This window comes from Macaca nemestrina, chromosome 12, assembly GCF_043159975.1.
Source record: "Macaca nemestrina isolate mMacNem1 chromosome 12, mMacNem.hap1, whole genome shotgun sequence".
Taxonomy (NCBI): domain Eukaryota; kingdom Metazoa; phylum Chordata; class Mammalia; order Primates; family Cercopithecidae; genus Macaca; species Macaca nemestrina.
In genome coordinates this window covers 15843561-15953386 of record NC_092136.1, presented here as the reverse complement: position 1 = coordinate 15953386, position 109826 = coordinate 15843561, and the positions used below count along the sequence as shown (strand labels likewise).

At 49.3% G+C, this 109826-nt stretch overlaps 4 protein-coding genes and 1 pseudogene across 11 annotated transcripts; 1 reads left to right on the top strand and 4 right to left on the bottom strand.

The window, feature by feature from the left end:
• Positions 1-5690: 5690 nt before the first annotated feature.
• Positions 5691-38442, bottom strand: LOC105496061 (solute carrier family 43 member 1). 4 transcript variants are annotated; one of them, XM_071074580.1, is made up of 16 exons: positions 37358-38439; positions 36695-37144; positions 35873-36039; positions 21920-22097; positions 21756-21811; positions 21547-21623; positions 18542-18634; positions 16795-16928; positions 14089-14267; positions 12148-12294; positions 12020-12058; positions 11648-11786; positions 10082-10223; positions 9748-9821; positions 7914-8037; positions 5691-6412 (listed from the first exon to the last, which is right to left on the bottom strand). In XM_071074580.1, exons 2-16 carry the CDS (start codon positions 37045-37047, stop codon positions 6266-6268), a joined length of 2049 nt encoding a protein of 682 aa, XP_070930681.1. In that variant the 5' UTR covers positions 37048-37144; positions 37358-38439; the 3' UTR covers positions 5691-6265. The 4 variants fall into 4 exon arrangements, 3 of the variants coding, with proteins under 3 accessions (XP_070930681.1, XP_011764397.1, XP_070930682.1); XM_071074581.1 differs by lacking the exon at positions 5691-6412 and adding an exon at positions 8371-8430 and having other exon boundaries at positions 7910-8037; positions 37358-38441; XR_011610556.1 differs by lacking the exon at positions 5691-6412 and adding an exon at positions 8318-8430 and having other exon boundaries at positions 7952-8037; positions 37358-38442.
• An 11788-nt stretch (positions 38443-50230) lies between these two features.
• Positions 50231-52624, bottom strand: LOC105496062 (translocase of inner mitochondrial membrane 10). Of its 4 annotated transcripts, none has more exons than XM_071074585.1 (3): positions 52481-52624; positions 51872-51987; positions 50231-50671 (listed from the first exon to the last, which is right to left on the bottom strand). In XM_071074585.1, exons 2-3 carry the CDS (start codon positions 51940-51942, stop codon positions 50470-50472), a joined length of 273 nt encoding a protein of 90 aa, XP_070930686.1. In that variant the 5' UTR covers positions 51943-51987; positions 52481-52624; the 3' UTR covers positions 50231-50469. The 4 variants fall into 4 exon arrangements, with proteins under 4 accessions (XP_070930686.1, XP_011764400.1, XP_070930685.1 ...); XM_011766098.2 differs by having other exon boundaries at positions 52412-52620; XM_071074584.1 differs by lacking the exon at positions 52481-52624 and adding an exon at positions 52228-52359.
• A 4564-nt stretch (positions 52625-57188) lies between these two features.
• LOC105496065 (smoothelin like 1) lies at positions 57189-69984 on the top strand. The gene is made up of 8 exons (XM_011766100.2): positions 57189-57299; positions 62299-63041; positions 63289-63421; positions 63533-63584; positions 65544-65699; positions 65900-66014; positions 66168-66319; positions 69683-69984. Exons 2-8 carry the CDS (start codon positions 62301-62303, stop codon positions 69825-69827), a joined length of 1494 nt encoding a protein of 497 aa, XP_011764402.2. The 5' UTR covers positions 57189-57299; positions 62299-62300; the 3' UTR covers positions 69828-69984.
• Positions 69985-71334: 1350 nt separating this feature from the next.
• Positions 71335-88705, bottom strand: LOC105496063 (ubiquitin conjugating enzyme E2 L6). Of its 2 annotated transcripts, none has more exons than XM_071074582.1 (4): positions 88621-88705; positions 80404-80499; positions 74125-74311; positions 71335-72189 (listed from the first exon to the last, which is right to left on the bottom strand). In XM_071074582.1, exons 3-4 carry the CDS (start codon positions 74234-74236, stop codon positions 72038-72040), a joined length of 264 nt encoding a protein of 87 aa, XP_070930683.1. In that variant the 5' UTR covers positions 74237-74311; positions 80404-80499; positions 88621-88705; the 3' UTR covers positions 71335-72037. The 2 variants fall into 2 exon arrangements, with proteins under 2 accessions (XP_070930683.1, XP_011764401.1); XM_011766099.3 differs by lacking the exon at positions 88621-88705 and adding an exon at positions 88365-88512.
• Positions 88706-97178: 8473 nt separating this feature from the next.
• On the bottom strand, positions 97179-97928 carry LOC105496066 (small ribosomal subunit protein eS4, X isoform-like; annotated as a pseudogene).
• Positions 97929-109826: the final 11898 nt, after the last annotated feature.

Genomic DNA, 109826 nt, shown 5'->3' with positions numbered 1-109826 from the left:
CCAGGTCACAGAATTATCATTGTGAAATATTCATGGGCCTTCGGTCCAGATGCTATTTCAGAACAGTGAAAGCAGGAGGAGTGTGTGAGCATCAGGAAGAAGCCTGAAGCAAAGCCACTCTCCACCAACCCCCACCCCTCCCACCACCAGCCCAGACAGACCCACGGACGCCCATCACGTGCACACCCACACTTCTGAGCTCTCACACACACTCACACCCAGCAGAGCCATGTAGCACATGCAAGCACACCAACCACCCACGGCAGGTGCCCCCTAAATTCTGACATGCACACTGACATGCACACCCACTCAATCAGGACCCAGCACAGAGACCACCTCCAGTGATCTCACATGCACAGACCCCCAAGCTCTCCAAACAACCCAGATTTACCACCTTGACCCACACAGCCTGAAACAGGAGGAATGTTAAAGGCCATTCAGCCCAACCCCCACGAACGCTCTGATGGGGAAACTCTGATGGGGAAACTGAGGCCAGAGAAAGGAAGGGATTTGTCTGAGATTCCTCTATCCCCTGAAAAAAGCAAAATTCATTCACCTCCCACATTCTGTGAGTGTACCCCCATTCTGCATTTTCATCTGCCAGACACCCAGCCTAGTTGTAATTAACTCCTCCCTTTCTCTAATTTCCTGTATCTATTCAGTTACCCAGTCCCCCACCCAGCCCTAGTCTATTCCTTCCTTCCCATTCTCCCCACCACCTCCCTGCTCCAGCTACTCATTACCTCATGCCTGGAATATAAAAGAAAACTGCGATAACCTCCTCGCTGATTTCCTATATGGAATCTCTCCCTCCCTCCCACCCAGCCATACCATGGTGACCAGATTCATCTGATCAAAATTTGCATATGTTATGATGTCACTCAGGAGCCTATAATGGCTTCCTGATGCCTATAGGGTAAAGGTAAAACACCTTAGCAAAGCATCAAAGATCCTTCAGAGTCTGGTACCAACTGCTTTTCGAGCCTTTTCTCTCACAATCTCATCCCAAACCTTCACTCCAGCTAGAACGTTTACATCATACTGGCCACCAGTTATCATGTATCTGAAACCCACCAACCGACTTTGAGTGCCCCCTAAAATTTCTCAGTCTCCCCTGAAGTAGGAAACCTCTCCCCCATCCTCAGATCTCAGACTCTAGAGCCCTTTCCCAAGGCCAAGACTGCACCTCTCTGACCATATATGGGGGTTCTTCAAAGCAGCAGATAGAGGCTCGGGCTCTGGCTTCCTCCAAGCAGATGGCTGCCCCCGACTGGCCACCTGGGGAAGCACAGCCAGGCTTCAGTCGTCCAGAGCTGAGAATGAACATCTAACTGCCTGGGGAGAGGAATAGAAGGACACCAGATGATAAGGTTTATAAGCCCTTAAGCCTCTAAGGTTCTTACACCCAGAGTAGGGGGAGGGTTCTCAGCCCTGTTTTCCTAGCTGCACGCTCCCAACTTTCGATCCCTAATCCGAGAGGAACTCCCCTCCTATGAAATACAGACTTGGGAGTCTCAGGACACTGTGGAAGCGAAATTTCCCAACGGACTCTGCGAAGCCAGGAGGCCAGGGATAGTCCAGGTGGCAGGCCCAAGGTCCAGCTGGGGTCAGGTTTCTATATGAATTTTTAATGCTTCCAGACAGACCTGTCAAATGTTCTGAAACCTGAGCATCTCCTTTCATCTCTGTACATGATGCCCTTTTCCAACCCCATTGACCCTGCAGGAGGGCAGACCTGGGACAGATATTCAGCGGCCTCTGGAGAAACGGTTTGGGGACAGTAGAAGGGTGAATGACCTAGTTATGCTCCCACTAGTAAGCTGTGTGACCTTGGGCAAGTTACTTAACCTCTCTGAACATTAGAGTTTTGTGTTTTTTGTTTTGGTTTGGTTTTTTTGTTTGTTTTGTTTTATTTTGCTTTTGTAAGCTGGGGACAATAGTGCCAGCCTAAATCAATTTGTTGTGGGGACTCAGTGCACTAGCCCATGGCAAGGTGACCTACATGCTTGCTGTGATTATTCTCTTTCCTCAAGTTCTGCCTCCCTCTTCCGGCTTTTCTTCCAACCCCAAAGGTGTCTCTGGCTATTGCTTAGAAGACAGGAGCTTTGGTTGGTTCTTCCCTCTCCCTTCAGGCCCAAACTCCCCACCTCAAGATCCTTTAGCCTTTGTAGAAACTTCAGGTGAGGAGGTGGCAGGGAGATAAGAAAGTGAGCAAGGCTGGTGGAGTGAGAGAGGAGGATAGACGGCAAAGCCCTAGCAGAGGGGAGGGAAGTGGGCAGTGGAGAGAGGAAGGGAAGACCCTGCTCAGAGAGAGAAGAGCCAGGTGCAGACTCATTCCTTCATCTCTCCTTCCTTCCTTTTTTCCTTCCCTCCCTCCCTCCCTCCTTCCTTCCTTCCTTCCTTCCTTCCTTCCTTCCTTCCTTCCTTCCTTCCTTCCTTCCCTCTGTCTGTCCATCTTCTCCACACCTGGTACCATCACACAGAAGCAGAGAGGACTACACTTGGTGAAAGTTTCAATTCTCCTCTGTGGAGAGATGAGCACTGAGGAGGGCTGGGGGCTGTCGAAGGAGACTTGCCCAATCTTTCCAGCCCACCAATCGCTTGCCCAGTGTTTCTACAAAATAGGGGCCTTTTGCGTCTGATTTAAGTAGGAAGCTGATTCCTGAGCCCCTCGGATCTGCTGAATCAGATAGCTAACGGGGCCCTGGAATCTGCATTTTAGCAGGTGGAGGTGGGTTATGAAGCACTCCAAAGTTTGAGACAGGCCTCAAAGGTGGAGTGGTCCGTGAGGGGCAGACGAGAAAATGCAAACTGGGAAGGGGTCACACTTGGGGAAGGTTTCAGACAATCCTGAGTGGAAAGGGTGTTGCCAGGTGTGGGGAATAACAGATGGAGGAGGCAAAGTGAGTGGAGACCAAGCCAGACCGGGAAGGAGGGGGCCACAGCCAAGGTGAGACAGGTCAGCAGCCAGAAACCAAAGCAGACACTTGCAGGGTGCGCCCAGCCCTCTCTTTTTTTTTTTTTTTTTTTTTTTTTTTTGAGACGGAGTCTCGCTCTGCCGCCCAGGCTGGAGCGCAGTGGCCGGATCTCAGCTCACTGCAAGCTCCGCCTCCCGGGTTTACGCCATTCTCCTGCCTCAGCCTCCCGAGTAGCTGGGATTACAGGCGCCCGCCACCTCGCCCGGCTAGTTTTTTGTATTTTTTTAGTAGAGACGGGGTTTCACCGTGTCAGCCAGGATGGTCTCGATCTCCTGACCTCGTGATCCGCCCGTCTCGGCCTCCCAAAGTGCTGGGATTACAGGCTTGAGCCACCGCGCCCGGCCCCAGCCCTCTCTTAGTGGCGATCTGAGACCCAGGATGTGGAGACCCTGGAGAGCCCCCACCTTGTTTCTGGGGCGGGGGTCAGAGAGGAAGCCTCTCATCCCCAGGCACCAGCGGCCCTCCCCGGAGGCTCAACACGCAGATATCTGGATAGGCATCAATCACTCCCCTGCCAGATCCCACCAACGCTCCTCGAAGTCCGACCTTGTCCCTCCTTCTACCCCACATTCCCCAGTCCTAGCTCATCTGCATAAAGCTCCAATTAACACGTTTTTCCTTTGCTATTTGCGATCCCAGAACTCCATCCCCACCCCGAGCCCGTTTCCCGCCGCCCCCTCGCCCCTGGGAGGGCGGCCCCATTAACCCTCGCGACCCGGGCCGCTCCCCGCGGTCCTGACCCCACCACCCAGTCCTGCGGTGGGGGGTTGGGGGTGAGGGGCGCGCCCTGGAGCGGAGGATTGAGCGGCAGGGTCTGCCACAGGCCAGAGGCCAGGGCTCTCCGGGAAAAAGGCAGGCGCATATCCGCCCCCCTTTCTGGGAAAAGATGGGGAGGGGGGCTTCTCCTGGGAGACTCCGGGCATCGAAATTCCTCGTTCCCTATCCTCCGGCCCCCGCACCCCTCCTCCTCCCCGCCACGCACCCTCTCCCCTCCCCAGCCATCTGTTCCACTCCGCAGCGCCGCGACAAACACGGCTACAGCTCGCTTCCGCCCCTGCCCAGCCCCCTCCCCAAGCCCCGGGGAGTGGGGGAGTGAGCAGACGCCCTTCTCCTACGAGGCCGGAATTCCTGCCTCCATTCCCACCGGGGTCCGGCTGGCCAGCGGCAAGCGTCGAGACCCCCACCACCACCACCACCACCACCGTTGCGACGGTCGGTGAGGCTGCAGATAACGCTTGCAAGGATAGGGGTCGGGGAGGGTGTAGGGAGAGTTTAAAGGACCGGCAGAGCAAGCACCAGGTAGGGGCTCTGGAGCCCGAGACCCGGGAAGAGGCAGGGGTTTTCCCTCCTGGTTCGCCGCCCCCCCCGCACCCTCGTCGCCAGCCGCAGCCACGCAGCGCCGCCTGCTGGGCACACCAAGGACCTGGCGCGAACGTGGCGCTTCCCCCTTCTCCCTCCCCCGCCCGCTCCTGGCTCGCGCTCAGCCTCCCCAGACTATTGGCAAAGTGAGGATCCCAGACAGACAGTGCAGAGACCCCGGCAAGCCCACTGAAAGCCAGCCGAACCCGTTGGTGGGTGCTGTCCAATTCTGATTTTGTACTTTGCAAAAACAAAAAAAATCAGTGTTGGAAGTCGGGAGTCTGGGCTCAGAGCAGCAGGGATCTGCGATGTGACTTTGCCAAGTCTCCAGACCCCTGTGGACAGGTTTACCTATTTGAAAATAGGGGGGTCGGGCTCTCTTATTAACTTCTCAAGAGAAACAAAGATAAAGGGAGGGAAAATGACTGTATCTGGAATGCTGTCTTACAAAGTCAACCTTTGGAGGTGGGGGGATGGCCAAGGCCTCTGAGGTCACTCTTGGCCCCAGGAGCAGCTGAGAACTGGAAGCTTGGAACCTCCTTTCTGCAGAGCTGTCCTTTCCACAGACTGCCGAGGTTCCAAATTGAGCTCCACCACCTACCACTGTATGCCCTTGGGTGTGTGCCTTAAACTCTCTGGGCTTGTTTCCTAGAGCGACAAGAATGACACCACCAACCTCTTAGGCTATAGTTTGGATAAAATGAGATAGCTGTGTAGAACAGACAGACCCTAAACCAATGTTAGTTTTCCCTTCATTCGGGGACTTGCTCTAACCTCCAAGGCTTATGTCCCAGGTACACAAGCAGGTGCAGGGCTGGATAAATAAGGTTCGTCTTTCTGCAGTATCTCTTGTCCTCACTGATTGTGTCTTCTCTTGATGTAGATAATTTTAAAGCCTCACTTTATTTATTTACTTTAAAGCCTCACTTTAATGTTAAAGGTAAATGTAAATATAGTATAACAAGGAAGCTCAAGATTTGCATAAAGTTTTAAGATAAAATAGGAGACTCCAAAAAAGTTACTTTCGGTAGGCCCTAGGGATGCTATGGTGGGAAAGTTTGAGTCATACCTTAGCATTCTTTCTAAAGCATTCTGTCCTAATCCTCTGTATGGAGAAGAGCCAGCTTCCTGGATGTACCCCAATCCCGGGAAGTACGGGGCAGAATCTGGACTCCCTCCAAGCACTAAGGGCAGGGCATGGTTGGGAACAGGGAGGTGAGCCAGACAGCCAGAGGCAAACAGGCTGGCATGCCAAGTGTCCTACTTAATGCCCAGCTGAGCCTGGGTGAAGAAGGATGGGGGTGTGGGATGACACCCCCCACCCACCACCAAAGACAGGCGCACACCAGCCAGTCTCTCACTTCCCTTTTTATTTCCTCTAAGACTTGCAAGAAGCAGCACCAGAGAGGGAACCCGCCCTCCTGCCCCTGGAAGGGGCCGACCCCCAACCCCCAACCCAGGACACAGTCGGCACCTCAGGCCCCTTTCCTTCTGAAAGGAGGGCTGTGTCTCTCTCACATTCTCACACACACAGACACATGCACGTGTGCATACTCATGGCACATGGGACTTTAGGGATAGCCTGTTTGCCAATCCCCCCCAAGAGGCACCAGGAAGCAGACCCCTAGAAAGAGATAAGAGGCAGCTCCACATCCTGGTCTCCTCCAACCCAAGGAGGAAGAAGGCTCAACCCCTCTAGGACAGGGACTGTCTTCAATCAATGGAGCGTTGCTTTGGGGGACCTTTTTGCAGGGTTTTTTTTTTTTTTCCTTTTTGCAGTCTTTACAAAAATAGAACTTCTCTTGGTATTTATAAATCCACGGCCATGGCTCTATGTGCATGTTACAGGTAGAAAAGCCATATGAGGCACTCCTTTTGGTTGCTCAGGCCTTGATTGCCTGTCATGCAGGTCCCTTGGTCTCAGAAGTCTATGCAGTCACCTCAGAGCCACTAAGCACCTTCAGTGGGCCCATCCCATTGGCAGTGTACTCCTTCCGGAGCCGGGCACGGTAGTAGAAGAGGTAGGAAGGCAACAGGAATCCCAGGAGTGAGAATAACAGGAGGCCCAGATTCACCTTTAGGGCAAGGAGAGAGAAACAGAGTCAAGTAGGTACTCATCTGCCCTTAGCCTCCCACAGGGAGGAGAAGGTGGCCATTTTCTCCAGGTCCTGAGCCAGAATAAATACAGCTAGTACTTATGGTGTGTTGTCATTGTTCCACCAGTATCTCACTTAATGTTCAGCAGTTCTGCAAAGTGGCTGAGATGAGACCGCTCAGGCCTAACAAGTGGCAGGGCCTGGTGGGTGCCCACACCATATGGACCTCTCTGGGTAGGTATGAGGAAGGCACAGCACTGTAGGAGTCTGGGCTGGTCAGGCTGCTCCAGAAATGGGGCCTTGTGGGCTCACCACTCTGACCTTTGCAGATGTTAACCAATGGTATCCCATTCAGGGTGGCGAGAGGAGGGTCTCAGACACTGTTCAAGGAGCTGGGAGGTACAGCCTGGCAGACAGAAGGCTTGGAAGGCCCAGGACACACGGGCTCTGACTCGGTTCACATCCCACTCTGCATTACTCACTTTGTGACTTTGGGCAAATAATGGCAATGCTTACTGAGTGCCTCCTTCTCAGGGCTGTTGTGGCAAAGATGTAAGTTAAAAAAAAAAGTATGCATCATGCTTAGCACATAATGAGTGCTCGGTAAACAGAAGCGGTTATTTCATCACAATTCTTGTGGGAGGAGGGTTTATGTGTGGGTGGCCCCACAGGGCAGATGCAAGATCAGCATCAGGGAGGCAGATGAGTTCAATGTAAGGAAAAGACTTTCTGACAGCAGCAGGGCTGCCTCATGCTGGAGTGGGTGCCCTACCGCTGAGGGTCTCTAAGCTAAGAGAGAAGAATCTCCTTTCAGGGGTGCTGGAGACAGGATCCCACACTAGGTAGAACTGGACTGGACCAATGGTACCTGAACACAGACCCAAGAGTCAGGACTGGCCACTTCACAAAGTACCTGGAGTTTATTAAATACAGACTCCTAGGAGGCCAGGCACTGTGGCGTATGCCTGTAACCCCAGCACTCTGGGAGGCCAAGGTGAGATTATTTGAGGCCAGGAGTTTAAGACCAGCCTGGGTAACATGGCAAGACCCTGTTTATCTCTACACAATTTTTTAAAAAAAATTAGCCAGGTATGGTAGCCATCACCTGGGGTTCCAGCTACTCAGAAGGCTGAGGCTGGAGGATCGCTTTAGCCCAGGAGTCGGAGGCTGCAGTGAGCTGTGATTGTACCACTGCACTCCAGATGGGGCAACAGAGCGAGACACCATCTCTATAAAAAATAACAATAAATTAAAAACAAAAACAGACTCCTAGGGTCAGGCTGAGATATCCCGATTCAGGGGGCTGGGGAATTACACTCTGTGAGGGGTTCTAAAAGGCAGACAACTCGGGAACCTGCAGATTAAAGACCTCTGAGGTGCCTCTGGCTGAGATGAGTGAGGGATGGCACCACATACAAGGCCCTACCCCTGCCCCCAGGAGAGTGGCTCCTGCTCCCCCCATGCCAACCCTTGCTCTCACCCAGAAGGGCTCTCCTTTCAGGGGTCCCACCATCGCCATGAAAAGTGGCTGCTGAAGCAAGGCGAACACGGCACTGATGAGGGACTGCAGGCCTGTCAGCGTCCCAAAGTGGTTGGATGGGAACCTGTCCACGACATGGGGAGCATCAGGGGTGTGTGGCCCTCTCCAGCCCAGGCCGGCACCTCTCCTATCCCCTCCCCACCATGATCCCCGTTGGCCAGGCAGGGTGGTGCTTGAGCGTTCAAGCTCTTTGCATGGGCTCTTTGGTCCCCAGCCTTGAGGGTAAATGCTGCAACTTCGGGGCCACTGAGCTGGGTTCTGACACCTCCTGGATGTGTGGTATTAGCAAGCGGCTCAACTTTCCTGAGCCCCACTCCTCCACTAATAACAGGGATGGCACCGACCTCGCAGGACTGTCCACTGTATTCTGTCAACAAATGTTTAGCTGAGAACCTACTATGTGCCAGGCACTGTTCTAGGTGCTGGAGATATCGCGATCAAGCAAGCCAACAGATTCCTGCCGTCGAGGAGGTGGCATTCCCATGGAGCAGGTGGCAGTGAGACAATAAGCAAGAGAAATGCAGAGTGTTAGACAGTGACAAATGCTAAGGAGAAAAGTCGAGCAGAGAAGGGGGCAGTAGGGAGGTTTGCAGTTGTACATGGGACAGCCAAGGGAGGCCTCACTGAGAAGAGGACAGTCAGGGAAAGACCTGAAGGACGGAAGGTGAGACTGGGCACCTTGCAGATATCTGGAGAAGAATGTTCTAGAAACAGGGAGAAGTACATGCAACGATGCCAAGCAGAGAACACACTTGAGACTTCCGGAGCGCTAGGAAGCCACTGTGGCTGTGGCAGAGTGAGCAAGGGAGGAGGGGGAGCTAGAGAGGAGTGAAGTGCTGGGGCCAGAGCTTGCAGGGCTTTTTAGGCCATAGTAAAGCCTTTGGCCTTTACTCTGAGACAGATGAGATGGGAGGACACAGAGTGATGTGAAGAGACTTATGTCCTGACAGGTGACTGCAGCCCCAGTGTTAAAAATAGACTGAGGCGGGGGGGCCAGGGCAGATGTGGGAGACTAAAGGCTGCCACAATAATCCAGGCTAGAGATGTTGGTGGCTAGGACTGGAGAGGCAGCAGTGGAGGTGACAAGAGGGGTCAGATTTGGGGTGTGTGGGAGCTGCTGCTGGCTGCACCGAAGATGGAGTGAACGTGGAGGGTGGGGGAGCGAAGAATCAAGGAAACTCCAGGGTTCTGGCTTGAGCAGATGAAGGAAACAGAACTGCCCTCTGCTGAGACCTCTGCAGTGAGGCTGAACTCAGGGAGTGATGGTCCAGGATCCTGCCTACTGCCTACACCAACGGAGCACGTGATAATGGTTCTGATTTTGTCATCATTATTGTAATGTCCTGTTACTCCATCACATACACAGGGGAGAGGCCCTCAGCAGCCGGTAGGGGAAACCAGGAGAGACAGGCAAGTGGGGACTGTCCAACATGTCCCCAACATGAAGAGGAAAATTATAAGGCAAATGGCTGCCCTTAGGAAATTTCTTCAGGGTGGGCATGGAGGGGAGGCCACTCTGGGGGCCGTTTCAAACAGCAGACTTAGGACTAAAGTGTCATCAAGCCAGGTATTTCAGCTTCCTCTAAGGGAAGACTCCAACAGGGGGAGTCAATTACAGCGGGATAGGCTGCCTTTAAGGAAGTGAGCTCCCTGCCATCAGAGGGGCTCAGAGAGGGGCGCATTAGGGGATGCCTGGGGCCCTTCCAGCCCTGCCCTGGGGTACTCTGATCACAGTTGCAAAGCTCAGGAAGGCGTTTCAGCCGAACAGACTCACACTGCAGCATAGAGACTCCCACAGGCCGAGTGGAAGAAACCTCGAACAATGGTGTGCAGAACAAAGGTCACAAACTAAAGGCAAAAAGAGAGAGTGAAGAGGTTAGGAGAGTGTGTGGAGGCTGGAGGAAGGAGGGGTAGGGCGAAGAAGCCAACTGGGCCTCAATTCCTACCCCCTCGCCAACCCAATCTACTAGAAACACTTCCTGGAGAACCCGGAAAATAGATCCAGATCAGAAGACCAGAACTGCGCTTCCTGAAAAGCAGGTGCTGGGTGGACCATCCCTTTGGAGGAGCCTCGGGAGGCAGGGAGAGGGAAGGATGGAGGTGGGTACCTGGAGGTGTAAGTTGTTGATGAGGCAGGTGACGCCAAAACCCACAAGCAGCAGGTTGGTCAGGGTGAAGGCGTTGATGGCATTGGTGAGCTTTTGGATCTTGCAGTAGCGTGGTCTGATGGATTTGGTAGCAACCCCGTCCCTGAGGAGAACGGGAAGTCACTGGCTGCTGCCTCTACATTCCCAGGACTCCCTGGTTCTTGGCCTGGCCCCTCCCCCTTCAGATGTGCTTTCGATGTCAGGGAAGCAGAAAACATAGAAATTCATGTTTCTATGGGAAACCCATAGAAACCCATGTTCTCTAGCTCCATGTTTCTCAAAGTTTTGCTCCCCTACCCCATGACACAAGCATCAAAGCGGATGCTTTCTTCACATGCAGATTCACAGGCCTCATCTCAGCCCCCGGAATCTCAGCAGGGAGATCTGCAGATCTGCATTTGGACAAACACCCCCCACGAAGTGATTCTCATGCACACTTGAAGGTTTGAGAACCAAGGATGGGAAGGAAGGTGGAAAGTGGGAAGCTCTCGCACCATCTCTCATCGTCTGTCATCAGAAGTCCTCAAGAAGGTGTCCCTGCCCTGGACAAAAGCAGATGTCCTCCTGGGGACAGCAGCTTGGCCCGACTGTCCAGCGCTTCCTCTCGCTGGCACAAACAAGGGCTCTGAGGCCAGCCCAGGAGACAGGTCAGCAGGCTGGGGTGAGGGCAGGTGGTCCATGTGTCCTGGACAGAAGGACCCTACTAAAGGACCCTCGCCATGAGGAGCAGAGGGTAGAGGAGGAAGGCTCAGTGCCAGGGCCAGGCTCTGCTGGCAGGGAGGGAAGCCACTGGATTTCCTTCTCTCCCAGTCTCTTTCTCCCACCCTCTCAGGATAAACAGGGACTGTTTGGATGAACACAAAAAGAGCAAAAGCAGTCACAGAATCCGGGTTCAAGACTCCGTGGTGAACTCCAGCTACTCGGGAGGCTGAGGCAGGAGAATCGCTTGAACCTGGGAGGCAGAGGTTGCAGTGAGCTGAGATCCTGCCACTGCACTCCAGCCTGGGTGACAGAGCAAGACTCTGTCTCAAAAACAAAACAAAACCAAACCCTCAATGGTGGTCTCCAGCCAACAAGATGGCCCCCAAGGATCCTGCCTCCTGGTATCCCCTGTTTTGTGCGGTCTCCTTCCACAGTATATCAGGGTTACTCTGTGCCTATAATAGAATGTAACAGAATGTTACATTATGTAATGTTAATGTAATGACTTAAATGGGCAACCCTGTACCTCAGTTTCCTCATCCGCAAAATGGAGATATTAATGCACCTACCTCAGAGAGGTGTTGTAGGACTAAACAAGGCAAGGTGCCGAGCGGTGCACAGTCAGCACGCTGCATTAGCTATTCTTATTATTAAGCAAGCCAGGTCCCTTCCTAGCCTTAGTTTCTCATTTGTAAAATGGGGAGGTACCTCTGCTCTCTTAGGGTTCTTGGGAGAAAGAAATGAGCTGCTGGATGTAAACGTGCAGAGAAAATGAAGAGCGCTGCCTGACCACTTGCTGTCACCATCCCTGTACAGGCCGGTCACCTGGCATCTCCGAGGACAGTGCCCTGAGTTGGGGCGTCCACGCAGTCCTTAATCCGCCAATCCATGATGTAGCCAATGAGGGGGCAGGTGAGAAGGCACAACAGCTGCATGGCCCCGAAGATGTAGGAGTAGAACCCAACTGGGCAGGATGGGAAGGGCAGTGGGGTCAGAAACTGGCACTCAGTGGACACCACCACCCCTTCCGGCAGAGGCCAGAGAGCACCAAAATAGCCTTCCTCTGAACCCAGACTCTTACATCCCCCAAATGCCCAGGGTTACCTGGGTGGGCCCAGGCCTAGAGGAGTCCCGCCCCCTGAGAAGCGGGTTGCAGCAGGGTGGGCGTGGGCCAGGGCCCTGCTTTCATCGCCCTACCTGTCTCTGCCACCTTTTGTTGCTGCTGTTCATTCATCTCTGTGGATAGGGAAAGGTATGGTGAGGGGAGCTCAGCCAGGGTGACCCTCCTGTGCCCCCAACCCCCAGGGGCCTCAGCGGTGCCTCACCATGCTCCTGGCCTCCAGTCACAAGGTACTCTAGCATCTTGTTCATGGCAGCCATGTAGAAGATGATCCGCAGCTGGGTCATGCCCATGGTGAGGAGGCTCCACAGGAAAATGGGGGAGCAGAGGCTCTTGCGGAAGGGGACAGACCCTGGGGAGACAGCAGGGGGCGCCCCTGAGCCCCAGACCTTCCACTGCCCTCTGATTGTCCCAGCTCAAGCAGTTCTTGAGGGGAGTGACACTATGTGACTTTGGAGAGGGACTGGTTTCTTCAAAGACGGGAAAGTTCAGATTCACTTGCCTCCAGGCTCCTGCCCAGCTCAGAACATTTTTAGGTGCCTTCTGGATGTATGTCCTATGCTTTGTGTGGTAAAAATAACTCAGTTGAGCACCATGGCTCAGGCCTGTAATCCCAACACTTTGGGAGGCAGAGGTAGGAGGATCACCTAGCCCAGGAGTTCAAGACCAGCCTGGTGGTCAACATAGCGAGATCCTATCTCTAAAATTTAAAAAAAAAAAAAAGTATATATATAATTAGCCAGGCATGGTGGTGCACACCTGTATTCCCAGCTACTCAGGAGGCTGAGGCAGGAGGATCGCTTGAGCCCAGGAGGTCAAGGCTGCAGTGAGCTATGATTGTACCACTGCACTCCAGCCCAGGCAACAGCAAGACCCTGTCTATTTTTACAAAAAACAAAACTGGCAGGGCACGGTGGCTCACACCTGTAATCCCAAAACTTTGGGAGGCTGAGGTAGGAGGATCATGAGGTCAGGAGTTTGAGACCAGCCTGGCCAACATGGTAAAACCTCATCTCTACTAAAGATACAGAAATTAGCCAGGCGTGGTGGTGCACGCCTGTAGTCCCAGCTATTTGGGAGGCTGAGGCAGGAGAATTGCTTGAACCCAGGAGGTGGAAGTTGGAGTGAGCCAAGATTGTGTGCCTAGGCAACAGAGCGAGGCTTCATCTCAAAAAAAAAAAAACAAAACAGAAACAAAAAAAACTCTGAAGCACTCACTATGGGCTACATACTTGACATTTATTATCCCATTTAATCAATCTTACAACAACCCTGTCCTTATCACATTTTACTGATGAGGAAACTGCAGCTCAGGAAGTTAAATGACTTGCCCAAGCTCACAGGGCGGGAAGCAGCAGGTCAGCCTAACTCCAGCTCATGCCCTTAGCCATGCCGCCCTCTGAGAATCGGCTCTGGGGGTAACCACCGTCAAACTGCACACCGTTTTGCACTTTACAGAGAGCTTCCACATCCATGGTGTCATTCAGTCATCACAACTAACTTTACAGTTCGTAGGGTGCTTTTAGTGCTAGTTTAAGAGGTAAGGAAATCAAGAGCAAGGTTAAGTGATCTACCCAAGCCACATAGCCTATAACTGGAGAGCAGGACTCAAACCCCTCAACTGACTCCAAGGAACTCCTTCCACTTATGGAACTGGCAGTCCTGGGATCTTCATGTCCCTCCTGAGAAGCAGCCCAGGCAGGTTGCAGCTCCTCCTGTGACCAGCAGGGGGCAAAAGCCAGCCAGGTGTGGAGGACCCCTGCCAGGAGGCTTGTGGGCCTACCTGCACCTGATGCAATAAGCTCAGAGGTTGCAAGGGGCCCTGAGGAAACCAGCTACCCGACAGGCCCAGAGACCTTGTCCCTGACAGGCCCCAGAGACCAATCCCTCTTGTACTCCATGGGTACAAGGAGCTCCTCCCTCCCCCATCCCAGGAAACCAGCAGGGTAACCCTGCATCTGAACTGCCCAGAGTTAGTTGAGCTTTGATTTGCCCATCTGTAAATGGAGAGCACGCCCCACCTACATCATGGGATGTTGTAAGGACTGAAGAGGGGCGCGAATAAATACTCAAGCATGAGTGCTCCCTGAATATGAGGACCCACCGTCCCTGTTCCCCAAGGCCGGCACCTTGACCAGCCACTCACTCTCAGGAGGGTTTTCTGAGGTGCCTCGAACATCCTGGGGCGACATGAAGGCATCCGACCCGTCCTCCAGGCTGGGGGCCTTCTGGCTCAGCCTCTGGCCCACGGTGGTCACATGGGTGTAGAAGCGGTCGCCTGTCACCTTGTGGTCCAGGGCCAGCCCACTCAGCTTGATCTTCTTCCTGCAGGCAGTCAGGCCAGAGTGTAGGGAACCAGTCACACAGAGCCCACCTTCAACAGCCTAGTGCTCGGCCGCCGTCCCAGCGGTGTCCAGCACCCCTTTACCCGGCACTGACGTGCTTGCAAGCTCCCTAATGCAGAGCTCCTGGTTTGTTGCTCAGAGCTTGGCTCAGGGACCAGCTTAGCACAGATGCCAAGTAAATGAAGAGTGGATCAGCTGTTTTTCACTTGGGCTGTTCCTATGGCGGAGGCGGCATTAAGACCTCAGACTCCAGAGTCAGACAGCCTGTGTCCAACCTAAGATTCACCCTCCTTTGAATGGCATGACCTTTGGAAAGTCACTTTGTTCCCTGCACTTTCATTATTAATGGAGTTAATACCGAATCTACATCATACAGCTGTTTGAGGATGGGATAGGGGCTAAGTACAGTGCCTGGCATAACTGTCAGCTCTGTAATGTCACCTTATGCGCTTGGTGGGGAACATCACCTCTTGCCTCGGCTGCACTGATAGGGGGCTGGAAAAAGTTGGTGTTCAGGTGGCCCCACAAAAGGCAGAGTGCCGGCCGGGCGCGGTGGCTCAAGCCTGTAATCCCAGCACTTTGGGAGGCCGAGGCGGGCGGATCACAAGGTCAGGAGATCGAGACCACAGTGAAACCCCGTCTCTACTAAAAATACAAAAAATTAGCCGGGCGCAGTGGCGGGCGCCTGTAGTCCCAGCTACTCAGGAGGCTGAGGCAGGAGAATGGCGGGAACCCAGGAGGCGGAGCTTGCAGTGAGCCGAGATCGCGCCACTGCACTCCAGCCTGGGCAACAGCGTGAGACTCCGTCTCAAAAAAAAAAAAAAGGCAGAGTGCTAAAGGCCGGGCGCGGTGGCTCAAGCCTGTAATCCCAGCACTTTGGGAGGCCGAGACGGGCGGAACACGAGGTCGGGAGATCGAGACCATCCTGGCTAACACAGTGAAACCCCGTCTCTACTAAAAAATACAAAAAAATTAACCGGGCGAGGTGGCAGGCGCCTGTAGTCCCAGCTACTCGGGAGGCTGAGGCAGGAGAATGGCGTAAACCCGGGAGGCAGAGCTTGCAGTGAGCTGAGATCCGGCCACTGCACTCCAGCCTGGGCGACAGAGCGAGACTCCGTCTCAAAAAAAAAAAAAAAAAAAAAAAAAAAGGCAGAGTGCTGGATTCTTTTATGTCCCTCTTTTTGGAACCACATGGCATCAAGTGCTATTACTGAGGTACCTCCTACTCTGATCTCCAAACCCAGAAAGGATGAAAACAATATTTTGTCGTTACTTTTTTTTTTTTTTTTTTTGAGATGGAGGTTTTGCTCTTGTTGCCCACGCTGGAGTGCAATGGTGTGATCTCAGCTCACTGCAACCTCAGCCTCTAGGGTTCAAGCGATTCTCCTGCCTCAGCCTCCCGACTAGCTGGGATTACAGGCATGCACCACCACGCCCAGCTACTTTTGTATTTTTAGTAGAGGTGGTGTTTCTCCATGTTGGTCAGGCTGGTCTAGAACTTCCCACCTCAGGTGATCCGCCCTCCTTGGCCTCCCAAAGTGCTGGGATTACAGGCATCAGCCACTGCAACTGGCCCATTACTTTTAATGGCAAAAACCATAATTACTTTTGCACTCACATAAATAGTTACCATAGGCTGGGCATGGTGGCTCACACCTGTAATCCCAGCACTTTGGGAGGCCGAGCCAGGCAGATCACTTGAGGCCAGGAGTTCAAGACCAGCCTGGCCAACATGGTGAAACCCTGTCTCTACTAAAAAATACAAAAATTAGCCAGGTGTGGTGGCGCGTGCCTGTAATCCTAGCTATTCAGGAGGCTGAAGCAGGAGAATCACTTGAACTCAGGAGACAGAAGTTGCAGTTCACTGAGATCACACCACTGCACTCCAGCCTGGGTGACAGAGTGAGACTCTGTCAAATAAATAAATAAATAAATAAATAAATAAATAAATAAATAGTTACCATGTTTTGACCACCTGTTATGTACCAACTCTATCACTTAAAAACACCCATGGGAGGCTAGGCACAGTGGCTCACGCCTGTAATCTGGCACTTTGGGAGGCCAAGTGGGGAGGATCACTTAAGTCCAGGAGTTCAAAACCATCCTGGGTAACACAGTAAGCCCCGTCTCTACAAAAAATTACAAAACTAACTGGGCATGGTGGTATGTGCCTGTAACCCCAGCACCTCGGGAGGCAGAGGGAGAGGTTCGCTTGAGCCCAGCAGTTTGAGGCTGCAGTGAACCAGGACCAAGACACTGCCCTCCAGCCTGAGTGACAGAGCAAGACACTGCCTCTAAAAAGACAAACAAAAGCGACCTGTGGGTAGGTAGGAACAGGCTTACAGTACAGATGAGAAAGCAGAGCTTGGAGGGCTCAAGCGATTTGCCAAGCAGAGGTCCAAGCCGAGGTCTCTCTGAATCCGAAGTTAATTCCATCTATCATATCACCACACCCCTGACCACCCTCTCTGCCCCAGGGAGAGTCTCCGCCCACTCCAGCCACTCACGTGTAATTGACTTCCTCAGGGGCAGGAAAGGCTTCGATGGGCCAGTTGAGGGCGCAGTTCAGAAAGATAAGGCAGGCCAGGCCAGACCAGGTAAACATGATGACCACGAAGGCCACACCGGCATCGTAGATCAGCTGTGAGAGGAGGGGGCAGGCCCGTGGGGGAGACTGCCTGGCCCCAGACCCCACCAAGGTAGATCCCAGGCCTCAGAGGCCTTAAAGAAGGTCTCTTCTCCCCTTGTCCTTGTGCCCAATTTGCAGGTGAGGAAACCAAGACCAGAAGTTTAGAGTCAGACTCAGAAGACCCATCATTCCTCTTTCTTTTTCACTTGAGCTCCCCTAGAGAGCTATGAAGTAGTCTCCACAAAGCCTGAAGCTGCTGGCCACTGGCTCAAAATGTCTCTGAAATTTCCATTATCTTAAAAAGATACATACATTTTTGCCTATGACTCCACAAACATTCATGTTCATGTTCACACAAAAATGTCCACTTCATAGTATGTACAAAGGAAACTTAGAACTCTAGGTTTACCGGGCCTAACTGTGTTTATCGTGCCCCTTCCTGGCATGTTCCCCGGGGGAAAAGGCAAACCCAGACTGCTCATGCTCAGCCTTATCTCACCTTTCCCAGGTGCTCCCAGTGCAATCACTGGGGGTCGGGGAGAGGGAGGTGCAAGTGCTCCGCCTAAGGGCTCTCAACCCCAGGGCAGGTAAGTTCTCATTTGAATGAGATTCTGTGCAAATGCATCAGCCCCTCTTATGGAAGAAGCTGGTGCACAGAGAAGACCTTCTGTTTTCTCGTCCTCCCCATGCCATGTGAACAGGATGACTAATGTCTGCTCTCCCCTTAGGCTCCTGCTCAAACCTTTTTCTCTGCAGTCTTGGACCTTGGGGCTTCTTCCTCTCTAGGGGCAGGACAGAGCTTCAAAGGGCCACACACCCAAATGTGTGGAGGTAAGATCTGGCTCCTCAAACACTACTTCAGTTGAAAAGAAGGGAGAACTGCCCACCCTCCATGCCTGCCCACCAGAACAACTGATGGCCTCCCACCCATGCGCTCTCTCAAACTCCTTTGGAGACACTGAGCAGAAGTACCTTCTTTGGTACTCTTTGTAAAGTGCAAAATGGTATGCAGTTTGGTACTGCCCACAATGGAGGTTGAGGAGCATGGCATGGCTCAGTCAAAGGGTGCTTTAATATTTGACAGAGGAAATAGGGGCCCCCAGTTGCACTGAGCTAAAACTTTGGTCTCCTGGCTTCCAGGGACACCAGGTTGACCTGTCCAGGATCCAGCCTGGCATAAACTCACTTTGTGACCTTGGACCAAACCACCCAGCCTCTCTGGAAGGTGTGGAAAAATGTGGCCCCAAAGGCTGAATAAAGCCAGCGAGTCAGGGACCTTGAATGCGTGTGAAGGGGCTAGACTTGATTCTGTAGGTGAAGCTAAACCACTGAAGGTTTTTCCGCAGTGTGTGAGCCAGTTCCCCATCTGGGATCCTTCTGGAAGTCATGTGAGTGACAGATTACAGAGAAAAAGAATCAGAGGCAGGGAGACCAGCTGAGAAAGCTTGCCTTGGCCCAGGAGAGACGGGGAAGGCCTGCACTGGGATGATGACAGAGAAAGGAGAGCGCAGAAGTCAGACCCGTGGGTCAGCACTAGCTGCTGCTCACTCAGCCCCACCCAGTTCTTGTGTCAAGACAAAAAGAAAACCCAGGTGGCCTCACTGGCCCCCCAAGCAGCTCCATACCTTGATTCCTGGGAATGTGATGGCAGAAGAAGCATAAGAGCCAATCATGAGGGCCATTAACGTGGAGCGCAGGTTCCCAAACATGTTGGGCAACTGAGGGGGGAAAGCAGCACCCATTAGGTGGGGACACCCTGACCCTCGCCCAGCGTTCCCAGCCCTGCTCCATACAACAGCCCCGGGAGATGCAGCAGCAAAGCCCCAAGGCAAAACAAACAGAAAAATCAATGTGGGAAACTGTACTCTGCCCCCTGCCTACACACTCACAGTGCACTTTAGCTTCAAAAAGGCTCCCAGACACCCCTCAGAGAGACATTTTGTTAATTTTGTTTAATCCCAGATTTCCCAAGTTTGTTACGTAACACCTCTGAGCAACGCATGGAATAGGTGCTTAAGAAACACTGATCTGGGCTGGGCGCAGTGGCTCACGCGTGTAATCCCAGCACTTTGGGAAGCTGGCGGGAAGCCTGAGGTCAGGAGTTCAAGATCAGCCTGGACAACATGGTGAAACCTCATCTCTACCAAAAACACAAAAATTAGCTGGGCATGGTGGCAGGCACCTGTAATCCCAGCTACTCGGGAGGCTGAGGCAGGAGAATCGCTTGAACCTGGGAGGTGGAGGTTGCAGTGAGCTGAGATCACTCCACTGCCCTCTAGCCTGGGTGACACAGGGACACTATGTCCCCACCCACCAAAAAAAAGAAAAGAAAAGAAAGAAACAGTGATCTTATCCAACCCATTTTAGATGAGAAAATTGACACCCAGGGAGGAAAAGTGTACTCAAGTTCACAGAGCACATTAATGGCTTTCTCCCCATTGTTAGACTGTCCCAGCCCTAACCCAAGGCTGTGACCATGGCTGTGTCCCGGTAATAGGCGGTGCCTCTTAACCCTCTCGGTTGGCATCCCAGCCCAGTTTCTGCTTAATCAGGACAAATCACGTCCTGGGAGGTGAGGGTGGAAATAAGGGAGGGAATGGAGGCAGGGCAGACCAAGTCTCCAGAGGAGGTGGCTCTGACGCACAGCAGGGTCAGAACCCCCACCAGGAGAGAATTTAATTGATCATGTGTTCCGCTCACCTGCCTCAGCCAAGCCCTCAGGGCAGGGGAAGGCAAAGTCAGGATGCCCTTCGCACACACCCTCCTCTGGCCCCACCATCCTCCCCGAGTCACTAGATCCCACAGCTGAGAAGGACCTTAGGATTCGTACAAAGCCTAAACCCATTCCACAGGGGGGAAACTGAGACTCTGAAAGGAGGCCTCAATAGCTCTGGTAAAGAAGGCGTTTAGGCCGGGCGCAGGAGCTCACGTCTGTAATCCCAGCACTTTGGGAGGCCGAGGTAGGTGGATTGCCTGAGCTCAGGAGTTCGCAACCAGCCTGAGCAACACGGTGAAACCCCGTCTCTACTAAAATACAAAAAAATTAGCCAGGCGTGGCGGCGTACGCCTGTAGTCTCAGCTACTTGGGAGGCTGAGGCAGGAGAATTGCTTGAACCTGGGAGGCGGAGGTTGCAGTGAGCCGAGATCGCGCCACAGAACTCCAGCCTGGGCGACACAGCGAGAGTGCGTCTCAAAAAAAAAAAAAAAAAAAAAAAAAAGTGTTTAAACACAGACGATAACTAAATTCTCCTTCCCCCTCCTACCGAAGTGGCTGGCTCAGGAAAAACCTCTACCCACTCAGGCAGAGGTTTTCCTGCACCCTGCATCTGTGAGGCACCGCTGCCAAGGACGCCAGGGAAGGGTGCCAGGCCTGGAGAGGGCAGGGCCCTCTCTCCTCCAAGGGGCCACAAACGCTGTCTCCGCCCGGTACCGTGGGTAGAGCGAGGCCGGCCGGATAACCCCGGGCTGGCGGCCTTGCAGCGCGCGTGGCAACAGCAGCTGGGCCCGCAGGACGCAGCACCATACGTGCTGGTCCAAGTCTAGGCCAAGAGCAGCGGCCCAGGGGGCGGGGCCGGCTGGAGGGAGCGGGGAGTGGCCGAGGGGCGGCGCCGGCGCCGGACCCTGCCATTGGCTGGAGGTTACAGGAGGCGGGGATATAGCGGGAAGGAGCCGCTGGTCAAACCCCACCCGGCAGCCACGGAGGGTCTGAGGCCAAGCCCCGGAGAGAAGGGATTTAGGGCCCTGGGCCAAGTTGCACAGCAGGGAGAAGGGGCTGCGCTGAGGGGCGGGGAGAAAGGGATCCGCTTCCTTCCTTGAGAGTTGTGAAATGCTCCCGGTTGGAATTAAAGGCGGCTGCTGGGGCGAGGTGAAATTCAGCCAAAACCACCCAGTCAGGAAGCCCTTCTCAGAGAGAAACAGTCCGAGCCAGCCCGGCCAGGAACCTTCCCCTCCACCCTCCCGACACTCCTAAGCTTTTAACGCGTGTACACACTCACATAAATAAACACACTTAGAACAACACACATACACAACTCACCACATGTAATAAAAGGTCAAGCCACGTGCACGATGAAGTGTCGACAGTTTCATATGGTTCAACCTGGTACACTCACAAACACACCTACCAACTCATGGCTTTTACAGGGACAGGGTCACACACCCACTCTCCCACGGCATGGCAAGCATGCACACGCTGTCTCAAGCTGCTCCCTCCCCCTCACGATCATGTTACCCAGTTTTATTTTCTTCCCAGCACCTATGACTACTGACATAATTTATTAGTTTACTTGTTTATTCGGTTGTCTGTGCCCCTCACCCCCGAAAGGTAACCTCCAGCGGGGAGGATGACGTGGTCAGTCCTGACAGTGCTGTAATCCAGGACCTAGAACAGAGCTCCATAGACATTCATGGGCTCTGTACACACAAACACACACATTAACAGACAGCCTGACACACAGCCTCATCCACACACGCACAGCCTCACACCTGCTCTTTGCAGCCACCCTGCAGTTTCTCCACACATCCACTTGATCTAGTGATCTGCGTCCACAGGCCCCTCCCCCAGCCCACTCACTCTGCCCTCACCCCACTCGGGGGAATTCTGCGGCCAGGCCAGGCCTGTAACACTCACCGTGAGTGAAGTGAACGTTAGGCAGATGCCACCAAAGCCATTCAGGGACAGCGCCAGGAATATCAATGGAGACAGAACTGGAAAGGGGAAAGCGGCAGATGAGGGCATTTGGGGAGCTGTGGGAAGCCAAGGGCAGGAGCTGGGGTAAACATCCACCTTCATCCCACCCATTCTTTTCTTGTGGAGCCACAAGAGGACAGACAGCTCACCTTCCACGTCCCGGGAGGCCAGGGCCATGAGGGTGCAGGACGCAGCGAAGCAGGCACTGTGGAGACACAGGGAAGGGCAAGGGGTTGGCCTGTGAGCGCCTCCCCTCCCCTTCCCCTGCAGCATGGTCTCTGTCCTCCAGTTCCCCATAGCCCAGCCACCTCACCTGCCAACCAGCCGCACAGGTCGAGGGCCAAAGCGGTCCATGAGGATCCCCAATGGCAGGGTGGTGGCACTGAGCACAAAGGAACCGATGGTGAAGCCCAGGTTGAGCATCTCATCCTGCCGGTCACAGCCCGGCCACCTGCGCTGCTCATCCTGGGTGCTGTTGATGCTGTTCTCAGCTGAGGAGGGGAAAGGGAGGGCTCAGCACATGAAAACAGGAACAGCTGGGCACAGGAGACAGCAGCCTGCAGTCAGGGGACCTGCTTTCAAATCCCATGCCAGGTGCCTTTAGGGGTACCCTAGAGTCACATCTCCTCTGACGGGGCTGCTCTAGAAATGGCAGCAGTTAGTACCTGACCCTGCGAGAGTCTTGCACACACACGGCCTGAGGCTTCAACTAGCTCAAATGAAATACTGGACATAAGTATTTACCAAGTTGTAATATGCACTCAGTGTCCAAGCTTAGGGGGTTGTGGACCCCCAACAAGAAGTGCCCCCATATCTAGAGGCAAAGGCAAAGGCAGTGAGTGGTGCTCTAATGGCTATAACAAGAATTCATTAAAATGGCCAGGCGTGGTAGTGCATGCCTGTAATCCCCCCACTTTGGGAGGCTGAGACAGGCAGATCGCTTGAGCCTACAAGTTTGAGACCAGCCTGGGCAACACGGTAAAACCCCATCTCTAAATACAAAAAGATAAAAGACATTTAGAAAGAATTCACTAAAACTTAGAGGACGCTTTCCCGATAAATGATAGTCTGAAAAATAATTACTAACACTTACTGAGCACTTAACTGTGTTCCAGGCACTATTCTAAACATAACAGCCCCATGAGTCAGTTAATACAGTTATCCCATTCCCCAGGTGATAGCTGAGGTACAGAACGAGGACCAGTCACTGCCCTCCAGTCCCCTCTAAAAGTCCACCTGGAGGACTTGTCCTTAACGGTAAACCACCAACTCGGAGTTGTGACAAGTTAAGGAGAAAAGCTAGTGATAGGAGATAAAGGGTTGCTTCGCTTTACTCAGTGCTCAGTGAGTCATGAGGTGGCTGCCCCAGGCCTCCAATTTGTCACTTGGCAGCATTGCCAAGGGCAAACTCTGGGTACACCTGGGGCAGGCAGACAGACCAGGGTCTGAATTCCCACCACCAGCCTTACTAGCTGTGCCCCTTGACCAAGTAACTTCCTCCTTGTCTGTAAACTGGACCAAAGAATGCCTAACCCATGACCTGCTTAGGAGGATTCAACTGGAGACAGTAAACCAAGAGCTTTGCACAGTGCCTGGCCCAGAGAAAGTGCTCCTGAAGGATCTGACGAAGGGGTAGCTGACCCTCCTGGTGGGTCATGTGGTAAGCATGTACTCTAGGAGCTGGGCATCCACACTGCATGAGACAGGAAGTTCTCAGCTCTAGAATGACAGGTGCTGCTAAAAGAACAAACCAGGCCAGATGCAGCAGCTCACACCTGTAATCCCAGGACTTTGGGAGGCCAAGGTGGGTGCATCTCTTGAGCCCAGGAGTTCAAGACCAGCCTGAGCACCACTGGGAAACCTTGTCTTTACAAAACGTATTTTAAAAATTAGCCGAGCATGGTGATGCATGTCTGTAGTTCCAGCTACCCGGGAGGCTGAGGTGGGAGGACTGCTTGAGCCCGGGAGGTCAAGGCTGCAGTGAGCCGTGATCACACCATTGCACTCCAGCCTGGGTGACAGAGCAAGGCCCTGTCTCAAAAAAAAAAAAAAGAAAGAAAGAAAAAGAAAACAAACAAAAAAACCAACAAGGGGAAAAGGGGATGTGACAATGCCTGGATACGAGGGGGTGGTATAGAACATCTGCCCTCAGTGGTGAAAACAACCTGACTTTATGTATCCAAAGGGCGTGCAGGCGGCAGAAGAGTAAGGGTAAAGGGATCTGTGTGTTAACATAAGGAAGAACACAAAGGCCTGGCAGATCCTGAGTGCTGACCAACCAGGGAAGGAACCGTCCTGGGCAACAGAGAGTCTTCTTTAGTACCAGCTGCCAAGGAGGTGGGGAAAGTGCTCAGACACCTCCAGGAAGCACTTAGGGGGTTGGACCACACAGCCTTTGGGTATCAGGCTAGCCCTATAATTTAGTGATCTTTGTGATCACTGTTCATTTCTCTACAGGTGTTGTTTTTTTTTTTTTTTTTTGAGACAGGGTCTCACTCTGTCACCCAGACTGGAGTGCAATGGTACAATTACAGCTCATTGCGCCTTTGACTTCCAAGCTCACTGTAGCCTTGACCTCCCGAGCTCAAGTGATACCCCCACCTCAGCCTCCTGAGTAGGCATCTGGCTAGTTTTTGTATTTTTTCTAGAGACGGGGTTTCAACATGTTGCCCAGGCTGGTCTCGAACTCCTGGGCCCAAGTGATCTGCCTGCCTGGACCTCCCAAAGTGCTGGGATTAGAGACATGAGCAACTGTGCCCGGCCACTCTACAGGTTTATCTGCATTGGTTTATTCATTCTACACCCACTTACTAGATATTTACTATACACCAGCACTGTGTTGGGACAATGTGTAAAGCAAGAAGAAATGCAAAAATGATTTAGACCAGAAGCTGCACACCGGTGACAAGAAATGGCCCCCATTCATGTTTTGCTTGGTTGGCAATGTTGATCCATCCTTATAGTGTTGTAAATTATAATTGGGTGCCAGTTTAAATTCAGGAGTTATCACATAAAAATCCAGATTTTTGTCTTCTCTTTAAAAACTTAGAAGATCTGGGCATGACTGTAGCTGAGTGGAGGCCATCCTTTTTGCCAGGGCTTGCCTTCTCAAGGTCATACACGTCCTCACCTCTTTTAATTCCCATACATTTGCTATCCTACACCTGCCCTGCTTTACCCAATTATTAGCAAATGCCTGGCCCCAACTGGCATTTCCATTTGCAGTCCCTGAATTAGACACTGTTCCTGTTCCTAAGTGTTTGATAATCAAATGACAATTTCCCTCACAAACAATCCCACTAGCATGCAAATTAACACCTACTTCATGCTAGTATTTTCTATAGAGAATCCCATTTACACCTTGCAACAACCCTAAAAGGTGAGTACAATGGTCCCCATTTTATAAATGGTAAAAGATCCAAGATGCAAAGCAATTCAGTTACCCAGCTTTTAACAGGCAGGCTCAGATTCAAACTCAAGATAATCTCCAAAGTCAACAGTTTTCCACTGCACCAAAGGGCCTCTGTGTTACATGGGCCAGTTTGCTTAGTAAGTTTCTCAAGCACACGTCAGTGCCAGAAAGGACATGTGCTCTTCCACTAAAGGAGAATCCAGTCCCATGAACTGCTAATGACTTAGTGTCAATTCATACATCCATTCCTGTTTTATGGATCAGCCTTTTATGAGTTTCACCAATGAGTTCATTCATAAGGCTTGATCACTCTGAGCAGTTGGATAAAATCCAGATTCTGAACTAAGAGGGGAGCCAGCCCAAGATGCCAAGACCTCTTAGAGCTGTGTCCATGTTAATGACAACAGAAAAGGTCTTCGGCGGGGCCGGGCGCGGTGGCTCACGCCTGTAATCCCAGCACTTTGGGAGGCCGAGGCGGGCGGATCACAAGGTCAGGAGATCGAGACCATCCTGGCTAACACGGTGAAACCCCATCTCTACTAAAAAAATACAAAAAAAAAATTTGCTGGACGTGGCGGCGGGCGCCTGTAGTCCCAGCTACTCGGGAGGCTGAGGCAGGAGAATGGTGTGAACCCGGGAGGCGGAGCTCACAATGAGCTGAGATCACACCACTGCACTCCAGCCTGGGCGACAGAGTGAGACCTCCATCTCAAAAAAAAAAAAACAAAAGGTCTTTGGCATCAACCCCCCACCCCAACATTTACAGACAAATAAAGCAAAGCATAGGATGGGATTCGAAGCCAGGGAAAGCAGTGTTTCCTAATATGTGGTATGCATAGCATGTAGGCACTCAAGATGGGTTCAGGAAGTAACATGGAGCAGTTTTTAAGGTTTCATAGTTAATTGTTATTTGAATGTTTATTTAAAACATACATTGGCCAGGCGCAGTGGCTCACACCTGTAATCCCAGCACTTTGGGAAGCCAAGGCAGGTGGATCACTTGAGATCAGGAGTTCAAGACTCACCTGGCCAACATGGTGAAACCGTCTCTACTAAAAATATAAAAATTAGCTGGGTGTGATGGTGGGTGCTTGTAATCCCAGCTACTCCAGAGGCTGAGGCAGGAGAATCACTTGAACCTGGGAGGCAGAGGTTCCAGTGAGCTGAGATCACATCACTGCACTCCAGCCTGGGCTGCAGAGAGAGACTCCATCTAAAAAAACTAACTAACAAAAAAAATAAAATAAAATAACAAAATAACATAAAATAAATAAAATAACATAAAAAATAAAATAACAAAATAAAATAAAAAACGATGTATATATGTACATATATATGTATGAGAAACATATATGTATATGTATAACTTGTGGGGGTGGGTAACAGCTAACTCAGTATTCCAAGAATATTACACTTTAGAATGAAGCTATTTTTTTTAAGTAGACTGATTCAAAAGGAATTATTAGTAAATAACAGTAGCTATGGCACATAGAAATGGTAAAATCATGAAGGTGAACTGCAAATGACTAGGTCTAGGAAACAATGGAAAATGGGATGGTTGTGAAGCATCTGGAGTCTGGAAGAGCTGGGTTCAAATTCTAATTCCACTAGCTGTGCTGCAGAAACTCTCTGAGGCTCCATTATTTCATCTGGGAAATGGGGACAGTGGTCTCAACCACCTGAGAGGCTGGCTCTGAGAACTGTCACACATACATGCACAGCGAACACTCACAAAATGATCCTATTATCTTTGTCTCCCTGCTTACCGTTCCTTTCCTAACCCCATGATGCTTCCCTTTCCTGCCTCAGACAAGGTCACATTCAGCAAAAACACCTTAGGGGTTGGGTGGTGGTTCATGCCTATAATCCCAGCACTTTGGGAGGCCGAGACAGGAGGATCGCTTGAGTCCAAGAGTTTGAGACTAACCCTGGCAACATAGTGAGACCCCATCTATACAAAAAATAAAAACATTAGCTGAGCATAGTGGTGCACACCTGTAGTCCCTGCTACTCCAGAGGCTGAGGTGGGAGGATCACTTGAACCTGGGAGGTGGAGGCCGCAATGAGCTGAGACCACACCATTGCACTCCAGCTTGGGTGACAAAGTGATACCCTGTCTCAAAAAATAATAATAAATTAATCAAATAAAATTTAAAAATTAGCCAGGTGTGGTGGTGTGCACCTGTAGTCCAAGCTACTCAGGAGGCTGAGGTGGGAGGATTGCTTGAGCCTGGGAGGTCAAGGTTGCAGTGAGCATTGATCATGCCACTGCACTCCAGCCTGGTGACTGAGTGAGACCATGTCTCAAAAACAAACAAACGACAACAACAAAATCTTAGGATTGGGCTCTGGCTGGTTTCTCGTCTATGGCTGGATTCCCCCAGGAGAGCCCTGGGCCATTGGAGGTTGGGGACATCCACATTATTCCCATGAGTCCCAGTAGAAAGGTTCTGGAGTCCAATGTGAAACTGAATCTTTACTCCACCCTTTATTTACTAGCTGTGTGACCTCACACAAGTTACTTAGCATCTCTGAGCTTCAGGTTTCTCTTCTATAAAATGGAGTTAATAATAATAATATCTGTATCACAGATTTGTTGTGAGTACTAAATATCTAACTAACAAATAGTAAATGCCTAAAGAACTTTAGCAATTGTTTTATTTGGGCACTTATGCTGGATATAGTTTGTGATAAATTGAACTGCCTCTGCCTAAATTCTTAGAAACAGAGGCTCCGTTAGCTGTGATACCCTTATAGGTAGGTCAGAGGACGTGGCCAGGTAACCCCAAAGCCAATATTAGCGAATGCTTCAATAATGAGTTCCAGGCCAGGCACAGTGCCTCACATCTGCAATCCCAGCACTTTGGGAGGCTAAGGTGAGAAGATCACTTGAGCCCAGGAGTTCAAGACCAGCCCTGACAACATAGTGAGAACCTGTCTCTACAAAAAAATAAAAATAAAGAATTTAGCCGAGGCTGGGTGCAGAGGCTCATGCCTGTAATCCCAGCACTTTAGGAGGCCAAGACAGGTGGATCACTTGAGGCCAGGAGTTCAAGACCAGCCTGGGCAACATGATGAAATCCCGTCTAGGCCGGGCGCGGTGGCTCAAGCCTGTAATCCCAGCACTTTGGGAGGCCGAGGCGGGTGGATCACGAGGTCAGGAGATCGAGACTATCCTGGCTAACATGGTGAAACCCCGTCTCTACTAAAAATACAAAAAACTAGCCGGGCATGGTGGCGGGCGCCTGTAGTCTCAGCTACTTGGGAGGCTGAGGCGGGAGAATGGCGTGAACCCGGGAGGCGGAGTTTGCAGTGAGCCGAGATCACGCCACTGCACTCCAGCCTGGGAGACACAGCGAGACTCCGTCTCAAAAAAAAAAAAAAAAAAAAAAAAAGAAATCCCGTCTCTACCAAAAATACAAAAAAATTAGCTGGGTGTGGTGACACAGGTCCGTAATCCCAGCTACGCGGGAGGTTGAGGCAGGAGAATCACTTGAACCTGAGAGGCGGAGGTTACAGTGAGCAGTGATTGCGCTGCTGCACTCCAGCCTGGGTGATGAAGCAAGACTGTCTCAAAAAATAAAAATAAAAAATAAAAAATTAGCCGTGCATGGTGGTACATGCCTGTGGTCCCAGCTACTTAGGGGGATGAGACCTAAGGATCACTTGTATCCAGGAGGCCGAAGATGCACTGAGCCGTGTTTGTACCACTGGACTCCAGCCTGGGTAAGAGAACAAGACCCCATCTCTAAAATAATAATAATTGTAATAATAATAATGAGTTCCTCATTTGTTGAACTCTTTATATTTTTGTTAAATGATATCATTTGATCCTTACATCACTGTTCTTTGGGAGAAAGGTTGACAATTGTCCAGTTTGTTTTATAGACTTGGAAAGAATGGAGATCCAGAGAAGATAAGGTCATATGCAAATAACAGCAAAGCCAGGTCCAGAAGGTAGTAACAATCCCATCTGTAGTCTGAAATGTTATCTGCTTCCTCTCATTTCATTTTCACAACAGTGCTATAAGGTAGGGATTACTGGCCCCATTTTACCATATGGGGTAATTGAGGTATTAAGAAAATTAGGTGCCGGTGCGGTGGCTCATGCCTGTAATCCCAGCACTTTAGGAGGTCAAGGAAGGTGGATTACCTGACGTCAGGAGGTCGAGACCAGCCTGCCCAATATGGTGAAACACCATTTCTACTACAATTACAAAAATTAGCCAGGCGTGGTGGTATGCACCTGCAGTCCCAGCTACTCGGGAGTCTGAGGCAGGAGAATCGCTTGAACCTGGGAGGCGGAGGTTGCAGTGGGGTGAGATCGCACCACCACACTCCAGCCTGGGCAACAGAGCGAGATAAGAAAAGAAAGAAAAAGAAAATTAAGTAACTGGCTTCAATCACCCAACAGCACATAGCAGAGTTGGAAGCCTGCCTCTTGCCACACACTATGGCAACATACATTCCTGGTCTATGTTCTTGGGACACTATAGAGGAAGACTGACACCCAAAGTGAATAAAGTTCCAAGAAGCAGAAAGCAGACACTTTTGATCATGCAGCATGACTGAGGCCGATCAGGGAACAGCACCCGCAGTCAGCCCGACAGCCTCAAGGATTAAGGCTGGGGTCCCTTGAAGGGAAGAGAGGTAGGTAGAGATAGGCATGTTGTACCCTACTTTGCAAGAATGGACAAATAAGTCCTGGAAAATTTAAAAAATTAGCCAGGTGTGGAAGCACACGCCTGTAATCCTAGCTACTCAGGAGGCTGAGGTGGGAAGATCACATGAGTACAGAAGTTCGAGGCTGCAGCAATGATCGCACCACTGCACTCCTGCCTGGCTGACAGAGTGAGACCCCATCTCAAAAAGAAAACAAAACAAAAAAACAACAAATAAATTCTGAGAAAAGGACCGGGCACGGTGGCTCCCACCTGTAATCCCAGCACTTTGGGAGGTAGAGGCGGATGGATCACTTGAGGCCGGGAGTTTCAGAAAAGCCTGGCCAACAGGTGAAACTGCGTCTTTACTAAAAATACAAAAATTAGCCAAGCATGGTGGTACATGCCTGTAATACCAGCTACTCAGGAGTCTGAGGCAGGAGAACTGCTTGAACCCAGCAGGCAGAGGTTGCACTGAGCCCAGATGAAGCTATTGAACTCCAGCCTGGGTGACAGAGACTCTGTCAAAAGAGAAAAAAAAGAAAAGAAAAGAAAAGAAAAGGAAAGAAAAGAAATTAATTCTGAGAAAAAGAGAGGAATTCACTGTGGTCACCTCTAGTAATCCCTAACAGCCAGATTTAGAAGCATACCCACTTCTGGGCAATTTACAACACCCGGTGGATATCTCACACTATACACAAAATCAACTCAAAATGGATCAAGGATCTAACTATAAGAGTTAAAACTACCAAACTCTATGAAAACACAGGCCGGGTGTGGTGGCTCACACCTGTAATCCCAGCACTTTGGGAGGCCAAGGCAGGTGGATCACGAGGTCAGGAGACTGAGACCATCCTGGTCAATATGGTGAAACCCTGTCTCTACTAAAAATACAAAAATTAGCCAGGCATGGTGATGGGCGCCTGTAGTCCCAGCTACTCAGGAGGCTGAGGCAGGAGAATTGCTTGAATCCAGGAGGCAGAGGCTGCAGTGAGCCAAGATTACGCCACTACACTCCAGCCTGGGCGACAGAGCGAGATTCCGTCTCAAAAAAAAAAAAAAGAAAGAAAGAAAACACAGGCCGGGCGCGGTGGCTCACACCTGTAATCCCAGTACTTTGGGAGGCCGAGACAGGCGGATCACAAGGTCAGGAGATCGAGACCATCCTGGCTAACACGGTGAAACCCAGTCTCTACTAAAAATACAAAAAACTAGCCGGGCGCGGTAGCGGGTGCCTGTAGTCCCAGCTACTCGGGAGGCTGAGGCAGGAGAATGGCGTGAACCCAGGAGGTGGAGCTTGCAGTGAGCCGAGATCGTGCCACTGCACTCCACACTCCAGCCTGGATGACAGAGCGAGACTCCGTCTCAAAAAAAAAAAAAAGAAAACACAGGTGTAAATCTTTGTGACCTGAGATTAGGCAATAGTTCCTTAAACATGACACCAAAACACAAGTGGCAAAAGAGAAAAATAGGAAATTGGACTTCAATGTTAAAAACTGTTGTGCACTAAAAGACACCAAAAGAAACTGAAAGACAACCCAGCAATGGAAGAAACATTTTTGCAAATCATATATAGAAGACCTATATCTAGAATATAAAGAACTCTTACATCTCAGTAATAGAAAGATAACCTAATTTTAAAGCGGGCAAAGGATCTGAATAGACCTTTCTCCAAAGATATACCAAAAGCCAATAAGCACATGAAAAGATGCTCAACATCATTGGTCAGCAGGGAAACACAAATCAAAATCACAAAAATACTCTTTACATCCACTAGGATGGCTATGATAAAAAAAAGATGGGCAGGCCGGGCGCGGTGGCTCACGCCTGTAATCCTACCACTTTGGGAGGCTGAGGTGGGCAAATCACTTGAAGTCAGGAGTTCAAAACCAGCCTGGCCAACATGGCGAAACCCCATCTCTACTGAAAATACAAAAAATTAGCCAGGCATGGTGGTGGACGCCTGTAATCCCATCTACTCAGGAGGCTGAGACCAGAGAATTGCTTGAACCCGGGAGGCGGAGAGGTTGCAGTGAACTGAGATCGTGCCATTGCATTCCAGCCTGGGCGACAGAGTGAGACTCCGTCTCAAAAAATAAAAATAAAAAATACAAAAAGATGGGCAACGACACATATTGTTCAGGCTACAAAGAAAGTGGAACACACATCACTGCTAACAGGAATGTAAAATAGGCTGGTCCCACTGCAGTGGTGTTTACACCTAATCGATCAAAACCAGTTCCTTCTCCACTCCCACTGCTTCACTTGGCTAGTCTTAAAAATACATATATGAGAAATTTAAAATTAAAAAATTAAAATTAAATTTTAAAAAATTTAAGGGAGGCCGGGCCCAGTGGCTCACGCCTGTAATCCCAGCACTTTGGGAGGCTCAGGTGGGGTGGATCACCTGAGGTCAGGATTTCGAGACCAGCCTGGACAACATGGTGAAACCCCGTCTCTACTAAAAATACAAAAATTAGCCGGGCATGGTGGCGGGCGCCTGTAATTCCAGCTACTCAGGAGGCTGAGGCAGGAGAATCGCTTGAACCCAGGAGGCAGAGGTTGCCGTGAGCTGAGATAGCGCCATTGCACTCCAGCCTGGGCAACAAGAGAGAAACTCCATCTCAGAAAAAAAAAATTTATTTTTAAGAATGTGAAATAGTGTAGCCACTTTGAAAAACAATTTGGAGGCCGGGCGCGGTGGCTCAAGCCTGTAATCCCAGCACTTTGGGAGGCCGAGACGGGCGGATCACGAGGTCAGGAGTTCGAGACCATCCTGGCTAACACGGTGAAACCCCGTCTCTACTAAAAAATACAAAAAACTAGCCGGGCGAGGTGGCGGGCACCTGTAGTCCCGGCTACTCGGGAGGCTGAGGCAGGAGAATGGCGTAAAAACCCGGGAGGCAGAGCTTGCAGTGAGCTGAGATCCGGCCACTGCACTCCAGCCTGGGCGACACAGCGAGACTCCGTCTCAAAAAAAAAAAAAAAAAAAAAAAACCAATTTGGCAGCTCCTCAAAATGTTAAACATAGTTACCTTTACAATTGACCAGCAATACCTAAGAAAAATGAAAGAATATGTTGACATTAAAAACTTGTACAAGGGCCAGGTGTGGTGGCTCAAGCCTATAATCCCAACACTTTGGGAGGCTCAGGAGGGAGGATCACTTGAGCCCAGGAGTTCGAGACCAGTCTTGGCAACATAGCATGACCCAGTCTCTACAAAACAAATTTAAAAATTAGCTGGATGTGGTGATGTGGGCCTGTAGTCCCAACTCTTCTGGAGGCTGAGGTGGGAGGATCATTTAAGCCCAGGAGGTTGAAGTTGCAGTGAATTGTGATTGCACCGCTGCACTCCAGCCTGGGTCACAGAGTGAGACCCTGTCTCAAAAAAAAAAAATCCAGAAGAACATTTGGGTCTCACTCTGTGGCCCAGGCTGGAGTGCAGTGGCGCAATCATAGCTCTCTGCAGATTCAAACTCCTGGCCTCAAGTGATCCTCCTGCCTTGGCCTTGAAATGAGCGTGGATTACAGATGAGCCACCACACCCAGCCAGACCATTATTCATAATAGCCAAAACGTGAAAACAACCCAAATGTCCATCAACTGACAATAGAATGCTGGTTGATCCATACAATGGAGTATTACTGAGCAATAAAAAGAAGTCCTGATACATGCTACAAGGATGAACCTTGAAAACATTATGCCAGGCCGGGTGCGGTGGCTCAAGCCTGTAATCCCAGCACTTTGGGAGGCCGAGACGGGCGGATCACGAGGTCGGGAGATCGAGACCATCCTGGCTAACACGGTGAAACCCCGTCTCTACTAAAAAATACAAAAAACTAGCCGGGCGAGGTGGCGGGCGCCTGTAGTCCCAGCTACTCGGGAGGCTGAGGCAGGAGAATGGCGTAAACCCGGGAGGCGGAGCTTGCAGTGAGCTGAGATCCGGCCACTGCACTCCAGCCTGGGCGACAGAGCGAGACTCCGTCTCAAAAAAAAAAAAAAAAAAAAGAAAACATTATGCCAAGTGAAAAAAGCCAATCACAAAAGGCTACATATTACAAGATTCCATTTAAATGAAATGTTCAGAATAGGTAAATCGAACTTTTATCACAGGCAAAGCTATGACAGGAAATAGATGAGTGGTTGCCTAGTGCTTTGGGGGGTGGAGGTGGGGGTGAGAGGAGTCAGTACTGCTAATCCGTACAGAGTTACTTTTGGGGATAAAGAAACTGTTCTGAAATGGACTCTGGTGATGGTTGCACTATTCTGAATACACTAAAACCGTTAAATTATATATTTGAAATGGGTGACTTGTAAGGCATGGAAATTATATCTTAATAAAGCTGTTTTACATATTTTACATATTTAAAAGTGCAGGTGGAAGGATGAGCCCTCAAAAGAGAAGCAGGAGTTTTGGGGGGTTCTAAATACTGTGTGGTGGGTACTGAGGCATATAAATTTGTCAGATGTATGATGTAATCTTCAAGAAAGTTGATTTTAAAGAAACACCACCAGCACCAGGTGGAGAAGGCAGGAAGAAGTTACACAAGGGGTAGGCCAAGCGTGGTGGCTCATGTCTATAATCCCAGCACTGTGGGAGGCTGAGCTGGGTGGGTCACTTGAGGTCAGGAGGTCGAGACCAGCCAGGACAACATGGTGAACACCCATCTCTACTAAAAATACAAAAATTAGCCAGACGAGCTCGCTTGAACCCAGGAGGAGAAGGTTGCAGTGAACCAAGATCATGCCAATGCACTCCAGCCTGGGTGACAGAGTGAGACTTTGTCTCAAAAAAGAAAACAAAAGAAGTAACATGGGAGGCAGTGGCAGGTGTCAAGGGCAGGCAGGGTCTCTCCTATCTCTAGGATAAACTCACAGGGGACTTAGATGTCATGTGGGTCCCTAATAGCCCTCCACTTGGTTCTTGCAGCCACCCTGGTATGTGTATCATTTCATCTCAGGCCTCTTCTTCCCGACCCACCCAGCCATCCCAGCCTGGCTGCCAACCCCACCTCCTCCAGCCCCTATCACCCCATAATTGGGGCCAGGAGGCATGGGAGAGTCGCCATCTCTCGGTGCCACCTGTTGCATCTTTACAGATAACCATGGCTGGATGGGGCAGATCCTGCGGTGGAGCAGCTGCTGTTCAGAGCAGTGATCAAGGCCTCCCCATCTCCACCCCTCAAGGAATCGGTTTTCTCCCATAGTCACATCAGGTGCTGTGCAGCAAGGAGCAACCAGAAGGACACTAATATTTATTAAGCACTGTGGACTTTCACAGCACTCCCATGGAATCGATATTATTATCCCCATTCTGAAGACCAGGCAACTGAAGCTCAGTGCTTAAGGAACTCACCAAAGTCACCAACTGATAAAAGTGATGGAAGCTGGGATTCAAATCCAAGCTAACCTTCCTTCCAAGCTTACTCCATAACACGGAGGTTGTGGAAAGGGGATAAAAAGAGAGGAGAGCCAAATTCCATTTCCTTAGGCAGAGCTTGTCAGCACAGCTCTCTCCTTCCCAGAATAGGAAGACACCCATCAGAGACAAGTCCCAGACACCAGCAGGGGTAACTCCCTGCCCCAAGGCAGCTGCAGACAGCCTAAGGCTGTAGTTACTGCTCCCAAAGAGTGTCAGAATTCCCACTCCCAGGTTCCCGGCCACTCACACAAGGTGATTGAAGTGGAAACCAGAGCCCCCCCACAATGCCCTCCTAGAGGAAATAAGGCTATGTAACTTTGTCCAAATGAGTAATGTGAAAACCTGGGGACTCCCAGGTCCTGAAAAGGGAAGAATGTGGGGCCCTTTACATTCATACTCCACTTTGTGCAGTTCTCCCTTGTCTTATGATAGGCTTATTAAGAAATTCCTCTCCCAGCAGTTCTCCTTCAAAGAGCTCTAGGCCTGGGGCTGTCAGAGGCTTAGGACTCTGCCTATTAGTCCCAGGGTCTGGATGCCCAGCAGGACACCTGGCATTCAGTGACCACTGGATTGGATAAACGAGATAGAGTGGGCAGAGTGCCACTCATTCTTCCCCTGAAGTTTGAAGAGGTCGAGAAGTGAGGCTGTCCAACTGCAGACCCTGCTTTCTGCACCTAACCTGGCCCACCTGGCCACCTAACCTTCTCCGGCTTCCACCTACCCCTTTGCCATCCCTCCCCAGAGCCCACCCAGCCCATTTTCAGGCATACCTGGGCACATGCTGGAATAGAAGCCCTCGTTCTTCAGCATGATCAGCAGGGAGCCCCAGCCCAGGAGCACAGCAGAGAAAAAGAGGTTCTCCAGCACAGCCGTACAGGCCATCCACCAGCGCCTCCGGTACGCCTGTTGCAGCGTGGGGGCCATGCTGGCCGCGAGCCTGCACAGAAACAGAGCGCTGGGTGAAGGGCCCCCCAGTGGCCCCAGGGAGGGGTCCTGCATCATGGTGGCACCCGAGACCTCTCGGGCCAGCCCTCGAGGAGCCCCTCATGGGGGCCCCATAGAGCCCTGGGTTTCCCAGCCGGTGCCACGGAGCTGGCTCCGCGCACACTAGCAGTGCCAGGGGTGCACGCGGCACGAGGCTCCCGCTGGGCCACTATCGGAAACAACGAAGGTCCTGTCTGCGCGCCGCAGCTTCCTGGCAGGCTGCCGGGTTCTCCCACCCAGGCCAGGGCACGCAGGGCCGGGCTGCTGGGGAGCAAGACCGCATTTGCCCAAGCCCCCAGAGGGCAGCAAGAGGCAGAGCGCGCTCTGAAGCACCGCTGGCCCATGTCCGGATTCTCGCGCCAGGAAAGACCCCTAGAAGTTGCAGGAAGAAGGGCAAGTTCCAGGCTACCCTACGACCCCATCTTCCAGTTGCCCCTCCAAGACCTCTCCTCCCCTCTGGGGCCGGGCGACAACAAGCTCTCTCCCTTTCCGTATCAGGCGACCCACGACCCTAGAGTCTCTCCGGCCAAGCCAACAGCTGCCACGTGGAGTGAGACCCAGGACGGGCTCTCCCCAGTTCCCTCCTCCCCTGCGCGCCCCTCACTCACTCCGCAGGGCGCGGGGCACCAGGCTTTGCACCTCGGAACCCACCTGCCCCCTCCAGCCCTGGGAGGGGGCTGGGACTTCGGCAGGAAGTCTGGCGGCTGCTGACTTTATAAGGGCAGCGGTGGCGGATGGGCTGGCGGGCGGGTGTGTTTACCAGAGGGAGGGAAGGAGCCCCAGCTCCCCCCGCCACGGCCGCTGCAGCCTCGGCGGGAGGATAGGGAACGCGGGCGGCGCGGGGGCGGGGAGCTACAACCGGGGTGAGACCGAGGAAAGCGGAGAGGAGAAGGGTAAGAAAGACCCAGAGCGAGCGGAGGAAGCACCAGTCACTTCTTCCAGGGGGTCTCGGTATTCTCATCTGTGAAATGGGGCTTTGGGTTTAAGCGCTCCCGGAGGTCCGCTGGAACTCTGGCAAACGCGCAGCTCTAAGCAGAGGAAGTGCAGCAAGCGGGGGCCTGGGAGGAAAAGAAGAGTCGGAGGGGTCAGAGAAAAGAAAAGGGAAGGACCTGCTTGGCAAGACTGGACACTGTGCCGCGGGACCACGGGCGCAAGTAACGGGCTTTCCTTGGGGAACCTGGCAGTGTCAGCGGGAGCCGGCCTGGGTGTCTTTCAGCGGACGCACAGACGGAGACCCTACGCGCCCCCTCCTCCCTGCCCACGCTGCTCACCTCCGGTCACCGGCAAATGAGCAGCCAGCAGCAGCGGACGGCTTGGGGAGCGCAACGCTTTCGCGGCGCGTCCGGAGTCCCGGGGGCCCAGCCCTGAGCCGCGCCCGCGCTGGGGTCTTCTCTGCGTGCGGGACCCGGCTGCCACGGAGTTTCAGCCTGACAGCCCGGTGGCCTCCCCTCCGCTGTCCCCTCGGAAGAAGCGGGGGAACTGGGAACCCGCCGGGGGCCAGAGGTCTGCGAAGCCGGGCTTGGAAGAAGTGGATCTGCGGAGTTGATAGTTGTATTTACACGCGTCCAGAGCTGCGCCCCGAGGTGGGGGCGGGGGCTCCCTTCCCTTCCCCTCCCCTTAGGTCGAGTTTCACGCGCACGTGACTCGCCCGCTGGTCCCGGACACTCTCCCTCTGGCACAGCCCCAGCACCTACACTTCCACCCTGGACCCCCATCTTCTCCCCCAAGCCCCCAGACTGACGTCAGGCAGCGCCCTCTGTATCGTTGTTCAAAACAAAGTGCGATTCGGCTGAAGCCGACTGACAGCGATTCAGGGCCGGCTTGGGTGGGGTTTTGAACTGTGCAGCTGGGAGCAGTGTTTTCCGAGGCAGAATGGCACGGGTTTCTTTGGAGTTAGTCAGATCGAGGTCTGAGTCTTGACGTTTCAACTGACTACCCTGGGTACCTAGGGCAAGTTACCTCTCGGAGCCTCTGCTTCCTCCTCCCTAAATTCGGTTAAAACGGAACCTAACTGCCCAAAGGAATCAGGATTGTGATGCAGGTAAAATGCTGAGCATAGCATTTGGCATAGTAAGCATAATGTTAATTGTTGCTGCTGTCATTATTTCAGAAGACCTGGTGATCGGACGCTTCCAGATCAATAATTGATTGACTCCAGGTAAATCTCTCAGCCTCCCTGAGCCTCAGTTTCCTCATCTGTAAAATAGACTACTATGGTGTGGAGTAATGAGAAGTAATCTCATTACATGTGAGTTTAATTGTGTGTTAAGAGTGCTGCTAATGCATGCTGGGCTTAATACCTAGGTGATGGATTGATAGATGCAATAAACCACCATGGCACACATTTACCTATGTAACAAGCCTGCACATTCTGCACATGTACCCCAGAACTTAAAATTAAAATTAAAATTAAAAAAAAAAAAAGAGTGATAGTGGTGACCAGGTGTGGTGGCTCATGCCTGTAATTCCAGCACTTTGGGAGGCCAAGGCAGGAGGATCGCTTGAGCTCACGAGTTCCAGACCAACCTGGACAACATGGTGAAATCCCATCTCTACAAAAAAGAAAAAAAAAATAGCCAGGCATGGTGGCGTGCACCTGCAGTCTCAGCTACCCAATAGGCTGAGGTGGGAGGATCACTAGACCTGGAGAGATGGAGGCTGCAGTGAGCCAAGATCATGCCACTGCACTCCAGCCTGGGTGACAGAGTGAGACTCTGTCTCAAAAACAAAACAAGAGTGACTACAGAAAGCTCCAAGAAGGCCTTTGATAAAAGGGAACCCCTGAACAGATGAGCCACCAAGCCAAGAGAGGAACTAATGGCTACCATAGACAGGGCATTTTTTAAAATAAAAATATTGTTATTAATTCCTGAAGACATCATGGTCTCACTTGAACCTCATAGCTTTTCACAGAGGGAGAAAACTGTAGGCTTGCAGCTGGAGCAAGGTTAGAGGTAGGATGCAGAGTCAGGTCGGCCTGGCATTTAAGTATGGCCCCTCCCAGAAGGAGAACCGCAAGAGCAAAGGCTTAGCAGTGGGAAAGGCACAAGGAGTTCTCGCTGACCAAAGCACACATCAGGCTCTGACGGTTTAACTTCTTAAAATGCAGTACTGCCTCCCAGAACTTCCAGATCAAGGTCAAACTCCTCAGCTCTGCACAGGGGGCCCTAGAGTCAACTTTCTAAGCTAGGAGGGTCATGGATCCCTTTGAGAATACAAAAGACAGTGGGCGCGGTGGCAGTGGCTCATGCCTGTAATCCCAGCATTTTGGGAGGCTGAGGCAGGAGGATCACTTGAGCCCAGGAGTTTATAGACCTACCTGGTCAACATAGTGAGACCCCTATTTCTACAAAAAATTTAGCTGAGCATGGTGGCATGTGCCTGTAGTCTCAGCTACTGGGGAGGCTGAGGTAGGATGATCCCTGAGCCCGGCAGGTCGAGGCTGCAGTGAGCCAAAATCTCGCCACTGCACTTAAGCCTGGGCGACAGAGACCCTGTCTCAAAACAAACAAACAAAAAAAGAATAAAGATGTTATTGATCTACTCTCGACAAAAATGCTTGCGTGAACATGGACACACACACTCACTGACATTCACATTTCAAGATTTTCATGGACCCTTTCCATGAGACTCTAGTGGTCCATGGACCCCCATGGCTGGAACATTTGCTCTTCCTCATCGCAACCCACATTTCCATGGGGTTGGACTGCCTGCTACATGAGGACACAGGCCTCATTTGGTGTGTTCATTCACTGCTGTGTATCCCAGTGCCCAGAACAGCACCCGCACCTAAGGGGCACTCAGCATATGTGCAATGAAGAGCCAGCCAGCTGGTTTCACACCTCCCAGTCTTTCTACCTGCTATCCCTTCTTGTGGGAACGACAGATTTCCTTCATTTCTTTTTTTTTTTTTTTTTTTTTTTTTGACAGATTCCAGCTCTGTTGCCCAGTTTGGAGTATAGTGGCACAATCTCAGCTCACTGCAACGTCTGCCTCCAAGGTTCAAGCAATTCTCATGCCTCAGCCTCCCAAGTAACTGGGATTACAGGCACGAATCACCCCCGGGCTGATTTTTTTTTTTTCTATTCTTTTCTTTTTTTTTTTTTTTTCTGAGACGGAGTCTTGCTCTGTCACCCAGGCTGGAGTGCAGTGGCCGGATCTCAGCTCACTGCAAGCTCCGCCTCCTGGGTTTACGCCATTCTCCTGCCTCAGCCTCCCGTGTAGCTGGGACTGCAGGCGCCCACCACTTCACCCGGCTAGTTTTTTGTATTTTTTAGTAGAGACAGGGTTTCACCAGGTTAGCCAGGATGGTCTCATCTCCTGACCTTGTGATCTGCCCGTCTTGGTCTCCCAAAGTGCTGGGATTACAGGTGTGAGCCACCGCGCCCGGCCGGTTTTGTTTGTTTTTAATGAAGGCGAGAGTTATCGTCAGGTTTTTGTGTTTAATTAATGGAGGATATACTGGAAAGGACAGAAACCTTAAAGCAGTAGGAGACCACCATAATAGTTCACATTTTGCAGCCATAAAAAGGAATGAGGCCAGGTATGGTGGTTCATGCCTATAATCTTAGCACTTTGGGAGGCGGAGGCGAGCGGATCACCTGAGGTCGGGAGTTTGAGACCAGCCTCACCAACATGGAGAAACCCTGTCTCTACTAAAAATACAAAATTATCCGGGCGTGGCAGTACGTGCCTGTAATCCCAGCTACTCAGGAGGCTGAAGCAGAAGAATCACTTGAATCTGGGAGGCAGAGGTTGTGGTGAGCAGAGATGGCGCCATTGCATTGCAGCCTGGGCAAAAAGAGCGAAACTGTCTCAAAAAAAAATAAATAAAAAATAAAAAAAAAAAGGAAAAAGGAATGAGATCATGTTCTTTGCAGGTACATGGATGAAGCTGGAAGCCATCATCCCCCCCTCAGCAAGCTAACACAGGAACAGAAAACCAAAAACACAGGAATAGAAAACTGCATGTTCTCACTCATAAATGGGAGTTGAACATTGAAAACACATGGACACAGAGGGGGAACTTCACACACCAGGGCCTGTTGAGGAGTGGGGGGTGGGGGGTGAGGGGAGGGAATTTAGAGGATGGGACAACAGGTGCAGCAAACCACCATGGCACACGTATACATATGTGACAAACCTGCACATTCTGCACATGAATCCTGTTTTGTTTTGTTTTGTTTTTAGAAGAAATAAAGAAAAAACAAAGAAAAAGAAGAAACAAGCAAACAAAAATGATTCACATTTAAAATAATAAAAAATAGGTCGGGCATGGTGACTCAAGTCTATAATCCCAACACTTTGGGAGGCCAATGTGGGCAGATCTCTTGAGCCCAGGAGTTCAAGGCCAGCCTGGGCAACATGGCAAAACCCTGTCTCTACAAAAAGTACAAAACAAACAAACAAAATAGCCAGGAGTGGTGGTGTATGCCTGTCATCCCAGCTACTCAGGAGGCTGAGGTGCGAAAATCACTTGAGCCTGGGGGGCGGAGGTTGCAGTGAGCTGAGATCACGCCAATGCACTCCACCCGGGGCAACAGAGCAAGACTGTCTTTAAATAAATAAATAAAATAATAAAAAACAGAGAAGAGGAAAGAGACCTAAGATACATTTCCAAATCTGAATCAATAGGATTTATCAACCTTCTCCCCTGCCCTCAAAACAAATTCCTTCCTCAACTCTGTTCTCCTGACACTACTCATAGGTTACGTATAACAGCATTATCACATTTGCTGTCATGTGGGCTCCTGGCTAGCGGCTGCTTCACAGCTTAGTGGACAAGAACACTGAGACAGGGTGGGTCTAAATCCTGGCTCTGCAGCTGATTATTTGTGCGATTTTGTCCAAATCACTCCATCTCATGAGCCTCATTCTTCCAGTCTGTTAAGTGCTCAAAATAAAAGTATCCAATTCAATTCAGTATGTAATGAATTATTTAGCCTAACAAATAGTTATTATAAATCTTTGGGCCAGGCGCAGTGGCTCATGCCTGTAATCCCAGCACTCTGGGAGGCCAAGGCGGGTGGATCACCTGAGGTCAGGAGTTTGAGACCAGCCTGGTCAACATGGTGAAACCCCATCTCTACTAAAACTACAAAAAATTAGCCGGGTGTGGTGGCAGGTGCCTGTAATCCCAGCTACTCAGGAGGCTGGGGCAGGAGAATCGCTTGAACCCAGGAGACAGAGGTTGCAGTGAGCCAAGATCGTGCCACTGTACTCTAGCCTGAGCAACAGAGCAAGACTCCGTCTCAAAAAAGAAAAAAAAAAAAATCTGCATGAGGAATGTACATAAAATGGTACAGCCATTTTGGAAAACAGTCTGGCAGGTCCTCAAATAGTTAAACATAGAGTTACCACTATAGCCCAGCAATTCCACTCACCCAAGAGCATTGAGAATATCTGTTAACACAAAAATGTGTACACAAGTGTTTATAGCTGTATTATTCATTAGAGCTAAAAAGTGCAAATATCCCAGTAGTCCATCAACTGATGAATGGAGAAACAAAATGTGGTATACCCATACAATGTCATATTATTTGGCCATAAAAAGGAAGTACTGATACATGCTACAACATGGATGAACCTTGATAACATTATGCTAAGTGAAAGAAACCAGACACAAAAGACCACATATTGTATGACTGCATTTATATGAAATGCCCAGAATAGGCAAATCCATAGAGACAGAAAGTAGATTAGTGGTTGCCAGAGACTGGAGAGGGGAGATAATGGGAAATGCGGAATGACTGCTAATGGTATGGGGTTTCTTCTTGGGGTGATGAAAATGTTGTACAATTAGATAATGGTGATCATTGTAAAACTTTGTGAATATACAACACGCTGAATTGTATACTTTATTATATTTTATTTTTTTTGGAGACAAGGTCTCGCTCTGTCACCCAGGCTGGAGTGCAGTGGCAAGATCTCAGCTCACTGCAACCTCTGCCTCCCAGGCTCAAGCAATCCTCCTGCCTCAGCCTCCCGAGTACCTGGGACTACAGGCATGTGCTACCAGGCCTGGATAATTTTTTGTATTTTTAGTAGAGATGGGGTTTTGCTATGTTGCCCAGGCTGATTTTGAACTCCTGGACCCAAGTGCTCCACCCACCTTGGCCTCCCAAAGTGCTAGGATTACAGGTGTGAGCCACTGCTCCCGGCCTAAATTGTATTCTTTAAAAGAGTGAATTGTATAGTGTGTGAATTATATCTCAATTTAAAAACAACAACAACAACAACAACAACCTTTGCATGTGTCAGGCACTAGGGATTCAATGGTGAATAAGACACAGACCCTATCCTCAGAGAACACAGAGCCCAGGGGGAGAGAGTCACAGACAAATCAAGTGTTACACCATCTACAGGAAGCACCATGGAGGAGAGACATGGTGCCACGAGAACATATGCTTAGAGAAGGGGATTTCATCTAGACTGGGGCTCAGGGAGGAATCTTTCAGGGTGAGGCTTATGCTAAGAATTTTCCATGTCAGAATCAGTAGAATTGATCAACCCTCCAGAGGAGTAAACAGCAAATGAAAAATCTTACAACAGGAGGATGCAGAGACAATCCGAGAGCTAAAAGAGGGATGATGTGAACAAAACACATAGGATACAGGGCCTGTGGTGTGACGTTCCAGCTGGAAAGGTAACAAGCTGATTACACTGGATCTTCTGAGACAATAAAGAGTATGCAGTAATCTCAAATGACCGAAACTGGCCTTCCTCCTCCCTAACTTGCCTTGCCTCCATTGTTGCCCGTATCATAAAAGCACCACCCTCTTCCACCCAGTGGCTTAAGACATGAAACTCAAGTCATCCCAGGCTTTCTCCCTGCCTCACTCTCCACATCCAGCCTATCAGTGAGCTTGTGGGTCCTACCACGTAAAGACTTGTCATCTCCAGCCACTACTGTCCCCCAAGCACAGATCACCATCAGCTCAGGCCTGGACTCCTGCAACCCTCTAACCTGGTCTTCCCAATCCTACCACCCACGCATGACCCCACCAGCCCATCGGAATGGACTACTCGAGATGCAGATTTGATCAGGCCACATCCCTTGAAAGGCTTCCTGTGACCCTCGGGGAAATGCACAAACTCCCAATGATGGCCCCTGAGTCCTGTGCCATCTGGGTCTGCCCTCTGTGTTTTTGCCATGGTAACCTCCTTCACACCCATTAATACTCCATGCTCTCTCCTACCTCAAGTTCTTCCTGGGCCTGGAACATTCTCTGCACTAGCCTAGCCAACTAACCCTTCAGATCTTTTGTTTGTTTGTTTGTTTTTGAGACAGAGTCTCGCTCTGTTGCCAGGCTAGAGTGCAATGGTGCAATCTAGCTCAGCTCACTGCAACCTCCGTCTCCTGCAATTATTATAAGCAATTATTCTGCCTCAACGTCCCGAATAGCTGAGACTATAGGCACCCACCATCACGCCTGGCTAATTTTTGTATTTTTAGTGGAGGTGGGTTTTCACCATGTTGGCCAGTGGTCTCGAACTCCTGGCCTCAAATGACCACCCTCCTCGGCCTCCCAAAGTGCTGGGATTACAAGCGTGAGCCACTGCGCCCAGGCAACTCTTCAGATCTTAATGGTCATTTCCTTTAAGTGCCTGACCTCTTGTAGTAACTTGACTGACTCCAGCAATAAATCCTTTTGCAATGTAACCTACGTAACATCTGAGTTTCCCTTTGATAAAACGCATCATATATTTGTTCCTCCGACAGTTCAGAGGGCAAGGGCCTGTGCCCACCTTCCTCACCACTATCCTCTCACCACGTAACACAGAACCCACCACCCACCATGCCTCCTGCCTGACAAATTCCTAACCATCCTTCAAATCTCACTCACCTATTACTTTCTGGAGGGCAGTTTCCCTGAGCACCAAGACAACGGGACACATTCCTTTACACACCCTGCTGAACATCTCTTTTTTGGGGGGCGGGTAGAGATGAGTGTCTCACTGTGCTGCCCAGGCTGACCTCAAACTCCTGGCCTCAAGCGATCCTCCTGCCTCGGCCTTCCAAAGTGCTGGGATTACAGGCGTGAGCCACCGTACCTGGCCACAACTGGTTTAGATTTTCTATCTTCTTTGCCCCAGCACCTAAAACAATGCTTGTCACAAGACTCCTCTCAGGTCAGCCCACAAGAGCTCTTATGAAAATCTCTAAACTGTAGGCTGGGCACAGTGGTTCCCGCTTGTAATCCCTGCACTTTGGGAGGCCGAGGTAGGTGGATCACTTGAGGCCAGGAGTTCAAGACCAGCCTGACCAACAAGGTGAAACCCCCTCTCTACTAAAAATACAAAAATTAGCCAGGCACGGTGGCAGGTGCCTGTAATACCAGCTACTTGGGAGGCTGGGACAGGAGAATTGCTTGAATCTGGGAGGCGGAGGATGCAGTGAGCTGAGATCACGTCACTGTACTCCAGCCTGGGTGACAGACGAAGACTGTCTCAAAAAAAAAAGAAAAAAGAAAAAGAAAAAAAAAAAGTAAATCTCTAAAATTGCATGCAAAATTCTATGTGCATTCAGGAGATAGGCTGTGACTTCTGTCAGATTTTCCAAGTGGCCTAAGATCTGAAAGAAGAACTTTTCCCCAGATGCTAAAGGAGCTTCGAACAGCACTGCCAACACAGACTTCTACTATGAAAAACCATCCCCCTCTAGAATACAAGTTCCAAGAGGGCAAGAATCAAGGACCTTTACCTTTTTTTTTTTTTTTTTTTTTTTGAGACAGGGTCTTGTTCTGTTGCTCAGGCTAGAGTGCAGTTTTGTGACCATGGCTCACTGCAGCTTCAAACTCCCGGGCTCAAGCGATCTTCCCACTTCAGCCTCCTGAGCAGCTGGCACCACAGCCACGTGCCACTATGCCCAACTAATTTTTTTCTTAAGTTGAGACAGTGTCTCACTATTGTGCCCAGGCTGGTCTCAACTCCTGGGCTTAAGCAGTCCTCCCACCTTGGCCTCCCAAAATGCTGGGATTACAGATGTGAGCCCTGTGCCTGGCCTCTTTACCTATTCTGTTAATTGATACATTCCAAGTACCTGGAATGGTGCCTGGCACATTCTTGATGTAGGTGTAAAATGACTAAATATAGTCTCAGACAACTGAAACAGTTATGTAGACAGTATATGTATTGGTTATCTATTGCTGAGTAACAAATTATCCCAAAACACAGTGGCTTAAAACTACATGTATTCTCAGTTTGTCTAGGTCAGGAGATAGGGTATAGCTTAGCTGAGTGTTCTGTCTCAGGGTCTCTCACAAGCCTGCAAAGCGTCAGCCAGGGCTGCAGTCATCTGAAAGCTCAAGTGGGGAAGGATTTGCCTCCAAGCTCACCCATATGGTGAGTGACTCAGTTCCTTGCTGGCTAGAGGCTGCCCTCGATTCCTTACCACCACATGGGCCTCTTCATAGGTTAGCTCACAACATGGATGCTTGCTAGCTTGCTTCATCAGAGTAAACAAGAGGGAAGAACAAGACAGTGAGAGAGTGAGAGAGAGGGAGAGAGAGAATGAGAGGAAGATCAAGAGAGGGAAACAAACAAGACAGACTTTACACTCTCGTAATTTAACCTTAAAAGTAGCACCCCATTACCCTTGCTGTGTTCTGCTTATTAGAAGCAAGTATCTAGGTCTAGTACACACTCAAGGGAGAGGATTATACACAGGCATGAATACCAGGAAGGAGGGATCATTGGAGGCCCCAGTGATCTTTGAGGCTGCCTACTGCAAGACATATACAGAATGTTTTCTCATATAGCATCCGATTTATCTGGGCACCCAGAGCGGAAGGCACACACCAAATGCCTACAGGTCAAGCAGATGATGACAGGGAGGGAAGGCATCAGTGGGGAGGTTTGGCAGACAACTGAGCCTCTGCCCACCCTCCATCAGGCTGATGCCAAGCAGGAATGCAGGTCAACTGTTGTCAGATCTTCCAAATTTTTTTTCTTTTGAGACAGGGTCTTGCTGTCTCCCAGGCTGGAGTGCAGTGGTACAATCTCGGTTCACTGTAACCCCTGCCTCCTGGGTTCAAGTGATTCTCATACCTCAGCCTCCTGAGTAGCTGGGATTATGGGCATGCACCACCAGCCCAGCTAATTTTTGTATTTTTAGTAGAGACGGGGTTTCGCCATGTTGGTCAGGCTGGTCTCCAACTCCTGACCTTGGGTGATCTACCCTCCACCCGCCTCAGCCTCCCAAAGTGCTGGGATTACAGGCACGAGCCACCGCTTCCGGCCCAAATTTTCAAAAGAAGCCAACATCCTAATTTTTTGAGATATTTTCTGATTTTTAAAACGGATAAGCAAAAATACAACCGTTTATTATTTTATTAATTATTTATTATAGCAGTTTATGACTCCTCCCTATGGCAGAAAGTACCTACTTTATTGTTTTGTTTTCTTTTTTTGAGACAGGGTCACACTCTGTCTCCCAGGCTGGAGTGCAGTGGTACAATCTCGGTTCACTGTAACCTCCCCTGCCTCCCAGGTTCAAGTGATTCTCATGCCTCAGCCTCCCAAGTAGCTGGGATTATGGGCATGCACCACCAGTTCAGCTCATTTTTGTATTTTTAGTAGAGATGGGGTTTTACCATGTCAGCCGGGCTGGTCTCAAACTCCTGGCTTCAACTGATCCGCCCACCTCGGCCTCCCAAAGTGCTAGGATTAAAGGCGTGAGCCACCACCCCTGGCCGGCCTAATTGTTATTTCTTATACCCTTTTATGTGTGTTCCAGCCCTCTTACTGTCCACTCCACCCCCGTCCCACTTGCTCATAGGGATCTAACTAATTCACTTTGAGCACTTTCCGCAGCTCTTTGCATGTAGCAGGCCAATAATATTGTTGAATGAAATATGAAACTCGACACATACCTCACAAGGGGCCATTTCCCCCTGTCCTAGAGCAGGGGTTAAAAGTGGTCTCTGGTGTCTAAGTTAGAATCCTGGCTGGATGACTTGCATGCTGCACGACCTTAGGCAAGTTACTAGCTTTTGAGAGCCTCAGCTTTCTCAGCTGGGAAAAATCGTACCTGCCTTAGAGAGTTGTTAGATGGATTAGCTGAAATAATACACGTGAAGAATTTCACAGAGTTTAGCGCACAACAGAAACTCAATAAATGATTTACTGTCACTCACATCATCCATTCCCTTTCTCTCCTCACTGGCTTCCTGCCTCATCACCCTTTAGTCCTTTATCGACCATCTTCTGCCACTGTCTACCTGGCTGGCAGCTCGAGTGAGCCACCACAACGCAAACTTGTCATTATCACTGAACGATTTAAACTCTTCAATAGTTTGCTGTTGCCCTTAGTAGGAGAAAATCCAAACTCCTTATCACAGCTCACCAAGCTGTTGTGGAGCTGTCTGCCCAGGCTCCAAGTCTCATCTTCACCTCCCTTCACACTCAGCACTCCAGCCACACTGAAGCTGAAGCTCTCCTTTCCTGAACGCTCCACCTCCACACTTACCGCCACTTCAACAAAGCCTTTGCAAGTGCCATTGCCTCCAGCTGGAACCTCTAATCCCGCCTCCTACCACCCCTTCTAGATGTTCCGTCTATGTGCTAACAGAGAATTCTTGATGTTTCTTGCTAAACCTGAGGGCATGCACAATATCGATTTTCCTCACCTGTCCTCTCTTCCAAGAACAAGGCCGGCAGAGAATAGGCAAATGATAAAATGTGCGGAATTGTCCACAGCAGCGCTGACCATGAGCAGACAGCGCCACCTGTTGACCGAAATCTGCACTTCAGTACCTGGAAAGGAGCTTTATTGCTTTCTACCCCTAAGACATGAGTAATGGCTTTGAAGTTTTCCAGTACATCCGGTATCTTCATTCCCACCAAACTTAGCAATGAAAAAAGCTAATGTTATTGCATACTTAGTGTATGCTAGGCACTCTCCTAAGTGCTTTGGTTATTAACACGTTTAATTTTTGCAACTACCTAATGAGGTAGGTAACCTTATTGCCATTTTATGATGGGGTAATCGAGGCACATAGTAGTTAAAATGCCTCACCCAAGATCACACTGCTAGAAAATTTCAGTAGAAACTCAAAGTTAAGCAGTCTGGCTTGAACCTGCACTCACAAGCCCCAAACTCACTGCCTCTGTTCTATCTCCTTTACTCCAATGATCTAGTTACATCCCGGACACTTCTACCAGGAAGCTCCACTTTGAAGGTACCGCTGTCACTGTGGCACCGGTGTCAACCACAGTCCCATCTGGACACAGCAAACGCAGCAGTTGGGTCTGGCCTCCATGTTATTGCTCTGCTTGTGTGACCTCCAGCAAGCAACTTACTTCTTAAATCCTCAGCTTCCTCATCTGTATAACAGGATTAGTCAGGGGGCTAACCCTATTTTACAGATGCAGAAGCTAAAGCACACAAAAGTGACAGGTGCAGGGCCACACAAAAAGCGGCAGACAACAGGCAAACCTAAGCTGTCTTACTTTTTTTTTGAGATGGAGTCTCGCTGTCACCCAGGCTGGAGTACAGTGGCACAATCCCGGCTCATGCAACCTCCACCTCCTGGGTTCAAGCGATTCTCCTGCCTCAGCCTCCTGAGTAGCTGGGATTACAAGCACCCGCCACTACACCCAGCTAATTTTTGTATTTTTAATAGAGACGGGGTTTTGCCATGTTGGCCAGGTGGTCTTGAACTCCTGACCTCAAGTGATCCACCCACTTCAGCCTCCCAAAGTGCTGGGATTACAGGCCTGAGCCACTGTGCCTGGCCTGTCCTACTCTTTTTTTTTTTTTTTGAGACGGAGTCTCGCTCTGCCACCCAGGCTGGAGTGCAGTGGCCAGATCTCGGCTCACTGCAAGCTCCACATCCCGGGTTCACGCCATTCTCCTGCCTCAGCCTCCCGAGTAGCTGGGACTACAGGCGCCCGCCACCTCGCCCGGCTAGTTTTTTGTATTTTTTAGTAGAGACGGGGTTTCACCGTGTCAGCCAGGATGGTCTCGATCTCCTGACCTCATGATCCGCCCGTCTCGGCCTCCCAAAGTGCTGGGATTACAGGCTTGAGCCACCGCGCCCGGCCTGGCCTGTCCTACTCTTAAACACTACATTAGTCTCCCTCTGCTGGTAGGGGCTGTGTCTGTTTACTCTCAAATGCCACGCACACTGCTTTGCACATAGTAGGTGTCAACAAACTTGTTTTAATATATATATATATACATACATACATACACACACAGTCACATTCCAGTGTGACAAATACTCCTTCACCAGGAGACAGCACTACCACTCCAGGATCTTGAAGACTCGCTACAGAGAGCTTAGGCCTGGCAGTCCTCACAGATGACACCCAACAGGGAGCACTTTTATTAAAGTGGGAAGGGGTGGGGTGTACCCCAGGGTGTATGCTGACACGGACCTCACGCGGGCCCAGAGCTCTGCTGCACCCTCTTCATCAGCTCTTCATCCTGCATAGACAACTCTGTCAACTTTTTGCCCATTCGCTCATGGATGTCCAAGTACTTAGAGACACATCGGTCCAGGCACACAGACTCGCCCTTGGAGAGCTCTGCTTCCTTGTAGTGAGGAGGCACACACTTCCGGTGGCAGGCACTGGTCATTCTGGAGGGAGGGAGGGGCAAGGTCATGTCAGCAGCATCCTGTGACATCCCAGGAACCCTCGACCATTCCAGCCCTGCTATATTGATGTCACCTTCCCCAAGAAAGCAGTGTAAATCCTCAGTTTACACCTCAACCACTGGAAGGTCCTTGCAAGTAGGAAACTTGCCTGAGCCCATGTATATGACTAATTAAGTAGAAACAATTTGTTAAGGACTGGCTATGTGCCAGGCATCATGCTAAGTGCTTTACCTGCATTCTGTTACGCAATGCTTACAATTACCCCAAGAGATACTTATCCCCATTTTACAGACGAGAAAATTAAGGCAAACAGAGGCTCAGTAATTTTCTAAGAATCACATAGAGCTGAGATATGAACCCAGGTCATCTGACCTCACAGTCTACACTTAACAATCTTTCTAATTTATAGTCGTCAGGATAAACCAACCAATCAAGAGAGCTTAAGCCAATAAAAATAGCAGACATTTCACTGTTACTAAGTGTTGGGCTTGAGGCTAAGGACTTTCATATATTTTTAGATTTAATATTTATGATGCCCTATGAGGTAGGTATCATTATGTCTTTTTCATAATGAGGAAACCAATTGTCAAACAGTGCAAGTAACATGTCCAAGTATACTGCTGGTGATTGGTGGAGCCAGGATTTGTTCCCAAATGTGCCAAATGGTTATGAGCACTAGTTGCAGAACCAGACTGAGGTGCTAGTTCTGGCATTGTTACCCACCAGCTGCGGACCCTAAGGAAGTTACTTAACCTCTAGCAGCATCAATTTCCTCATTTTAAGATGGGACTAATAAAATTAACCCACTGGATTATTTTGAAGATTAACAAGAGCCTGACACAGAATAAAGGGTTTTAAAATGTTAACTACTAAATGGGCTGGCTATGTGCTATTTATCAAGAGGCAAATACTCAGCTTTTCTTGGAACCTAACCAGAGCCTGGATTGGAGTTTCTCTTCCTGCTTGGCTCCTGCATTGCCAGTTCCATCCCCATTTAAATGCCCAACTCATTCTAGTGACTGCATCTACATTAGGATCAACCTTGGAGGTGCATATAGGGAGGGTAAGCATGGGCCTCAGGCTCCCCTACATTCAGGAAGGAATTTGTTGTAAGTCATTCACCTTCGATATGGGTGACCAAGACTTATTTTCCAAGACAGGGTAGAACATAGTTCTCTTTACCTGTTGTACATATCGGCCATCATCTCCACCTCCAGCTCCGCAGCCAGCTGTTGGGCCCTGAGAGGATCCATCTCAGCCTAGCACCGTGGAAGGTATCTCCTTCTGGCCTCCTAATCCTGGGAGCAGACATCACCATCAGCACCCACCGCCGCCGTTCACTCTCCTACCCCTTGGGGCTAGAGGATACAGAGGACTCACAGGGCGCCAGACCACCACGGGCCACTAACCTCAGTGAGCTTAACCACCCCATTTCACGGATGTGGAAACTGAGGCCTCGCCCAAGGTCGCACAGGACGTCCATGGCGAGCCTGGAAATCGAGCCCCGGATCTCTGATGCCCCAGTCCCTGGAGGTCACCTCTATTCAGAAGATCGAGGACCGAGGCAGAACGCTCTAACCCATAAGCCTGAACCTCCAGGGCCCTGGGAATGAGATCGTACGCTGAACACAGGCGACCGGGACGCAGCCTAAAGGCTGCGCCTCTGAAATGGCGACGCCATAATCAGAGCCACATTGAATTCAGAGGTCATGGGTCACTCACCACTGCCTGGGACGGATCGCAATGCTCACGGAGACCCCAACTTCTGACAAAAACTATAACGTTACCCGCCTCTCCAGAAGGCTCCAGCGGAAGCACGTGGGTTACTTCCGGGAGTGAAGTCCCGCCTCCCCTTTGATTCAAACTCGCTTCCGGAACTAAATACCAACGAGACGGCGCCGGGAACTCGGCGATCCTAGAGAGGGAGCGGCCGGCGCCGGGCGAAGAGGAAGGCGACTTGCCAGTGCTAGAGGGGACGCCAAAGTACCATAGAGGCTTGGGCGGGGTGCAGAGCGTCTGCAGCCCGCTTACAATTCAAGTCCCTTGGGATGTCACAGAGCCGCTTCAGTTTATTGGTTCTGTAGGAAGAGGCGTGGCGACAGATATCAGTGAACCTCATCCCAGTTCCGGACAGCCGACTCCTGAGCGTAAATCAGGCGTGGAGAAGGAAGAACGCCCCCAAACAGCGATTCTGTTTTTGTTTCGCGTTAAAATCCCTGGAACGTTTTTAAACGTCCCAGTGCCCAGGACTCACCTCATTTCAATTAAATCAGAATCTCTGGGAGTAGGACCCAGGCATCAATACAATTTAAAATTCCCCAGGTGATTCGTATGTACAGCCAAATTTGAGAAGCAGTGCTCCATGGGACGTTGTGCGATTACTACTGTGTGTAGGTCACACTAAGCCCCTTCTGGTGTTGCAACGATAAGCGAGATAGGCTTCCTGCTCGTAGAAAGACAAGACGTGTAAAATATGTTTTCTTAAACAGTCAGAGGTCCTGAGCCACAAAGAGATTAATAAAAGCAATTTCGGCTGCCACCGGGGCTAATCTTGGATGAGGGAGAAGGAGGGTACTGGTGAACTTTTCAACTTTCAAGACTTAATGTGTTCTTCAAACTGCACCATTCACTCATTCCCCACTAAAAAGAAGGAAACAACACTCAGTCCCTTGATTTGTCACACAATTTCCTAGTAAAATAAATTTACAAGATGTAAATTGATGACGCAAGGGCACATTGCTCATTGGAAAAGGTGGGCTAGACATTTTATATGTGTGGTCATCATATGCTTCCCTAATTGTCCAAGACCATCCTGATTTTAAACAATCGACCTTTCTGCTTTGAAGACTCATCTTTGTCAAACCTTGTGCCCTGATTTTTAAAGATTGAGGTATAATATTCATAAAGTGCATAAAATACACGAATCTCAAGCTTAATTAAATATATATGTGTATATATACATTTGTATAACCACCACCCAGATCAAGATATAAAATACTTCCTGCACCCCAAAAAGTTATCTTGTGTTTCTTCCCCATCAATACTCCCTCTTGAAGTTAACCACTATTCTGACCTCTATCACCATCAATTCGTTTTCCTTGTTCTTGAACTTCATGTAAATGGAATTACACATTATTTTCTATTTTGTGCCTGACGTCTTTAGCTCAATGTACCTGTAAGGTTTCCTCCATATTGTTGTGTGCATCTGTTATTCCTTCTGTTTTATTGCTGTCTAGTGTTTGATTGTATGAGCATGCCACAATTCATTTATCCATTCTCCTGTTGATGGATGTTTGGATTGTTTCCAGTTTTTGCCTACTATGCAGTAATGCTGCTATGATACTCTTGTACAGATGGACATATCTTGCCTTGGTTTTTGCTTTTGCAAATATAGTCAACATTGGCCAGGTGTGGTGGCTCACGCCTGTAATCCCAGCACTTTGGAAGGCTGAGGCGGGTGGATGACCTGAGGTCAGGAGTTCAAGACCAGCCTGGCCAACATGGTGAAACCCCATCTCTACTAAAAATACAAAAAAAAAAAAAGTAGCCCAGCGTGGTGGCGGGTGTTTGTAATCCCAGCTACTCAGGAGGCTAAGCAGGAGGCTAAGGCAGGAGAATCGCTTGAACCCGGGAGGCAGAGTTTACAGTGAGCCAAGATCACACCATTGCACTCCAGCCTGGGCAACAAGAGTGAAACTCTGATCCCCCTGCAAAAAAGAAAAAATATAGGCAACATTATGGAAAGTTAAGAAACTGCGTGGGAAAAGGAGATGGGTTCTTACAAGAGGAATCTTGCAATATTTACTGGGCCTTACGAAAGGTTACATACTGTATGATTTCATTTAAGTAACATTCTCAAAATCTCAAAATTATAGAGACGGAGAAGAGATTTCTGATTGCCTAGTGTTAGGGTTGATGGGGAGACAGAAGTGTACCTATAAAGGGTAGCACAAGAGAGATCTTTGTGTTGCTGGATAATTCTGTATCCTGATTGTGGTGGTGGTTACAAGAATCTACACAGGTGATAAGATGTCATAGAACTGGCTGGGCACAGTGGCTCATGCCTGTAATCTCAGCACTTTGGGAGGCCGAGGCGGGCGAATCACGAGGGTAGGAGTTCGAGACCAGCCTGGCTAATATGGTGAAACGCTATCTCTACTAAAAATACAAAAAATTAGCTGGGTGTAGTGGCAGGCACCTGTAACCCCAGTGACTTGGGAGGCTGAGGCAGGAGAATCGCTTGAACCTGGGAGGTGGAGGTTGCCGTGAGCTGAGATTGTGCCACTGCACTCCAGCCCAGGTGACAAAGTGAGACTCTGTCTCAAAAAAAAAAAAAAAAAAAAAAAAGTCATAGAACTATGACACACACACATTAGACCAATGTTAATTACCTGGCTTTGATATTGAATATAGTTATGTGAGATTTAACCTTTAGTGGAAGTTGCTAAAGGGTGTGCAGGACCTCTCTGTACTATTAATGCAATTTCCTGTGAACCTATAATTATTTCTAAATAAAAAGTTTTAAAAATCACTACAAAAAAGAAAACAAATCACTGTCTGCACTATTACTGTTTCCCATCACTTCTTCTCACCTCCACGGCTGACACTGTGGTCCAAGCCACCACCATCCTGCACCAGGGTCACTGAGTTTGTCTCCTGACTGCTCTCCCCACTTCTATCCATGCTTCTTCACTTTATTCTCAAAACAGCACCCATCCAGGGTGTATCTGCCCAAGACTGGTGAGTTCTTCCACATCTCTCTCTGGCTTACTGGTTTTTTGTTTAAATTCATTTCTCTAGTCCTACTGTCATTAAATATTGAAAAGAGCAAAATACGCTGGACGTGGTGGCTCATGCCTATAATCCCAGCCAGGTTTCAAGTATTACTAGAACCAGCCGGCAACCATTAATATTGGACTATTTAATCACTAGTACCCAAACACAGATGCACAAAAAGATTTCTCTTTCAGATCATCCCGGGCAAGACTTCCAAGTTCCTGTCATATTTCTGTTAATTAATTAGTTATTTCATTCAATATGTATTTATCAAGTACCTACTATGAGCCAGGCAATTCTGCTAGGCTCTGGGCATACAGCCATGAGCATGGTAGATAAAATCCCTGCCCTCATGGAGCTTAAAGCCTACTGAGAGAGACAGATGATAAGGAAATGAATAAGGTAATTTTAGATTTAGTATTATGAGGACAATAAAAACAGTATTATGAGGACCATAAATACAGCTGAAATGATGGAGAGGAATTGAAGGTCATGGAAAACCTGAGGGAATGAAATTTCAGCTGAGTCCAGAAGAGTGAGAGGGAGCCAGTCTTACAAAGAGTAGAAGGAAAACCAGTCCTGAGTCTGAAAAGGGATGGATTTATTTAAGGAATAGGAAGGAGGCCACTGTGGCCCAGTGGTGGGACTTCGGGTAGGAGGACTGGGAGGTCCCAAGCTTCGTAGTAGTAAGAGTGTCCCCTGCACCCATTCTCCAAAAGCAGTGCCTTTCTTAGATCATAAAACGCACAGAGAAAGTGAAGACTTTTTTTGAGATGGAGTCTCTGTCACCCAGGCTGGAGTGCAGTGTGACTTGCTGCAACCTCTGCCTCCCAGGTTCAAGTGATTCTTGTGCCTCAGCCTCCCAAATAGCTGAGATTACAGGCGTGCGCCACCACGCCCGGCTAATTTTTGTATTTTTAGTAGAGACAGGGTTTCACCCTGTTGGCCATGCTGTTCTTGAACTCCTGGCTTCAAGTGATCCACTTGGCCTCGGCCGCCCAAAGTGCTGGAATTACCGGCATGAGCCACTGAGCCCAGGCTTGTTTTGTTTTTTTCTCAGCAAAATGTGCTAAAATACTCAATTTTTTCTTAGTATAAAAATGTGTTCAGAGCCTAATGTGTACCTGTCACTTCAACTCAAAATAGAACTCAGGAGTTTTGTATTTTCCAGGCTCCATCCAGTGATCTGTCAGCTTGTCCCATCACTTTTGCCCTCTCTGCCCCTCCCCCTCCAAATCTCTCAGTCAGCTGTGAGCCCCGAGACACATCCCCTGTGTTGGCAGCTGCCCCACTCATCCCCGCCTTAGCCCAGCCTTAAGCAGCTGCTTTTGTCTGAGGACGACGACGGAAAGGGCCTATGTAAGGAACGTGGCAGGGGCGGGTGTGAAGGGAGCACAGGCGGCCTCGCATGGGCTCTGGCTGAGCAGCAGAGGCCAGGGCCATGCTCCAAATGGGTCCTGAAGATGGTTGTCAAGGTCCCTATGGTTAGGAGAGTCCATTGGGAAGAAAGGTGACCACAGGACGGATGCTGCCAGGCTCAGGGCGGGAGGGATGTGCCGTGATTGAAAGGTGCCACCTGTCAGATCTTCCACAGGAAATCCGAGCCTCCCAGTCTAAGGGAAAGTGTTGTACCAACAGGCTAGTAAACAATGCTCTTCAGGCAGCCCAAGCCTCTTGAAGTGGGGGTGGGGTGGGGTGGAAGAGGGAGAGGAAGGGGGGAGGCGGGACCAAAGAGCTGGGGGCTAGAGGCCACTGGGGCTTAAAGGCAGCCTGGGAGTGAGGCCGCTCAGCTGGAGGAAAGACAGTTCCTGAGCCACGGGCAGAAGCACCACAGGTAGGAGAAGCCCTGGGCCTCTTCCTAAGGGCCCCTCCCCATCTGCCAATTCTCACTCCCACCTTCCAAGGGCCAGAGCCTCCCAGGAGGGCCCCCCAGCTAGAGAAATCCAGGCTCCTTTCTAATTCTCTCCACCACGATATCTACTCGCTTTAGATGCCAGGGGTCTCAGCCCTGCACCAGAGCACCTACAGAGCAGACAGCCAGTGGCCATCAATGAGGAGGCCTCAGAGCAGGGGAGGGGACCTTGGGAGTCTCAAGAGTCAAGCTGGGTTGGGGGGTAGACTGTCTAAGCCAAGCCTGTCCAGCCCGTGGGCTACCTGCGGCCCAGGATGGCTTTGAACGTGGCGCAATATGAATCATAAACTTTCTTAAAACATTATGAGATTTTTGGTTGTTTTTGTTTTGTTTTGTTTTTGCAATTTTTGTTTTGGCTCATCCGCTATCGTTAGTGTTAACGTATTTTACATGTGGCCCGAGACACTTCTACTTCTACCAGTGTGGTCTAGGGAAGCCAAAAGATTGGGCACTCCTAGGCTAAGCAATTGAGATCGGCCTCTCCAAGGGAGGGCCCCTGGCTGAGTGGGGAAGGTGGAAGCCTTAGGACAATGAGATGACAGAGGAGGCTGCAGTGGATGGTGGACACATCACAGAACATCCAGCGTTTATACTACTGGGGGCTTGGTTCTTGGGCTCCTGGATCCCTTTCCTCCTGGTCTGCCAGAAGAAACAGGAAGAGAGCGGGAGGGGAGATATCTGCACTGCTGCTTTGGACACAAAACAGGGATGGTCTGGAGGCTTCCTGGGGAAGGAAGGAGGAAGGAAAGTAGAGAAAGATAGGAGGGGCGGAGAAACTTTCACAAAGGGCCTACTGTGCACCTAGAAGAAAGAGAGAGAAACTCCTCAGCTGAATCTGACTGCCCTTCCCAACTGGTGGGGTGCCCCAACTCTGGGCCGGGGCCTTTGGAGGGACACTGGGCTGAGGAGCTAGTGGGAGCATATATTTGGTGTGAGCTTTGGAGTGGAAGTTGGGACACTTGGATTCTAGATAGGGCCAGGCCATTTGTCCTATAACTTTACTCAAGGGACTTCAATTCCCTGAGCATCAAATTCCTATTGGCTCCCTAATGGGCCCAATAACCTATTCTGAAGGGTCACAGCAAAAAACGACCAAGAGAAAGCAGGGCCTCCGCAGTGTAAGCTGTAAACTACAGTAGGGCTATGAATGTTGGGGGTGGGTGGTGGCGTCCTGGTTTCTTAGCACTCTGAGCATATTCACTGCTTTTCTATTTGTGACAAGCCTGGAGGGTGGAAAGCTGAGGTGATAAACATGCAGGATAGCCGAGGTGTGTGTGCGTGTGTGTGCATCTACCCGTCCCCTCTACCACTCTAAGTATGCAGCATGTAGACAGAAGGAAAGATGGTTAGAGCTGCCAGGCTCAGTGGCTCATGCCTGTAAACCCAGCACTTTAGGAGGCCGAGGCAGGAGGATCGCTTGAGGCCAAGAGTTTGAGACCAGCCTGGGAAACATAGTGAGACCCCATCTCTATTAAAAAAAAAAAAATTAGCCAGCTGTGATGACGCACACCTGTGGTCACAGCTCCTCGGGAGGCTGAGGTGGGAAGATCCCTTGAGTCCAGGAGGTCGAGATCACAAGGAGCTATGATTGAACCACTGCACTCCAGCCTGGGCAGCAGAATAAGACCCTGTCTCTTTAAAAAAAAAAAAAAGATGACTGGAGCACTTAGCTATGTCTTAGCCAAACAGTGTCACACTTTGAGGTATAAAAAGGGTTTGTTATCATCCTACTGGCATTCAGTTCTCTCTGCCTTGACTCACTGATAAATGCCCTCAAGGCTGGGTCAGGACCTTGCCCTGGCCCAGGGCTGGTCACAGCCAACCTACACCATACGAGCTGATGGGTGCTGAGTACTCATTCATGCCAAGCATGCCTCCGAATCCTGTTTTGTTTTGTTTTTCTAAGAGCTAAGGTCTCACTTTGTTGCCCAGGCTGGAGTGTAGTGGCTATTCACAGGCATCATTATAGTGCACTGCAGGCTTGACCTTCTGGCCTCAGGTGATCCTCCTGCCTCGGCCTCCCAATTAGCTGGACCACAGGCATGTGCCACCACGCCTGGCTCCAAATATTTTCTAAGCATGGGCTGCCTTAATCCTCCAAATATTTTCTAAGCATGGGCTTCCTTAATCCTCCACCATCCCTATGGGATGGGACCTATTGTTATCTGCAGAAATCAAAACACAGAGAGGATGGATAGCTTGCTCAAGGTTAACACAATTAGTAACCCATGGCAGCTGGGATCCCGTCACAGGAAGACACAAGAATCAATGATTTTCACCACTAGTCCATGTCACCTTCCAAACAAGAGCAGAGAGCAGGAGGGGAAGGGATTGTGTTAGACCAGCATTTGCCATGCTTTCTTCTGCTGCTAGAGACGGCAGTAGATGCTCCTCAGGAAAAACAAAGCAAAAAGAAAAGAAAACAAAGGGAGGGGGGAAAAAAGTCATGGTCAAATAGGTTCGGAGAAAAGTGAGTTAAATGAAGTATAAGCAAGGTTAAGGTTTCTTGACTATCTGGTTTCTAAAATCTACTTAATTGCTAATGAAGTTGTGTATCTGTTTTTGTTTTGTTTTGTTTAATTTTATTTTCTTTACTATAGAGACAGAATTTCATATGTTGCCTAGGCTGGACTTGAACTCTTGGGCTCAAGTACTCCTCCCACCTCGGCGGCCCAAAATGCTAAGATTACAGGCATGAGCTACTGCGCCTGGCTGAAACTGTATATCTCTAAGAGGGTAAAGAGTAGGCTTTTTTGTGGAGCAACCTTAGCCAGAGAATACTCTTTCTCCCAACCCCACAGAAAACCCTCTCCATGTCATGGGAGACCCTAGTTTTTCCACAGAACACAGTGTGAACCTGACCCAAATGAACCTCATCATTGTCAGCCAAAACTGAGGCCCAGAGAGGGAAAAGGACTTGCTCAGGTCTCAGTCGGGACTGGAAGATGCAGGTCACAGCCAGTTCCACAACTTCCCGGCTCCCAGCATATCTGCTGATGTATATCCATCGCCCTGGCTCAACTTCCCTCTTTTTTTTTTGAGACAGAGTCTTGCTCTGTCACCCAGGCAGGAATGCGGTGACACGAACTCGGCTCACTGCAACCTCCGCCTCCCAAGTTCAAGCGATTCTCCTGCCTCAGCCTCCCAAGTAGCTGAGATTACAGGCGTCCGCCACCACACCCAGCTAATTTTTGTATTTTTAGTAGAGATGGGGTTTCACCACATTGGCCAGGCTGGTCTCGAACTCCTGACCTTGTGATCTGCCCGCCGCGGGCTCCCAAAGTGCTGGGATTACAGGCGTGAGCCACCATGCCTGGTGTCATCTTCTCTCTTACTTTAAGACATTGCTGGAGCCACTGAACCAGGAAGGGGGCTCTAGCAGGAATCACAGGACAGTGTGAGTATCTTTACAAATCCCAGCCTACTTTTAGGAAACAGTGAGGGCATCGAATTCAGGAACCCCAGAACTCTAGGTAAGACCCGAGTGGGTGGTGGGAACAGAGCCCTGTCCGTCTTCTTGCCTCCTGTCCTCTGCCCATTTACCCAGGTGCCCTCGGTACAATCACTGAGAAAGATGGTACTGCCAAGGGCAAGGGGTATTTTTAGTGCGTGACAGGAGTGCCCACTTTTCTTACTGCCTGAGTCATGCCCTGAGCCCTATTTGGGGATTGTTTTCTTTGTAACTACACCCCCCAAGAAGGGCAGGGGCATGAAGGAGCTAACCCGAGGCCCCTACACACCTGTTTCGTAGCTCCTCTAGTATATACAGTACTTAAATAGGCAACTCCGAGTTCAGATGTCATAATCTACCCCCATGCTTTCTGGGGGCAGTAGGAGGGTCAGGTTGCCAAGCAGAGGTCAGGGAGAGTACAGCCTCATTCTTCACTCAAGGAAACACTTCTTTGCCCAGGCCCACCTTTTCCGAAAACCATAGGCTGGCAGAGCTGGCAAGGCTCCAGAGACCAGTTGGCCCTGGGGTTCCTAAATTTCAGCCATTTTTATACACCACCTTTATGATTTTGCTACCTCTGCACCACCTATATTCCAGTTTCCTGAATGACTTCCTTTGAATCAACTTATTTTTAAATTCAGTAAATGTATTTTTAAAAGACACTGTATCACTGTTGGAAATGGAAACTCAATATCACTTACCAGAAATAGAAAGTAACTGTAAAAATAAATACAATGGAAATAAAATGGTGTTATTCAATTCTATCTAGATACTTCTGCTTGCCTAGGCTCTCAGGGGAGAGTAGCTGTTGTTCCACAGGTGTTTTAGGATGCCAGTATAAAATTGTGACCGGGCGCTGCTCATGCCTGTAATCCCAGAACCTTGGGAGGCCAAGGCAGGCGGATCGCTTGAGCTCAGGAGTTCGAGACCAGCCTGGTCAACATGGCAAAACCCCATCTCTACAAAAAAATACAAAAATTAGCCAAGTGTGGTAGTGAGCACCTGTAGTCCCAGCTACTCGGGAGGCTGAGGTTGGAGGATCACCTGACCCCAGGAGGCAGAGGTTGCAGTGACCTGAGATTGCACTCCGGCACTCCAGCCTGGATGACAGAGCAAGACCCCCTCTCAAAAAATAAATAATACAATAAAATTGTGACCAGCTCAGTGGCTTAATCAAAAAGAGGCAACATGAGTGAAAAGGCATTATGTGATTCAATGTTCTTTAAAGCCAAAGCCAGAAGCTACAGAGGGGCATCAGGTGAACACCATCTAACATCATGTCAATGTAGCCCAACCATCCCAGCTTTGGGGAAGCACTTCTCTGTCCTTCATGCCTGGGTCTCATGTCCAAGTAGGAGCCAAGACTGAACCACGGACTTCCTGACTCCCAGACCAGAGCTCTCTGAGGATGGGGTCTTCACCTCATGCTGGGATGGGGCATGACAAGGTCTGCTTGTCTTCTCTTTCCAGAGATGGAGCAGAAGGAAGGGAAGCCCTCTGAGGATGGGACCACCGTCTCCCCAGTTGCAGACAACCCTGAGATGTCAGGAGGTGGAGCCCCTGCAGAGGAGACCAAAGGCACAGCTGGAAAGGCCATCAATGAGGGGCCTCCTGCCGAGGCAGGAAAGCAGGAAAAGGCACCAGCCGAGGATGGCATTTCAGTGGAACTCCAGGGGGAAGCAAATGGATTAGATGAGGTCAAGGTGGAATCTCAGGGGGAGGCTGGTGGGAAAGAGGACGCTGAGGCTGAACTTAAAGAGGAGGATGGTGAGAAGGAAGAGACCACTGCGGCTTCTCAGGAGATGACTGGCAGGAAAGAAGAGACCAAATCTGAACCCAAGGAGGCTGAGGAAAAGGAGGAGAGCATGCTGGCCTCTGAGAAGCAGAAGGCGGAGGAGAAAGAGGCCAAACCTGAATCTGGGCAGAAAGCCGATGCCAACGACAGAGACAAGCCTGAACCTAAGGCAACTGTTGAGGAGGAGGAGGAGGCCAAGACAGCCTCTCAGGAGGAGACAGGCCAGAGGGAGAAGCGCAGCACTGAACCCAAGGAGAAGGCTACTGACGAAGAGGCCAAGGCTGAATTGCAGAAGAAGGCTGTTGTGGAGGATGAGGCTAAGGCTGAACCCAAGGAGTCCGATGGGAAAGAGGAGGCCAAACATGATACAACAAAGGAGGCTGATGCAAAGGAGGAGGTGGAGGAGGTGGAAGAGGCAGTGAGTGAGGCGGGAAAGGGGGAAGGAGGCTCTGTCATCTCCTGCTCCTGGAAACAAGGCCCCTCTGCTTTAGTCCGTTGGCAAAGTCTGGTCTTCCTCCCGATGATTTCCAGAGCCCAGGGTGGGGGAGGGGGGACAAGGGGTGCAGCACCGTAGTCCCAGACTGCCTTTCAGATCTTTCTGAAGTCCTCGAAGCCAGGGCAGGTGCTGTGTGACCATGAGCTCACACAGATCATGCTCATTCCAGGAGCCAGGCAGTCCCAGTGAAGAGCAGGAGCAGGACGTGGAAAAAGAGCCAGAGGGAGGGGCAGGGGTGCTTCCCAGCTCCCCAGAGGAGTGGCCTGAGAGCCCCACGGGGGAGGGGCACAACCTCAGCACAGGTGAGTGAGAACCCAGAGCCCACAGGATCCTGCAGGGGCCACCTGCGGGAGGGAGCAAGGAACATGTCATGGATAGCCCCAGCTTCCCTCCCTCCTTTCCCTCTCCTCCAGATGGGTTGGGTCCAGACTCCGTAGCTTCTGGAGAGACCAGTCCTTCAGCCAGGTAATGTCAAACTCTGGGGCTCCAGCTCCAATTCCCCCTACCTCCTGCTTCCCTCAGCATCCACCATCACCTCAGTCTGGGCTCCCCCAGCACCTGATTTCAAGATATTCCAGGATTCCTGGCATTCAGCTTCCTATCCCAGGGCAGAGCCCAGGAAACCAAAGAAGCCAGGGGCATAGCGGGGCACAGTGGCTCATGCCTGTAATCCTGGCACTTTTGGAGGCCGAGGTGGGCAGATCACCTGAGGTCAGGAGTTCGAGACCAGCCTGGCCAACATGGCGAAACCCTGTCTCTACAAAAAATACAAAAATTAGTTGAGCATGGTGTTGGGTGCCTGTAATCCCATCTACTTGGAAGGCTGAGGCAGGATAACTACTTGAACCCGGGAGGCGGAGGTTGCAGTGAGCCGAGATCGTGCCATTGCACTCCAGCCTGTGTGACAAAGCAAGACACTCTAAAAAAAAAAAAAAAAACCAGAGGCAGAAAGGAACACGAAGGATACCTGGTCCACTTCCCATGTCATGGCTGAAGTCTGCCCTGCAGCATCCCTGACACTTCACAGGAGCTCCTTATCTTTCAGCTGAACATGTTTCCATGGTGCCAGTCACCCAAAAAGCATGATCAGAAAGCCTGACTTGAGACAATGGTTCTGCCATATACCAGCTGTGTGACCTTGGCCACATCACTGAACCTCTTCTCATCTGTGAAGTGGGCGTACCAATTGTATCTAACTCATAGGATTATTCTCAGACTTCAATGAGTAACAAGTGCAAAGCACTTTAGCCCAGTGACTGGTCCGTGGCAGGTGCTGGATAAAATAAGAGGCTTATGCTTGCCATTGTACAACTTCAGTCATTAGAGGAATTATATGGAGCTGAAATCTGCCTCCTTGTCCTCCCTTTTTTTTTTTTTTTTTTTGAGATGGAGTCTTGTTCTGTCACCCAGGCTGGAGTGCAATGGCGCGATCTCGGCTCACTGCAAACTCTGCCTCTCAGGTTCAAGCAATTCTCCTGCCTCAGCGTCCCGAGTAGCTGGGATTACATGCGCGTGCCACCATGCCCGGCTAATTTTTGTATTTTTACTAGAGGCGGGGTTTCACCATGTTGGCCAGGTTGGTTTTGAACTCCTGACCTCAGGTGATCCACCCACCTTGGCCTCCCAAACTGCTGGGATTACAGGCGTGAGCCACTGCGCCCGGCCTCCTTGTCCCTTTCTTAGGGAAAGATGACCAGTGAATAGTCACTGAGCAGGCACCGCTGGATGCTTTACATTCACCTTCCTACATAGGACAGGTAGGTATTCTTGTCCTCATTTTACAGATGAGGAAGCTAAGGCTCAAACAATCTGACAGTCCCAAGATCACACAGCAAATAAGAGGTAAAGCTGTGCCGAGTGCGGTGGCTCTCACCTGTAATCCCAGCACTTTAGGAGGCTGAGGCAGGCAGATCACCTGAGGTCAGGAGTTCGAGACCAGCCTGGCCAACATGGCGCAATCCCATCTCTACTAATAATACAAAAATTAACTGGGTGTGGTGGCGGGCACCTGTAATACCAGCTACTTGGGAGGCTGAGGCAGGAGAATTGCTTGAATCTGGGAGGCGGAGGTTGCAGTGAGCCAAGATCATGCCACTGCACTCCAGCCTGGGCAACAAGAGCAAAGCTCTGTCTCAAAAAAAAAAAAAGGAGCAAAGCCAGGTTCCAAACTCAGGTCAGACCTCAGAGGTGTCCTAGCTCCACCCACATGTCCTCACCAGACCACATGCTCCTTCAGGTTAGACCGAGACTCACGATTCCTTCTCAATGTCCTCCCAGTGCTGGGCACAGAAAAAATGTGTGTAACAACTGTACACACCCCTTTAGACTGCAGTGCTGCCCACCCTCCAGCCCCACAGCCCCCTCCCTGCATCCTGCAGTGCTGGTCCCAGCCTCTCTCATGCTTCTTTGGACTTCTCCATATAGTGAGTCTTCACCCAGCGATGTGCCCCAGAGTCCCCCTGAGTCCCCTCCCTCAGGGGAGAAGAAGGAGAAGGCACCAGAGCGCAGGGTATCAACCCCTGCTCGGCCCCGGGGGCCCCGAGCACAGAACCGCAAAGCCATCGTGGACAAGTTTGGCGGGTAGGACACAGGCCAGGGGCTGAGCTGGGTTTTCCCGTACGTAGGAGCCCTGGGTTGGTGGGAGGGTGGCCTCAGGGGCTGTGAGAACAGCCCAGACCAAGGCAGGAGGAATGACACCTGAGGGCTGGGGATCCTCCCAGTAGGGCCCTTCATGGCCTCCTGCCTCTCTGGCTTGGCCTTGCACCCCTCTCCCCTCACAGGGCAGCGTCCGGCCCTACGGCCCTGTTCCGGAACACTAAGGCAGCTGGGGCAGCCATTGGTGGTGTCAAGAACATGCTCTTGGAGTGGTGCCGAGCCATGACAAAAAAATACGAGGTGGGCATGGGACAGAGCTGCATGGGTGAGGCAGGGGTCCAAGGAGGGTTTGAGTGGTGCAAACCCCAAAGGGCGGGAGGGTGGGAAGGGGGCCAAGTCCAGGCCATCTGGCTGAGGCTCACTGAGGCCTCCCCTGTGCCCTGCCTGCCACAGCACGTGGACATCCAGAACTTCTCCTCCAGCTGGAGCAGTGGCATGGCCTTCTGTGCCCTCATCCACAAGTTCTTCCCTGACGCCTTTGACTACGCAGAGCTGGACCCCACGAAGCGCCGGCACAACTTCACCCTGGCCTTCTCCACAGCAGAGTAAGCCTCAGCCATGGGCTGGCAGAGCTGGATGGGATCCTAGGCGAGGACTGGATTCACAGGGGTTGAGTAGTGGGCAGTTACACTGATGCTGGTGCCATACATTCATATACCCAACAGACGTTTTTTGAGGGCCAGGCACTGTTTCAGGCTCTGGGGATACAGCAGTGGGTGAAACAGACAAACATCTCTGCTTGGGTCAAGCGCAGTGGCTTACTTGTATAATCCCAGCACTTTGGGAGGCCGAGGCAGGAGAATCGCTTGAGGCCAGGAGTTCAAGACCAGCCAGGGCAACATAGCGAGACCCCCATCTCTACAAAAAATCAAATAATTAGCTGGGCATGGTGGTGGATACCTGTGGTCCCAGCTGCTCGGGAGGCTGAGATGGGAGGATCACTTGGGCTCAGGAAGTCAAGGCTGCAGTGAGCCATGATTGAGTCACTGCATTCTAGCTTGGGTGACAGAGCAAGACCTTGTCTGAAAACAAAACAAAACAAAACAAAACAAAAAAACTACAATTTTAAAAAATGACAGGGAAACTCACAGTATGGATTTACAACTCTAAGTGAATATCAGAAGGGCAGGCAGCTCTGCTCTGACCAAGTGCTCCTGAACCGCAGGCTGTGAACCACTGTCCTGCTCCTGCAGCTGCCTGGACTCTGGTTCTGAGCCAGGCAGAGCCGCTGGAAGGTGGGAGGAGTCATCAGATGACAATGACAGGCCGACAGGAGGCATCAGGCAGCTGAAAGCCCAGGAGGTCATGGGGATGTGTGGAGAAGGAGGGAGGAGAATAGAAGCGGAGGTGCCTGGGTTTGAATCCCGCCTCCTCCTCCCCAGCTCTGTGACTCTGGCCAGCTGTCTTAGCCTCTCTAGAGGCCCCACATCACAGGGCTTGCTGTAAAGATTCAGTGTGAAGAGGAAACAGTGTCTGCCACAGCCATCACACCCCACTGCCTGTTCCAGAACTCTCCTCCGATTCCCATGGAGTCCGGGGATGAGGGGAGGGAGTGGCCAATGCTGAAGCCCCCAGTGGCGGAGCCCTTCCCCACCCACTCCCCCGGCTCAGTGGGAATGAAGGTTTTGCCTCTCCCACACAGAGGGACAGCATCCGAACCCACAACCATGGGCCACTGCATTGGCTGCAGGGAGTTTGTCCCATTCTCCAAAATCCTCCAGTGTGTGTCCTTCCCACGGCTCCCAGTCCAGCGTGGATTTTGACCCTGCAGTCTCAGCCCCAAGGGAGGATTTCCACTGGGGCCCTGGTTTCTCCTATGCCAGCACCTATGGCTGGCTTTGGTAGGCAGGGACTGCTGAGACCCAGCTTCAGAGTGAGGATGCCAGAGGTGTCAGACAGGCCCCCGGGGTTGTGTTGCTCACTCTGGCCTTGGGCAAACCACCGAAACACTCTGAGTCTCCGCTTCCTCTTCTGCTGGCTGAGGATGGAGGGAAGGAGTCTATGAGAACGTCCAAGGGGAAGCGTCTGATAAAGCATGAGATTGGCGTGAGGCCTCAACACTGATTAGCTCAGATTATCGGACTCAGCAAAGCCAGTGGTGTCACAGAGCCCCAAAGGGCAGCTGCGAAGTTAGAAAAAGAGGACTTGTTGCCAAGTGCCAGCAGCTCCTGAAACACACCAAGCATTCCTGCCTCGGGGCCCCTGCACCTGCTGTTTCCTCTGCCTGGACTCCCTTCCCCAGATGTGCATATGACTTACTCTAAGAGGCCTACCCTGAGCACCCTATTAAAAAATACCACAGCTGGGTGCGGTGGCTCACACCTGTAATCCCAGCACTTCAGGAGGCCAAGGCGTGTGGATCACTTGAGGTCAGGAGTTTGAGATCAGCCTGGCCAACATGGTGAAACCTTGTCTCTACCAAAAATACAAAAATTCGCCGGGCGAGGTGGCACACACCTGTAATCCCAGCTACTTGGGAGGCTGAGGCAGGAGAATCACTTGAACCCAGGAAGCAGAGGTTGCAGTGAGCCGAAATCTCCCCACTGCACTCCAGCCTGGGCAACAGAGCAAGACTCCATCTGAAAAATAAATAAATACATTAAAAATAAATAAAAAATACCAGATCTCCTCCAACATAAGAACATACCCTGTGTCCCTTCCTGCCTTATTTTCCTCCTGAGCACCTCTCACCATCTGATGTACCACCTACTTTGTGTGTTGCTTGTTGTCTCCCGCCACAAGAATGTCCATGCCATGACAGTATGGAAGTTTTGGTTTTATTCACTGATGAATTCTCAGAGCCTGGAAGAGGGCCTGGCACATAATATGCTCCTGATAAATACATAGAAACTGAATGAATGATGCTCCTGGAGATGCTGCAGCTGCAAGCCAGGACTCTGGCTAGGATTTGGTTTCTGTCCTTTATCTTTTTTTTTTTTTTCTTTTTTGAAACAGAGTGTCACTCTGTCGCCTAGGCTAGAGTGCAGTGGTGTGATCTCAGCTCACTGCAACCTCCGCCTCCTGGGTTTGAGTGATTCTCATGCCTCAGCCTCCCAAGTAGCTGGGATTACAGGTGCCCGCCACCATGCCCAGCTAATTTTTTTTTATTTTTTGTAGAGATGGAATTTCACCATGTTGGCCAGGCTGGTCTCGAACTCCTGACCTCAGGTGATCCACCTGCTTTAGCCTCCCAAAGTGCTGGGATTACAGGTATGAGCCCCCGCGCCCGGCCCCTTTAAGTTCTTCCTGAGGGGCCTGGCCTACCAGAAGCTCCCCAGTTCCAGAGGACAGATACACACGCATGTGAAAGTGGTGGGTTAATGTAGAACTAGACACCAGAGGGTCCTGCTCCCAGGTGAGGACAAGAAGTGCAATGAAAATGTGGGCTTTGGAATCAGACCCAGCTGGGTTTGAGTCTTCTATTATTTTAATTTTTGTTTTTATTTTTTTGAGAAGCTCCCATTCTCCAAAAAGGTCTCACTAGGTTGTCCAGGCTGGTCTCGAACTACTGAGCTCAAGGGATCCTCCTGCATTGGCCTCCCAAAGTGCTGGGATTACAGGTGTGAGCCACTGTGCCTGGCCTCAAACTCATTATTGAAGTATTCACTGGGGTTGGCTTTGGCGTTACCTGTCTACATCCTGTGACCTACCTATAGGAGGATCACAGCTAAAGGAAGCCACGGCACCTGGCCTGGGTTTGTCTTAACTCTGCTGTGGCCTCAGTTATCTCATCTATATAATGGGATGATTGGCTTAGATGATCTCCCAGCTCCAACATCCCAGCCCATCCTATGAGCTTCATCGTTGCTGGGCTGCCGGCACCCATCCCCTTATCCTTCACCTTTGACCTTCTGCTCCCATATCCTTCACCTTTGACCTTCTGCTCCTCATTCTACCCCATTCCTTAGGAAACTGGCTGACTGTGCTCAGCTGCTGGACGTGGATGACATGGTGCGGTTGGCTGTGCCCGATTCCAAGTGCGTCTACACCTACATCCAGGAACTGTACCGCAGCCTCGTGCAGAAAGGACTGGTGAAGACCAAGAAGAAATGAGGAGGTGACTGGCTCTGTGGGCAGAGATGGGCAGGGTGCCCAGCTCACCAGCTGTGGCCTGGGGGCTCCCTTCTGCTCGATGGAGGCACCAGAGCCAGGGGCTCAGGCAAGGGCATGTGGTGTTGGTTTTAACCGCATTAAAAGTACTTTTGTAAAATCCTCTCTGGCCCCTCAGTGCCCGCTCCATACTTGGCCCAGGAACGTCTGCACTCTGGGATGATAAACTCTGGACACAGGGGTTTCCTCACCGGCTGAGGTATCAATAACTATGCAAGGTGTCTGGGAAAGGACAATGGCTGGGGTCTCACCACTAACCAGCTGTGTGACACTGGGCCATACAGTTAACCTCTCTGGGCCTCAGTTTACAGGCTGAAAGGGGATAATGGGAGTTGCAACCTTATGAAGGTGTTGCGAGAGTCAAATGAGATAATGAAAAGGGCAAAAAGCTTTGCCCAGTCCTGCCACTCAAGTGTTCAGTAAGTGGTCGCCAAAAATAAAAAACAAACTTACATTTTGACTCTGGTGGCACTTCTTCTGGTTATATTCCCCTCTTTCCACGCTTCTCAGGTAAGGGCACTCCAGGGCAAGAGCTGGAGAAGATTCTCTAGAAACAAGTGGGATCTGGTTGACTTCCTTGACTCAAATCACCCCATATTCTGTCTCTGAAAAGCCAGCAGTATTCCAGGAGCTTACAACAATTGCAACCAGAAAGTTCTTCCTCTGGGTTAAGTTAATCCCTCTATCTGGCTGAAGTTTTGGCTTGTTTTTGCTTTTCCATTGCTCATGAGATACAAACTCCTGAGCTGATTACAATTTCCTGCTAACTATCCAGTCTGGTTTTATCAGCCATTTGGGGCATATGTGCTGATAAAAGCAGCTCATGAAAAATACAGAAAACAAAACACATCCCAGCCACAACCCTGGCTCACCTGCAGGGGTGTGGATTGGCAGAGTGGACCCCAGCAATCCACTGAAGTGCTCTGTGCCTCAATTGCCTCATCTTTAAAATGGGGATGTTGGCTGGGCGTGGTGGCTCACACCTGTAATCCCAGCACTTTGGGAGGCCAAAACAGGTGGATCACCTGAGGTCAGGAGTTCGAGACCAGCCTGGCCAATATGGTGAAACCCCATCTTTACTAAAATTACAAAAATTAGCCAGTTGTGGTGGTGGGCATCTGTAATCCCAGCTACTCAAGAGACTGAGGCAGGAGAATCGCTTGAATTCAGGAGGCGGAGGTTGCAGTGAGCCGAGATCACACTGCTGCACTCTAGCCTGGGTGACGGAGTGAGACTCTCTCAAATAAAAAAAATAAAATGGGGACGTCATCCCTGTGTACCTTCTGAAAGCACCTCTGTCCGAGGATGGCCTATTTTTCCATAGCCAACATTCCTTTTGATGTTTGGGGAACATCCAGGGGAAGCAAGGTCAGAAATTTATGCTTAAATCCCTAGTCCTCTCTGGTCCTGATGAAACTACCCCATCGCCTCATCAAAGACTCAGCTGCACTCCAGAATTCATCTTTGACTTTAATGGCTTAAGCAAGATCATGGTTTCTGTGGCTCCCCCTGGACTGGATGCTGGAGGACACACACTTCACAGTCTGAGGCCTGGTCCCAGGAACTGGCAATCTAACAGGATGGCAAGTGGTTTTGAAACATACAGATTTTCAGGATGGAAGTCTGATTTTTCAGATTGTGACTCATCCGTGGAAAATAAACGGTTTAGCACCTAAATCTGTAGATTCCCATCAGTGGCTTTGCTGACTCAGGTGTAAATAGGGTACCCTCCATATGTCTCCCACCCATACGCTCCACTGTCCCCAGGCCCTCAGTGCCTGAGCTCTAGGGGGATTCGAGTTGGCTGCTGGGCTCATTTCCTGCAAGCGGGCCGGCGAGATGACCTGTCTCTCTAAGATGGAGAGCTGGAGAACTGGCCTGTAACTCTGCAAACTTAAACTCCCTTGGCTCTGGGGGATGCAAAGGCTGTGGGAAGGGTGTACCTGTGGCCAGGTGAACCCGGGAGTGAGTCCACACACAACACACACACTCACAGCTCCCTTCCCTCTACCCCACACACACAAACGAATGACTAACAACCTAAGAAAGAAAAAATGAGTGGGGAATGGGCCATAGGGGGCTCTGGCCTCAGTCCATGAGGTGTGTCCATCCACCATGCCAAGGATCCAGTGCACAGAGGGTCAGAACATGAGTTAGGAGGGCCGGTCCACTCCATATTGGAGGGTGAACTCTTCAGCATTCTTTCTGAACAGCTCCGGATTCTCTGTCAGCAGGTCAGCGAGGTCCACCCGCAGGGGCTCCCTGATATTCGGTCTATTCACCAGCACATTCAGGGCCTCCAGGACTGGGGAGAGACAGGCCAGGACATCAGGGCAGAGGGAAGGGGGTCACGGCTGCCCACTCCCAATGCCTTGACACTCCACACCCACTCCTTGGAGGAAAGGTTCCATCTCTTAGGCTGACTCTATGACCGGATCAAACACCCCGCTCATTCTTGGTTGGTGACACCCAAGACCTTGACTGATGACATCAGTGGTTTTCAAACAACTACATTCCATGGCTTCAGAGAAGCTCTTCATCATGGGAGCCACTGAAATAAGTGAAGTTTCTGGGTCTTATCCCCATTTCAACAAAAACTACTCTGTTTTCTTCCATTATATTGATAATCCAAATAAACTTTTCCTTGGGCAAAAGGGGTCTAAGGCTAAAGACTGAAAACCACCATGGCCCCCTGGCTCTTCATCTTTCACAGATGCCTTTGGGAACCTGGTGAAGGTAGCAGCCCATCTCCTGAGACAGACGCACACTCCACGTGCAAAACAGATAGTTCCCAGACCCCTTGAAGCTCATCCAAGGACCACTCCTCTCCCTGCTCCCACTCCCACCAAGCAAAGGACTTTTGTTTCCTGAGTTAAAAACTCCTGAGGTGGTCCAGGTAGAGGATTGCACACTGACTCAGTCACAGGCTCTAGAGCTGCATTGTTCAATATGGTAACCATTAGCCACAGGCAGGCATCTAAATTTAAATGAATCAAAATCAGGCTGGGCACGGTGGCTCACACCTGTGATCCCAGCACTTTGGGAGGCCAAGATGGGTGGATGGCTTGAACTCATGAGTTTGAGACCAGCCTGGGCAACATAGCAAAACCTGGTCTCTACAAAACATACAAAAATGAGCCAGGTGTAGTGGCATGCTCCTGTAGTCCCAGTTACTCGGGAGGCTGAGGTGGGAGGATGGCTTGAGCCCAGGAGGTAGAGGTTGCAGTGAGCCAAGATCGCACCACTGAACTAACTGCCTGGGCAATAGAGACAGACCGTGTCTCAAAAGAAAAGAAAAAAAAAATTAAAATTAAGTACCATTAAGAATTGAGTTCCAGCCAGGCGCAGTGACTCACACCTGTAATCCCAGCACTCTGGGAGGCCAAGATAGGCGGATCGCCTGAGGTCAGGAGTTCGAGACCAGCCTGGCTAACATGACAAAATCCCTCTCTACTAAAAACACAAAATTAGCTGGATGTGGTGGCACACACCTGTAATTCCAGCTACTCAAGAAGCTGAGGCCAGAGAATCGCCTGAACCTGGGAGGCAGAGGTTGCAGTGAGCCGAGATCGCACCACTGCACCCCGGCCTAGGCGACAGAGCGAGACTCCGTCTTAAAAAAGGAAAAGAACTGAGTTCCTCAGTTGCAACAGTCACATGTGGCTCGCGACTCAGCCAAGTGCTGCCGTTTGCCATCTGTATGACCTTAGGCAACCACTTCGCCTCTCACATGCCTCAAATGTCCGGGTCTATTCAACAAGGCTAACGACAACACTACCTCACGGGGTGGTGGAGGAAATGAAAATGAAGTCCGCATGTGATGTTCTCAGCACAGCGCTGAAAGTGCTCAGTCAAGTGACAGCTATTCTCATTATGAGGCCAGTTCCCTCCACTGTCATTTAGGACACCGAGTCCCAGAAAGGAACGAAAACTTGCCCAAAGTCCACAGAGGGAACAGCGGGCTTTCTTATCCCGAGCCCTTCCCTGTACAGCCAGGCTGCCTCTCTCGTGAACCACAGCAATGTTCCTCTGTCACAACTGCCCAGGTACAGGAACAGAGGCAGGAGGAGGTCAGTCTGTCCAGGAAGCATCCCTTCTATCTCACAGTAAGTTCAGCCAAGACTCACAATTTTCACCTCCTCTCTTCGGGGCTTTTCAAGCTCAGAATAAGTCTGTGAAACCCCCTTCCAGTAATCTCTACCCAGTATCAGTCCCTCCTCCGGGTAAAGCCCAGCCCCACCTTGGCAAGTCTTGGTGCAAGGCTTCCAGTTCTCACTGCTGATGATGGGCAGGCAAACATGTCCGCTCTCGTCCACGTTGGGGTGGTAGATCTTGGTTGTGAATTTGATCATGGGAGGCCTGAACGGATACTCAGGCGGGAAGCTGATGCACAGGTTGAAGGCTTTGAGGTGGTAGGGAGGTTGGTCCTGTGCAGAGAGAAAAGGGGTCAAGCTCCGGTCTGGTTTTCTTCCCTTCCTGCCCCCATCCCAGGGTCCTAGGCATCCTCTGCTTCACTCCCAGGGGGACACATGAGCCAGGATACGCACAGCACCTGCATTCATTTGACAACTGAGTCATGGATTAGTGAAAATGTGAAATCACCAAAGGGCACTGGCCTGGGAGGCAGAGAAGTCTGATCCAGGCTTTTGCTGTGTGACCACGGTTGAGCCACTTCCCACCTCTAGGCCTCAGTTTCCTCATTTGTAAAGTGGATAAAGATGGACTAGATGAGCTCTAAGGACCATCTCAGCTTTCATGGATTTCTGAGATTATGGAAGAAAAGGATGGAACATCCTTTCTTAGAACATTAGAATGGGGGTGAGGAAATGGAGAAAATGAGGAAATCCTAAGAACTCAGGAACTTAGGAAAATACAAAGGTGCAGCTGCAGTGGAAAACAGTATGGCCATTTCTCCAAAGATTAGACACTGAATTACCATATGATCCAGCAGTTCTACTTCTGGGTAGATACCCAAAGAACTGAAAACAAACAGGTATTTGTATACCAATGTTTCTAGCAGCCAAAAGGTGAAAGCAAACCAAGTGGATCAATCAACAAAACGTGGCATATACACACAATGGAGTATTATTTAGCCTTAAAAGGAAAGAAATTCTGATATATGCTACAATCTGGATGAACCTTGAAGACACTATGCTCAGGGAAATAAGCTAGACAAAAAAGGACAGATATTGCAAGATACCACTGAAGTACAGCACCTAGAATAGTCAAATTCATAGAAACGAAATAGTAAAGTGGTCACCAGGTGCTGGGGAAAGAAAGGAATGGGGAGTTACTGAAGGGGTACAGAGTTTCAGTACAGGTGGACAAAAAGTTCTAGAGATGAACGATGGTGATGGTTGTGCAACCATGGTTGTTTGTTTGTTTCCTGAAGCAGGGTCTCGCTCTGTCATCCAGGCTGGAGTGCAGTGGCATTATCATTGCTCACTGTAATCTCAAACTTCTGGGCTCCAGTGATCCTCCCACCTCAGCCTCCTGAGTAGCTGGTACTACAGGAGCCCACCACTAAGCCTGGATAATTTTAAAAATTTTTTGATAGGGTCTCACTATGTTGCCAGGGCTGGTCTTGAACTCCTGGCCTCAAGCGATCCTTCCACCTTGGCCTCCCAAAGTGCTGGAATGACAGGCATGAGCCACCATGCCCAGCTGTAATCCTATTTAATGACACTGAACTGTATACTTAAAAACGGTTAAGATAGTAAATTGTGTTATATGTATTTTACCATAATTAAACACAAACAAACTCAGGGGCTAGAGTGACCGAGGGGTTGGGAGCTGCAAGGAGCCAAGAGAAGACCCTCTAGACTTTGAGCGACCTGAACACTTTTCTGAGCGCCTATCTGTGCTGTCCTGTGCTAAGGACTTGACATGCATTAGCCTGGGCAACAGAGTATGCGGGTCACACAGACTCCGGAGCCACCATGCCTGGGTGTGACTCGGCTCTGACACTCACTAGCAATGTGATCTTGAGCAAGTAACTTCACCTCTCCATGCTTCCATATGACAATAATAATAGACTTCTTCATAAGGCATATGTGAGGATGAGATGATTTAATTTATGCCAAGGATTTAGAACAGCGCCTGGCACATGGCAAGTACTACATATGTGTCAGTTACTACAATAGGTATAAAAACAATTATCAGCGTCTCTATTTACAGAGGAGAAAACTCAAGTTCAGTGTATGTAAGTAACTCACCTAGGACCACAGCAGCCTTGCAGGGATGGGAACCCGGCACTGTCAACCCTACACCTTTACACAAGATGACTACTCACAGCCCTAGGAGGGAGAAACCCCAGAACCTGGGTGACCCCAGTGCAGAACAAAGGGGACTTCCGGTTGGTTCCAAATTACCAAATCTTTTCAGAGCCTTTGTTATTGAAAAGACAGAGCAAAGACAGCAAGAATGGCATATGTGGTTAAGCAGAGAGTCAAGATTTTCAGAGCTCCTCCTCCTTAATAGGCAAAACAGAAATCATGGTGACCTCGAGCACACTGAGATGAGAGATGGAGTAACTAGGCCGGGCGCGGTGGCTCATGCCTGTAATCCCAGCACTTTGGGAGTGCAAGGTGGGTGGATCACCTGAGGTCGGGAGTTCGAGACCAGCCTGACCAACATGGAGAAACCCTGTCTCTACTAAAAATACAAAATTAGCTGCACATGGTGGCGTGTGCCTATAATACCCGCTACACGGGAGGCGGAGGCAGGAACTGAGAAGTGGAAGTTGAACCTGGGAGGCCGACGTTGTGAGCAGAGATCACAGCCCTGCATTCCAGCCTGGGCAATAAGAACAAAACTCCATCTCAAAAAAAAAAAAAAAAAAAAAAGATAGAGTATAAAAGAGTAGGAAGATAAAGAGAAAATATCTCACCTTTTATGGTCTCAAGAAGAAAAGGCTGGGCCTATCAGTCAGAGAAGGCCTATGGCTGAGGCCTCAGAGCAGGATGGGAGGGTGCTGTGGTTGGATGTTTGTCTCCTCAAATCTCAGGTTGAAATTTTATCCCCAAGACCGGTGCGGTGGTGGCTCATGCCTGTAATCCTAGCACTTTGGGAAGCTGAGGCAGGTGGATTGCCTGGGCTCAGGAGTTCGAGATCAGCCTGGGCAACATGATGAAATCCCGTCTCCACTAAAATACAAAAAAGTAGCTGGGCGTGGTAGCATGCGCCTGTAGTCCCAGCTGCTCAGGAGGCTGAGGCATGAGAATTGCTTGAACCTGGGAGGCAGAGGTTGCAGTTTGAGTCTCACTCTGCACTCCAGAGTGATCTCCAGTGTTGGAGGTGGGGCCTAGTAGGAGGTGTATGGGTCCTGGGGGCAGATCCCTCATGAATGGCTCAGTGCCATCCTCACAGTAATAAGAGAGTTCTTACTCTATTACTTACTGAAAAAGCTGGTTGTTTAGAAGATCCTGGCACCTGCTCTCTCTCTCTCTCTCTCTCTCTCTCTCTCTCTCTCTCTCACTCTTGCCATGTGATCTGTACATGTGGCTCCCATTTGCCTTCCACCATGAGTGGAAGCTTCCTGAGGCCTCACCAGAAGCAGATGCTGGTGCCATGCTTCTTCTTTTTTTTTTTTTTGAGATGGAGTTTCATTCTCGTTGCCCAGGCTGGAGTGCAATGGCATGATCTCAGCTCACCACAACCTCTGCCTCCGGGTGCAAGCGATTCTCCTGCCTCAGCCTCCTAACTAGGTGGGATTACAGGCATGCACCACCATGGCTGGCTAATTTTGTATTTTTTGTAGAGACGGGGTTTCTCCATGTTGGTCAGGCTGGTCTTGAACTCCTGGCCTCAGGTGATCCACCTGCCTCGGCCTCCCAAAGTGCTGGGATTTTGGGATGAGCCACTGCACCTGGCGCCATGCTTCTTGTACAGCCTGCAGAAGCTTGACCCAAATAAACCTTTCTCTATATATTATGCAGCCTTAGGTATTCCTTTACAGCAACACAAATGGACTAAGACAGGGGTATCAGTGTGTCCTGCCTGAAAGGGCTTCTTTCTGGGCTTTGTAGGTCTTAACAGAGGAAGGAGGTAGCAGAGTCATGGAGCTGAGAGCTCTGGGGACCTGTCCCAGCTCTGCCTCAGGCTTGCTGTGTGACTAAGCTTTCTCTGAGGATAAGTTTCCGTGTTTGTAAAATGAAGAAGTTGGACCAGAGGATTCCATACTGTATCTTACAGTCAATTGAGAAAGTCCTACTACCTTCTAAGTTCTAGGTTAAATAAAGTATTCTGCTACTTTTTGTTGTTGCTTTTTTGAGACAGAGTTTCACTCTTGTCATCCAGGCTGGAGTGCGATGGCCCATTCTCAGCTCACTGCAACCTCCGCCTCCCAGGTTCAAGAGATTCTCATGCCTCAGCCTCCTGAGTAGCTGGGATTATAGGTGCCCACAACCATGCCCAGCTAATTTTTGTATTTTTACTAGAGACAAGGTTTAGCCATGTTGGCCAGGCTGGTCTCAAACTTCTGACCCCTGGTGATCCACCCACCTCAGCCTCTCAAAGTGCTGGGATTACAGGTGTGAGTCACCGTGCCCAGCCTGCTACTTTTTAAAAAATTTTGAAAACTATTCGTTTTTCATGGAGTGGTTAAAAGAGAAGACCTTGGAGTCTGCTGAATTCCACTCCTGCTACCTTACTCTGAGTGACCACAGACCAGTTCCTTAACCTCCTTGGTTTCTATCTCCGCAATTTTAAGAGGAAGACAACCTTCCTCATTGGACGGTTGAGAAGATTCAATATGACCTCATATGTCGTGTGCTTAAAACAGCACTTGGTCCACAGGAGACTCTCAAGGAATGAGAATTCTTACTATCAGCTTCAAAAGGCTCATCGAGCTGAAACCTTTCATGACCAAGATGTGACAAGTGGGGCCACTTTGGTGAACACATAAACTGAGACCGAGTCTTTGAGGAGGAATTTCCCTGCTATTCCAAAAGACTTTTCCTGGTTCTCCTTCCTCTGACAGTCAACCATCCCCTCCTTTATGGCCTCACCAGGAACCTTCAGGTTAGCTGATGACTTACATCAAGCTTTGGTTCTCCAGTTCTGGGATTCCTCCCAAGTATCATGTTTCTTCAGGACACCTATATGGGTGGAAGGTCTGTGGCCAGTTCCTGGGGCACACTTAACCACCTTGGTCTTGCCAACCATTGAGGTCCTCTGATTTCATAGTATTCTGCTAAACGAGACCTTTCCTAGGTTTTCCTATCACCCCCGCTTTACTTTCATCATCTCAAAGTTGGTCTCCTTGGAGATATAATCAGTTCCTGGAGCTCCTTTGAGCATCTTCTCCTGGCACCTGAGGTCTAGAACAGGTGTGCTCACTCTAAGCCAGGTAAGTGGATCGCTTCAACACAGTAATCCAAGGGACTTGACAGATTCCTACGGTGACCTGACTCAGGCCTTTCTCTACTTTTCTGGACTACAGTTTAGTTTAAAGAGAAGATGACACAACCTAGGCCATTGCATTGTCAATAAAAAGTAAACCCTGCTGGGTGCGGTGGCTCACACCTGTAATCCCAGCACTTTGGGAGGCCGAGGTGGGCAGATCACTTGAGGCCAGGAGTTTGAGACCAGCCTGGCCAACATGGCAAAACCCTGTCTCCACTAAAAATACAAAAATTAGCCAGGCATAGTGACACGTGCCTGTAGTCGCAGCTACTCAGGAGGCTGAGGCAGGAGAATCGCTTGAACCCGGGAAGTGGAAGTTGCAGGGAACCAACATCGTACCACTGCACTCCAGCCTGGGTGACACAGTGAGACTCTGTCTCAAAAAAAAAAAAAAAAAAAAAGTCCAAATCCTAAATAATAAGATGAATTATTCCCTTGACATTCCAAAGAGCTTTGACTAACCAAAAGTTCAATGTCTTCAATTTTATTTCCAAGTAACGAAAAGTGTAGATTAATTTCTCAAAGTATCTTTAGTCACTAATAATCGGATGAAAAAAAGAGAGATCTGCACTCTGATAACTATTTTGGAATACTGCTTTCAGAGAGACTTTATCAAAAAAATACCAAATAATAAACAGAGAAAAATAAGAACAGTAGAAATGAGCATTTGTGTTTTCATATGTAACAATTTTCTGAAATAAGACTAAAGAAAAACAAAATACAATTTAAGTTCGCGGGAGCAAATTCTACCAATGGTGGGAGCCTGGAAGTTTATCCCTACCCCTTGACAAAGGTCCAAGAGATCTTTATTTCTTCTTCTTTTTGATGCTGTTTGTCTCCTGAAGTTCTGTGGTGGGCTTGGTGGCTACTGATTTAAGGAAGGGGTCTCCTACTAAGTCCAAAAGTCCTTTGGCATCTTTATCGGAAGATGAACCTCAGAAGTATCTGGATCTCAGAAGCAATCAGTTCAGAGAGAGGACCCCTCCAGCAATGATGACGTCCAGTAAAAGGATCCCAAGGCAGGGAAAATTCTTGCCTAGTCCTAACCCTCCCTGCCCATGTCCCTGGCCTAAGCTGTCCCCAATCCAAAGCCACAGTCCCCATGGATACTCACAGGTAGGAGGAGAGCGTGCCACACCAGGACATTGGCATCACTGCTGGACAGGTTCCGCAGGTATGGGGGAGGCTTCTTCTGAAGATCCTCCAGCTCCTGCAGGGGACACAAGTTGAGTGGGCAGTTGACCTAGTCCTCCCTATTTCAGCCCCCTCCCCCTGTCCCAGCAGCAAGCTGTCCCAAGTCCAAAACTGGCCATCTTAGGGGCAGAAGCCGGTAAAGTCAGAGCCTGCATTTACTGAGCACTTAGTATGTATCAGGCACAGTGTTGGAACTTTTTCTTTTTTCTTTTTTTTTTTTGAGATGGAGTCTCGCTCTGTCGCTGAGGCTGGAGTAGAGTGGCACAATCTCGGCTCACAGCAACCTCCTCCTCCCAGGTTCACGCCATTCTCCTGTCTCAGCCTCCTGAGTAGCTGGGACTACAGGCGCGCACCATCACGCCTGGCTAATTTTTTATATTTTTAGTAGCGACGGGGTTTCACCATGTTAGCCAGGATGGTCTCGATCTCCTGACCTCATGATCCACCACCTCGGCCTCCCAAAGTGCTGGGATTACAGGCATGGGCCACCGCGCCCAGCCAGTGCTGGTGCTTTAAGTGAATTTTCTAACTGTGGCCTCACCACAACTCTGGTACACCTAGGTACTCAGTGCAGGGAGAAATAGATCACTTCTCCCAGATATTAAAACTTGAGAGTAAGTGCTCTTAGGAGGCTTTTCTCTTGAAAGCAGGGTACGTAACCTCTGCTCTCTAGCCTTCTTCCTAAAAAGTCACTAGGTTCTAATTCCCTGCCTCTCTTCCTTTCTTCCTTCCATAAGCATCTACTGAACATCTACAGCAGACAGGACCCCACTGCTTCAAACTCTGCCAGATCAGGGCTGGAGAAAGGAAATGACTCCAGAAGACCACAGCAGAGAAGAACTCCAAGCAGGGAAACAAGGGGGCAAGGAGTGACTCACCTTCCCAGAACTGTGGCCCAAGCACCTGAATATCCCTTTTGAATTCTCCCAACTGCTATCACTGAGCATTCTCTACTGGCATGTAACTGAGACAGGACCCAGTCCTCAAGAATTTCAGTAGAGTAATGGACGAAACATGGATGTGATTATGTGAATGTGTATGGATATACAGTAGGGAGGGAGATGAGAGGGGAGAAAGAAGGCTTCATAGAGGGTACACTCTGTGAGCTGGGCCATGCAGAATGAGCAGGAATCCATGCAGAGAAGGGGAGAAGCACCAGGGTAGAGGGCCCAGATGGGGCAAATGTGTACAGTATGTCCTGCAGAAGGTTAATAGGTAGTACAGGAAAAGCGTTCCAAGGTCAAGTACATTTGGGAAATCTAGGCTAAAGAGATTTCTTCACTGTAGAACTTCCCTAGCCTTTAATATGCTATTGTATATGGTGATTGACCAAGATGTGGGCCCACAGCATGCAGTACTTCTTAAATGTATTTGACAAAGGAATGCTGCCCCTATTTTAGGGTCCATCTTGTGGGACTACAGGCCTTTTCTTCTTGGGGAAGATAAAAAGACACTCAAGCGCAGGTCACATTTCTCTGGAACAATGAATTGGTACAAACCAGTGGTTCTCAACCAGTGGCAATTTTATCTAATTAGCGACATTTGGTAATATCTGGGAACATTTTTCCGTTTGCACAAATTGGGAGAGTGGGTAGAGGCCAGAGATGCTGATAAACATCCTAACAAAGCATTATCAGGCCCAACAAGAGGGGAGACCGCTGACCTGCAGGGTGAGTCTCAGGCCTGATCACATTCATCACAAGCTGACTGAAGGGCCTTTGGGCCTTAGGCGAACATCAGCACTAGTACCCTGACAGTACTCCTCATAGACCCATGGTGGTGGTGGACAAGGGGAGAGACTCCCATATCTGGGGAAAGGAGAGGGAAGAGTGGGAAGGACTGTGTTCTGTGGTTTCGGTGCCAGCTTAGTTGCAGTAGAACAGAGCACCAGGTAAATTTCTAAGGTTTCCGACTGCAGGCCCTGGCCCGTGGACAGTAACTGTGGACCTGTCTGGGGCCCAGCAGCGAGCTAACTGCCCTAAAGGGAAGGACAAAAACCCTGACTGGCTTCACCACCTGCTGATTGTAGAGCCCTAGGGCCTTGAGCGAACATAGGGCATAGCCAGGTAGTGATTACAGCGGGCCTTGGGCAAAACCCAGTGTTGTGTTGGCTTCAGGCCTGACCTAGTGCAGTCCCAGTTCTAGTGACCATGGGGACGCTTGTGTCACACCTCACCCAGCTCCAGGGAGCACAGTAAGACTCCATTTGTTTGGGAGAAAGTAAGGGAAGAAAATGAGAGTCTCTACCTGGTAATCCAGAGAATTCTTCCTGATGTTATCCAAAACCACCAAGGTAGTGCCCTACAAGAGTCTGCAAGAACTACAGTGTTACTAGGCTTAGAGTGCCCCCTAATGTAGACATGGCTGCAGTGACCAAAAATTAGATCACAAGAGCCAAGCCCTTCGAATACCTAGAAAGCCTTCCCAAGAAGGATGAGTACAAACGAGCCCAGACTACAAAGACTATAATAAATACCTAACTCCTCAGTGCCCAGACACCAACAAACATCCACAAGCTTCAAGACGATCCAGGAAAACACAGCCTCACCAAACGAACTAAATAAGGCACAAGGGCCAAGTCCAGAGAAACAGAGATACGTGACCTTTCAGACACAGAAATCAAAATAGCTGTTTTGAGCAAACTCAAAGAAATTAAATATTTCCTCCACAGAGAAGGAATTCAGAATCCCATCAACAAATTTAACAAAAAAATTGAAATAATTAAAAAGAATCAAGCAGAAATTCCGGAGTCAAAAAATGCAATTGAGGCCGGGTGCAGTGGCTCACGCCTGTAATACCAGCACTTTGGGAGGCCGAGGCGGGCAGATCACCTGAGGTCAGGAGTTCAAGACCAGCCTGGCCAACATGGTGAAACCCCCATTTCTACTAAAAATACAAAAATTAGCCGGGCATGGTGGCGCATGCCTGTAATCCCAGATACTTGGGAGGCTGAGGCAGGAGAATTGGAGAGGCAGAGGTTGCAGTGAGCCGAGATCACACCATTGCACTCTAATCTGGGCAACAAGAGCGAAACTCTGTCTCAAAAAAAAAAAAAAAAGAAAGGAAAAAAATGCAATTAACATACTAAAATGCATCAGAGCCTTTTAATAGCAGAATTGATCAAGCAGAAGAATTAGAGTGTTTAAAGACAGGGTATTTGAAAATACAGTCAGATGAAGCAAAAAAATAAAAGAATAAACAAAGACTTTGGGAGGCCAAGGTTGGCGGATCACGAGGTCAGGAGATCAAGACCATTCTGGCTAACACAGTGAAACCCCATCTCTACTAAAAATACAAAAAAAAAAAAAAATTAGCTGGGCGTGGTGGTGGGCACCTGTAGTCCCAGCTACTCAGGAGGCTGAGGCAGGAGAATGGCGTGAACCCAGAAGGTGGAGCTTGCAGTGAGCCAAGATCGCTCCACTGCACTCCAGCCTGGGTGACAGAGCGAGACTCCGTCTCAAAAAAAAAAAAAAAATAAGAAGAATAAACAAAGAATGAAGTATGCCTGCAGGATCTAGACAAGGGCCTCAAAAGGGCAAATCTAAGAGTTACTGGCCTTAAATAGGAGGTAGGGAGAGAGACAGGGCTAGAAAGTTTATTGAAACGGATAGTAACAGAGAACTTCCCCAATCTAGAGAAAGATATCAATATCCAAATATGAGAAGATTATAGAACACCAAGCAGACTTAACCCAAAGAAGACTACCTCAAAGACATTTAATAATCAATCTCCCAGAGGTCAGGGATAAAGAAAGGGTCCTACCAGCAGCAAGAGAAAATAAACAACACACAGTGGAGTTCCAATATGTCTGGCAGCAGACTTTTCAGTGGAAATCTTACAGGCCAAGGGAGAGTGGTATGACATATTTAAATAAACTATGACTGAGGGAAAAAACTTCTACCATAGAATAGTGTATCCAGTGAAAATATCCGTCAAACATGAAGGAGCAATAAAGACTTTCCCAGACAAACAAAAGCTGAGAGATGTCATCAACATCAGACCTGTCCTATAAGAAATGCTAAAAAGGAGTTCTTCAATCAGAAATTTCTTTCTTTTTTTTTTTTTTTTTTTTGAGACGGAGTCTCGCTTTGTCGCCCAGGCTGGAGTGCAGTGGCAGGATCTTGGCTCACTGCAAGCTCCGCCTCCTGGGTTCACGCCATTCTCCTGCCTCAGCCTCCGAGTAGCCGGGACTACAGGCGCCCACCACCACGCCCAGCTAATTTTTTGCATTTTTAGTAGAGACAGGGTTTCACCGTGTTAGCCAGGATGGTCTCGATCTCCTGACCTCGTGATCCACCTGCCTCGGCCTCCCAAAGTGCTGGGATTACAGGCGTGAGCCCCGCGCCCGGCCTATCAATCAGAATTTTTTTTTTTTTTTTTTTTTTGAGACGGAGTCTCGCTCTGTCGCCCAGGCTGGAGTGCAGTGGCTGGATCTCAGCTCACTGCAAGCTCCGCCTCCCGGGTTCCCGCCATTCTCCTGCCTCAGCCTCCCAAGTAGCTGGGACTACAGGCGCCCGCCACCTCGCCCGGCTAGTTTTTTGTATTTTTAGTAGAGACGGGGTTTCACCGTGTTAACCAGGATGGTCTCGATCTTCTGACCTCGTGATCCGCCCGTCTCGGCCTCCCAAAGTGCTGGGATTACAGGCTTGCGCCACCGCGCCCGGCCAATCAGAAATTTTTTAAAAAATTTAATGAACAATAAAAAATCATCTGGGCCAGGCCGGGTGGCTCACATCTGTAATCCCAGCACTTTAGGAGGGTGAGGCGGGTGGATCACCTGAGGTCAGGAGTTTGAGATCAGCCTGGACAACATGGCGAAACCCCATCTCTACTAAAAATACAAAATTAGCCAGGCGTGGTGGTGCATGCCTATAATCCCAGCTACTCAGGAGTCTGAGGCAGGAGAATCACTTGAACCCGGGAGGTGGGGGTTGTGGTGAGCCGAGATTGCACTATTGCACTCCAGCCTGGGCAACAAGAGGGAAACTCTGTCTCAAACAAAAAAAAAAAAAGGAAAGAAAAAAGAAAAGAAAAGAAAAGAAATTATCTGAAGGTACAAAACTCACTGGTAATAGTAAGTGCACAGAAAAACAGATTAGGGCTGGGCACAGTGGCTACGCCTGTAATCCCAGCACTTTGGGAGGCTGAAGCCGGTGGATCACCTAAGGTCAGGAGTTCAAGACCAGCCTGGCTAACATAGTGAAACCCCATCGCTACTAAAATACAAAAATTAGCTGGGCGTGGTGGCGGGCATCTATAATCCCAGCTACTTGGGAGGCTGAGGTAGGAGAATTGTTTGAACCTGGGAGGCGGACACCAGCCTGGGCAACAAGAGTGAAACTCTGTGAAAGAAAGGAGAGGAGAGGGAGAGAAAGAAAGAGAGAAAAGAGGAAGAGAAAGAGAGGAGGAGAGAGAGAAAGAGAGAGAAGGAGAGAGAGGAGAGGAGAGAAAGAAGGAAGGAAGGCAGGAAGGAAGGAAGGAAGGAAAGAAAGAAAGAAAAAGAAAGAGAGAAAGAAAAAGAAAGAAAAGAAACAACAAGTTAAAAAGCAGAAAGACGAAGTTAAAGTGTACAGTTTGTATTAGGTTTTTGTTTTGTTTTTTTGTTTTTTTGTTTTTTGTTTTTTTTTTGAGACACTCACTCTGTCACCCAGACTAGAGCCCAGTGGCACAATCACAGCTCACTGAAGCCTCAACCTCCTGGGCTCAGGTGATCCTGCCACCTCAGCCTCCCAAGTAGCTGGGACTACAGCAGTATGCTACCATGCCCAGCTAATTTTGGTACGTTTTGTAGAGATGGCGTTTGGCTGTGTTACCCAAGCTGGTCTGGAACTCCTGGGCTCATGCAATCCACCCGTACTACCCAGGCTGGTCTCAAAACTCCTGGGCTCAAGCAATCCGCCAACCTCAGCCTCTCAAAGTGCTGATATTACAGGAATGAGACACCACACCTGGCCTTTATTAGGTTTCATTTTGCTTGTTTGTTTATGCAATCAGTGTTAACTTGTCATTAGTTTAAAATAACGGGTTATAAGATATTATTTATAAACCTTGCAGTAACCTCAAATCTAAAAACATACAACAGATACATAAGAGTTACCTGACCCAAAATGTCAGCAGTGATGATGTTGAGAAACGGAAGCTCTCCAAACCCAGTCCACAGTTGAGGAGGGGTCCTTTACCACTGGGGACCATTTGAACTTTCTCTGCCTTCTCCCCACCCCCAGCATATAATATAAACACATCCCATGCCCCCCTCCTCTCTCTCAGTCTACCTTCCATCTCTGTTCAACCAATAAGCTGCTTCTGGTGCCTCCCACCCAGAGTCAATGGGCCCTCATTTATCTTTACCCCAAACTAGAAGCACCTGTACTCCTAAGAGTTTCTCTATCATCTGTGACTGTTTGGCAAGAACAAAGCCCAAGGCTGACCAGAGAAGAACTGGAATAAACATTTCCCTGACTTTACTATAACTGGGCACACTTGGACTTTATCTATTTAGGGTGAGTTCTGCCAAAACTTTCCCAAAGCCTGAGGAAGTTGAAACCCAACTTAAAACACACAGTTCTTTCCTACTGCCTAATAGGAAATCACCTGACTAACCAGAACAGAAAATGAAAGTAGAAAGGCCATTGAAAGAGCCTGCAGGCTGGAGGCCTGTGGACCAGGCTTCATCAGTCCAGTCCCATTGTTCCTTACTGAAAGACTCTGGACAAGCAAGTTATTTTCTCTGCGCCTCAATTTCCTCATTTGTAAAATGCAGGTATATATTACTTATCTCACAGAACTGCTGTGAGAATTAGATGAAAGAACCATGTACACTGTTTGGCATGTAATGGTTCCAGTGCAGTAAATTCTGGCTCCCATCTCTCTTCCCCTTGGCTGGAAAGACCCTCTGACTCATTTTGCTGCCAACCTCCAGATTTAGGATCTAGGCCAAGCCTGCTCTGGGCGTCCCAGTCTGAGGCCATTTTCTTCTCAGAGGCTGTGGGTAGCAGGCACCCTCTTCCTCGCCTAGAGCCTGCCCTTCCACCCTGCAGACTGGAAGGGGCACTTCTGAGAGACTTGCGGTGCCATACTCACTTCACCAGGATCACCTTCCTCCCTAATCCATCTCCAAACACCCTGGGTTTTCCCACCTTCTGGAGGGAACTGCCCCCTCCGCATCCTTCCAGATCTTATTTCAAATTGTGTCCCTGATAGGAATAAAATTCAACAAGGGCCGGATTTGTGTTCATCTCTGCCCGCCCCACCCCCACCTCCTAGAACAGGGCCAGCACGTGTAGGCATTCAACACTTGTAGAACTCACGAATGCAAGCCACCTACTCCAGGAGGCCTTCCAGGTCCACCTCCGCATCTTGCCTCCAGAGAATACCCAGGGAACTTTGCCCCAAATTCTAATCAGCATTCCGTGTTTCTCAGGACTCTAGTAATACAGGCATCAAATTATGGGATGGGCCATGGGCTTATTCCAAGGCAAGGACTTCATCCTGGTCATCTGTGTTCATAACCCACCACAAGCTGTAGCAGAATGCCTGGCACCAAGATGCCAAGGACCTTTCCTGCACTGGAGATGCACCCAGTTATTATCACAAGTCTCAGGCAGGAAAAGCGAAATTGAAACCAGTTTTGGAGGAGCTAGCTCATCTTCACCACGCAAACGGCTCAAGCGGAGGCCCCCAAACCCCCAAAACTCTAGCTCTGGCCACTCTTGCAGGCCAGTCCTCCTCTGAGTAGAGCGCGGGAAGGACAGGGATTCAGCCAGCTCTGATGCCCAGACAAATAAATGAATGTGCTCGGAGAGCCGCGGAGGGGATGGAGAGAGGAGGGAATGCGGGGGGCGAGGGGAGCCAAGAGAAAGGGGTCATCCTATACGCGGTTACCTTAGCCACTCGTATGCTCGCCATCTCGGGACCGAGTGTGTGCCACTGGCGTCCTCCAGCAGGACCGAGCACCTACACGCGACACAGCGCGCCCCGCCCCGGGGGCCCCACCCCCGGCAGCCCCGCCCACCCCTCCTCCCGCTGTCGCTGCGTGGACCTCCCCGCATCCGCGCCGGCGGGGCCAGAAGGCCGCCGAGGGACAACGCGCCGGGCAACCGCCCGATCCCCGCGCGGAGGGCTCGGACCCGGGACTCACGGTCCTTGTGGGGAGACGGGGGCGGGCCTCGGGGCGCGAGGCTCTGCTGATCCCTGCCTCCCGCTGGGGGCGTCGTGCACCGGCAGGGAGCGCTCAGGGGCGCTGGGGGGCGCTCATAGGGGTTCTAGCCTTCGCTCCGCCGGCGGCCGCGCCGGGAGCTCTCCGGTCTTGGTCAGCACCCCCGCGCGCCGCCCCAGATACACACTCGCCCTGAATGAATAAGGGAGGCTCGCTGTGCGGATGCGGCTCCGTGACAGTTCTCGGTGGCCTCCACCATCAGACCTCCGCCCTGAGCCCCTGCCCCAGCGAGCTTCCGCAGCCGCCGAGCCTGCCGCCTTCCCTCCATGGGCCCAGCGCTCCTTCTCCGAAACTGCGTGAGGGACGGCGTAGACCTGTGTCCTCCGAGCACCGCTGCCCGGCGGTCGGGAATCCTTTATGCTGTCCGGCGTTCGGCGCGGGCTGCAACGTTTCTCCCAGTGGCTTGGGGCAGAGCACCTCAAGGAGGCGCTGTTGGACCCTTTCTCTTTTGCTTTGGGGGTTCGGTCTACCATCATTCGGTCCTTTACTAGGCTTAGTATTTACCAAGTGCCTACTGTATACTGATTTGGGAAACAGTTGGCTGGGGGAAGCCCCAAGACGGACTCAGGAGCCTCCTTTCCAAGAGAGCGTCTGCTTCGCCTCCCTTACTTTACATCTGGTCCATTATCAAGCTATGGGCCTAGTGTGCGCCCCCATGCACAGCTGGAGTCCCCACTCCTCTGTGCAAAGACAGAGTACTTGCAGCCCCTGAGCACCGAGCAGCATCTGGGGAGGATGAGACTTGTTGGGAGGGCCGATCCCCTCCTTCTCACCCTTCCCTACCCCGCTTTAGTCCAGACAAGAAAGGAAATGGCTATATTTTGAGCACTAGTTTGTGGTCTCAGTACCTCACAGGTTTTTTGTTTCCTGTTTTTCTGACAGAGTTTCGCTGTCACCCTGGCTGGAGTTCAGTGGCGATATCGGCTCACTGCAACCTCTGCCTCCCGGTTCAAGCTGTTCTCGTGCCTCAGCCTCCTGAGTAGCTGAGATTTACAGGCGCGCGCCACCACGACCGGCTCATTTTTGTATTTTTAGTAGTCAGGGTCTCGAGCTTATGGTTTCAAGTAATCCGCCTGCCTCGGCCTCCCGAAGTGTTGGAATTACAGGCGTGAGCCACCTTAATGTTTTTATCTAAGTATTTTGAAACCTAATGACTTCTCTGCTCAGATTTTGCAGAATGATTGTTACATTCAATTCAATAAACTTTAACAGCATCTTCTATATGCCTGAAATGAATAGGACGCTCCGTAATCCCTTAACAGGGGTAGAGATGAGGGAACAAAGACATTCAAACCTGCCTGTGATCAATAGTCTTAGTCAACAACCACCTACTACTGAGTGGCAGGCATTGCCAATAGGAAACACCAGGATGAGGAAGGGGAGTCTTCACCCCTGAGGAGCTCCCCGACTACTGGGACAGAGGGAGAGAATGCAGCCCCTGATTTTTAATGATAATGCTGTAGAGAATCACCTGGTACTCTGGGAGTATGAGGAGGGTCACTTTTTCCCTCTTCAGAGAAGGGCAGAGGTTTCCTGGAAGAGAGAAAAATTCAAGTGTATTGTGAAACATGATGAGTCAGCAAGAGTAAGAGCGTGGGATGAAGATGTTCTAACAGGAGGGAACAGCATGAGCCAATGGGGCAGTGTCTATGGAAACGAGCAAAAGCGTCTGTCCACGCGTCCTAGCTCTCCTTTTCTTTTCTTTTCTTTTCTTTTCTTTGTTTCTTTTCTTTTCTTTTCTTACAGGAACTCTGCATCCCGAGATGAATTCACAGCCATGGATTTAGCTGGGTCCTAAGTCCCCGCAGGTGTGACTTTCATGTCCTTTCACAATGCAGACCTTTGTGTGTCAGAACAAGCCCCAGGGAGACCTGGGTTCTAGCTCCACATCTGCTCCCACGTGCAGTATGGCCTTGGGTGGTCCGTGGAAACTCCTGTCTACTTCCCAGGACCATTGTGAGGCTCAGCTGAGGGAAGTGGAGGAACTTTGAAAATTGTTAAGTCCAAGGTCGGGCGTGGTGGTTCGCGCCTATAATCCCGGCACTTTGGGAGGCCGAGGCGGGCGGATTACCTGAGGTCAGGAGCTGGAGACCAGCCTGGCTAACATGGCGATACCTCGTCTCTAATAAAAATACAAAAATTACCCGGGCGTAGTGGCGTGCGCCTGTAATCCCAGCTACTGGGGAGGCTGAGGCAGGAGAATCACTTGAACCCGGGAGGTGTGAGCCGAGACCGCGCCATTGCACTCCAGCCTGGGCAACAAGAGCGAAACTCCGTCTCAAAAAGATAAAAAGAGAAAATTGTAAGGCCAGGATATAAACAATCAGGTTTGAATCCCAGCTCCACTATTTTTGGCTAAATAACCTTGGGCAAATTACTTAACTAGTCTGTACCTCCATTTCCTCATCTGTTAAATGGAACTCCTAATAGTGGATGTGAGGAACAATGATTTGATATTTGCAAAGAACTTTAACTTTGAACGGTGGACAATAAGTGACAGTTATAATAATGATAACATAATAAAGATTAAAATGATGTCAGGTGCCTGCGCAGGAGTGGATGTTCCAGGCTATAGGAACAGATACCTGAGCTTGCTTCCTTAGAACAATGGCAACACTATCCTCTCCAATAGGCCAAAACTCCAATACCTGTTTTACTTCTCTCTGATCTAGTCACTGGCATTTATCCATCCATCTACAAAATTTATTGAGCACCTACTTACACAAGGCCCTGTATGGGGTACTCTATGGGACTCAGGCATGGGTTAGGCTGGCTCGTCTTCACCATTGAGAGGAAAAGACACCCATCTGTGTGATGACAAAAGGTGGGAGAAAGGCCTCTTAAGTGACATGCACATATAAGGTACGTCTCTTCCAAGACTGAGCTCTGCCAACTGTAAGGCTTGCCAGTCTCTTATGAGGATAAAATGAGATGGTATATGTTAGGAGACACCTTGAAGGTGCGAAAGTATGTTATCTGTTTATAATGCCTCTAGAGTTCTGGGCAAGAGGTTCAGGTTTTTCTTTTTCTTTTTTTTTTTTTTTTGAGACGGAGTCTCGCTCTGTTGCCTAGGCTGGAGTGCAGTGGCCGGATCTCAGCTCACTGCAAGCTCCGCCCCCCGGGTTTACGCCATTCTCCTGCCTCAGCCTCCCGAGTAGCTGGGACCACAGGCGCCCGCCACATTGTCCGGCTAGTTTTTTGTATTTTTTAGTAGAGGCGGGGTTTCACCGTGTTAGCCAGGATGGTCTCGATCTCCTGACCTCATGATCCGCCCGTCTCGGCCTCCCAAAGTGCTGGGATTACAGGCTTGAGCCACCGCGCCCGGCCGGTTCAGGTTTTTCAAATGTCTCCAAAAACCTGCAGTGCATCTTCAAGGGAAGAATTTGGATCAGGAAGGATCAGTTGATTTCCTTCCATGCCCATTCCTTGGGCTTGTTCCTATTTGGACTAGGGACGATTAATCTCAGAACTACCCCAGCAATCCCTATCTTCCTAGAGCTTAAAGAAGTTCCCGGGCTGGGCGCAATGGTTCATGCCTATAATCCCAGCTCTTTGGGAGGCCAAGGCAGGTGGATCACCTGAGGTCGGGAGTTCAAGACCAGCCTGACCAACATGGAGAAACCCCTGTCTCTACTAAAAATACAAAATTAACCAGGTGTAGTGGCGCATGCCTGTGATCCCAGCTACTCGGGAGACTGAGGCAGAAGAATCGCTTGAACCTGGGAGGTGGAGGTTGCAGTGAGCCGAGATCGAGTCATTACACTCCAGCCTGGGCAACAAGAGTGAAACTCTGTCTCAAAAAAAAAAAAAAAAAAAAAAGAAAAGAAAAGAAAAGAAAAGAAAAAGAAGAAGAAGAAGAAGTTGTTCCCAGGAACCAGAAACAGAAGAGAATTTCCTGCTTCTTTTGATCAGGAAAGGAACCTTCTCCTGCTTACCCCACAGCCCCCCTTCCTCTGGGTTAGTCTCACACACACACACACACACACACACACACACACACACACACACACACACCCCTCCTGTACCATAAGCCCTGCCCTTGTGGTTGAGGTGGAGGGATGGATAGAGGCAATCATGGAGACAGGGAGTCCCAGGAGAGGACTGGGGGAGATTCCTGCCACAAGAGCAGGAAGATGGCCTGATGAGTGAAGGACCTGCTTCCTCAGCTGGGCCCTCAGCCACTCACTGACTTCCTTGTTGTGGGACTTTGGACATGAGAAGTATCAGTAACAACAGATAACAACAATAGCTAATGTATATTGGATGTGCAAGGATGTATTAGCAGCTTGGGCTGCTATCACAAAATACCACAGGCCAAATGGCTTTAACAACAGGTTTTATTTTCTCACAGTTCTGGAGGCTGGAAGTCCAAGATTAAGATTCCAACTGAGTTGATTTCTGATGAGGGCTCTCTTCCCAGCTTGCAGACGGCTGCCTTCTTGCTATGTCCTCACGTGGCCTTTCCTCAGGTGCTTGTGCAGGCAATGTGGGTATTAGAGAAAGTGAGCTCTCCAGTGTCTCTTCTCACATGGACACGAATTCTGTCCGATCAGGGCCCCACCCTGATTACTTCATTTAATCTTAATTACTCTTCAGAGGCCCCATGTCCAAATACAACCACACTGGAGGTTACAGCTTCAACATGTGAATTTTGAGGGACACAAACATTTATTCCATAACATAGGTTTGTGCTAAGTGCTTGACATGCAGTATCATAATTGATCCATTCAATAATGCTTGCTTAATTTTCTCTCTAACTTCCTAAAATAGGTTATTTTATTGTTACCAGATTTTTTTTTTTTTTTTTTTTTTTTAAACAGAATCTCACTCTGTCACCGAGGCTGGAGTGCAGTGACATGATCATTACTCTCCACAGCCTCAACCTTGCAGGCTTAAGCGATCCTTCCAGCTCAGTCCCCCAAGTAGCTGGGACTACAGGCATGTACCACTATGCCTGGCTAATTTTTGTATTTTTGTAGAGACAGAGTTTCACCGTGTTGCTCAGGCTGGTCTCAAACCCCTGGACTCGATTGATCCTCCTGCCTTGGCCTCCCAAAGTGCTGGGATTACAGGCATGAGCCACTGTACCCAGCCTTGTCTCCATTTTATAGGTAAAGAAACGGAGGCTAGGTGACTACTGGCCCAAGGTCACATAGCTGTTCACTCTCTAAGATGGAACTTAAACCCAGAACTACTGACTTCTTGCTTATTAACTGCCACATCTGTCTGGGCCTTAAGTTTTTCATGTTAAAAATGAGGATGAGAAGGCCGGGCATGTTGGCTCACACCTGTAATCCCAGCACTTTGGGAGGCCAAGGCAGGCAGATCATCTGAGGGCAAGAGTTTGAGACCAGCCTGGCCAACATGGTGAAACCCTGTTTCTACTAAAAATACAAAAAAATTAGCCTGGTATGGGAGCATGTACCTGTAGTCCTAGCTACTTGGGAGGCTGAGGCAGGAGAATCGCTTGAACCCAGGAGGTGGAGGTTGCAGCGAGCCAATATTGTGCCATTTCACTCACACTTGGGCAACAAGAGTAAAACTCTGTCTCAAAAAAAAAAAAAAAAAAAAAAAAAAGAAGTGAGAATCTCTGCCCTGTCTACTTCATGTGGTTTTACCTGGAAGACTTTGATTCCAGGAAAGTGATGTGCATGTATAAGTTGTTTTCGTTAAGCAGAAAATATCCAGTGATAGAAGTGTTCTAAAATGTGGCTGTCCCAGGTCATTAAAATTAGCCCCCCTTAATCTCAGAACTGGAAGGGAACTTTGAGATCATTTACACTTGACGCTTGAACAATGCGGGGGTTAGGGGCATTGACCCCCGTGCTCAGTTGAAAATCCACAGATAACTTTTCACACCCCCAGAACTTAACTACTAATAGCCTACTGTTGAACAGAAGCCTTACTGAGAACATAAAGTTGATTGACATATATTTTGTATGTTACAGAGATTATATACTGTGTTCTTAAAGTAAGCTGGAGAAAAGAAAATGTTATTAAGGAAATCGTAGGGAAGAGGAAATATATTTACTATTCATTAAGTGGAAGTGGATCATCGTAACGTTTTTCCATGTTTGTTGTCTTCATGCTGAGAAGGCTCAGGAGGAGGAGGAAGAAGAGGGGTTGGTCTTGCAGTCTCAGGAGTGGCAGAGGCAGAAGGAAATCTACCTGTAATTGGACCTGCGCAGTTCGAGCTCGTGTTCAAGGGTCAACTGCAGTGTTATATAACCACTCCCCACCACATCCCACCGGGTGGGATAAGAAAACAGGTGCCCAGATAGGGGAAATGCCTTGCCCCAGGCCACGGATTAGAATTCAGGGAAACAGTCCTGGTCTACTTACTGCTCCACAGGTTCTTCTCAACAGGCTCAGCCTCAGTCTCATCCATGAATTTTTCCAAACTGGGCCATTTGGTGGGAGCAGCGGGGTTCCACCTCACTGCTGGATTGCCATCAGGGACAGTTGGTATTCAGGAAGCATCCCCTTGTCCTGAACCAGGATATGGTGAGCGCCATGGTCACAGCTGCATGACTCCGGCCCATGCAACTTATAGCCTCCCTACCTTGGTTTTCCAATCCATTTTCCTATGACTAGCAAGTACAGGTGGCAAACTGCTGGCTCAGAAACAAGTTTGATTTTGTAGGCTTTTTGTGGCTTATACATGTTTTAAAATATGATGTCATAGGGGAACAAAAATACCTTTTTCACTACCCTTCATCGGTCTTAGTTGGGACAGACCCCTGTAACAAAAGACAGATTAAGAGAAAAACAAGTTTATCAACATATACACTTTATGGATACATGGGAGATACTGAGGGAAATGAGTAAATCTCCAAGAGGTGCCCTAAATACTCTTGCCTGCTGAAGCAAAGAAGAAAAGTGAGGTGGCCAGGAAAAACACCATAAACAAGGGTAAGATTTGTTATGCAGATTTGAGTCCCTGCTTTTTCCCTTCATGAGAGTTTCCAGTGATAGAAGCGTATTTTGGGATGACATATTCTGGTCATATTAGAGTAGCATATCCTGAACCCCATCAATGCAACATTTTTAGAAATGAGAGAACTGGTCAGGTATGGTGGCTCATGCTTGTAATCCTAGCTCTACAAAAATTTCTTTTAAAAATTTGGCCAGGTGCAGTGGCTTATGCTTGTAATCCCAGCACTTTGGGAGGCGGAGGTGGGTGGATCTCTTGAGGTTAGGAGTTCAAGACCAGCCTGGGCCACACGGTGAAACCCCGTCGCTACTAAAAATACAAAAATTAGCCAGGCGTGCTGGCACATGCCTGTAACATGCCTGTAATCCCAGCTACTCAAGAGGCTGAGGCACGAGACTTGCTTGAACCCAGGAGGCAGAGGTTGCAGTGAGCCGAGATCATGCCTCTGCATTCCAGTCTGGGCAACAGAGTGAGACTCCATCTCAAAAAAAAAAAAAAAAATTAGCCATGAACAGTGGTGCATGCCTGTAGTCCTAGCTATTCTGGAGGCTGACATGGGAGGATCGTTTGAGCCTGGGAGGTTGAGACTGCAGTGAGCCATGATCATGCCACCTAACTCTAGCCTCAGTGACAAAGTGAAACCATATCTCAAAAAAAAAAAAAAAAAAAGCAACCGAAGTACCAGTCTAGGAAACTTATTCCAAGCAGCAAAGGATTAATCTCCTTAATATATAAAGAGCACCTACAAATGGATAAAAATATCAACAGCTCTTGGGAGGCCAAGGTGGGTGGATCATCTGAGGTCAGGAGTTTGAGACCAGCCTGGCCAACATGGCAAAACCCCGTCTCTACTAAAAATACGAAAATTAACTGGGTGTGGTGGTGCATTTCTGTAGTCCCACCTACTCAGGAAACTGAGGCAGGGGAATTGCTTGAACCCGGAAGGCAGAGGTTGCAGTGAGCTGAAATCACACCACTGCACTCCAGCCTGGAGACAGAGCGAGATTCTGTCTCAAAAAAAAAGAGGGGGGGCAGGTGTGTTGGCTCGCGCCTGTAATCCCAGCACTTTGGGAGGCCGAGGTGGGCAGATCACCTGAGGTCAGGAGTTCAAGACCAGCCTGGTCAACGTGGCGAAACTCTATCTCTACTAAAAATACAAAAATTAGCTGGCTGTGGTAGCACATGCTTGTAGTCCCAGCTACTTGGGAGGCTGAGGCAGGAGAATTGCTTGAACCCAGGGGGCAGAGGTTGCACTGAGCTGAGATCAAGCCACTGCACTCCAGCCTGGACAATAGAGAAGACTCTGTCTCAAAAAAAAAAAAAAAAAAAAAAAGAAGACAAAGCATGTAAAAGATAATTCAATGAAAAGAACATATGAATTGTTCCTAAACGTGTGAAAAGATCATCATCTATGCTCATAATAGGAGAAATACACATGAAAAACACACCAAAGTACCATTTTTCACCAGATTGACAAAAAAAAATTAATCATGCCACATTATTTTTAATTACGTACAAAGATCTAACATGTCACCCAGGGACCATTTCACCCACTGCTCTGTTTGGCCGCCAGTCTCTTGGCTCTCTCTTCTGCAATGGTGAGGCGGATACCCTTTCCTCGGGGAAGAGAAATTCATGGTTTGTTGCCCTTGCCAATAACAAAAATGTTGGAAAGTCGAGTGACAAAGCTGTTGCCACTGGCATCTTTCACATGAACCATGTCAAAAGATCCAGGGTGCCTCTCTCTGTTGGTGATCACACCAATTCTTCCCAGGTTAGCACCTCCAGTCACCATATGCGGGTTACCAGTGTCGAACTTGATGAAATCAGTAATCTTGCCAGTCTCCAAATCAATCTGAATGGTATCATTCACCTTGATGAGTGGACCAGGGTAGCAGATGGTGCGAGCATCCTGAGCGTCCAGATGAGGGATTACTTTGGTGTCCACAAAGATTTTTCTCACTTTGCGCCACTTGTATTTGGCCTCCTCAGGTGTAATATGATATACAGCAAAGCAACCCTTGGTGTCATAGATCAGAGAGAAATTCTCTCCCATCTTGTCAATGCTGATGACATCCATGAATCCAGCAGGGTAGGTTATATCAGTTCAGACCTTGCCATCGATCTTAATGAACCGCTACATGCAAATCTTTACTTCATCTCCTGTCAGGGCATACTTAAGTCTGTTCCTTAGGAAAATGATGAAGGGGAGACACTCTCTCAACTTGTGGGGACCGGTGGATAGACAAGGAGCAAATACACTGGTCAATTTATGCAGCATCCAATGTTTTGGAGTTGCTGTCTGGTTCAGATGCTTCTTGGGACCACGAGCCGTGGCTGCATTAGGCATGGAAAGAAAAAAAAAGAATTGGCCGGGCGCGGTGGCTCAAGCCTGTAATCCCAGCACTTTGGGAGGCCGAGACGGGCGGATCACGAGGTCAGGAGATCGAGACCATCCTGGCGAACACGGTGAAACCCCGTCTCTACTAAAAAATACAAAAAACTAGCCGGGCGAGGCGGCGACCCGCCGCCTGTAGTCCCAGCTACTCGGGAGGCTGAGGCAGGAGAATGGCGTGAACCCGGGAGGCGGAGCTTGCAGTGAGCTGAGATCCGGCTACTGCACTCCAGCCCGGGCGACAGAGCCAGACTCCGTCTCAAAAAAAAAAAAAGAAAAAGAAAAAGAAAAAAAAAGAATTTTTCTTTAAGTTTGATAATGCATATCTTTGGGAGACTGTGGGAACACAGTCACTCTCATATATTCCTGATAGAAATGTAAATGAGATTGCGCTATTGCACTCCAGCCTGGGTGACAGAGCCAGACTCTGTCTCAAAAAAAAAAAAAAAGAAAAGAAAAGAAAAGAAAAGAAATGTAAATGTGTACAATCTCTATGATGAGTAAATTGTCAGTATCTATCAAAATCATAAATATGAATTCCTTTGGCCTATCAGTTTTGCCTCTAAGCATTTTATCCAATGGATATATTATCAATGTGTGAAATACTATAAATATAGGCTTATTTATCATAGCAAAACTTTGGAAGCAATCTCTATGTCTATCAAAAGGGATCTGGCTAAATAATTATGGTACATTCATGCAAAGAAATATCAGGCATGCCAGCGGTGGCTCAAGCCTGTAATCCCAGCACTTTGGGAGTCCAACGCAGGAGGATCCCTTGAGTCCAGGAATTCAAGGCCAGCTTGAGCAACATAGTGAGATCCCATGTCTATTTATTTTATTTTTACTTTTTTCTATTTTTAAAAATAAAATAAAAATAAATAAATATCAGGCAGCTGTAAGCAAGAATAAGGAAGTTGTTTATATATTGATAGAGAAGGCTAAGATAAATTTTAAGGGGAAAAGACAAAATATAGTATCCTGTGAAAAGTATGTTATAATCTGTGTGAATAAAGGAAAAATAACATTTGCCTCATATGTTTAGAACATTTCTGGAAGAATACAAGATACTGGTGACAGTGATGATCTCTGGAGAGGGTAACACGGTGATCAGGTTGGAGGAGATAGAGGGGATTTTTTACTTTATACCCTATTTCCTTTAATTTTGTGAATAAGGTGAATGAACTACCTCTTTAAAAATGGATAACGTTTCAGTCAGGCACGGTGGCTCACACCTGTAATCCCAGCACTTTGAGAGGCAAAGATGGATGGATTATTTAAGGTCAGACGTTCGAGACCAGCCTGACCAACATGGTGAAACCCTGTCTCTACTACAAATACAAAAGTTAGCCGGGCAATAGTGGCGCATGACTGTAATTCCAACTACTCGGGAGGCTGAGGCAGGAGAGTTGCTTAAGCCTAGGAGGTGGAGGTTGCAGTGAGCAGAAATCGTGTTGAGCGAGACAGTGAGACTCTGTCTCAAAAAAAAACAAAAAACAAAAACCCATTTCAATTAAATATAAAGATTCTCTCTTTTTAACCCAAAAAAATTTTGCATTAAAATGTCTATTTCTTTGCTATCCTAAAAAGAAAAACGTTTTTTAAAAGAAAGTAAAATATTTATTTCTGCTGGGCGCGGTGGCTCAAGCCTGTAATCCCAGCACTTTGGGAGGCCGAGACGGGCGGATCACGAGGTCAGGAGATCGAGACCATCCTGGCGAACACGGTGAAACCCCGTCTCTACTAAAAAATACAAAAAACTAGCCGGGCGAGGTGGCGGGCGCCTGTAGTCCCAGCTACTCGGGAGGCTGAGGCAGGAGAATGGTCTAAACCCGGGAGGCGGAGCTTGCAGTGAGCTGAGATCCGGCCACTGCACCCCAGCCTGGGTGACAGAGCAAGACTCTGTCTCAAAAAAAAAATAAAAAAAAATAAAAAAAATAAAAAATATTTATTTCTGGTTTCTCTTGAAAAATTAAGTCCAGGCGTGGTGGTTCATGCCAATCTCAAAAAATATTCCCAGTGCTTTGGGAGGCCAAGGCGGGAAGATGACTTGAGGCTAGGAGTTCGAGATCAGCCTGGGTAATATAGGGAGACCTGTCTCTATAAAACTAAAAAAAAGAAATTAGCCAGGCATGGAGGCACATGCCTATATTTCTAGCTACTTGGGAGGCTGAGGTAGGAGGATTGCTTGAGCCCAGGAGTTGGACGCTGCAGTGAGCCATGATTGTGCCACTGCACACCAGCCTGGAGGACAGATCAAAATTCTGTCTCAAAAAAAAAAAAAAAGAAAAGAAAACCATGAGGCTCTTGGCAATACAGGGCCAACATTCCCTCAGGGTAGTCCTTGGCTGGAGCTCAGCAGGGCTGCCACTCTACACCAGGAATGCGTACCCCTGTATGCCACAGTCTTTATCACCTCCTATTTTTCCTGGCCTAGCCAGCATCACCTGTTTTTTTGTTTTGTTTTTTTTTTTTTTTTAGCCATTTGGCCTTGTAAGGTAACAGGTGTTCTGGAGTCTCTTTTCACTTGTTAACCTCCTACCTCTGATTCTTTCCTTTCCTTAGGGTCAGGGTTTCTTATGCTCCACGACATCTGTGGCCTTTGCAGGCACAGTTGTGCACCTGTCCTAGAAGGTGTGGCAGCGGCCGGTCGCTGCTCAGGTCTCTCTCGGGTACTTCATGGGGGAGAACTATTGTCATCTACCACCCCTGAATCAGACAAACTTTTTTTTTTTGAGGTGGGGTCTCACTGTGTTGCCCAGGTTGGCATGCAGCAGCTATTCACAGGCACACAGGCATAACCAGAGCACCCTACAGCCTTGAACTCTTGACCTCAAACAATCTTCCTGCCTCAGCCTCCAGGGTAACTGGGACTACAAATGCAGGCCACCGTGCCTGGCTATAAACATCTTTTTTCACAGCTCTGTCTGGGTTGGGGGAGGCTCAATTACAGAGTTGGAGAGAATCTTAGAGACTTCCTAAAAAAAGTCAAGAAATATATTAATAAATGAGGGGGAAGGCTTTTCAGACACTGTAGATGGCATGGCACCATACCTGTGTGTTCAAAGACAGCAGCATAGGCTGGGCACAATGGCTCGTACCTATAATCCCAGCACTTTGAGAGGTCGAGGCAGGAGGATTGCTTGAGGCCAGGAGTTCCAGACCAGCCTAGGCTACATAGTGAGACCCTGTCTCTAAAAAAAATTTAAAAATTAGCCAGGTATAGTGGCACGTGCCTATAATCCCAGCTATTTGAGAGGCTGAGGTGAGAGGATCACTTGATCCTGGCAAGTCGAGGCTGCAGTCTGCTGTAATCGTGTCACTGTACTCCAGCCTGGGTGACAGAGCAGGACCTTGTTTCAGAAAACTAAGCAAGGCCAGGCACGGTGGCTCACACTTGTAATCTCAGCACTTTGGGAGGCCAAGGCGGGCAGATCATGAGTTCAGGAGTTCAAGACCAGCCTGGCCAACATGGTGAAACCCCATCTCTACTAAAAATACAAAAATTAGTTGGGTGTGGTGGTGTGCGCCTGTAATCCCAGCTACTCAGGAGGCTGAGGTAGGAGAATTGCTTGAACTGGGACCCAGGAGGTAGAGGTTGCTGTGAGGCGAGATTGCCCCACTGCACTCCAGCCTGGCGACAGAGCGAGAGTCCATCTCAAAAAAACAAACCACAACAACAAAATAAAAAACTCCTACAGGCCGGGCGCGGTGGCTCAAGCCTGTAATCCCAGCACTTTGGGAGGCCGAGGCGGGCGGATCACAAGGTCTGGAGATCGAGACCACAGTGAAACCCCGTCTCTACTAAAAACACAAAAAATTAGCCGGGCGCGGTGGCAGGCGCCTGTAGTCCTAGCTACTCAGGAGGCTGAGGCAGGAGAATGGCGTGAACCGAGGAGGCGGAGCTTGCAGTGAGCTGAGATCGCGCCACTGCACTCCAGCCTGGGCAACAGCGTGAGACTCCGTCTCAAAAAAAAAAAAAAAAAACTCCTACAATATATTTATGTTGGCATGTTAGAGACTAACCTGGAAAGGTACCTAAACACCTGATAGAGTGGTTATCGATTTGGGAGGAAAACAATTTTGTCTACATACAGCGTATCCTTTCATGTCTGCCTTTCACTGTCTTTAAGTTATTACGGAGGCTTCATTGACTTACTTCCCCTCACCCCATGGAAGAACCAATTTGCCTTTATTTATGTATTCATCTCAATGCTCTTGATCTATAAATGTGTCTGTTTTCAGAATCTCTTTTGATTCTAACATCTCTTTGATTCTAACATTTGTCTGGTTCTCTCATTGATAAAAGAGTAGAATGAAATCTTTAACAAGTGTTCATATTGTATCTATATGAGAGTCATTATTTTACCTTTTTCTGAAACTTATCTTTGAACAATTATAGTCTAACTTGCAAGGATGCTTAAGAAATGGATAAGAGTGATTTATCAGTTTGAAGAAGGAAACCAGGGGTCTAGGGATGGAGTAGAAAGGAGACTTACTTTCCACTGTTTTGCACATTAAATTTTTCATACTACAAAATTTAAATAGAAAATTTCTTTTCTTTTCTTTTCTTTTTTTTTTGAGAAGGAGTCTCGCTCTGTTGCCCAGGCTGGAAGGCAGTGGCGCCATCTCAGCTCACTGCAACCTCCGCCTCCCAGATTCAAGCAATTCAAGTAATTCTCCTACCTCAGCCTCCCGAGTAGCTGGGACTACAGGCTCATGCCACTACACCTAGCTAATTTTTGTATTTTTAGTAGAGACAGGGTTTCACCACGTTGGCCAGGTTGGTCTCAAACTCCTAACCTCAAGTGGTCCACCTGCCTCGGCCTCCTAAAATGCTGGGATTATAGGTGTAAGCCACCGTGCCCGTCAAAAATTTGAATAGAAATTTTCAATAGAATAAGTATCCATTCAAAACTATAAACAAGTACAATTTTTATATTCTTTTTTCAAAGAATTAATTAAAAATAAAACTAGTTAAATAGAGGGAACTAAAAATAGGAACCATAACCTAGTGAGTAAACATATGGGATTTAAGGTCAGCCAAAGTTGGATTTAAGGCTCTGACATTTTCTTTCTTTTTTGGTGGGAGACAGAGTTTCCCTCTTGTTGCCCAGGCTGGAGTGCAGTGGGCAATCTCGGCTCACTGCAACCTCTGCCTCCCAGATTCAAGAGATTCTACTGCCTCAGCCTCCCAAGTAACTGGGATTACAGGCACCCACCACCACGCCCGGCTAATTTTTGTATTTTTAGCAGAGACGGGGTTTCACCATGTTGTCCAGGCTGGTCTCGATCTCCTAACCTCAGGTGATCCACCTGCCTTGGTCTCCCAAAGTGCTGGGATTACAAGCGTGAGCCATCACACTGAGCCCTAAAGGTCTGACATTTTCTAAGTGACTTTGGGCAAATTACTTCACCTCTTTAAACTGTAGTTTATTCGTTAAGTGGAGATAATGATACCTTGTTTCCAATGTCACTGTGAGGAAAAAATGAGATTTGCATATTAAATTTTCCAGCCCGGGGGTTGGCATATAGTAAACACTCACATCAAACCTGGACCACAATCATATAATAGACATAACTGTCATTGTCATCATCATCAAATCCAGTGTCTCCCAAGTACAGGATGGATCCGCCAAAGGCCTGTCAAGCGATTTTAGGTGGTATTAAATAACAACAACAACAAAAAAATATCACAGATTGAGAACATTTTTTTCTTTTTCAGTTTCTTTTGATCCTCTTTGATTTCTCAAGGACTAAGTGTCAGTTTAACGCTCTTCATTCTTTAATAGCTAACACATGCTAACTCCATTTTTTTTTTTTTTTTTTTTTTTTTTTTGAGACGGAGTCTCGCTCTGTCGCCCAGGCTGGAGTGCAGTGGCCGGGTCTCAGCTCACTGCAAGCTCCGCCTCCCGGGTTCACGCCATTCTCCTGCCTCAGCCTCCAGAGTAGCTGGGACTACAGGCGCCCGCCACCTCGCCCGGCTAGTTTTTTGTATTTTTAGTAGAGACGGTGTTTCACCATGTTAGCCAGGATGGTCTCGATCTCCTGACCTTGTGATCCGCCCGTCTCGGCCTCCCAAAGTGCTGGGATTACAGGCTTGAGCCACCGCGCCCGGCGCTAACTCCATTTTTAACACAGAAGGAGGAGGCTTTACTACAGGGATGTCAGCAGGCAGAATCAGCTAGAATTTAGTAACACCATTCTGTTTTCGCTGCGTTTATTTTACAGTTTCATTCATTCCAGGGCTGCATTTGGACTGTCATGGGCCCTAAGCATTTTTGCCTTGGTGAATCTCTTTCTCCATAGTGAGACCCCATCTCTAAAAAAAAAAAAAAAAAAAAAAATTAAAAATGAACTATGTGTGGTGGCATGTACCTGTAGTCCCAGCTACTCAGGAGGCTGAGGCAAGAGGATTGCTTGAGCCCAGGAGGTCGAGGGTGCAGTAAGCTGTGATTATGCTACTTATGCTACTGCACTCTAGCCTGGGCAACAGAGTGAGACTCCTGCCTAAAAATTTTTTTTTTGAGCTGGAGTCTCACTCTGTCAGCCAGGCTGGAGTGCAGTGGTGTGATCTCGGCTTGCTGCAACCTCTGCCTCCTGGGTTCAAGCAATTCTCCTGCCTCGGCCTCCTACACTGAGTAGCTGAGGTTACAGGTGCGCATCACCATGCTCAGCTAATTTTTATATTTTTAGTAGAGATGAGGTTTCACCGTGTTGGCCAGGCCAGTCTCAAACTCCTGACCTCAGGTGATCGGCCCGCCTTGGCCTCCCAAAGTGCTGGGATTACAGGCATAAGCCACTGTGCCCAGCCAAAAAAATTATTTAAAATTATATCTTATGATTGCATTGGTATAAATAAGAATATAATCCTGGCTAGATTCATTATTATTATTATTATTATTATTTTAGAGAGAGTTTCACTCTGTCACCCAGGCTGGAGTACAGTGGTGCGATCTCAGCTCACTGCAACCTCCGCCTCCTGGGTTCAAGCTATTCTCCTGCCTCAGCCTCCCGAGTAGCTGGGATTACAGGTGTCCACTACCACGCCCGGCTAATTTTTTGTATTTTTAGTAGCGACGGGGCTTCACCATGTTGGCCAGGCTGGTTTTGAACTCCTGACTTCAAGTGATCCACCCGCCTCAGCCTCCCAAAGTGCTAGGATTACAGGCGTGAGCCACCATGCCTGGCCTTATTTTTATTTTATTTTATTATTATTATTATTATTTTTTGAGACAAGGTCTCACTCTGTTGCCCAGGCTGGAGTGCAGCGGCGTGATCTTGGCTCACTGCAACCTTCACGTTCAAGCAATTCTCGTGCCTCAGCCTCCTGACTAGCTGGGATTACAGGCGCCCACCACAATGTCTGGCTAATTTTTGTATTTTTAGTAGAGACAGGGTTTCACCATGTTGGCCAGGCTGAACTCAAACTCCTGAGCTTAAGTGATCCATGCTCTTGGCCTCCCAAAGTGCTGGGATTACAGGTGTGAGCCACGGCACCAGGCCTTATTATTTATGCATTGCTATTATATTTATTTTTTTCCTCCTAATTTGAAAAGAAATTACAATTAAAACATTTCCATTGGTCCCCAAAAAGCTAATAGACTCAAGGTCCTGTGCCTGGTTGGCCCTGATCTATTCTATTTATGAAGAGTGCTGCCAGTTCTCCGTTTATAGAGGAGACATCGTTTCCTTTGTATGTGTATTCAAGTAAACAAAAATGAGTCCATTAAACAACAGGAAACTCAATAATAGTACAAGGGGTAGTAATAATATGGCAAAAATGAAAGCCCTTCATTTTACAGAGGAGAAGAGACTGAGGTCTAGGGATATAATACCTAGTGGAGGCGCGACAGAAATTCCTAGGGTGTCCGAACCCTTCAGGACACTTTGCAGCTCCCCGAGCACATTCCTGGGAATGAGACGATCCCTCCCTAGCAGGCAGGGACCAACCCCACGGTGATGCGGGAAGCTCCCAAGTTACCCCACAGCCTGCCCTTGCCAAGACCTAGGGCCTAGGCAGTAGGCTTCCCGGAGGACCCTCGGAGAAAACTACTTCAGAATTGGGTTTTGCTCCCATCAGAACATGCTTTAAAACCATTCGAAGGCCAACAAAGGACAAAGTTCCTTTAAATCCAAGCTGACTCACCTTGTTAAAAAAAAGAAAAAGAAAAAAATGAGGGAGCTTTGAAGTGTAAATTAGCATTCAAACTAGGGGGCTTCTTCAAAGGCCTGAAGACTGACTCCTGTCGCCCAGGTAACCACGTCGTGATCAGAGGACACACCCCTGAGGTAGAAAGCAGGGCCCCTGACCTCCGCATCCCCGCCCCGGGGTTTTCGTTCTCGCCTACTCTTCTATTTTAACCTAACAGAGAAGAGGCTGAAGAAAAAGTCCAGAGGCCTAGCGGGAGAGCTGGAATCCACCAATGGGTGCGATTTCCGGGTCAGCTTTCCAGGTCAGCTATCTGGATGGCAAATTAGAATGGCAGTGGGAGATGAAAGTGTCCTCTTTGAAAATGCGGACAGAGGAAAAAGTCCTGTGAGTTAAGAGCTTTGCCACTAGTCTAAGCTGTTCTGCAGCCTGAAGCAGAACCCAGAAAGGCCCTACGAAGCTTCTGACTACATGAAAAGACCCAGCCAGGTTGGAATCCTAAATGAACACTAAACTGAGCAAGTAAACCTGGGATGAGGTTAAGCCATGATGGAATACAACTGGGGGCTGGAGAGAATGCATCGGTCTGGCTCTGTGTGTCATGGTGGTTTTTAAAGGAATTTTTGCCAAAAGATCATTTTGTTGTAGCACTCACATAAATGTAGGCAACTCACGTGTTTACGTTTTCTGTATCTATGTGATAAACTGGTGTGGAAAATGAAAATAACCCAAGACAAGAAGTTACAATGATCGGATGACTGAAGTACACTGGGGTGGGGGCCGTGGAGTCCAAAACATGCCTTCAACCTGAAGTGTTAATATTCTCCTGGCGCAGCTGTTTCTCTGGAATTTGGGGGAGGTCCTGCTCTCCCCGCTCCATCCCCATCTCCACGCAATATCTTTGTGTCTCTTCTCTCTTTTTCTTTTTCTTATCAGTTACCTAGAGGACGTAACAAGCACCACCAGTCTCCTGGCAGCAGCTGCTAGAAGAGGCTGTAGAAATGGGTAGTGTATAGGAGAAAATAACTGCTAGAAGGCACAGTTGGACCATTTAATCTGTGTCCTTGATAGCCAATATCAAAGGACCTTGCTCATTCAATCATTCAACAAATATCTATTGAGTTTCTGCTGTGTGCCAGCTGGTGGGCTGAAAGGAAGTTGCATAGACCAGAAATGGAATCTGAGCCTCCCACAAGGCAGGCAAGAATTCTGACCCTGAACCACAATGGACATCCCCATGAGTGCCCCACAGTAGCCCCCAGCCACAGCAGAAGTTAGCAGGTGGCACCAGTGTGCACCGTCTGCTTCTTCTAACACCCCACTCTTCCTGTTTTTTGGTATTCTTCTTCCTTTCACTTACTCAGATGAAGGAGGGAGATATATTAGAAAGATGGAATTGTTAGGGGGCCAACAGATGGGCCTCTCAAGTGGCCTCTGACTAGGTGAGGAACTTTTTTTGTGCTGGGTTGATTCTCAATTAATTCACCCATCCCCTCTCCCAGACATACACGTCATCATTACTAATCATTATGCACAATCACTTGAGATTCTTGGAAGATTTCTTGTGGCCTTTGTCAGGGATCCCTGTGCTCCAATTTCTGTCTTCTGGCTTAGGCAAGGTGTATACATTCATTTAACAAACATTTATGAAATATCTTATAGGGCGGGTGCAGAGACTCATGCCTGTAATTCCAGCACTTTGGGAGGCCAAGGTGGACGGATCACTTGAGGTCAGGAGTCTGAGACCAGTCTGGGCAACATGGCGAAACCTCGTCTCTAGAAAGAATACAAATATTAGCCAGGTGTGGTGGTGTGTGCCTGTAGTCCCAGCTACTCAGAAGGCTGAGGTGGGAGGATCATTTGAGCCTGGGAAGTTGAGGCTGCAGTGAGCTGAGATCGCACCATTGCCCTACAGCCTGGGTGACAGAGACCCTGTCTAATATATGTGTGTGTGTGCGTGTGTGTGTGCGTGTGTGTGTGTGTGTGTGTGTATATGTGTGCATGTACTTTCTAGATGGTAAGCACAGTACCATGTGCCAAAGATACAATGGTAAATAAGACAGAAAAGAGGACAATGATCCAGCAAAGAGCAAATGAGCAAATGAAACGATTGTCCCTCTTGTGATCAATGTGATTTGGAAAACCAAAGAGACATGATAGTAGAGAATAAGGAGGGTTGTCAGAAAGGTTTATCTGCAGAGAAACTTTTAAAGATGCCAAACTGTGGAGGGGAAATGTGGGGTTGGAGCCCCCACACAGAGTGCCCACTGGCACAGTGGCTCACGCCTGTAATCCCAACACTTTGAGAGGCTGAGGCGGGTGTATTGCTTGAGCTCAGGAGTTTGAGAGCAGCCTGGGCGACATGGTGAAACCCCAGCTCTACAAAAAATTTTAAAGTTAGCCAGGCATGAGGGCACACACCTGTAGTCCCAGCTACTCAGTGGCCTGAGGTGGGAGGATTGCTTGAGCCTGGGAAGTGGAGGTTGCAGTGACCCTAGGTGGGGCCACTGCACTCCAACCTGGGGGACAGAGGAGACCCTGTCTCAAAAAAAAAGAAGAAAGAAAGAAAGTTGCTGAAAGAGCAGTCCTGTCAGAGAGAACAGCGAAGGTATTGATATGGTTTGACTCTGTGTCTCTACCCAAATCTCATGTCGAATTGTAATCCTCTATGTTGAGGGAGGGACCTGGTGGGAGGTGATTGGATCATGGGGGCAGAATTCCCCCTTGCTAGTCTCATGATAGTGAGTAAGTTCTCACAAGATCTGATAGTTTGAAAGTGTGTGGCACTTCCCTCTTGTCTAGCTTTCTCTCCTGCCACCATATGAAAACAGGCTGGCCTCCCTTTTGCCCTTCTGCCATGAAGGGCTTTAGCTCAGGCAATTGCTTCAGAGGGTTGCAAGCCCCAAGCCTTGGCAGCTTCCATGTCATGTTGGGCCTGTGGATGCGCAGAAGGCAAGAGTTGCAGTTTGGGAACCTCCACTTAGATTTCAGAGGATGTATGGAAATGCCTGGCATCCAGGCAGAAGTCTTCTGTAGGGGCACAGCCCTCCTGGAGATCCTCTACTAGGGTAGTGTGGAGGGGAAATGTGGAATTGGAGCCCTTACACAGAGTCCCCACTAGGTCACTGCCTAGTGGAGCTATAAGAAGAAGACCACCATCCTCCAGACTCCAGAATGGTAGACCCACCAACAGCTTGCACTGTGCGCCTAGAAAAGCCACAGGCACTCAACATCAGCCCGTGAAAGCAGCCACGGGAGCTGTACCCTGCAGGGCCACAGGGGTGGAGCTGCCAAAGGCCTTAGGAGCCCACCCCTTGCTTCAGCATGCCCTGGAAGTGAGACATGGAGTCAAAGGAGATTATTTTGGAGCTTTACGATTTAATAACCGCCTGCTGGATTTTGGATGTGCCTGAGGCCTATAGCCTCTTTGTTTTGGCCAATTTCTCTCATCTGGAATGGAAGCATTTACCCAATGCCTGTACCCCCATTGTATCTTGGAAGTAACTAACTTGTTTTTGATTTTACAGGCTCATAGGTGGAAAGGACTTGACTTGCCTCAGATGAGACTTTGAACTTAGACTTTTTGGTTTTGTTTTGTTTTTTTATTTGAATTCTCTCAACCCCTGCAGAGGACTTGGACATTTGAG

Coding starts and splice junctions, on each gene's coding strand:
- LOC105496061 (XM_071074580.1), bottom strand. CDS start 37,047: ATGAGAATACCGAGACCCCCTGGAAGAAGTGACTGGTGCTTCCTCCGC. Junction 12,295..14,088: donor CTCAGAAAACCCTCCTGAGA/GTGAGTGGCTGG, acceptor CTGTCTCCCCAG/GGTCTGTCCCCTTCCGCAAG. Junction 12,059..12,147: donor GACTGGAGGCCAGGAGCATG/GTGAGGCACCGC, acceptor CCCTATCCACAG/AGATGAATGAACAGCAGCAA.
- LOC105496065 (XM_011766100.2), top strand. CDS start 62,301: ATGGAGCAGAAGGAAGGGAAGCCCTCTGAGGATGGGACCACCGTCTCC. Junction 65,700..65,899: donor ATCGTGGACAAGTTTGGCGG/GTAGGACACAGG, acceptor CTCCCCTCACAG/GGCAGCGTCCGGCCCTACGG. Junction 66,320..69,682: donor CTGGCCTTCTCCACAGCAGA/GTAAGCCTCAGC, acceptor CCCATTCCTTAG/GAAACTGGCTGACTGTGCTC.
- LOC105496062 (XM_071074585.1), bottom strand. CDS start 51,942: ATGGATCCTCTCAGGGCCCAACAGCTGGCTGCGGAGCTGGAGGTGGAG. Junction 50,672..51,871: donor ATGGCCGATATGTACAACAG/GTAAAGAGAACT, acceptor CCCTCCCTCCAG/AATGACCAGTGCCTGCCACC.
- LOC105496063 (XM_011766099.3), bottom strand. CDS start 88,388: ATGGCGAGCATACGAGTGGCTAAG. Junction 80,500..88,364: donor CGAGCATACGAGTGGCTAAG/GTAACCGCGTAT, acceptor TGTCCCCTGCAG/GAGCTGGAGGATCTTCAGAA. Junction 74,312..80,403: donor GGCACGCTCTCCTCCTACCT/GTGAGTATCCAT, acceptor CTCTCTGCACAG/GACCAACCTCCCTACCACCT.